This window comes from Adiantum capillus-veneris, chromosome 27 (assembly GCF_014529385.1).
Source record: "Adiantum capillus-veneris isolate H3 chromosome 27, ASM1452938v2, whole genome shotgun sequence".
Classification (NCBI taxonomy): domain Eukaryota; kingdom Viridiplantae; phylum Streptophyta; class Polypodiopsida; order Polypodiales; family Pteridaceae; genus Adiantum; species Adiantum capillus-veneris.
In genome coordinates this window covers 10,667,856-10,812,034 of record NC_140957.1, presented here as the reverse complement: position 1 = coordinate 10,812,034, position 144,179 = coordinate 10,667,856, and the positions used below count along the sequence as shown (strand labels likewise).

The following is a 144,179-nucleotide window of genomic DNA, read 5'->3' as shown; positions in this document are numbered from 1 at the left end:
TTTGTTATTATTGTGACAGCTGCTTGTGTGATTATGTAATGGATGGGTTAATTGAGACGTAATGGTGAAAAAAAAGGAAAAGAGGTTTTTTAGACTCAAAGCCATGCTCTTTCAATCCAAATTTTTTGTAGTGAAGCATGAGTAAGGACCCATGCAATTTTATGTGTGTGTGTGTGTGTGTGTGTGTGTGTGTGTGTGCGCGCCCAACTATGTAGCTCCCTTCTTTGTGGGGTCTCATCTCTGCTCCTATGCTCCAACAATAGCCCATTCCATATGGTGACAATTACTGCTCATCTCTAATGCCCATCAACCTAGAGTACTAACCATGAGCGATGAGGCATCACCATGCTCTCCTACTTTGTGCCATGTGAAGAGCTTGAAGATGTCTCTCCATACGAAGATCAAATAGATAGGATAGAGGAGCTGGTTTAGAGGAAATGAAATTGGGCAAGCTTGATGTTTGCCATTTTTGCACAATTTTTTGCAAGGATTAGTGTGAGCGAGAGCTGAAGGAAGCTCTATCTATAACAAAATCAGGCCATGAAATGATGTTGTTGCAATAACACGATACATGTTTTTGATATCACACGATGTAAGACCCAACTAAGGGGGAAACTAGATGTGCCACTGCAAACAAGGATCGACCCTTGTCCTGCCAAATGAGAAATCGATGCGTCACAATTTTGCTAGCCACTACTCATGCACGTTTTTGCGTGATTCTTGTTTGAAAATGCCTATTTTAAAGGGGTTGGCATGCCTCTGAATAATAGGGGCCCATATCTTTGATGACCCCTTTACCCTACTTCCTCTTTTGAAAATAAAATTAATTAGTTGAAAGATTCCTTTGACCAATCCCTCTTGTCACCTTGTCCTCGTCCCCTTTTGCCGTCGTTGTCTCACCCTCACCTTCCCATGTCATATCCCCCCCCCCCGCGTGTGCCTTTGATTAGCATATATACCAAAGTACCTCCAAGCACAACACCTTTCTCCAAAAATGCTTGAATAGCAACCACCTCACGAATTCTCTCACCAATGGTTAGCGTCTTGCATAAGTCCACAAGCATTCAAAATGAAATCATATATAATTGCATCTCAAGAAAGGGCTTCCCTTTGAGTCTACATAGAAGAGCCCGTAGAGAGAGAGAGAGAGAGAGAGAGAGAGAGAGAGAGAGAGAGAGAGAGAGTGACACCATATCTAAAACATACCTAATATTCATCTGGATAAGGAGACAATTGTTCGTTAGGAGAACAAAATTCGTTTTCTTTGAGACTCTCACCAATGGTTAGCGTCTTGCGTAAGTCCACAAGCATTCAAAATGAAATCATATATGATTGCATCTCAAGAAAGGGCTTCCCTTTGCGTCTACATAGAAGAGCCCGTGTGTGTGTGTGTGTGTGTGTGTGTGTATATATATATATATATATATATATATATATATATATAGAGAGAGAGAGAGAGAGAGAGAGAGAATATGACACCATATCTAAAATAGACCTAATATTCATCTGCAAAGGAGACAATTGTTCATGAGGAGAACAAAATTCGTTTTCTTTGAGACTAGTAGATTTCCAAGGGACCACTTGACGTCTATTCTTAGGCTATCTATTGAGTGCACCCAAAATCAATTGTTAAAGAATTGTATAAATTGAATGAATACTAGGTAAGTTGACTCCTTAAATCTTCATCCATAACTGCATAACACATCCATAACTACATAGCACAACCAAATATAGGTGCCAAAGGATTTGTCTACCTTTTGTTGGCATGAGGCTTGACTTTGGACAAAGTCTTCCTTATATAAAAGTCCAAATCAAAGGACCAACATTTGAATATTTAAGAGGTTAGAGAGTCATTTGTGTTGCATTACAACTTGTAGTTTGCCTTCCGATATGAGAATCCTTTTTAGCTGAATAAGCATGTGTCATACTTTCCTTCCAAACCTACCACCTATAATTGTGTATATATAATGTTGGCAGAGTTCTTTGTCATCTTGAAAGCTTGAGGCATACTTAATTTGGAAAGTAAAAGAGGCAATAGCTCTTTTGGGCTGAGACTTTAAAGCCCTCAAGGAACCTACATGCATGTTTAGCTAAAAGGGCTCTATTTCGTTTTTCCACACCTACCATAGAAGGACATCTCTAAGAGTGCTCCAAGGCGGGATTTCTATCATCTGAATTATGATAATAAAAGGAAACACTCAATAACAAAACACTTTTTGATGAGAAGAGAAGTGGAGTGGAGTAAGGATGCAAAGATGGGTAGAAAATTGGAGTAATTCAATTTATTTGCTAAGATGTACTTCAAGATGAACAAAAAAATTCTCGTTCACTTGTAAAATTCCTCCATATATTTTGCAGACATGATTGTATAAAACTACACAGGCTCAATAAGAGATGAGCCTAGGTGAGTAGATTATAGTTATTACTGAGCCCACACAAACTTAGGGCTTCAATTCTTTTAGAGCCCTAGGTATAAAAGTCACTTTTAACTCATTTTTATCAGGTTGTCGTTTAAGTTGAGCAACACCTTGTACATAGGGAGCCTCTGTCAATAATTCAATTCAAGATTTCTCACGTCCATTGCATCCCTTTGCAAATATGAATACACAATGGTAATCTCCTACTCATGCTCTTCATTTAAGTTCTTTCATAACATGATTTGTGTGATTAGAAAAGGGTTGAAGAGGTAATACTAAGTTGTTTGTAACCTTTAGTGCTAATTTTGAGGACCCTGGAAACCATGGGTCATGATTTTGTGCATACTCAAAATGGCTCAATGTCAGGTCTAGCAACTGGTCTAACTTAGGGCTGGTGTAGCACCCCCCTTTTGTTTCATTGCGTTGTGAGCTTGTTTGCTCATTGAAATGGCTTGTCTATTCGCCTTGATTTTCCTGTTGGTCTTGATCTATTGTTTTTGTTTATTATCTCATTAGTTATTGTGGATAGGTTTATTGTGCTTGACAAAACACCCTAGTCTCACTGGCTTGTCTATTCGCCTTGATTTTCCTGTTGGTCTTGATCTATTGTTTTTGTTTATTATCTTGTTAGTTATTGTGGATAGGTTTATTGTGCTTAACAAAACAACCTAGTCTCAATGCCCCAACTGATTTGATTGCTTGTGTATTCACATTGTCATATTAGTGCAGAGATAGCTATGCTACATCATCCCTCACAATGACCGTTGGCGTTGGTGCCATTGGCGGGGAATGACTCTAAGTTGGTTGAATGGCCTATTCTTAGCTTAGCAACCCTTAAAGTTAGCTAGAGTACCATTTCCTTTACTTTTATGGCATAGCCAAAAGTGGATTTTTATGCTTGAGAGAATCTATGAGAAGGTGGTGCTTGCTAGTTCTCTTATGTGGGAGTTTTGAGAGTTTGTTAGTGGTTTTCAGCTGCAAAAATCTCTATCCTTTGGACTATTCAGTCATGTGCTTTAAAATGTTGGTACAAGTCCATTTCCATAAGAATTTTGCACTTGTTTTTTGTTCTTTTAAGTTCTTTCATCCACACACAACTAGAAGTAGGTTAAGTAGATCAAGATTGATTTTCTACTTGCTTCTAAGTGGCATAAAAAAGTTCAACTAGCCACAACTCTGGGCAAAAAATTATAAGTCTAAAACAGAAAAAACAGAGTGTAAAGCATAGTCTATAATGGTATCTTTTTGCATAAAAAGCTTGGAATGGGAATCATAAGGCATGGGTGAGTAAATTAGGAAAGTTTTGTCTAAATGTGAAAATGCACATGAATTGCAATCCATCACTTTCCATAGTTTGACGAGAGGTTGATGTAGCATGACTTTCCATAGTCACAATCCATGGGCCATCGCATGTGACAAAGAGATTTTCATAATAGCTTCTAGAGAGCATTAGTAGCCTATTCCTAATACCATTTTACATTAGCAACATATTCCCCATATTAATTTTCATTTGAAGCCTCTTTGAACCACCTAAAACAAATCTGCTAAAAAGACAAACAATATAGCAAGATCAAAAACTCCAGTTTGAAAGGGGAAATCACATCCACAAATCTCTTGCCCTGTCTAACGATAGGGCATAAGGTTTGTGGAGCCAAAATTCTACTTGTTGGATGTGCATGGATTGCAATTCATGGGCAACCACACATGATAGTGAGATTTGTACCACATAGGCCATATCACCAGCATTACACTCCTAAAAGCACATTCAATGTGAGCCAATTTGGTAAAAACAAACTAGAAACCATGATGTAGGCTTCAAAAACAAAGACTATAAGTTAGACACTAGAACTCATGTTTGACGGGTTAGAACAAGTCCAAATCATTTGGGATTTTGAGACATCATTGTAGAGAGTAGTGCTAGAGGGTGGAAAAGTCAGCTTTTAATTACTTGAGTGTTGATGAATCATGAATCGTGATTCACCACCACCCACCAAATGACATGAAACTTTACCATCTCATAGATCTACCTAGAGTAAGTGTTTGGTGAAGTTTTATTGAAGACTAATCACAAAGGTTTTATCAAAGGGAAATTTCTAGAAAAAACCAAATTGATAGAATAGTTGGCTTTGGGAGAAATTTTTATCCAAATTCATGAAAAATCATACCAAGAGGTAGCAAAAGACTAGCACAAGAGAGTAGTTGAGTCTTAGTTCAAAAATTAAGGTCAGCTCCTTCATGTGGCATATTGAGATTTAACGGGTTGATTGTACATGTCAAGAGAAGTCTAGCTAAAGAATTAAGTTAGGTATAGCTAAACAGGAAGCTTGTAGCTAATAGGTCACAGTAGCAACTAGTTTTGATATTAAGGGCTTTTTTAACTAGTATTCCCAAATTGAAACCTTTAGGGATTCCAACCACGATATCCTAAGCCTTGAAAAGAGACCACCAAGATCTGACTATCAAAGACCTAACAAGGGGCAAAAGGCATTGTTTGTACTAAGCCAAGGTGGGCTAGGCAATGCCAAACTTGAGAGTGTAGAGTGAACCTAAACTATGCCAAATCACCCACCACCCAGGTTTCTAGCTCAAAAGAGACATGTTACATATGCAAACAGTTAGAAATCTCGCAACACCTTTAAGAGCGGATTTGAGAGCAAACCAAGAGGTGTTCAACCCTTCATCCCAAGCCATACCTCAAGAGTTTGGATTATGGATCTTCAATGAGTGGTTATTCGTCGGCCCATATGGAGCCATCCCAATCACTGTCCATATACTTCAACACATGGGAGCGAGGATTTTATCCCAAAAGATTGAAACAATGGAAGAAACGACAACACAAAACTAGATATACATGGTGGCCAACAAACCAACAACGGACCAAGTGGATAATATTTTCATACAATCTTGTTCAAAGATCTAGGATTGAGAATGCCAAATACTACCAGGATTAGGTTAGACCACACAGGAAAAGTGAGACTGGCTGCTTTTGAGAAAGAGGTGAAAAGGTACAATGGGTCAAGGGATCCTTATGACCACCAAGCAAGATTCCATCAAGTGCTAAGAGCTAAAAGCGTCCATGATTTCCGCACACAATATGAGGGTTTGGAAATGACATTGGAGGGCAAGGCTCTAACTTGGTTCCAAACTCTAGAATCTAGGAGTAATACAAACCTTTATAACTCTAGCTAGAAGATTCATAGACTCATCGGTTGAAATGGGAAGTAAACAACTTCAAACCAGAAAATAGGGAACCGATAAGAGATTGTGTAAGTAGAATGAGGTAGTATGTAGCAAGATTCCCGGATAGAGCAATTTTTGAAAAAGAGAGACATGTCTCACTCTAAATAAAATGGGGTGTTAAAACAAGAAATTAGATGCAAGCCTATATAGCATGAAGCATGCCATATCGGAGGCTTTATATGGACGGTGCCATTGAACTAGGGAATAACTGTTAGAGAGGTATAATGAGTGATAGGACAAAGGTCTCTATATCTACACAAGTGGAACTTGTATTGAATTCCATTATATCAAAGTGCAAAGAAGCATTGAGGAAGATGAGTTAGTTGATGGATAGTCTTCAATAATAAATGCCACTATAGATGCTTGGACAAGGATCTCCTCAAGGACACCTATGGCTCAGTAGGATCAGCCTAAGTGGTGTGCCACAGAAGGTGAATGGAAAAACCATGAAACCCACAAGTATTACTACATGCCTGAGTATGATGGGAATGAGCATGATATGCCCACAGAGCCACAATGGCAACCAACTTATATGTATCCACCAAATACTACTCAAATGATTGAGTACGATGAAAATGAGCAATGAATGCCCATGGAGCAATAAGGGAAACGTACCTATAAGTATCCACCTAACGCTATTCAAATGCCAAAACTAAGAGTAGGAATGGAACAACCAAGGCCTATACTAGCTACCGGGAATCTATTTCTTGTTAAATAGATACAACCTGCCCTAATTCTACATTGGAAGCAACTAAATTAAAGTGTTTTTAGAATTTTGTAAGAATCACTCAAGAGCTTTTGGAAAAGCAAAGACAAGAACTAAACAAAGAAAATGGAAAGACCGAAAAGCCTCAAGAACTTGATGTGGAGCCTTAAATAGTGCAAGGAGAAAGTGAGAGCAAAAAAGATAAACAATCAACTTCACTGGTGCTTGAAACTAAATATGGGATGAGTTAAATTCCATTCGTAGTAGAAAATTGGGCTAATCACCTTTAGATAGTAGTTAGAGATGCAAGAGATGGCAGTCAAGCTTTTCTATTTAGCACTTTTTGAAGAAGAACTTTGCCTAGAAACCCCTCCTTTAAGCTTGCATGTGCAATCTCTATATGATGAGTGGTTTTGGAAACATCAAAATCTTCAAAAGCTAAGTCCTTGAAAACCCTACCATCATTCTTATGGGAGTACAAAGAAAGATCTCAAGTATGGAAACCACAAAATTATGGACTACAAATGAAAATTTGGGATGTAGAGGTCTTTACACATTGCACTTGTGCATTGTATTCCTCTCATCTTTGCCCATAACAATTCAATGTGCTAACACATTGAGGGAGTTACTAAATCTAAGACCCCATTTGATAAAAGATCTCAACAAGGGCTTGGAGAAAATGGGAATCAAGTGTCTTACTCCATAACACAACGTGAATTCAAAGAGAACAATCTCCTCATGAAGAGAACAAACCTATTCCAATGAACAAAGAGAACAATCTCCTCATCAAGTGTCTTACTCCATAACACAACGTGAATTCAAAGAGAACAATCTCCTCGTGAAGAGATCAAACCTATTCCAATGAACAAAGTCAAAAGATTATTGTAAAGGTGAGGAAGGAAATACTATGTTACCTAGTGAGTATGTTGGAGTCAAATCTCTTGCAATACTTGATAGTGGGGCATGTATAGCCATTGCAAAAAAATAAGTTTGAAAAGCATGGGAAAGGCTTGCAATAAGGAAAACAAAAATGAAACTTTAACTTGAGCAATCATTGGGCCTATTGGAGAGAATAATACTCAATTCATGTGGTATTGAATACCAGCACATATTTGCAATAATAGTCTCTGAGAAGAAGTTTAACTATGAAGTTACATTGGTGAGTCCTTTCATGGGACTGCTAAAGATGATCCAAGATTGGGGATACAATTATGTCTATTTTAGGCAAGTGATATCCATCACATGCATTAATATGCTCAAACATACTTATAAGAATGTGGTGGAGTTTGAGGCATTTGACTACTCAAAGTCAATGAAAAATATTGATTTTCTCTCTTGTCTAAGCTAAAAGATAGAGCTATGGATGTGTGGAGCATTTAATAAGGGGAGCTTGCAAAATGAAGATTGCATTTTGCATCGTGATGTTGTTGAGGATGAAAACTATACATTAAATCTTTTTTAGAGCACGTATATAAACCATTTGAATGGAATCACATCCTTGCAACAATGAATATTGGTGTTAATGAGTCTACTTTAACTAAATTTTGTGATGAAGAAGGATATGAAAATTCCATTAATGGTGGTGATTGTGAATGAACCTTCACCCCAATTGGTACAAGACCATGTGGATTAAAGATGAAATGATGAACTAGAAATGGAGCCATATATTCCAATAGGCTTGGGACACAATAAACTCCTTGTTAATGCTTACATTGACGGGTGAATCTCTTTAAACCTCATTAGCTTTGCGACATGGATCAAACTAGAAAAACCAACATTCAAACTAGAGGAAATCAAATGTCAAGACTTTTTTAGTAGAAAAGACTCGTGAAAATGAATCACTAATTCTCAAGGTCAAAGTTAATGATTGCGTTACTCTGCATAAGTTTTATGTGTTGCCTATAAGAAAGCTAGTAGAATAGGTTTTTCTTGAAGGAGTGTGGATTCGATAGTAGATTGTCCATCTGAATTGGACTAAACAAGGAGTTCACTTCCAAATGTCAAGCCTTTTCAGTAGAAAAGACTCATGAAATCGAATCATTAATGCTCAAGGTCAAAGTTAATGATTATGTTACTTTGCATAAATTTTATGTGTTGCCTGCAAGAAAGCTAGTAGAATATGTTTTTCTTGGAAGACGTTAAATTTGATAGTGTTGCCTGCAAGAAAGCTAGTAGAATATGTTTTTCTTGGAAGACGTTAAATTTGATAGTAGATTCTCCATGTGAATTGGACTAAACAAGGAGTGCACTTCCAACATTTGTGCTAAACTCTTTTCATTTTATTGTTGAAAATATCATCGAAGGATTAAAGATGGAGTGAAGGGTTTTCGAAATACAACCAATGCAACTGATATTTGGATTGAAGGTTGTTGAAGTAAGATCATCTGAAGAGACATTTTTTGGTGAAGGAACTAGCTCAACCACCTACAACATGTGAAATCTGTTCGGTGATAACAAAGCTACTCTCAGTCAAATCCAAGGGCTAAGGTTCAAAATAATCTTTTCATTGGTTCAAAAAAGCTTGGAATGTAAAACTCATATATGAGGATGGGTATGGCCACACATTTGTGAAGCAAACTTGGTACATGACAAGTCTCTAACTTAGATAAAGTTTGGTAGCTTGCAAGGAGATCAATAATGCATAGCTCATGATGAACCCATCTACAAGATGCTTATAAATTATGGACAAGATACATTTGGGTCCAACATAGGTGCTCCTTTATTTCATACAATTGCATATTTGAGACAAATATTCACAGTTTGGGATCAGTCAAATTGCAAGTAGTACATGCCACTATGGCAATCAAGATATGCTTGTGAATGGTCCAATAATGCATTTACATGAAGAACCTTGCCAAAATAAGGGACACCTCCAAAGCACACTAGAGGAAGAATCACATAGTTCTATTCCACATGGAGTATCTCTAGGAAGGGGGGACATATACCCATGACTATCACTCAACGACCCCTTCTCGGAATATTTTTTGCATCCAAGGAATAAAACTAGATAGAAATACCACTACAAAAGGAAGTTTGACCTTATGAAAACAAGATTGTGGGTAGACACATCTTATTAAAGATTATTTAGTATCAAAGCAGAGTAGATTCAACAACCGTTTCAACAACCTCAACATCAGACCTCACAATTTCAAGGAGGAAAAAGAGACGACTTTAAGGTGCATTTTGGGCCTCAGGTCTTACCAATAAATTGGACATTGAACAAGCAAGCCTGCAGAGAGGAAAGAGAAGAGACAAAGAGGAGAGGGTGGGGTGGAACCACACTGTAATTAATATGTGTAATTAATACGTGGCCATAGTTGGCTATGATTAAAGCTAGTATGTACAATCGCAAAGCACTACAGTAGCTTCACACTTGTTTAAATTAGTTCACCCTACACCCATTAACTCAATGCAATGTGCAAATTGCCCCGTAGCGCTAGGCTCTTTGTAAGAGCATCCGCTCGGTTATCATTAGTGTGGACCTTGATAAGCTCTTTGTAATAAGATGGCTCACCGTAATCAATCAACATGGCATACTCTAACCCTGGCTAAAACCACGTAGGTGGATGTGAGGATCTACTAGATTGTCTCAATGATTGAATATTGCTCTTTGCCCTATCAAGTGGAGCATTGCTAGTGGAAGGTGCATCACCGGTCTTTTGAGTTGTCAAAAAGTTCAAGGCAATGTCCTCAAATGTAACCTTTCTATATTCGGCATCTTTGTAACCTTTCTATATTCGGCATCTTTGATAGGCTTCTTGTGCATCTCCGACTTGTTAAAGATAACGTGTGAACTACAAATGGCTTTACAAAATTCCAAGTGCCAGAGACGATATTTCATTTCTCCATTTGCACCATAACCACATAAGATACACTTATGTGACTTTGGGTCTAGGTTCTTTCAATGCTCTCTGGGCACATGTGCATATGCCTCACATACAAAGACACACAAATGATCATAGTGTGGATTCTTTCCATACCACAAATCCTCTAGAATCTGTCAAAATAGCTTCTACCCAAAAACCTTTGGTCAAAGTTTCCATAAAAAGAATTGTTGTGACTCTCTCTTGAATCATGAGATTCATTCTCTTAGCAACTCCATTCTGAGTAGGTGTGTGAGGTGCTATAAAGTGCCGCCTAGTCCCTCTCTTAGTACAAAAATTGATGAAATCTTTGGAGATATGCTCTCTGCCATTATTAGTCCTTAAGCTCTTGAGCGTTATGTTTGACTGATTTTCAACTAATACTTGGAAATTTTGAAACGTAGAGAAAACATTATCCTTGTGTTTCAAAGGATGCATCCACACCTTCCTAGTAGAGTCATCAATGAAAGTTACAAAGAAATTACGCCCCCTAGAAACTTGGTCGGCATAGGGTTGCATACTGCTATGAAAAAGTCATAGTGGATCTACTTGCTTTCTATTCGATGGTAAGTGCATGTTAACTATGACAATACACAATCAGAAAAACACTCAAACAAAGAAACATATGTGCAGATTGAGAGTAGACAAGAAAAGACTCCTTCTTTCTTCATTGATGTAGAACAAGATTACAAAAGCTTTATTTAGAAACTAAACAACGTAACTTCCAAGGTCATGTGAAACTCCCAAGACAGTTGCACGGATATTAATATCCAAACAGTCCAGACCTTAAACCTATAAGTAATGGCTATATCAATATCAAAACAATCTAGAACTTAAACCTTATAAGTAATGGCTATATATGCCTTTTACACAGGCACTGCCCGCCAGTGGCTTGAAACTTTTCCAAAATTTGGCACGACTCCCATAATCCTTGATCCAAAATTGAACAATTACTACCCTAGTGGTTAAAACCACTATTTGTTCTACTAACACTGCTTGGTTTGCTTCCATACTCACAACATGCTCCTTCAAAAGATTGTTTTGCGCATGCAATTCCTTTGCTTCCATCATCAAGTCCTTGTCCTCTACTTTGACAAACAACTTTTCCACGTCTTTTTACCCAAATTTTGCATCCAATCACAGAGTTTTTTTCACACCATTCCACAGCTCTTCCAATTTCTCTTGTAGTTGTTGGGTTTTAGGCCAAGTGGCTGCTAGGCAATGGCCGGCCACCCATCTACGTTGTTTGCTTATATAGAACAATAAGGAGATTCCACTCTCTAGAGCTCCACCCACAAGGGTGTGTATGCTCATCATCCACTTACCCTTCTCTCCTTCCCTCTCTTGTGGTATCAGAGCACAGGGCACCCGATCCCGAGCCCTGACTAATCTGCATGTGTAGCGACTCCATCGGAGATGGAATCTTGGAACTTTTTAAGCTCTACAGGGAAATCGGGCAAAGTAAGCAAAGGACACAATCAAGCAATGTCGAGCAAAACAAACGAGGCAGCTAGCTAAGGCATCAAGCAGTGAAGGGGTTGACTGTGGGGGCAGCATAATCGAAAGCACAATCAGGTAGCAAATTCAAATTTGGAGCAAATCGATCAGGTGAATTGGGCCCGTTATTAGCAAGTCTTGGCAGTAGCTTGTAGTAGAGCTTGAGACAGTCGAGCAGCAGAATCAGGTACAGCAAGAAGGTAATCAAACCCTTGAGCGGGAAATCAAAGCTTAGCAGGTTGAAGCTGGAAATCAGCAGCGGTAGAAGCTTGCAAGGGAATCGAGAGCAATCGACCAATTAGTAGGGCCCAATGCATACAATCAAGCAGTTTGATGAGGCATTGACCGAGTTGAGCTGGGCACGACCAAAGCGAGTAGCATTGTGGATTCACACACCCACACATTCTCCCCTCAACGCTCGTCAGAAATCTGACACAGCTACTGCAGGATTTTTTCAACAGTACATAGTTAAAGAATTTTTTTTCCTCTCCTAAGGTTTTGTGTGCAAGGGATCACTTCCACCATAAGTCCTCCGACAACCTCGATAACGAGAGAGAGAGAGAGAGAGAGAGAGAGAGAGAGAGAGAGAGAGCGTAAGTATTTGCGCTTGAACCTCGGCATCGGCAATTTGCCACCGACATGGGCGACACTCTTTGTGCGAGCGGATTTTCGACATTTGATCTCGATGCCAATGTTTTCGCAGATGGTTGTGCTTGCCACATGTACGTGTGAGGTGCCTCTACCACACAGAAGTGACACCCAACATCGGCACTGAGGACACCGATCGTGCTCTACGATACTTTTTCGACTCCGAGCACCTTTGACTACTATTCAACTAGCGCATATCTGTCCGGCGGTGGAAATCAGCACATACCGACATCGATACACAAGTTATAGGGGGCTTTTGAGCCCGTTTACACACAGTTTCTCCAAGTTTCTAGACACATACAGACAACGATTTTCAGGCACTTTTTGCACTCATTTCGACAACACTTTCTCTGTGGGTAGATGCATTGACAGCATGTTTGCTTTAACACACCATAGTGCTATTGAGCTCTTTTGAGAGCAGATATCCCCATAGGGATAATAATTATTGCACGCAGCAATTCTTGGCGCCTGTTCGAGCGTAGTCATTCATGTACGTTGAGTTGCGGACATTGCCTATTGTACTATGTGTGGAGACATTTTTTTGGCTATTTTGGTAGTTTTCTTGGCCGTTTCTGAGACTCGAACTGGAAGAGCCCTTTCTGAGACTATGGCTAATCGTTTTGTGTCTGCTTTAGCCTTTGGAGGGTCGATAGCGTGAGGTTTTCTTTGAGCTAGGGCATTCTCGATATTTGAGATACCCTTGATGATACAGGTAGTTGGAGTTCCCCTCTTACGGTACCCTCGCCATAGGATATGTATCTAGACGGTTTCTTATGCTTTTTGACGCCGACTTGGCGGTCACACAGTAGTGACACCTCAATTTTTTGATGCCCAATTAGTGTCGTTGGCACATTCTATGTGTTTTTTGAGTTGAGTTTTGACTCCTCATAGAAAGGAGACTTTGTCGGATTTTTCTTGCGAGTCGTGACTTTCATTGTTGGCACTTTTGAGCCTATTTTGGTTGAGATTTTGCTCCTGATACAAAGGTTACTCTGCCCAAATTTCTTTAGCTTGCACCTCTTAAACCCATTTGTCAGTGATGGCTTCTTCTTCAAAAAATGAGGAATATTTCATCCGCAAGTTTGATGGTAGCAACTTCACCATGTGGAAAGAGTACATGAAGGATGTTTTGACTAACAAGGTTCTATCAGAACAGCTGAAAGAGCGTGCATAGGGTGATGGATATATGCAGGCTCAGTGGGAGCTTTTGGATGCGAAAGCCATGGCTACAATACGTCTACATCTAGCCGAGTCAGTGTTCTTCACTATCATAGGGAAGACAGCAACCAAGGCTCTATTGAATAGCTTATGTTCAACATGGGAGAGCAAAATTGCATCCATCAAATTTTTTCTCATGAAAAAGCTTATGAAGCTCAACATGAAAGAAGGTAGCACAGTTTCTACACACTTAAATGAGTTCAACTCCTTGTTCAATAAGTTGACATCTCAGGGCTTTACTGAGTTTGACGATGAACTCAAGTCTATTTTCTTGTTATGCTCTCTACCCAATTCATGAGACATATTTTGCACAGCCATTAGCAATTCAGCTCCAAATGGCAAGTTAGTGTTCTATGATGTCACAAGTTCGTTGCTCACTGAGGAGATTAGAGGTCAATCTCTTGATACAAGTGGGCACGGTGATGCATATGTGGCTAGTGGCAATCGTGACCAGCAAAGGTAGCGTGATCGCAGCTACGGTCGTTCTCAGGATCGCAGGCAAGGTCGTAACAAGAGTCACGGCAAATACATGAGAAATGTTGAGTGTTACTTCTGCCATAAAAAGGGACACTTGAAAAAAGATTGCCGCGCAATGCAGCGTGGTAAGGGCAAAGAGAAAGCAAAGTCTGACAAACCCAAAAGCTACATGAAAATTGAAGAGATTAATGTGGTTGAGTATCCATCCATTAAGACAGTTTCTGACTTGCCGAATGATGTGTTGATTTTCACATCAAATTTGAGTTTTGATGCATTGTTAGCTCTTGACCAGTGTTATGCACAGAATTGGATTGTGGACTCAGGTGCTAGCTTTCATCTGACTCCTCACAAGGAGTGGTTTTCTATATACACTACCATACATGGCACAGTGAAGCTAGGAAATTCTTATGAGCTTGATATATGTGGTGTGGGTAGCATCAAGTTTTCTATGCGTAATGGCACTCAGTTTATACTGCACAATCTCAGACATGTACCCAAATTGACAAAGAGTTTGGACAGCTGGATGATTTGGGTTACACTACCATATTTGCTCATCGTTCTTGGACTATCAAGAAGGAAAATATGGTCATGCTTAAAGGCCATAAATCTGGCTCATTGTACTCACTTTATGTCGCTTTAGTGAAAGAGACTTCCATTTGTGTAGGCGAGTTGTACCTCTACAGAGTTGTGGCATAGCCGGCTAGGACATATGAGTCAAAAGGGAATGAAAGTGTTATATTACTCTAACTTCTCTTTATGTGAGCATTGTATCTATGGCAAAGAGACTAGGTTGACATCAGCGCCTTTGACCAAGGAGTTAGGGAGTCCTCTAGATCTCGTTCATAGCGACTTGAGAGGACCCATGCCAGTCAAGTCTCTAGGGGGAGCGTTATACTTCCTAACATTCATAGATGACTCTATTAGAAAGGTGTGGGTTTATCTCTTGAAGTAGAAGAGCGACACCTTTAGTGTCTTTCAGAAGTTCTTAGCAGTGGTAGAGAACAAGTCAGGTAGAAATCTTAAAGCCTTGCACAGTGACAATGGAGGCGAGCACATATCCTCCGAGTTTAAGGTCTTTTGCAAAAAAAGGGGCATTAGAAGACATTTTACCACACCTTGCACTCCCACCCAAAACGGTGTGACTAAGAGGATGAATAGAACCATTCAGGAACGAGTCGCTTCTATGTTGTCTACGACCAACTTACCTCAAGAATTTTGGGGAGAAGCTGTTACGACAGCTGCTTATTTGATCAATCGGTCACCTAGTACACCACTAAAATACAAGGTTCCACAGGAAATGTAGACAGGCAAAGAGCCCAATTATGACAGGTTACATGTATTTGGGTGTGAGGCATTCTCACATGTGCCAAAAGTGCTTAGACAAAAGCTGGACCCCAAATCACACAAGTACATCTTCATTGGATATGGTGTGGACGGAGAGATGGTATATCTTCTTTGACACCCAGAATCTAAGAAGGTTATACAAAGCTCACATGTGATATTCAATGAGTCTAAGATGCATAGAAAGCAAGTGAAAGACATTGAGTATTGCAGAGTACGGTTTGAGGATGTTGCCTCACCACCAGTTACACAGAATGTTGGACGTGCTAGTGATGCACCTTTTACTAGTACACACACACACACACACACATGTTGCTCCAGAGAGAACGAAATCCAACAGTCAGGCACTTTGGAGATCTACTCGTACATCTAGTGCATGTGAGCGTTTTGAGCAAGGATTGGCTACTTACTAGTCACTCACTACGGTGAACCCACTTGCTACTACAAACAGGCCATTCAAATGAACGATAGCATGAATTGGAAAGAGGCTATGCAATTTGAGTATAACTTGATCTTAGCGAATGAAACTTGGAAATTGAAAGAGCTACCTGCGGGTAAACATGCATTGCCATGCAAATGGAGTTTACAAGAAGAAGTATACCACAAATGATCACGAGCCTAAGTATAAGGCTAGATTGGTTGCTAAAGGGTTCAAGCAAACAAAAGGTGTGGATTTCAATAAAATCTTTTCTCTAGTGGTCAAGATGACTACATTGCATTTTATGCTTGGTCTCGTAGCCATCGAGGACATGGAATTGGTCCAAATGGATGTGAAGACAACGTTTCTTCATGGGGATCTTGAAGAGGATGTCTACATGAGATAGCCAGAAGGTTTTGCAATAAAGCCTAAGAAGCCAACATGGGAAGAACTGGTGTGTAGACTCAAGAAAGCTTTGTATGGATTAAAGCAAGGCTCAAGGCAATGGTACATCGAGTTTAACAAGTACATTCAGTCCCAGGGTTACGTACGGAGCCAAGAGGATCACTGTTTGTACACATGAAAATTGAATGATGATTTCCTCATCATTCTAATTTTGTACGTGGATGATATGCTCATAGCCGAAAAGTCAAAAGATGAGATTGCACTTCTCAAGGATGCCTTAAGCAAGTAGTCTTCTATGAAAGATTTGGGTGATGCACATCATTTTCTTGGTATTCGTATCAAGAGAGATCGCAAATGTGGTATACTTGAACTTTCACAGGAAGAGTATATTCACAAGGTATTGCAATATTTTAAAATGCAAGGGGGAAAGCATTGAGTACCCCAATGGCAGCATACAAAAAACTTAGCAAGCATGATTGTCTCAAATGGATGTTGAAAAGGAAGAGATGGAAAAGGTGCCGTATTCTTCAGCAGTTGGCAGTCTTATGTTCGCCATGGTTAGCACATGGCCAGACATTGCATATGCAATGGGGGTGGTCAGCAGGTTTATGGAAAATCCAGACAGAAAGCATTGGGAAGCAGTGAAGCACATCTTAAGATACATCAAGGGCTCAGTTAGCAAGTGCTTATGTTTTGGGAATAGTGATGCATCCATAGTTGGATACACTCATTTGGATTATGCGTATTGTGTGGACACTAGTAGGAAATTCACATCTGGTTACGTTTCTTGTTTTCTGGAGCGGCATTTTCTTTGAGATCATGTATCCAGAATTGCACTTTGTCTTCCACCACTGAGGCAGAGTATGTTGTAGTTTCCAATTTCAGTAAGGAAGTTGCGTGGTTATCTCGTCTAGTGGGAGATCTTGGTATACACCAGACTCCAGTGCTACATTGTGATAGTCAGAGCATGATTGCGTTAGCAAAGAACCCTGTGTTTCACTCCAAGTTGAAATACATAGAGGTCTATCATGTGGTACGGGATATTTGGGCTAGCAAACGCATTGAGTTAGTCAAAGTTCACACATATGAAAATCCAGTGGATGCTCTAACCAAGAGCTTAGCCTTAGAGCGGTTTGCACATTGCATAGAGATGATGGGTGTAGGGTGAAGCTACAATCACACTTCACGTTTTTTGTACAGTTTTACATAATAGCCCCTACATTCTTTAGCCACTTGGGCCACATTGGCCCTCAAGTGGGAGATTGTTGGGTTTTAGGGCAAGTGGCCGCCAACCACGCAATGGCCGGCCGTTGATCTACATTGTTTGATTATATAGAACAATAAGGAGAATAGAGAGTTTCCACTCTCTAGAGCTCTACCCACAAGACTGTGTATGCTCGTCATCCCCTTCCCCTTCTCTCCTTCCCTCTCTTGCACTCCACATCCTGCAACCTACAACAATTGCTGCTTCAATTCTTCTACCTCATCAATGGTAATAAGAACTACCACTTGCATCTCTGCAGTGTCCTCCAAAACTTCTTTCTCAAGGGCACTTAAAGCCTATACCCAATCACGCAACAACGTATCCTCTGCCTACACCGTTTTGAATTTTGTTTGCAACTCATTCACCTACACCATCACATCAGTCTCAACACCATCATGCCAAGCCTTAAATTCATCCAATGTTACCTGGACCAATAACTACTCAAGCTTTGACACCCTCATCTGCTTAATCTTCCCCTCCAATTTTTCCACATACTTCTTAGTTCTCTGTATTGCTAATCCGCCACCAGAAGGGTTCTCTGTCTCAGCATTCTTTTGTGCTTTATATTTTGCTGCCTCTAGGTCCAGCTTTTGCTTCAAAATGAAATTTTGAATAGACCAAAGATAGCCCATTGCATCCTCCACATTGGTTATGACCCACATCGGGCTAGACAACCCACTCTCAGCAAAATTCGGCTCCTGCACATGAACTTCAGTAACCTCAATTTGCTTCCTTTTCTTCACAAATTTAATCTTCTTTACTAACCTCTTCCCGTCAGTATGCTCTGCATTTGGAACACCAAACTTTGTTATTGGTGGAATATCCTCTACCTCAGTGATCTACACCTTGCTTGGCGGTGTTTTTACCCAGCTAAGCCTCCTTTTCTTCTCAACACTAGACTCCACTTTAGTCTTCTGCACTTTCTCAACAACACCTAAAACAAAATCATACAAACCTGCTAAATATGGAGTTAGCCAACCCAAATGGGTATTCTAGTGCTTATCCATCTGATCACACACATGTAGTCTCTGGAAAACCCAAGTGGCCCAGTCCATTGGAACATTCTGTTGGGGTTAAGGCCTATGTGCCTTGACCGGTCGCCCAGGTCATGGGCGCCCGCCCACTGTTACCCTATACTTATAGTGAGTATACTGTATAGGGGGAGCTGCCACTTCACAATCTCCCCACCCACATCGTGTGTGTGTCTCCTTCTCTCTCTCTCACTCTCCGTCTGTGGTGCTCCCCGATCCCCTTCAATTGGTATCAGAGCTTTGGCTTCGCGACAGATGGAGTGCTACAGAGAAGGGAGCTTTCGGCTATGATGAGCTCCCTTTCGGTGAAAGCTTGAGATCGGTGAGCAACCACCAGATCTGTACTCATGGAAGCTTGAGGGGCATTCCCAAGCTTCAGGGAAGAGTGTATTGTAAGTGTGTATAATTATTTGCAGCCATACTTGCAAGAAAAATGCAGATTTTCATTTCCGTAGGTCATTTTTCGGGCCCCAAAAACAGTGTTTTTTGCATAACTTTTGCATACGGAATGCGATTTATGCAAGGTTAAGGTGTAACCTGGGGTTTTGGCACGCTCCGAACGCAATGGTGATGTCTATTTGAGCTGATTTTGACCTCTGAAATTTCTGCAGCAGCAGCAAGTTTTTGCTGCGTTTTTGGGCCGAAAACAACGTTTTTTGGCATAGCTTTCACACCCGGACTCGGATACATGTGATCCAAGAGTCGACCTTGGGGTTTTGGCACGCTCCGGATGCGCTCGTTATATCAGAATTTTAAAATTCTGAACTCTGAATTTTTTGCAGTAGTAGTTGTTTATTGTGTGTCGAGGATTCCACACATGGTTTGCTCTCAGATGTGAGAGTGATATTTGTTGCAAGTTTCCTCACAGGTGGGAGGATACGATGTATGCCTTATGTGGTTTGATGCTTAGGGAGACTGATGTGATTGCATTTTGAGCTCGGTAATGTATGCCTCGAGCATCTTTTTTGGCAGTCACAGGTAGAGCAGATATTTGTGTACTAGATTTGCAAGTGTTTACAATGATGTATGCAAAGTGTGGAGATTGGTGCATGCATTTGGAGTGCGGTTTGATGCGCTTTGGTTGCTCATGGTTTTGAGTGTGCAGTCAGTTTGGTTACTGGTTTTGTGGCCGTTTTACTGACGAAACTCTGGCGAAATTTTCTCAGGAGTTTTATGCGCATCATTTATGCGATCTAGGTAGAGATTGCGGGTTGCACTCAGCATTTGCTTGCGGTGTTCTCTGCAGGTGGGAGATTTGTGCGTGTGTATGCATCGATACGGCACAGTGTGGGCTTGGTGATTAGCTCACAGATTGCAGTGTGATACTAGAGCAGACGAGGCTTGTATTGACATTGCTGGAGCTCTATTTTGGAGTGTGTCTCACAGGTTTTACATTGTGTTTCTGGCCATATTTGTAGACAGTTTCCAGGTGTTGTTGGTGAGGTGGTTTTGCTTTCTAGTTTGCTACATTGTGCTCATGGCAGAGATAGGTGATCGCTCAGATTATGATCTCTCCGAAATGTGCATGTTTGATGGGTCAGACTTTGTAGCATGGAGAGAGTGTATGCTTGATGCATTGACACAGCGAGGGTTGCATCGACCATTGAGTGGTGATGCAGGTAGACCTTCAAACATGTCTGACAATCAGTGGCAGGAGCTAGAGGAGATGGCACTATCTACACTCTCTTTGCACCTTGCGGAATCTATATATGCTCTTGTTATGTATGAGACTGCTTCGAGAGCACTTTGGCACAGATTACATGATATGTATGATAGATCTGAGTCATCACGGACTCGTGTGAGACATGTACATTCACGAGCACGCCGACAGGTGACATGTTGGTATTGTGGTCATTCTGGACACGTTAGACGGCGCTGTTTTCGTCGTATGCGACATCGTAGGAGACATGGCAGTCTCAGAGATGTATGTAGTGATGCCATGGACTCAGTTGCTTTGACAGTTGAAGCAGATGTAGTGTTGGAGTATACTAGTGACGGGGATGTCACTTTTACCTCGAGCTATGCACGAGATGCTATACATGTGGATAGTGCACTCCCTTCGCAGTGGTTGCTAGACGCAGATGCTATGTTTCATGTCACGCCGCATCGTGAATGGTTTTGTAGCTATTCTAGCGGGATGCTTGGCAGTGTACGTTTGACCGATGGATCGGTGCATGCGATAGCAGGTGCAGGAGATGTGAGACTGTCATTACCGAGTGGTACATCTTACTTGTTACGACATGTGCGCTATGTACCAGATTTGACAGTGAGTTTGATCTTGATTGGTCAGCTTAGAGATTGTGGATGTTAGATTTCGCTACGAGAGCGAGATTTTGTGATGCATTTGGGTTTGCTAGTGATTGCGAGAGGTGCCAGGAGTGGTACAGGTTACCCATTGCATGTGGATCACGGGAGAGACGGTGTTGTCTCTGTGATCATGCAGCCAGGTAGAGAGCGAGAGAGCAGGCGAGTCTCTTTTGCTTGTGGGTTGCAGGATGATTTGCATGGAGGCAGAGCAGTGACCTTGTTGTGCAGGTTGTGTCTACGGATGCACAGGTAGAGTGGGACAGCTCTAGTGAGTCACATCAGGATGAGCCATCAGAGGTGATGACAAAGATGACAAACATCCCGCTGCCGAAGCCACACAGAGCTTGATGCAGATTTAGGACAGATGGATACTCTTGGTACACATGTGATATGTGGTGGGCACGAGGAGTCACTCCAGAGCTCGGAGTCAGAGTGCCATGGTCTCTATGATAGGGGACAGGATTGCCATGAGTTGAGTTCTGAGTTGGAGGTGGCAGAGGTTTCCAGGGTTGCATCAATGTTCGGTGTCCTCATGTACGAGATGCTAATCTCGAGGCCCGACATAGCAGCTGCAGTGGGAGCATTTGCAGCAGGGTTAATTAGTTGTTCGATGACTAATCTCGGCATAGAGCATAGGGGAGGTTTGCAGGTATTGGACCGATACTTGCAGGAGTGTATGAGCTCTTGTAGACTACTTGCAGAGCTTGGAGCTAGCTCTATGTGGCTTCCGCAGCGGGATGTTTGTCTATCAGTAGAGCCGGATGCACTAGCTCATCGAGAGTCAGTGGACATAGGTTGAGAGAATCTCTCACCTTCTATTAGTTGTACACTAGTAGATCTTGCTTAAAGGCACATTGGCCTTTAAGTGGGAGGTTGATGACTCATCTTGTTGGGGTTAAGGCCTATGTGCCTTGACCGGTCGCCCAGGTCATGGGCGCCCGCCCACTGTTACCCTATACTTATAGTGAGTATACTGTATAGGGGGAGCTGCCACTTCACAGTCTCCCCACCCACATCGTGTGTGTGTCTCCTTCTCTCTCTCTCTCTCTCTCACTCTCCGTCTGTGGTGCTCCCCGATCCCCTTCACATTCCTCCCTAATGTGAACAAAGGCTAAAAGGCATCTATGTAATTTTTTCCATTAAGCACATTTTGTCAAGATACCATTTGATATGCCTCCTATGTAGCAAATTTAATGATGCATCATGTAGTAGTTCTTTGAAGCTATGGGTGCCCCAAACTTTATGCGCATGACATGGTCTTCCACCTTCATCATCAGGGAATCGTCCACCAAAGGCAAGCCAAACACATCAGACACTACCTCAGGCGTTATGTTCCCACCTTCTAATGTATCTCACTCTCCGTGTTGCAACAAACAATAACTAGATCGGCCTTTTTTTATGAGCAAACAAGCTTGGAATGCAATGAAACAAAATGGCAATGCTACACTAGCCTTAGAACACGTAGTGGACCCGATGGCAAATTATTTTGAGGGCCCACAAAATTGTGACCCATCATTTCCAAGGTTCTTAAATTCAGCACCAAAGGCTACTAATAGATTTTCACAAAGGCATTATCAAAGCCAATAGCATTAATCAGTCTAATATTCTACTCATGTTTGCATCCTTTCTCCAAGACACTTCTCCTCTTGTCAAAACAGTGTTGTCATTATAGCATGTTGTTATTATAGGGGTAACGTTGTAATCCATAACATACCCCACTTCTGATTCTAGTGCCCATTCTCACTCACCATTGAGAAGTTTTCCTGGGCTAGCTTAGAGGATGTTTAAATTTATTTGGATAGTAGTTTGATGGAGCTTTGTTAATAATGTAGCATAAAAGTCTAGGTATGCGATTGTGTCCAACCCATAAGCAAAGAAGTGAATGTTCCATGCAAATTTTACTTAGTACTTGTCCTGGATACTAAGAACACATGAGATCTCTCCCTGACAAAATTTGTTATGCACCATAAATCATGGTCCATAGATGTTTAGATCTTGCATGATTGATCAAATGAGCTAATTCCTGATGTCGTCTAGAGATGTTTGGTGAAGTTCCAAGTGATTTGGGTCACTTTTGAGGTGTCACTTCACACTTTTGTAGATATCCAATACATTGTTGGGTCTTGAGCCTTGTTTTGCTTGTGACTATCTATTTGCTATGAAGTAATATAGCCTGGCTCACAAAGTATCATAGTCGTAGCTACTGGTAAAATCACTTGCACGATCGATGGAAACCTACATGTTTTCCCGAGACAACTTCATTGTGCCTTTAGCACCTTTTGAAGATTCTGGCTAAGAACCTATATAATTTGGACCCCTTTTGACTTGTATTCTACCAAAAATGACATGTTGATTATAAACTTTAAATCCCTAATCATCTCTGGATCATTGGTGTATCTTTAGAGTAGCTTCCAATTCTCCTTGATATGATCGTTCTAGTGTTGGTTAAGCCATAGGTTTTTCCTTGGCATTGCATAGGTCAAACCAAGAGATGTTGGTGAGCTTATTCTTGTAGTATATGAGCACTTATACAATCTAGAGGGGTTTGAACAAGAGGATAGTGGCAAGTGGTTCTAAGCTAGGGTTTACAACTCATCTACAACATGGACGACCAAAGGGGAAAAACCAAGAATGAAATAAGTGCCTTTGGTGTACACTCTTACCGAGTTGAGCAATTGACATTGAAGTACCTATCCATGCAAGGTGAGCACCTAGGAGAAACAAAAGAAAAGTGCCAATTATGGTTACACTCTATGTGCATACAAGAGAATTTTAAAGAAAGACATGTAGAGTAAAACTAGAGTTGATGGGTGCTTCAAGGAACAAATTTAGCATATGTGACATCAAAAGACACACCGGAATTGTGGCAACACTAAAAAGTAGTTTAGACTTTATGATGCATGGAAGGGTAATTTATGGTTGATGCTCGAATATGAGGCTTGGTGGGCACATATGCATAACCATCCAAGCTTGAATAAGAGATAAGGAGCAATGATAGCCATGTAAACCAGGTTGAGTAGTTCGAGGATAAATGGCCACTTACCAAAGAAAAGAGTTTCTAAGTGAAAGCCGGAGAGAAGCCATGTTCTAGTCATTACATGAGAGAGTAGCAACAACATGAGAGGTCCATACTTAGTTTTGGGAGCCAAAAAATATTGTTTTGCTCATAGATTTTGTAAACATATAAAATGCATGACTGAGGAGTCTTTTTTGGAGCTTCAACACATTTCAAATGCAGCAACAATAGTACATTTTCCTAATTCTAGATAGATAATTTTTTGCAACAACATGTTGAGCTCGAATACATGAACTTCTAGACCATTTAAAGGTAATCTCTTGTTTTTATATTTATACTTAGTTAAATATGTGCTTCGGATGGAAGTTATGGAAGAGAGGATAATTTGAGTTTTGTGTTTGCGTGCATGTGTCCTTGCATGCATGTTGATGAGGGTGTTGTGAATCACTTGACTTCAAAGAGGTGTGTGATAGTGCCAAGATCTAGTGTGAGTTCCCCCTTTTCAGTAATTGCTTGTGTGTTTTGGAGCTAGCCTAATGATGAGAAGCTACAATCCAATTTTCACATGTAAAGAGAACCCTGACAAGCGGCTAGCCAATTAAGTGTAGTGCATGTGTTCCCCTTTTGGTGCCCCTATAGAGGACTTCATTGATTCCTTGTTCATTGTAGAGTCAACATGATGATGGGAAGCTATGGCCCAATTTTGACTAACAAAAAGAACTTTGACGAGCAGCTAGCCAATTTTAAGTTGTATATATATTGTTGATGGCTCATTGTGTATGTAAGTGATGGACTATACAAATTTTCCTATTGTTGGTATAGGCACATAATGTGCATTGCTTTGATCTTAAATACACTTGGTATCATGGCTTTGTACATTGCTGCACTATGAAGGTATGGATAGTTGGAGCAACTAGTGCTCGTCCTCTTCATGGGAATACTCTTTATTCTTATTGGGATACTTCTCTATATCGGCTGGTGTTTTAATGGTTTCTGGTTTGCTCTATACATGCTATGGGCCATACTATGTCCTTGTGCTTACATAGCTGTTTGGAATGGGATGTGCTACTATAGTAACCATGCATGCTTGAGTCTTGGGGATTACTCTTGTAGCCCAACATGCTTAGTAGAAGCATGGTGAGGTGGAGGCTACCCTGGCATATTGCCACTTTCCTATTTAAGGTGAGGGATGTCTCCCTCACTTAGCTTTGTTTATTGTTTCTTGGATTTTTCCTTTTTTTTGGTTACTACAAGAGAGAGCATGTGTGTGGGAGAAGGACCTAATACTCTAAGAAAACAGTGTTTTGGTGGTTGATCTTATCAACATGGAGATTCTTAAAAATGTTTCATTTCCCAAGGAATTTTTCATTACATTGTTTACTGGTATTGATTACTAGCATAAAAGAAATCCTACTATGCTACACGCTATTTGTCATCTTGAAAATGCTATGTTGCTCATGCTTTGATTGGTTTTCTAAGTTTGATTAACCACACTTTTTTGAATATGATAAATAAATATTGTGGTTAATCAAACCAAAAAATCCTGCCCTTAATACTTTCAATGATAAAGTTGTAGTTTCAATCAAAGGAACTTCAATACATTTTTAATGCAATATTAGTTTTTGAAATAAGGATGATGTGCTTCTTGGCTACACGTACGACTCTCTCTCTCTCTAAAAACATTTGGTGAATGTATTATTTCTAAAGCAGAGCTTTGTTTTGGATTGCTTGACTGGGTAAAATGATTCGAAGGTATTTTTCCTAGCCACAATGATCATGGAATGGTGTTGTCTTATATAAATCTAAAATTTAAGATGATTCTTATGGTATTTTGATATTGTATGTGAACACCCACTCTAAAGTGTGCTAGCTTGGGGGTTTGTTCTCCATTTGCAAATGATGAGAATATCCTTTGTGGACCTTAGACTTTCCAAAGGGAGTGAAGATCCGACTTGATGGGTTCTTTCATATTGCATTTTTTTAATGCTAAAAACCATCACATATCTTATCCTTTCTTCAGTTTTTTGAGCATGCTTGGTTTTAAATCTCTTACTCCTTGCCAAATTATTTTCTAATACTGTACAAAATATTGCTTTTTCACTTATGTCTCTATTTGTACTTTGTCTCCATTGTGTGCTAATTTGGTTTATGACGGAATTTTTCTCTTCCAAAGTTCAACCTATGGAATCAATGAAAGAGGGATAACATAACCTTTGGATAACATTGCATGCTCCCTTCTTAATTCATATGATAAACCCAACAGTTCATCACATCAGTTTTATGCTACTTTGAACAAGAGGTATAGCCTAGAATGGAAACTTGCCTAATGGAAGTACAAATTTAAGTGCATGTGAGTGTTTTCCACTTCTCTTCAAAATTTGAATCTATGGAATCAATGAAATAGGGATAACATAAAATTTGGCTAGCATTGCATGCTCCATTCTCAAATCATATGATAAACCACATAGTTTATTATATCAATTACATGCTACTTTGTTGGATACTAGAATGGAAACTTGCCAATGGTAGTACAGATTTAAGTGCTATGTGTGTTTTCCACTTACATCAACTAGACCCAATTATGGATTATCTTTTCTCAAAAAACACAATCCAAAAATGAGAAATTGGTGCTCCCTTGGCTGGAAGTGTTACCGTATCTCTTTCCCTTATGAATGCATGCAGGCATTAGGAACTTTTTGTAGCTAGGCAACTACACTTTAGATTGACATGATAAAATTGGCACGTTCCACGAAGGTATGCTATGCTTTCATTGAAGGGAATAAGGCAAGGTCCTCTCTACCTTCTATATTATACATTCCCTAGTCTAGATTTCTTAGTGACCTTAAATTAAGTAATGTAGGATTTCTATCATTAAGACATTGAGGGATTAGTGTGAAGGGCTAGACATTAGGAATAAAAGTGATTAGAAAAGTATCAAGTATGTATTATTATTGCAAGTTCTCCCTAAAGTCCACATAGACCCCACACGCAGTCTCCACATGCACATTCCTTTTCAAAGTAGATGCTCATTCTTGCTTATGATGAGTAAGAAAAAATTCCATACCCCATTATTTTTTATATGTCTATATGCATAGCCAATTTGGCCGGCATATGTTTTGTTTGTCATATGAGGTGCGATTGCATGGCTATTGAAATTTTGGGTCATATACTTTGCATGAAGCTTTTCCTACAAATCCAGTTGTCATGCTTATATCTTTTGGCCACAAACAAGGCACCATTGCACACCTGTTTAGTCTAAATCTGTTGGCAATGTCTTTATGTGCTCAATAATGGGCTCACAACCTTTCTCTAATGCTATCTTGTCAAAATTTCCACATAGCCTTTGCAGCCAGTGGACTACATTAGTAGGCTCCTCCAAGGCACCGGGGCGACATAGACACTCTTCTTTGACATTTAATGGAGGGGTCTAGAAACTCAATATCTATTGGGCCACATTACATGGCACTATACACCCTCGTGGTTGGCATATATTTCATTCATCCTACATGTCTTCTTGATGTATAGCTAGCACACACACTATACTCTTCTTGTTTGTGCTCTCTATGAGAGATAAGGCCTCACTAAGCATCCTCAAGGGTCTCTTACACACACACACACACACACACACACACACACACACACACACACACACACACACACACACACACACACACACACACACACACACACACACACACAAATGAAATGAAATGAATAGCTAGCACACACACTATACTCTTCTTGTTTGTACTCTCTATGAGAGATAAGGCCTCACTAAGCATCCTCAAGGGTCTCTTACACACACACACACACACACACACACACACAAAGAAATGAAATGAAATGAAATGAATAGCTAGCACACACACTATACTCTTCTTGTTTGTACTCTCTATGAGAGATAAGGCCTCAGTAAGCATCCTCAAGGGTCTCTTACACACACACACACACACACACACACACACACACACACACACACACACACACACACACACACACACACACACACACACACACACACACACACACACACACACACACAAATGAAACGAAATGGTATATCAACATCTTCAAAAGGCCAAAGCGATCTATGAGAACGAAAAGTTACAATGTGGTGGATTATATACAAAGTCTGGGTGACAAAATAAAAATACTATGGAATCCTAAGTTGCTAGATGTGAAATAAGTAGCTAGGTGGGATTGTGTAGGATATGAGTCTGGGGGGTAGCGAATGGGGGGCTAATACAACACAATGTGGAAAGAGCTAAATCACAGGAGATCCAGCATCGGTCGCGCTGGCGGATCTCATCAATCTCCTCCATGGTTAGTAGTCTAACCTGGGGTCGTGCATGTCGGGCCAAAGTGACCCGAATCCTTTGATGCATCTTTCGTTGATGCTCAGTAGTCCTCCAGAGTCGTGGGCGTCTGGATCTCCCCAACTCGGTCGCTCGGTCGATCAGCGTGCCTCTGGTGCGAGGAGAATGTGGGCTCTGCTGCGGTAGTAGCTCCTCCGGTTGTCTAGTGTCTACTCTAAATGCGTCTATGATCCATCGTCTCTGAGACTGGCTAGCCTCTCCTCTCACCAAGCTCTCTTTGTGTCTACGTAGCTCGAGCAAAAACAAACCCATGCATCTTTGGTCCTCGTATCCCATAACTCTAGAGAGTGGCCCAAAGCCCTCTCTCAATAAGCAGTGGAAGCGGCCTCGTATCTCATAGTAGACCACGTAGTGGCAGGTGTAGTGCAAATATGTCTCACGCTCCATGTGACTTAGGGGACATGTCCTCACCTCTGCTCGTACTCCGCAGTATCTCCCAGTCTCGACCCGAAGCTGGTGTGAAGATGTACGTAATGACCAATAGCACATCGTATCACATGAGACAAGTGGGTGTCCATGTATCTGAGTCTCTCACAAAGCCATCCTCCGTATGCTAGAGAAGATGCTCTGTGTAGAAAGCCAACTTCATGCCCACCTCCTATGCTGGTTGTATCCATGTCCTCCTCGGGTTTAGCTGAGTCAGGTCCTGGCGGATGAGCCTGTTGATCTCGGACTGTGTGAGAATCAAAGAGGGTGCATCCAATGAGTACTGCAAGGGGGGCAATCAATCTATGTTGAACCCATGTGCTTGAAACCATGATGTCATCTCCTCATACCAACATGTTGTATCTCCCTAAATGGCTAGCTATCGAGAGGACTCAAGTGCTAGGCGGCCATATCTATCTCTGGGAAGTTCCCACACGCGGTGTATGAGGGAGATTGACCTGGTGAGCGCCTCAACCACTGGTGGGGGGCAGCTATCTCTGCTCGGATAATGTCACGTGGTACTGAAACCTTGTCTCTAATAAGCCGTAAAATCATAGAGACTAGAGGCTTCTCCATGTCCCCCCATCCATCAGAGTGACCCGACCTCCCATGATGATCCAATGAAGGTCCACGTATCTTAGCTCCATAGAGCAATGCGAAAGCCACCTAAGTGTCAAAGAGCCAAATTTGCTTTGTGCGAGGCTCCTGAAACTAAACCTGTGAACACATCCTCTCCAATGTACCTAATGTTGCATGGGCTCTGGTTAGTCTAGTCTATGTTGCTCTCCTCACCGAAAATGTTGGTCCACTAAAGACCACCCAAGGTAAGTGTAAGCATTTGTATACTCCACTGTCTCCTGGCCACATGTGAATGCGGGTGCTGACCTCTCTCAATATAGTTAGAAACCTCATCTATATACATACCAAATAGAGTAGGAGAGAGCGGGTAACCTTGCTTCATTCCAATAGTGGAGTGGACCAGTGTAGATAGAACCTCTGAGGTGCATACATGCCCCACTACTGACCTGTATAATGCCATGATCCCCCCAATGAGCTGTGTAAGTACTCCCATCTCCTGTAGTTTGTGCATCAATCTAGCTAAAAGTATCGTGTCAAATGCTTTGCGGAAGTTCACAAAGCTACAATATATCCGTCTACCATCTCAATAATGGCTATGAGTGTCATGATATGGTCAAGAGTAGAAAAACCTCTCCTAAACCTTGCCTACCTGGCTATGCGTATCCCCTCTTTGCCTATCTACTCAACTATTGCACAAGAATGGATGCATATAACTGTGCCAATGTGTGTCCAATCATGATAGTGCGATAATTCCCAGGCTCCATAGGGTCTTCTGACTTGAAGATAGGTACAACACTAGATAAGCTCCAAGTATCAGGCAAGACCTCACACATGGCACGGTTGAACAACTGCTAGGAGATCTCTAGCATGCATGAAATGCTGAGCCACTAAGCCATCATGATCATATACTCTCCCAATCCTGATCTTGTCAATGGCCTTCTTTACTATCTCAGTGGTGAAAAAAGCACATGTGTGTGGGCATGGATCGAGAGGGGGGGGGTTGTCGGTTGTCCAAGAACTGTGTACAAAGGTGATGCGTATTGGCCCCAAGCCTCCGTAAAGGTAATGGCCAAGGGGGGTACTTCTCATGAAAGAGTCGTCATGCCTCACGTGAATTTAACTCATGAATAGCTGAGAGAGAGAGAGAGAGAGAGAGAGAGAGAGAGAGAGAGAGAGAGAGAGAGAGAGAGAGAGAGTCTAGGTACCAAAGCAAATTGATTAAGAGGGGGCAAATGGGTGGAGACAATGGCTATCTCTCCCTTTTCCCTCTTTCCTCAAGGAAAATGGGGTTTCTACACTATTTCATCTTTAAAACTCAAGAGTTCTAGTGAGTAATTTCAATATTCAATTCCCCCCTGCCCCCCCCTATTGAATACGTTTCTTTGAGCTCAACACTTTGGAGTTTTAAGAATGACAAGATATCTTAAGAGCATATTAGATTATCAACTGAGACACAATAGGGTGTATGTACAAATGACATCACCTCACAAACATTTGTTATTTGTGACCATGGTCCATACAAAAATTCATTTGTTCCCTATATCCTACTGAAGATTCACTATAGCAAATCCTACTACAATTGGTAAGGAGAATTTTTTTTTGCATAACCACAAACACTCATTACTTAGAGCTCTATTTCTTTTCATAAGCAATGGAGGAGGGAAAAAGTCTTCATTTTATTTCCAATAGATTGAGGGGCTTTTCATGGTTCATTGTTTGATCCCTTTACCTTTCTTCCCACCCATCAATGTCATGCAACGCTCTCTCTTAAGTTTTTTTTTTTGGTCAAATTCACACACAACATGCATGTACTATGAGAGAAAAGATAATAGTGGTTGAGAGCATGATCGTCGCTACTCTCTTTTAAGGGTTGTAGATGCCTACTACCTTCAAGCCTAGTGTCATTACTTCCATCTTCCACACTCCACAACCAATGTTCTCTAATCTTGCTTTCACTTATCTCCATTTTTTGCTACAAACTTATGTTTAAGTTTAGAGTGGCATCTCCACCCCCTTCAACGTGCCATCGTTATCTTGCCACAAAGCCATCCTTATGATATGCCATAAAAACCATCATATATTGACTACAAGCACTATGCACGATGCTAAAATCGTTGTCCTAGACATCATCCTTATGCATATATGCACCACCTTTCTCTTCTTTATATAGGTTTTTTACCCCATTTGAAACAAATTTGATACCACTCTAAGCAAGATAGAAACCACCCAACTTCAGAATAAATATGTTCATACTTGGTAGAGTTACTACATTCCTTCAAAAAAAGTCTTTTAGGAAATATAAGAAGAGCAAATTCTTATCACGCAAGAAAAGAATTCAATGGAAGACAACTAAGATGACCAAGATAGAAATAATGATTGTAAAAAATTCGGTACCATAACACTGGTTCCACCCCTGTGGCTTAAGGCTCATGTGTTGGCCCCCACATGAAGAGTTAAATCCTTAAGGATTTTTTACTTTTGTATCCCTTTATGTCCAAATCTTATAACAAGGGCTAAGTCCCAAACCTAGGCAATAACCTACTAATATTTATAGGTAAGAAAGTCTTAAGGCTTCAGCCCCTCTGATAATTAAATCCCAAGTGTTTGATGTCGCTTCCATAAAAAAGTACCACATCATATAAGATACCTACATTAAAAGAACATCCAAAATTAGTGCTAGTGTCAATCACACATTTTGTTGCTACCCGAACTATAGTAGTAAACTTAGGCTCTAAAGTTTGAAATAATTTATGTCATCTTTTTTAGATGGTGAAGTATAAGGGCATGCTAGCTTGACCCTCCTCGTCACTTTCTTGCCCACTATGGCCAAATATTTGATGGCCTGGCAAGTCCCTCGGGCCAATGCAAGACAAAAATTCCACTCTATCAAGGATCTAGCCATAAGCTCATAGCAACCCAATCCACTCATAGCAGCCCAATCCACAGCAATCCCGTTTGTCTAAGAAGAAGCCAAGGCCCCCCCCTTCTTCCAGGCCCCTTCTTCCAACAACTTGTGGGAGTATGTGTAACACCCACCCTTATCCAAGCACCACCCTATAAGGCAAAAGACTCATTAAGGATAGGCCTATTGCCTTACGTTATTGAGAATAGTGAGATCAAGTATGATCTAACGCCGTGTTTTCTCCATATGATCAACGATAATTTGATCGATTTCTGATCTCTTCAATTTGATAGATTCCCATACTTAAAAAAAAAAAAACCAATTTATGTACTTCTTCAAAGCTACAAAGGCATCATACGAAGATGATGTGCACGCAAAATGTATGGCAAGCTTATTACATTTTGTTTTAGCAAATTCAATTGGAATAATGTTCAACTTCTCTTTCTAGAGATATCGCATAGAAAACTTACAATTGAAGGGTGTTTTTAAGAGAAAGCTCCATATTATCTATCAGGCTTTTGTAAAGCATAAATGTCCGATTTTTCCAAAGGTGTAGGTTCAATTCTTACAACATCCACAGGATACTTGTCTTTTGACACTCTACACCATTGTTGAGACTAAGGAGATCATTCATGTATATGTAGGAGTAAATAAATCCTTCTAGAGTTTTAAAAACGTGTTTGTTGGCAACTGGTTTAAAATACCATTTGTCTTCAAAGTAAGACGACCAAAGATTGCACATGGCATATAGACAAGAGAAGCCAATTGATATCCTTAAAAGTTTATGAAACAAGTTTCTCATAAATGTTTAGTATTGCGTTCTAGAATCTGTTGAGATATGGCTAATGAGTTTTTGATAAGGCCATAATGGCAAGGTGCTTTGTGTCTATGAGATTTATCAATCTAGTTTACCTTTTGCAAAAGGTCACACCAATTATTTTGCAATTTACATTTAATAAACCAACATCCCCTTTTATAGATCACAACATTGTGTGTTTCAAGAGTAAAAAAACGAGTTATTTTCTTTGCAGAATTTATTAGCACCTCAATGGCATTTTCTACAAGCCACAAGGGTTATAGTGAATCTCTAATAAGTCTTTATAAATGTTCTACTTGCTTAAAACTCAAGAAGTATCAGTTAATGCACCTTGAAATACTTTTGTGTGATGTTTCCAAACACACAATCAGATGCAATAGAAATTGATCATATGAGTTGTTTGAGATCATAACCTCCATAATATCCATACATGAGAAGCAATGTTGTTGAAATACTAAGTTAGCCTAACAAATCTAGAATACTCACACTTAGGATATATTTTATATAAGAGGTATATTCCCACCCAAAGATAATTGTAGATATCATACTTGTAGTATAAAAAATAACACAAAATGCTTCCTCTATAATGTCCATTGATTTCATTATACCCAACAGTTTGTTTACAAAATAGTAGTGAACAAACATCTTTCTAACTTTGGAATCTTAGCTCTATAGAATCCTTTCCAAGTTGGTCCAATAACTACCTCACAATGACCAAGCCAACTTCAAAAGTCCAACAGATGACTTACAATAAGTGCTCTCCTTTTCCCCAATTAGTAAATTATCTGCCTTTGCTCCAGAAACATTAGAACTAGAAGCCACAGTTGGATTGAGAAATGAGGAAAAAGAGCTAGGAGTCGTCATTAAACAATTAGGCCTCTTTCAGGACGAGGTTGATTCTTCTTGTACATAGGGATTTAATAAAGAGTTATCCAATTCCACCTCTTCAAAGTTGTTTAAGTAGTCAAAATAGTACCAAGGGTATCAGCTTGAAGCTACTTCAAGATGTTCATCATAAGATTTTTGAGCTAACAACACTAGCTTTGCATGACCTTAAAGAGCAAGTGAGAGTTAGGTAAAGCTATGTGGACTTGTCATGAAACACAAGGTCCAAATGAGTACCACACTACATGGTCAAAGCATACAATGCTTAAGTCACAACTTTCTTTGGAGTCCACAAACTTCACAATTAATAAAGGCCTACTATACACATTCCAAATAGTATCTGAGTAGTAAATAGGTCACTATTAGAAGAACACTTAACCACATCCAAAAAGTTCATGCTATAAGAGCCGTAACCAACTCTCTTCGGTCTAGGTGTTGCACACCTTTCAAGTTGCAGCCTTCTTGCATAGAGCGATGTAAACCAACCAAAAAGAAAGTTTTTCTTTGCATGGGACATAAAGACTCTTATTCAAGAGTGTCTAGAGCATATGGTCTAGTCCTGCAACCTCCATTTCGTTCTTTTTATGGGATGGAAAAGGAAAAGCTTTTGAGATTTTTGAAACCGTTTCTAAGAGGGTTGATTCTCTCATGGTGCACAAGGAGTACAAAAACTTTTGACTCCTCAAGAGCAAATATATGTCAAGAAGTAGGTAATATAAGAAGAATGCATGAAAAAACAAAGACACAAATAAGTCCACTGTTTTTAGTGAGGCAAGCCAATTCAAGATCAAAAGAGCAAAGACAACAAGCTCCTTCGAATGAGATTTTCAATAATATAGATTTTAGCTAAGCAAATCTTTGATATCTGACAAGCTTTTATTATCTATTGAAGCTAACAATTTAACCCAATCGTTTAAAATCGACAAAAAAGTATGCATATCTTTGATGGCTAGCTTGACATCCGACAAGCTTTTATCTATTGAAGCTAATAATTGGACCCAATCGCTTAAAATCAACAAAAAAGTGAGCAAATTCCTGGATCCAGTTTTATTGGAGAGAGCGCACGAGAGAGAAAGGTCCTAGCTTGCCCTCGCAGGGTTGCGACTATGTTTCGGCCATTGTGGCACGTATGTTGCCCAAGGCATAAGGGGCATGCTGACTTGACGTCGACAAGCTAACTGTCTGTCTAGGGTTCCAAACTTGCTAAGATCCTTTGGAGAATTATTTTGGATCCCAATTGTTTCCTTTTCCCTTGGGAAATACTGACATTTTTTACTTCCTAAGCAAGCATCCAACTCGTAAGCGCAACGACCCACTTGCAAGGGTGGCGCTCTTACCAATTGTGTCAACTTCTTAATATTCCTCATCATTTGTTTTCATTTCTAACAAAGGTTTCATCTCAAATTGATTATTTAGAGATCCCAATATATATTTAAATTGTGGAGGCCAAGATCTTTTTACAAGTATCCTCATCATTAATAAATGTGAGTATGTATTGACCGATTTTAGACAATATATATCCATCACATGGTCCGAGCTATTACCTATTGAAGCTAATAATTGACCCGATCACTTAAAACAACAAAAAGGCAAGAGATCCAAATAGATATTTTGGTGCTCTTTTTTACCAACATCATCATCATTAATAAAGGTGATTACATATTGGACGACTTTAGACGATATATATCCACCATGTGGTCCAAACTACTAGATAGTATCAAATTTTGCAAACAAAAAGTAGCAACATTAGATTACTAAGTTCTCTAGGGTAGATTTTTTATACTTCTTGAGCCTTATGTGGATATAGGGTCTCTTTTTGTTGGGGGTCAATTCTTATCCTAGCAATCAAACTTGCAAGGGGCATCATGAACCAGAAATACTTACAATACAAAGCTAAGCTTAGAAGGCTTTCCGAAATCAGAAAGAAATGGAAATGTTGCAACTTAATCATCATCCAAACATTTATTAAGGTAATAGGGATGTGTGCAAAAAGACCCACCAAGGTAGCTTATGTTACTATACTCAAATTAGGTAAAGAAAACAAGAGCTATGATTCTCGGACAAGGTCTTAAGAGTAAATTGTGTTTTTTGTATATAACTACCATTCAATATCAACAACGGAAACTGTTCAAAGCAGACATAGCTTCCTTAATGGAAAAGAAACATGTACAGAGTCTCTATTTCCATTGGAAGTTTATACATAATTTACAGTACAGAGGGCAGACACAACTATTTGGTTTGTAGCAAACCAGTATTAATGCAATTGATAAAACATAAAAGCATCTTCGTAGAATTTTCAAGCAAAACACCACAAAGAAAGAGAAGGAAAGATCGTGCATCCATGAGCAGAGAAAAACCTATTGATTACTCAATTGTTGGTATTCCAGGTGTCACCCAAGGGTGTTTACTTTTAAGCTTTTTAGCAAATTTTACTTATTTATTTACATATTTAGTTTAGACAATCAATAAGTAAATGCCATAATAGTATTCCTTCTAGCATCTTACTCTCCCAAACGATTTTGCTATCATCACCACTAGAGTAGTCCCCAGTCATCAAGTTGACTTTAGAGTTGTCTGAGTCATTATCCAAACCAAAGCCTCATTTCTAAGGTTTTGTTCACCACATTGTGGAAATGTCATGATTCCTATTTCTAGTAATATAATATATGTTCTTACAAGATCAAGTCCTTTCACATGGGTTCAACGACTCTTTCTGAAATTTTTGAAAAACAGGAAACAGTCAGATGGATTTTCCAATCCCAAAGATTTCATACCAGATCTCGTTGTTAACAACCTACCAGTCTCTGAGTCCCAGGAAATCCCAATAGCCAAGCAGCAAAAAATCAGTCAAACCAAGTTTTCCAAAAAACAGAACCTATTCTCTAGAGTCTATACCCATACAAGCATCCTTTTCACCGATACATTTGACCAACCAAAGATGTGTGAATCGTTAGTACCAGAAACAACACAAACAATCAAGAACCATTCGGGATTTCATAACCAGATCAGGAGAGGTCCATAGCCAATTTCATGTCAGATTGGAAAAATCTACAACTTGTAAAAGCTTATGCGGAACGAATCCAAAGTGATTTCATTATTTCAGATCTTTCCTAAGTCACTAGGGTTAGTTAACCCAAGTAGTATGCTTAGAATCCCCCTGTACAACAATATATATATCAGAACAGCTCAAAGCTTCAAGGTCATCAATATTTTTTTTTTCAACACACCATAGGGCCCAGAGGGGGAGGTGCTTATATTAGCCATGAAGCGTGGTCGGGCCAGGGCCGCGTACCATCGGGCAAGAGCCATGCGTAGGCATCACCATGGCCACCTAATTGATGCACCACATGTACTGGGAATGGCGGAGAGAACTTGTAGCAACAAGCTAGAAAGCTCCTCCTCAGGTGACCCACCCCAGGAGGAGGATGCACTTGAGTGTTCAAGGGCAATAGCCCTAGCAAAGTGAACACCAGGTGAGCACAACTCAACGGGGGATTTGAACCCACAACCTGTAGGTTGAGAAGCCAAAGCCTTACCGTTAGACCAACTCTTTGGGGACCAAGGTCATCAATATTGCAATACGTTGCATAGACAAGTCCTCACACACAAGTCAGCCCAAGCTTTTCAACAGTTTTTCCTTGACCATAGGCCTTACATAAGTCAAAAGTTTCTCCTAACTCTCCCGTCTGATGGTCTGGTTGATCCAGAAATGAAACAGAATATAGAATACTTCAATACCAATATTCCAGAAGGAAGATGATCAATTCAGAATTTAACTGGTGCTTTTCCATCTTAAACAGAAAACAATTAAGCTTTATTAATCCAGTATTTCAATTATTCACTTTACTACCCTCAATGCCCAAGATCCCCAGACCATTTTTTCCGATCATTATCAACTGATTCAAAACATCCTAGGCTTCATGTTATCCAAACTCTTTGTAGTATTAGAATTACTCTTCCACAATACAAGTTTCATCAACCAAAGTTTCTCAATTAGCCATGTTGAACTGTTTAGTGTCCATACTTCTACATCAAATGAAAATATAGAAGACTTGAGCGACTTTTTTCTCCATACTCCCATGGATTTCACACGAAGGGTAACTCCTCATAACACAAAAGAAAGCCACCTTATTAAATAAGGTGACCGAAATCCTGCCAGAGCAGTCATGGTTGCCGCACTATCTCAAAGTGGTTAACATCTATGATGAAGAGAGTCATTTTCCTCATAATTATAACACTCTCATAATTGCCTATTCAAACCAATGCAAGAAAAAGGCCATCAAGCCCTTTGAAACATCACTTCTCAATTTCCTATGGACAATTTCACATTAGAGTTTTCGATTATCAGGTTATGGTTTGGTTGATCATTTGCTACAAGAATAGGATAGCAAAATAAAACATTTTTACACATTTTGCATAACAAGAACTCTCCTAACCTGGTTGTAGGGGGACGGAGAGGCAGCTGCTACAAGAGGTAACTCTGCCAACACACACTCAGAAAATACACACCCACAGACTAAGTGAGATCTCTCACCTCGTTTATATAGCTCTGGCCTGTAGATTGGACTAGCACGATGACTAGGGGTTGCAACCAAACGAAACAGCATGCCTGCTCGCACAAGAGTTTTAGGGGATGCACAATCGGCCAGTAAATCCACATGCAGTGTCATAACACTGGTTATGGCCAAAGGACAAATAACTAGGTACCAGTTCAGCCACTAAAAGTTAAAAGCCTTAAAGGCTATTTAAGTTTACACCCCTTTATGTCCAAATCTATAACAAACACTTAATGTTCAAATTTATAAACAAAAGGCCCATACCTGGGAGACAGCCTACTAATTTTTAGAGTTTAAAAAGCCTTAAAGCTTTAAACCCTCTGTTAATTTTATCCCCAGAGTTGGCTCCCCTTTCCAAAACAACCTCCCTTGAAAGCACACTTCACAATCGGTGATAGTATCAATCAAACATTGTTTTTATCACATATAATTGTTTGCAAGTGTCATCTTAATGGGATGGTGGCCCATAAGGTCATACAAGCTTCACCTTCCCTATTGCTGTGGCTCAATATGGCCAAATATTTGATTGACTGGCAGCCCCTTAGTCCAGGTGCAACGAAACAAATCCCCTCTATCATAGCCATAAGCTAATAGGGGCCAGTCCTTTAAGGCAAGTCCCTTGTCCGATAAGTCAAAGCCCCTTTCTTCAAAGAGAGAGAAAGAAAATGAAATGAAATGTTATATTAACGTCTTCAAAAGGCCAAAGTGACCTATGAGACTAGAAAGTTACAATGTGGTGGATCTGATACAAAGTCTGAGTAACAAAATAAAAATACTAAGCAGCTAGCTGGAATTGTGTAGAATATGAGTGGGGGGTGTGACACGAATGGGGAGTTAATACAACACAATGTAGGTGTATCCTCAGAAAGAGCTAAATCATAGGAGATTCAGCATCGGTCGTTGGAGGATCTCATCAATCTCCTCCATGGTCAGTAGTTTGATAGGTTGCCGTGTATGTCGGGCCAAAGTGATCCGAATCCTCTGATGCAGCTTGCGTGAATGCTCTGTAGTCCTTTGCAGTCGTGGGCGTCTGGATCTCCCTAGCTCAGTCGCTCGGTCGATCAACGTGCCTCTGGTGTGAGGAGAATATGGGCTCTACTGTGGTAGTAGCTCCTCTAGTTGTCCAGTGTCCGCTCTAAAGAAGTTTGTGATCCGTCTCTAAGACTGACTATCCTCTCCTCTAATTAGGCTCTCTGTGTCTGCGCAGCTCCAGCAAAAACAAACCCAAGGATCTTTGGTCCTCGTATCCCATGACTCTGGAGAGTGGTCCAAAGCCCTCTCTCAACAAGCAATGGAAGCAGCCTTATATCTCATAGTAGACTCGGCAGTGACAAGTGTAATGCAACTCTTTCTCAGCCTCCATGTGACACAGGGGGCATGTCCTGGTCTCTGCGGGTACTCCGCTGTATCTCCCAGTCTCGACCCGAAGCTGGTGTGAAGATGTGAGTATCTGGCCAATAGCACATCGTATCCCCATGAGACAAGTGAGTGTCCATGTATGTGAGTCTCGTCACAAAGCCGTCCTCCGTAAGCTAGAGAAGATGCTCTCTATAGAAAGCCACCTTCGTGCCCAGCTCCTGTGCTAGCTGTATCCATGTCCTCCTGGTGTCTAGATGAGTCAGTGTAACAAACTTGGACACCCCAAGTCAAGATTCTTTCGCGACATAGCAGAGATTCACTTCAAAACACTTCACAAATTTAAGAGTCGACACCGCCCGGCGTAGTTCCATGCCAAGAGATATTGGCGCCAAAGACTGGCGCCCCTTTTAATCTTTAAGCAAAGTACACTTCCCGCGGGTGCTCGCTCTCAGACTCTGCGTCTAGCTGCTCTGAGAAGTGAGCCCCCTTGGGTCACTCATAAAGATTACAAGGGATGCTACAAGCAGAGCCCCAAAAGCATGAAACTCAAAAGCAACTTCTCCCAAAAACTGCAAGTAAAAACAGCAATGACAAAAATAGAGATTTCCGTACGGATCTGCCACGTCAGCAATCAACGCGTTTTGCGGCCCTCCAATAGCAGTCAGCGCAAATCGCGGTCGTCCGTACAACAGCCACGTCAGCAGGTTCTTCGCCTGATTTTATTGCCTAGGTGTCCTTAGGCCCCTTGGCAAAAGTCCATAAGTTGAAAACAACTTACTAAAGGTCGTGCCACATCAACAGTTTGTGACATACCCCCCTCTTGAAAGAATTGTAATCGCCCTCGATGCCTGCAAAACAGACAGAGGCCATAAACCAACTTAGTAGACACTGACTCAAGTACCGACGCACTAGACACGCACGTCAACGGGTTCCTCACTTGATTTTATTGCCTAGGTGTCCTTTGGCCCCTCGGCAAAAGTCTGTAAGTTGAAAACAACTTACTAAAGGTCGTGCCACGTCAACAGTTTGTGACATACCCCCCTCTTGAAAGAATTGTAGTCGCCCTCGATGCCTGCAAAACAGACAGAGGCCATAAACCAACTTAGTAGACATTGACTCAACTACCGATGCACTAGACACGACACATCTAGCACTTGTACAAAGACAACAGTCACATCACAGGTCGTCACTCAACATCACGGGACATCACATGACAAATCACACAAAAAAATCCTTATTGCGATCATGTCTATAGAGATTTATGAGACCGAAATGATGCAGTCGTTTTGTCTTTCAGTTCCTGCACTCTAACAAGTCAAATGAGAGAGTACAAATCAATCATATTCAATTGTACAAATCAATCATATTCAATTTCGGGAATTCCGTTTCATAAAGTCATACAGCAGAATACTGTCAGCCCATCAGTATCCCCGAAACCCAAAGGGGACATCAGTGACCTTATTCAATCGAGGTAATCTATTGACAAAGGAGCGGAGTGACTCCCCTCTTGTGCAAACCCGCTACACCAGATTCAACCTTGCTAAGTTCGGGGTTCTATCGGAGTAGACTACGCTAAACCGAATGCTTCAAGGTAAAGTTCCAAAATCTGAGGAGTATCTGCTAGGTTCTCCTCCTCCATCCACTTCGCATCTAATGCCGGATAGTTCTTGAATTTAACCAAGAACCGCCGAATCACTTTACCTGTCATCTTTCTTTCCTCTGCCAAAAAGAGACTTTAAAAAAATGTATCCAGGTTCACATTGAACCTGGACAAAGTATAAAAATGTACAAAACGGGTTTATTTAGGCCTTTAACCCAACAACCTCCCACTTAAAGGCATAAATGACGCCTTTAAGTTAACCAACTCCCACCAGTTGTATGCAATGCTCATGTTGAGCCTTAGCAAGACTCTTGGTGAGAACATCTGCAGGGTTATCATGTGTACGGATCTTAGTCAAGGTGACTAGACCATCCTCCAATACTTGTTGTATGAAGTCGTACCGCACATCTATGTGTTTGGTACGCGCATGAAACATGGCATTTTTGGCTAAATAGACAACACTCTGGCTATCACAACCCAATACGGGTGTATGAGCAGGTATGCCAAGTTCTTTTACAAGTCTGCCCAACAAAATGGCCTCTTTTGAAGCCTCTGTGGCTCAAATATATTCAGCCTCAGTAGTACTCACTGCCATAATTTTCTGTAACCTAGAACACCAAGAAACTGCACCACCAGCAATGGCAAATACATATCCACTGGTAGATTTCCTAGTATCCATGTCACCTGCCATGTCTGCATCACAATATCCCTGCAACTTTAAGTCACTTTTGCCATAACAGATACACTTTGATTGTGTACCTTTCAAATATCTCAAAATGCATTTGAGAGCTTCCCAATGCGCTTTGCCAGGATTCGACATGTATCGACTAACAACTCCCACTGCATAAGCAATGTCGGGACGAGTGGCAACCATAGCATACATAAGAGAACCACAAGCTGATGCATAAGGGATTCCCTTCATTGCTTTCAATGCCACCTCATCCTTTGGGCAATCTGCTTTGCTAAGCTTAGTGTATGGAGGTAAAGGTACCCAAAGAGACTTAGCATCAACCATATTAAATCTGTCAAGTACTTTTGCAATGTACCTTTCTTGAGATAAAAACAGCAATTTCAGCTTTCTATCTCTTTTAATACGCATGCCCAAAATATGCTCTGCATCATCCAAATCCTTCATAGCAAATGCTGAATTTAGCTTACGTTTCAGAGCATCAAGACTAGTCTTATGTTTTCCGGCAAGCAGCATGTTATCAACATAGAGAACAAGTAAAATGGGACTACCATCTTCATCCCTTTTCGTATACAAACAATGATCTGCATGGCTGCCTTTAAAGCCTTGAGATAGCATAAAAGTGTCAAACTTCTTATACCACTGTCGTGATGATTGTCTCAAACCATACAGAGCCCTTTTCAGTTTACATACAAGTTCCTCGCGTGTAGGAACTACAAAACCTTCAGGCTCTTTCATGTATATGTCCTCTTCAATGTCACCATGCAAAAACGTTGTCTTTACATCCATTTGATTCAATTCCAAATCAAGCACCGCAACGAGAGCAAAAAGGACACGTAAAGTTGTAAGCTTTATAATAGGAGAAAAGATTTCTTGAAAATCAATTCCTTCTTTCTGTGCATATCCTTTTGCAACCAATCTTGCCTTGTACTTTGGTTTTTCATCCACTATCTTAATCTTGTATACCTATTTGTTAGGAAGAGCCTTTCTCCCTTTACGCAATGGCACAAGATCCCAAGTATCATCTGCATACAAGGATTTCATTTCCTCTTGCATCGCAAGCTCCCACTTAATGCTTGATTCACATGATTTGGTCTCTTTATATGTAAGAGGTTCACCCTCATTTGTCAACATTACATGATCCAAAGAGGGGTTAAATCTCTGCAGTTGCTTTCTCAAACGAGTTGCCCTGCGTACCCAATGATCTACATTCTCAGGCAACGGTTCTACATCATAAGGCAGCTCATTTTCAGCTCTATCATGCTGCTGAAAATCAATTTCAAACAATTCAAGTGGCTGTCCATCCTCATTAGGAGCATCAAAATCATATCCTACCTCTTTTGGCTCAAGGTTAACTGGCTAATTATCAATTTCAGCTTGCGGTAATACATCGTGAGGCTCTTTTTCAACATCAATGGGTGGCACGGAAGGCTGAAATCTGACTGTTTTCTTGTCAGCATCAGATTTTGTAGCATTCTTAAGCAATTTTGTCTCATTGAACACTACATTTCGCTACGTATTACCTTTCTAACCTGTGGTAACCACACTCTAGAGTCTATAGCCCATTTCACCTTCTTCCCCATAACCTAGGAAGACTCCTTTAATGGACTTCATATCAAGCTTTGTTCTCAAGTCATTGCATACATGAACAAAAGCTTCACAGCCAAATACTCTCAAATGATCATAAGAGACAGGTTTGCCATACCAAACCTCCTCTGGAATGTCATTTTTCATCGTACTATTACGAGAGCGATTGCAAATATGAACTGCAGTTTTCAATGCCTCCCCCCAAAACTCTTGGGAAAGATTAGCGGTGGACAACATGCAACGCACTCTCTCGCATAAAGTACGATTATATCTCTCAGCCACACCATTAGAAGACGGATTATAAGGGGCTGTCAACTCTCTTTTAATCCCATTTACATCACAAAAATGCTGAAATTCAGCAGATACATACCCTCCTCCATTATCAGATCTGAGACATTTAAGCTTAGTACTCTTTTGCGTAGTGACAAAGGCATGAAAATTCTTAAAAGCATTAAAAGTCTCACTCTTACTTTTCAACAAATGTATCCATCCTTTCCTAGTACAGTCATCAATGAATGTAACAAAATACAATGCACCACCAAAAAACTTAGCAGGCATAGTGCATACATCGGAGTGAATAAGATCAAGAGGATTAGCTTTGCGAGAGACACCAGAGTAATAAGAAGATTTCTTTTGCTTTCCATAAAGACAACCGTTACAAAAATCCAAGTTTTTGCCTTTTACATCAATCCTCTTCAGAGAGGAAAGCACATCAATACACTTTTGGCTCATATGGCCAAGTCTCTTATGCCACAATTCCGTGTGTGAAGCAACTTCAGCAACAGCAAGAAACTTGCCAGGCAAAGCTTTGCATCGAAGATAGTACAAAGTACCTCTTTTAGACCCTTTTGCAACAAGCATAGAGCCCTTAAGCAACTTCCATGAATCCCCAGCTAAAGATGGTAGTATAACCATGTGTATCTAGCTGGCCAACAGATAGCAAACTTTTCTTAATGCCTGGTACAAGCCTGACATCATTCAACACAAGCTCTTGAACATAGTTAGGAGCCAAACACATAGTACCCATTCCCTCAGTATTACAAGCAAAATTATCACCAAGGTACACCTTGCCATAATTGCCTGTAGCATATGTAGCAAAACACTCCAAAGATGGAGTCACATGGAATGAAGCACCAGAATCCACTATCCATGACTGGGATAGGCCATCATTAGCATTGAGCAATGCATCAATGACATCTTTCTTCGAGATAAGCATGTCTTCTGCATTAGCTATCACCAAATCTGAGAGGCATGAAGCCGCAACCAAAATTTCCTCAACGTCTGACAACTCCTCAATGACCACACTAGAGGAACATTTGCATTCTCAACATCCCTGGAGGAATCACCTGTTGATTTTTCCCCTTTCTTCTTATCTTGCGTTTCCTTCTTTCTTTCCTGCTCTTTTTTGAAATACCTGCAATCGGGTTTCTTGTGACCCTTTCTGCCACATTGATAACAAGTGACATCCTTATCCTTTGTCTTGCTCTTACTTCTATTTTGAGTCCTGTTGCCCGCATCACGCTTTTGATTTCTACCTCTTGCATTGTAGGCAGAACTGCCACCTTCCCCACTAGGCTTGCATCTAATCTCTTCATTGAGAATAGACCCTCTCACACCGTTATACGTGAGGGTGGGACTGTTGCTCAAGGAGACAACAAGGTTTTCCAAGTATCTGGCAATGTCATAAGCAAGAAAATAGCTTTCAGTTTATCATCGAATTGTTGAAGCCCAGTGTCTTGCAGCTGACTCAACACACCTATAAAAGCACTCAAATGCTCAGAAGTTGACTTCGAGTCATCAAGCTGCATATTCACCAACTTTCGCATCAAATGCACCTGGTTCACAGGCATCGTGTTTTCATAATTAGACTTTGCCATATTGCATAAGCAAAGTCCAAACGCTTGATGTCCGTCAATATGTCATCATTGATAGCCATTTTGATGTAGGCTATAGCCTTCTTATTCAACTTGGCCCACTCTTCGTCAGACAAACCTGGCAGCTTATACCTTGCATGCGTTCTTGCCAGAGGTCGAAGCCTTGACCATCGAACCGTTTGATTTCCATCAAAGGAAATCAAACTTTTAGTGTCAGATGCAGAAGAGGAAGAAGCCATTTTAATTCAACCACAAGTGTATATACAAGAGGGATGCAATATGATGAAAATTTCAGCAAATAGGAGCAACCACAAGACTTTGCATAAGATAGACCACAATTTCTTTACATGAAACTGTCCCAATGTGAAATTTCAGCTGAAAAGTGCAATTTCAAGCACCTGTACTCAGCTTTTCACTCAATTTGTCGCAACAAACATCAATACATGTGATCCCACAACTTTGGTACACCTACGTATTGCTGTTTTAACCTGTTATAACCTGTAAATCACCTGTTTTGACCCAAAAACAGCCTGTTTTGGCAGTTTTGGTGACCTTTTCGACTCCGAAACAAAGGCGCTTCGCGATGAAAGGGAAATTGACCGCGAGAGAGCAATTTTAACTCGCTGTCCAGCAGACTGCGCAAGGCTGTTTCGAAACCCTAGGGCTCTGATACCAGTTGAAAGTGCGAAGCAAAAGGTACCGGAAGGTGCGTGTCGCGATGTAGTGTAGGATTGGGGCAAGAAGCAGGAGGCGGAGTGCAACAGAGAGGAAGCGCTAGGGATCGAAGCAGGGGGAGAGAGAGAGAGAGAGCTCACGTTTCTGGGGAAAGCTTAATAAGTGAGTTTTGGGTTTTCTCACCTTTATTATAAGTGACTTTAAAAAAATGTGTCCACGTTCAATGTGAACCTGGACATGGACAAAGTAAAAAAATGTACAAAACGGGGTTATTTAGGCCTTTAACCCAACATATGAGACCCTTTTCAAGGTCTTTCACTTGGTACCTGATTTCTTCATTCTGGGCTCGGGTATCACAATAAGGTGGTTGGTTCGGTGGTGTGCTTCCAAGAATCAGATCAAACTAATGGTCCTCATGATGAGATGGAGGTAACTCGCCTGGCAGACTTCAAAGAAACAATCAGCATGTGTGTGCAGAAAATCTTGGCATTCTTGTCTAGTTCAGACATGTTCGTTTGATGTTCATCGGTCAGTTCTTTCAAATAGATCGAGTAAACAAAAAGACTGGATTTCATTAATTTTGAAATGGCCAAAGCCGATACAATAGGGACAGACTCGCCCTTCAATTTTACATCTAGTACAATTTTTATGCCCTTCTTGTTTGTCAAAGTCGCTTTCTTAGCCCGATAGTCGACCACGCGTTGTTCTTATGGTACCAAGGGATTCCTAGGAGGACATCAGACCCTTCCAAAGCATGATGTAAAAGTCCTCGTACCCTAAATACCCTTGACAATGCAAACGAAGTTTACCGATGACAGGCGTAATGGCTAAATCCCGTCCGGGTGCCGCTAGAACTGCCTTTGCCGGTGGCCCCATCCTTTCGGGCGTAATCTCGAGCCGCACCGCCAATTCAGGTGAAATGAAGTTGGCCTTGGCTCCTCCATCAAAAAAGATAAGGGCTTCCTAATCTTTCACTTTGCCCCAAGCTCGGCAAAGTTCTGTACTTTCATCTATCTGGCTTGGGTCGGTTCCCATGCAATCCGGTACTAGTCCTGCTTTCATCTTGCCTTTTGTGCCACGTTCCTCTGCTGCTCTAGAACTCTCTGGCCTATCTTCAGTATGTCCTTGTTGTGCCTTTTTTGGGCACTTTGCGGAGATGTGCCCTTGTTCCCCGCAACCAAAACACTTCCCCTCCTTGAGATAGTTAGCCCTTTCTCTAAGAGTCAAACGGGGTCGTGTATCTTTCTTTTCCTAGGGATTCTTTTTCTTTCTGTTTTCATTCTTTGAGATCTGTCTGGTTCTCTGAGTCAAGATTTTATCAGTGGGGTAGGTCAAATTCCCCGAATGTATCGATAACCCCCGTTTCGCATGACCCATTAGTTGTTGAATAGAGTCAGACTTTTGTTCAAGGCAGTAATCTCGAATCTTTGTAGGGAGTCCGGAATAAAACCGCTCAATCTGTTCTTTAAAGGTGACCTTCTTAAACGAAGAGGTCGGTAGAGAAGAATCCCAAAACCTCTCGCAATACGCGTCCAAAGAATCTCACTTGGTCATCTTAAGATGGTTCCAAGCAGTTCTTACATATCATTCGTACTCCCGGGTCAACCAAGAAGCAATAAAGAGCCGTTTGAATTTCAACCACTTGACTGGGGCTTCTTTCCTCAACAGAAGAGTGGACCACCATGTTCGAGCATTTCCTTTTAAAAATGATGCAGCCCTCCTGATCTTGGAGTGCTCTGAGTAATGCCCTCTAGAGAAGGCTATGTCAAAACTGCTGGATGAAGGCCAAAGCCCTCGGAGCATCTTGGAATCCAGAAAAGGATTCAAATTTTATTGATTGTCCACCCTCTTAAAATTCCTTTGCCTTCTTGCTCTCATCTTCAAGGAAGTCGTATTGGTTGGCTCTGTAAAAGCTTCTTCTTCGCATAAAACATGTGGTCGTCAGAGTCCGAGCTGTCAAAGGATGACTCCTCTATATAGCTATCAGAAACTAGTCGGAATCTAAGCTTCTTTGCCTTTTTCTTGCTCTTTCCAAAGCTTTGCTTTGTGCTTCGCTTCTTGCCCTTTCTGTCCTCCTCAATCGAGTTGGAAGAGCTAGAAGAATTGTCAGAAGAAGAGGAAAAAGAACTGGTAGTCCTTCAAAACGCACACGCTTCTTCTGCTTTCTTGCAGATGCAAAAGAAGATTGACGGCCCAAGTAACCAGGGTAGTCACTCCCCTTCTTGCGCTTCTTCAATTGCTTTTTTGATTGATTCTTCGTATCCAAAAGTTGACTGATCTGGGTCTGTACCACCTCTTGAAGTTCTTCTTCTGTAAACATCGTCGGAGTAGGAGGTTTCTTGATTGCCGGTTTGATTGGTGGTTCGGTGGCTTTCTGCCACTGAGTATGCACTTCAGCCATGCATTGATGGGTCAAAAATTTGTAAACTGGGGATCTTTAGCAATTTTGCTAAAGCATCTGCTTTGAGCACTCGTCAACCTGTTGTCGACGTTGCATCTCAGAAAGTTCATACTGTGTGGGCCAAGGTGAGTCGTACTCGTCTTTTGCTAAATCATTTGAATTTGCCGTATTGCCTCCTCCTACCTCGGCGGTTGCAGAAGAGGTCGATTGATTCTTTTCAGAATCCATAGGCGTCGCGAGAAAAGGGATCGGATTTCCCGGTAGAAGAGAAATCGTATATGCTCTGATACCACTGTAACAAACTTGGACACCCCAAGTCAAGATTCTATCGCGACATAGCAGAGATTCACTTCAAAACACTTCACAAATTTAAGAGTCGACACGGCCCGACATAATTCCGTGCCAAGAGATATTGGCCCCAAAGACTGGCACCCCTTCGGTATTTCTTTTATATTAATCTTTGAGCAAAGTACACTTCCCGCGGGTGCTAGCTCTCAGACTCTGCGTCCAGATGCTTCGAGAAGTAAGCCCCCCTTGGCTCACTTATAAAGATTACAAGGGATGCTAAAAGCAGAGCCCCAAAACCATGAAACTCAAAAGAAACTTCTCCCAAAAGCTGCCAGTGAAAATAGCAGCGCCAAAAACAAGGATTTCCGTATAGATCTACCACGTCAATAGTTAGCGCGTTTTGTGGCCGTCCATACAATAGTCAACGCAAATCGCGGTCGTCCGTACAGCAGCCATGTCAACACGTTTTTCGCTTGATTATTTTGCCTAAGTGTCCTTAGGCCCCTCGACAAAAGTCCATAAGTTGGAAACAACTTATTAAAGGTCGTGCCAAGTCATCAGTTTATGACAGTGAGGTCCTGGCGAATGAGCATGGTGATCTCGGACTGTGTAAGAGTCAGAGAGGGTGCATCCAATGAGTATTGGAAGGGGGGCTATCTGTCTATATGCTAAACCCATGTGCCTGGAACCATGATGTCATCTCCCCATACCAGCATGCTGTCTCCCTGCATGGCTAACTGTCGAGAGGACTCAAGTGCTAGGCGGGCATATCTGTCTCTAGGAAGTTCCCACAGACACTGTATGAAGGAGACTGATCTTGTGAAGACCTCAACCACTAATGGGGGGGAAGCGAGCTCTATGTGGTACTAAAGCCTCAGCTCTAATAAGCCACGAGATCATAGAGACTAGAGGCTTCTCCATGTCTCCCCATCTATAAGCGCGACCCGACCTCCCATGATGATCCAATGAGAATCTCAGCTCCATAGAGCAATGCAGAAGCCACCATAGAGACTAGAGGCTTCTCCACGTCTCCCCATCTATAAGCGCGACCCGACCTCCCATGATGATCCAATGAGGGTGGTACCCCAAATCTCAGCTCCATAGAGCAATGCGGAAGCCACCAAAGTGTCAAAGAGCCAAAGCTTCGTCCGAGGCTCCTGACATGTGAACACATCCTCTCCAATCTACCCAATGTTGCATGGGCTCTGGTCAGTCTAGTCTTTGCTGCTCTCCTCGATGAAAATGCTGGTCCACTTAAGACCACCCCAAGGTAAGTGTAAGCATCTGTATACTCCATTGTCTCCTAGCCACATTTAAATGCGGGTGCTGACCTCCTGATCCACTGTGAGGTGGTATTAAACACCATAACCTGGTTTTACCAAGGTTGACAAACAAACCACTTTCATGGGCAAACCTATGCAAAGCATCCAAGTGGCGTTGCATCCCCTCCGGAGAGTCGGAGATCAACACAATATCATCAGCATATAACAATAGTGGAATCCATGTCCCTGCCAGTTGTGCACCTTTATCACCATCTCTCTCAATATAGTCAGAGACCTCATCCACATACATACCAAATAGAGTAGGAGAGAGAGGGCAGCCCTGCTTCACCCGATAATGGAGTGAACCAGTGTAGATAGACCCTCTATGGTGCGTACATGCCCCACTACTGACCTGTATAATGCCATGATCTCCCAAATGAGCTTTGTGGGTACTCCCACCTCCTGAAGTCTGGAACCGTTGAACATGACTGCTAGAAGCTCTCCTAGTAGATCTCTGGCATGCATAAGATGCTCAGCCACTAAGCCATCATGATCATATGCTCTCCTAGTCCTCATCCTGTCAATGGCCTTCTTTACCATCTCAGTGGTGAAAAAAGCACATGTGTGTGGGCATGGATCGGGGGGGTCGAGAAGGGGCAGCTGTCCAAGAACTGTATACAAAGATGATGCGTACTGGCCCCAGGCCTCTGTAGAGGTAATGGCGGCCGGGGGGGGGGGGGGGGGGGGGAGTGCTCATGAAAGAGTCGCCATGCCTCACGTGAGTCCTAACTCAAGAATAGCTGGTGTAGATCCTGCTCTAGTCAAGCCAAAAATGCTCTCTTCTTCCGCCGCACTAGGCGTTGGAAGTCAATCTGTGACTGTTTGTGAGTGATGTCCCCCAAAAGCACCTCCCTTTGAAGTCTAGCTCGTCTCACGGCATTCTTCATCATACCAGCTATTTTGGGACATGCTCCCAAAACGCCGTCTCTGCTCAAGCTGGGTGTGTGGATATGCCTCTGCCGCTGCATCATGTAATGTCTGTGTCACTATAGTAGTAAGGTCCTCCAGAGGTCGCCCTGGCTCCTCAATGCACGTGCGTCTGTAGATCCCATCTATGTATACAGAGTCCGTCTCCCGCGTGAAGGTGTAGCAAGTAGGGACTGTTACCCATGGCCTGTGTGCTACACTAAACTGGAAAGAGATGGTCATCGACACAAGGGCATGATCCAGTGCCACACCAACAAGTCTCGGTCCAACACACACAGAGATTTGATTTGGTATTAACGTCCGCGGGGGGCCAGAAATGACCCATGGGACCTCAAAGTGATACATAGTCTCCCCTCACGGGGGTGTATGGTGTGGTGTGTGTGTGTGTTATTCTCTTTTTGTGTTCCTATGAGTGTCTTTTTATGCTCAAGTATGCGGGTGAGGTATATGCCGAGAGTTGTAGGGGAGGGGTCTGTCTTGGATAATAGGTCCGCAAAGGTAGAGCAACCACTTAGAAGTGGTTGAAAGTTAGCCCGGATGTGAGCGTATTCTAGGCATTCCAATGTCACATGTGCTTCATCTTCGGGAGCTTGCATTGTACATGATGTGCATATCCGTTTAGAAGCATCAATTTTCAGCCAGCCCTCTGTTTCTATTTTGAGCATATGTGACCTTGTGCGCATCAAAGAGATGACTCTTCGTGCCATGTGGGGCATGGGTGTTCGTATGTGGGCCTGAGCTTCCATTGGGTTTGTGCTATAGCCTTCCCAATACTTTGTGTTGACATGCTTGCAATAGTATTCAAATTTCGAGCGGTGTTGCGTTGTCTTCCACTTGGTGTGGAGGCTATTTAGTAATGCAATTTCAAAATTCAGCATGTGTTCTCCCTCCTTGCCCTCCTCAACAAGCATGTCCACATATGCCTCTACATTCCATTTAGCGAACCATTTCTTAATGTCCTGTATGAGGCTCGATGACAGAAATTTGCTTTTTTTTGTCTTTTGCGGCGCACATCCCGTTTCCCATGCAATGCGGGGGATTTGAGTAGTAGGCATCGCTTTGACCTTCATGATAGAGAGAGAGAGAGAGAGAGAGAGAGAGAGAGAGAGAGAGGCCTTGCTGATGGACAAGGTAGACAACTCCTACTCAAATCCACTGCTGGTGAGAGACCCAAAAGAAACCAGCATAGACTCCAAACTGGACATCGGTTCAAAGCTCCATATCAGATACAGGTTCAGATACAAAATGAGCTACCTTATCCCTCCAAAATTCCACCATACATGCTCCTCTAAAAAATACTTGTAATTTTTTACATGCGTGTCAAGGAGCTCTAGTGGAACTTTGCTGGTCTGTTGCAATTCTTAATATCTTCTGTATCCGACTGTTATTCAGAAGCAATAGAGAAACATTTGAATCCAGCATGGTAATAATGCAACTATAGGTCTGCACCTTCTAATACCACATTGAAAGGCTTCAATTTGTTGCTTTTTTTTTAAAATGCTCACAGATGGACACAACAAACTAATAGCTACAGTGCCTCAATAGATGCCTGCCTGATTCATTTATCTGCCTGCCTCGTTTTAAATTTTGAAACCGGCCGTCTTTGAGGTTGTCGTGCTGCCTGTCAATAGCATACAGACGCAAGTGACAACATGAAAGTTGCTGAAAAGATCATGACATCTTTAAACACACCTGTGATAGCTCAGTGGAAGGAGTTGGTCCAGCACGCTCTATCACATTTCCAGTGAAAACCTGACAAAATCCCATAGTCATGATCATGAAACACAAGAAAACCCACTAATTGAAAGTGCAGATTTCAAACTTTGTTGGCCATTGACGTTTCTGTGCCCCCTTGTTGCTCAACCTGTGACACGAGGGCCACCTTATCGGATAATTTATTAGTGTCTACAGGCTCTTGAACCCCCAATTCCACAGGAGGGGGCTTCCTCTTCATCTCTGTAATCTTACTGGTAATCCCTGCATCATAATCTTCTTGGTCATATCTGCTATAAGTTAGTTCAAAGCTAAAGATGGAGGAGGATTCCTCACACAACCAAATACCTTTTCCTGAATTACATCTTCTCCATTCCTCAAACTGCAATAATTTTTAAAAGTCACAAGATGCTTGAGCAAAAAGAAGACACATTAATATCTGACACTGAGGAGGATCACCACCTGCACTAAGTCACTTGGACTCTGTAAGTTTGGCCGACCTTCAACAACTGCACAATGTTTAGCCGACTCTTGTGCTCCATGATGATCTGTGTCTACTCCTCCTTGAGCATAACTCACTACTGTAAAATGGTCTAAGTTTGACTCCTTTTTGGAAGCTTTAAACCCATAATCTGTCAAAGAGTGGCCATTTTCCTGATCTGAAAGCTGGAACCCAACACTGGGGCTGCTGAAACCAGTAGATATCTTTTTCTTATAGTTCAAATCCACCTCAGCTGCAGCTTCAGCAGCTTCAATTTCATCTAGACGTGCCATGAGAAGTTCATGCTCCTTATCATGGTCAGTCAATATTACCTCTTTACTTGCAGCCACTCTCCCATCAATTTCTGAGTTTAAGCTTGCACCTTCATAATCTGGATGGCAATGGAAGGAATAATCCATCTTTACTTGATTACTTGGCTTCACAGAAAAAATATTCTCTATTAACCATGCGCAGAGAGATTACCAGGAGGCTCTGGCTCCAAGATGCCCACTGAACTAGAGGATGTTGTCGACTCAGGGAACTCCTCCCTTATTTCCACACAGCCAGCCTAGAAAAAATCACGGCAAGAACCACTCTGACTCTGGAAGCTTTATCTAATATACTCACTAAGGTACTGGAGCAGGAAAAGTGCTGAATCTTCGGCATTCAGAATTCAAAACAATGCAGAAAGTATGATATATATAGCTTCAAAGAAAAAACAAGGAACATAAAAATGCCAGAAAATTGTTAATTATTTTTAAGACAGCACAATGAAACTACATTGTCAGTAAAATATCTATCTGTAAAGGATAGCACTCATACTCTAGAAAATAGCAGTTGGCTGTCTACAGTGGGGAGCTATGAATAGAGCTCTTAGAATAAATGCATTCTTGTACAACCTTATACACGGCACCAGTAACAAAGAAGTATCAACATCCACGGCAATGTATATTGACTTGTGAGACTGCACAATTGCCCAGCATATGGACTAGTAGGACTGCGCATTTAGCCAGTAGGATAATCCAAAACATTACAGTCTGTGATTGATTATACGCAGAAGAACTCTTGATTGACATTCACCAAGACATGGCATGTGTCTTCTAATGAAACAGGCAAGCAGAGTCTGCCTTTCACATCTGATGTGAGTCTTGCCCTAGGATATTTATAGCCTTTTACTAGCCGCTTGGATGAAGTATAGGACTCGAACTTGACGAAGGGAGCTTTAGTACACAGTTCGGTATTGTATTGTGTGAGGTGCACACTGATGTTTAGAGAAGTTCAGAGCATTTCTGCAGAGATGTGGAGGACCATCCACACATTGACACGAAAGTAGGACAATCACTGATATTAGAGACCAAAGGAAACAGAATTTAATCTCAACTTGATTTACACCAGTTCCGGGATGCATATCCTAGACAAAATATGTATCATCCATTGGGCTTTTTCGCGTTTAAAATAGTACAAAAGAAAATATTTTTCTGTGCTGAAGATAATTACATACAAAGATAATGGGATGACTTTTTGCACTTCCAATTCCTAAAGAGAAAAGTAAATACTGTCAGGGCTAGCAAAACAAGATCTCATGACTCCTGCAGAAAATTGAGATGCAGTACTAAAGTACTAACAAATATAACTGCTAAGAGAAAATGCCATGATAATGTCTGCACACACTTTTCTTCTGTAAATGTTTTTGGTTACTTTACTGGTGGGAAACCTCAAGGCGAGGAAAACCCACCCAAAAGATCATATACAAAGGAAAGAACACAAAAGTGTTCGGCTGTGCTATAAAGCTAAAAGCATTCATTTGCAGTACAAATTTTGCCAGGCATTTTATTTGATTAATTTGCCAATTATGATCAGAATAATTCTGTTATGAATTGAGGGGATCTCTTCCAGGGTGAAACGCAAAGATTGCCTAAGGGAAAGCTTGAAGAACGGAAAGGATCTGCATCAAAGCGGTGGAACATACAACCATTACGTTGTCGCCAGAAGGTCCAGTAAGTCTGACCCCACATAAAAAAGACCGCGAATTGCTACAAGGTAAAACCGTTTGTGGAAAACCATCCCTAGAAAACAGAGCCGCATACAAGCTGAGATGCGGCGAAGAAAATCTCTACTGATGCAGTCCCAAAACAGGTGACAAACATTCTCTTCCGAAGTCGAGCAACGGACACAACGAGAAGGGCGGATATGACGTGCGCTGAGAAAAGTGCCCACCGGGCCACCAGGAGAACTCCAAGCAAACAGCGCCAGAGAAGCAAACACTTCGTCAAAGGCAAGCGGCTTTTCCACAGGGCAGAGAGAAGCTCCTCCACGAGATATCAGACTTGTGCATGTGCTAGAGGGCATTACAATGGACAACAAGCCAGGATCGCGGTAGCAGAAGAGCATAAACTCGACTTGTAGAAATGGCCTCAAAAGGCGTTTCCCGGAAATTCCAATCAGACATGCGACTACCATTAGTCAAAGGTGAAATGGGTAAAAAGTCAACCAGCATGTGCTGAAGCTCTCTCTCAGATCTGACAATAATGCATGCCCAATCCAAAACGGCGAGCCGCAAAGGAAAACTCATAAGTGTAGCCGGCCTCATCAACCACATCCTTAACCACACGAATGCCACGACAAGAGAGAAAGTATTCCTGACCAAGCAAACGGTCAACCAAAGTAAGAGAAAATGCCCGACTCCAATGAAGACTCTCCAACCGAAGCGAGTTTCCTTCCGGCCAAGCATTCCATGATAGATGACTCGTAACCTCTCTCCAAGCAGAAATCAAAGTGGAAGCAAGAGGACATCCAGTTATGTGCCCTTCCATCTTGCGATGATTGCCAATGACCAAACGAAGAAGTAACGACATGCTGACGTAGATATGCAAGCATAAGAGTCCAAGGATGAGTTTGTTGCAGAAGGATAGGCAACAACATAGCTTTCTAAGCAAAAACATGTCTGCGCAAGTCCAAGATATTGGGACCAACAAAATGTTTAGGAGTGCAAAGCTTCTCCATCGACATCAAACACAGGCCTTTTTTGTGAGCATGAGTTCGCCACAAATGAGACAAAATGCCTGACATAAGAGAAGCGAGACAATGACGAGGCCAATGCATCAGTGGAAAATAGAACTGGACGCGATGGGATGCTTTGAACGATTCGTAGGCGAACATGCAATGGCCAAGTGGATAATTTCCAGTAATGCAATTTGACATTTAAGCATTGCATAACCCAATCCATTTTTTAGTGTGAGTGACAACCCATCCAATTGGATACCCCAAATGCCTGACAAGCACAATCTCACTTGGCCACAATAGATTATGCCAATCGCAAAAATTAAGTGGCAGAACCTTCAAAGACTAGCCGCAATCCCAAACAACTCCAAAGTGTCCATAATCACTTGGACATCAACCTGTTGATTGCGAGGAATAAACAATGAGCCATCTGCATAAGCTTGCCCAATAAAGATCTGACCCGAGGGTAACTGCAGGAGGTGTATTTTTCTTGTTGCCTTCTTTAAAAATATACTTCATATTTTTATTTTATTTTTACTTGTTTTCCCCCGAACCCTTGAAAAGGTGCAAGTGGACATTGCATGGCCAGTGTGAAACAGTTAAGGCCAAACGGGTTTCTCACATCGGGAATCTAGGTCGATCGGTCTGGAACTGGACGGGCCAGTTAGCACTGACTTCTGATGAGTATGGAAGCCTGTGTGCGCCAGAAGGGAATTTGGGCCACTCGACAAGTAACAACTTTAAAAGTTGGTGGGAACTGGGGAATTAAACCAAAGGGGCAAACTGGACACTTGGCAGTTGGAGAGCAACCTGCAGGACACCTCAGCAAGAGGGGACGTCCAAATGAGGGTGGAGGTTGATTTTTGAGCTGAAGTGCAATTACAGAGTGTGTGCATGAATAGTGGGTGTAGGTTCACAGCTTTAATGGAAAGCTTGCCTCCTCCTTTGTCTCATGTAGCGCGATGATTTGCTCTCGTGCATCTCTCTCTCCCCTTTGCACATACGGTAATGCCCCACTAGTTGGGCATCTTAGTTGACTGTACAGTTTTGGGGGTTTTATGCGCGTTCGCCAAGGCAAGAGCCTTCTGAACAGGAACAGGATTAACTAATTGCTAATCCCCTACAGGTACGCACAGTTCCATCGCGAAAGATTGTGAATTTGGAAAGTTTTCTCACGTGAAAACTCGTCCAAATTACACGAGAACTGTCCCATTGCGTGCAGGAGCCCTTGTGACACGCGTAGACGTGTTCGCTCTGCTAAAAACGATCCAAAACAGATATTTACAGCCTGCTGTGTTTTTCTGAAGGTTTAGGGTTTCACACCTAAACTGGAAGAGAACACTTGGGGAGCCTTGGGAAGGCCTTGGGATGCTTAGACAGGGCTTTGGGCACTTGGCAGTGACAATATAGGGAATTACAACACGCTGAAATTCTGTTACAGCTCACCAAAAAGCTTCTAAATTGCAAGGGAATCTGTCCTAGACATGTGCTTTTGACCTACAGGGGTTTTGGCGTTGTTATGCTACCGAAATTGGGTCAAAAACCTGCAATTTCAGCCCTCGCCAGGTTTGAACAGCTTTGTGAGACTTTGATCTATGTGTTCAGATCGTCTGTTCGTAATTGAATAAAAAAATACCGAAAGGGGTGCCAGTCTTTGGGGCCTACAGGGTGTCGGTCTTCCTGTGCGCAGTGACATTCTAGTCATTGGACGAACCCTCTTTCCAAGATAATGGCAAATCTTGTTTCTCCCATGCCGCATTTAACATGAAAAGCAAGGGCTCTTTGAGAGCCTCCCAAAAGGAGAGGAAGAATTCCACAATAAGCCCATCCCAGCCAGAAGATCGCCAACGGCCCGATGCAAGCAACGCACAATGTATTTCAAAATCAGTGAATGGATCCTCAAGGATGTATGCATCTTGCGAAAAAGGATCGGATGAACATAAGAGAGCAACAATTGTCGTGCTTGACCAGCAGCTGACGATGTCTGAGAAGTAGCAGCAAACACCTATCATTAATGTGAGATTATGGCGAAGCAAGTTCCTATTTTAATGAAGGAAGCATAACACCCTTAATTTCTTGAGAAACCCTTGTATGATGCAGATGCTTAAAAAATTGTTTTGAAGCACAACCTTTACCATAAAAGCCTCTTGACGGGCATGCGTCTTCCATTTAGCAATTTTCAGCTTGTCGTTATGTTGAATACGTACACAAGCTTCACAACTCCGACACTTCGGAGTCAGACAAAGGCCACAAATCGGCCAATACCTGCAGCCGTTGACAAACCTGCTTCGCAACATTGACTTCCCCTCGAGTACAAAGCATGTAATGTATACCATAGTCCTGAATAGCACATTGCACCCTCATAACAAAGCAATAACGGGCAGCATCAAGATCAAGATGCATGTGAGCAAGCAAAGGGAGAATAATATCATGAATTCAAAAATCATATCTCAAAACACCTCATGAGTGAGATAAGCATTGTTAACATGCAGCAGACATTTCAGAGAAAGAGGCCGATCACACAGAGATTGCCCTAAGTACAAAGTCAACAAAATAGGGTATGATAGTTGCAGGGTGTAATCCATTCTCATATCGATACAAAATTATCATTTTTTTGTAAGTTGAGCACATACCATCGATCCAACTGTGCACGATAAGAGGAGTGAGCAGTGTTGAAAAGTAAATCCAAAAACATTTGGATGCAAAAAGTGTCATAAATCAATCATTTGTGCATAAGCAAAAAGATGACCTCATTCTTGCCTCTCCGCAAGCAACATGTGTGAATTGCCTATGGTACTATCATTCGTATCAATCACCACAAAGGAATACATTGGAGATCCATGGGTGAGAAGAGATGTCTCGTTGTCACGGGACAAGCACCACGTGCCAACAGAAAAGAACAGACTGAATAACTTTAAGCACTTCAAATAACAACTAAACTGAAAGAGATGCATGACACGAGACAAGGAGTGGCAGAGTTCCACCCCAAGAGAGCACTGGCCCCAAACGTTGCCACCCCTTTTGGTGTTTCTTTATTATTGTAGATTCATAAAGTACCACAGTCGGGGAGCACCTCCTCTGCAATCTGCACGTTGAAGAGTGCCAGAGAGAGCCCCCAAGGCTCATAATTAAAGGCCCAAAGCCTAAAAGCATCAAATATGAAAGCTGACCCAAAAAAAACACTTTACTAAAATTTTGGGATTTCCCTAAAAATTCTCCGCGAATTCTGGGATGTCTGTACAAGTGCCACGTCATCATATTTTGAGGTTATAAACTTGTTTGACTTCGTTTCGGCCACTTTCGGGCGCTTTAAGCAAGTTTTCTTTGACTTTTAGGGTTTTTAGGTCCCTCGGCTGCCGATCTGTGAGTTGGTCGGGGATTCCTTATGTTTCTTCTTCTTCTTCTGGGTTTAGGCCCCTCCGCCGAAATCTATCCCATTGGTGGAAACTTGGGTGGGAACTCTTCTTTAAACATAAGCCACTCGGCAAGACTTTATAAGTTGGTAAAACATCTTTTGTTACTTCTGTTTCTTTTGCTTCTTCTTCTTAGGGTTTAGGCCTCTCGGCTGGGATCTGCAAGTTGGCTCCGTTCTTCAATGGCTTGACACGTCATTGATTTGTGACATCCCCTCTTCTTGAAAGAAAGTAATCGTCCGCGATTACAACATATCTGCAAAACAACTCAAGTTAGCTCAAAAATTTCTTTGGGTCGTTAGGAGGGACATTCCGAGGGACAATCAGTTTTCTCTCCATATTGGAGCTCTTAATACCTTGGGTCGTTGGCTTCCCAAAAAAATCTCATCCAATAAGGAGTATCATTCCAGATTGGAGCTCTTGACATTCTGGAGTAGCAAAATTAGCCATCACACCCAGACCATGTTGATCTCCACCAGCAGGTGTCTTGATGCACTAAAATTACATACTCAGGCAATCTCATCCAAATAGGAATATTCAGTGGTTGAAACATCACAATGCAACACAAATGCTAACATATACATGTTACAAGACAACGAACAGCGCCGCTGAGCACTCCCCCAAGAAAGACGATCTGCGGTATGAAGCTACTCAACGACTACCTCGTCACTCCCCCCACAAATAACCTAAAAAGGTCCGGGCTATGAGTTCAGATGACTGGTACAACCAAACGCTCCCCAAACCGCAGCCTACGTCACTTGAGGTTCAAGCATACGAACAAACGCTCCCCAGACATACCATCTGTGCCATTCGGAGGTTTTCTAGCATACAGCGAAACGCTCCTCGGACATCCCGTCTGCGTCGTTCGGAGGTTTTCTAGCATACAACCAAACCTTGGCACCCTTTCGGTATTTCTTTATTATTGTTGATTCACAAAGTACAATAGCCGCGGAGCACCTCCTCTGCAATCTGCGCGCTAAAGAGTGCTCATATTTAAAGGCCCAAAGCTTAAAAACATCAAATGTGAAAAGCTGACCCCAAAAAAACACTTTCCTAAAATTTTGGGATTTCTCTTAAAATTCGCCTCGACTTCTAGGATGTCTGTACATGTGCCACGTCATTATATTTTGAGGTTATAAACTTGTCTGGCTTCGTTTCGGCCACTTTCAGACGCTTTAAACAAGTTTCCTTTGACTTTTAGGGTTTTTAGGCCCCTTAGCTGCTGATCTGTGAGTTGGTCCAGAATTCCTTCTATTTCTTCTTCTTCTTCTAGGTTTTAGGCCCCTTGGTCGGGATCTATCCCATTGGTCGGAACTTGGTGGGAACTCTTCTTTAAAAATAGGCCACTCGTCAAGACTGTATAAGTTGGTAAAACATCTTTCACTGCTTCTGCCTCTCTTCTTAGGGTTTAGGCCCCTCAGCCGGGATCTGTAGGTTGGCTTAGTTCTTCAGTGGCTTGACACATCACCAATTTGTGACACTCGCCGTAAAGCGGCGCTTTGCCTAGAGGTTGTATATGCATATATGCCTCCAAATTCATACACCCGACCATGCAACAAACATTGCACAATCATTCAGTGACCCCTTGGATCGTTATTCACTAGAACAAGCTGAAGCTCATGACAAACTAGCATCAATAAACCCGAATAATCATGCAAGCTAGCATACACAATCCAATAACACGCAAAATAAGAACACTGACCAGCAAACTCGTGTTGATTATGTTCTTGCAAACCAACTATGTCTACCCTGCATGTATTTACATAGTGCCAGGTTAGTCGCCATTTGTCAAGGTTACATAACCCACGCACATTGAATGAGATACAATTGATACGATTATGCACTGGGAATCATATGTACAAGAGGCAAAGGAACGTGAGAATCAAGTAGAAGTATCCATGGGCACATCTCCATCTACCACATCCATGCCAATCCGTTGATTCAATGCACGAAACGTTTCCACAGAATTTACACGAGAGGTGGAAGCCTCACCAAGAAGTATATCTTTGTAAGTGTGCATCGCTTTTTCCCATGCATCAATCAATATGCGATTTGTCATTACAAGGAAGTTGCTTAAATGATACATTCTTATTTGCATTGACAAGGGGAACATAATTACGAGAGGAGGGTGTTGAGAGAATCTTCATTGTCTTTATAGGCGCCCCCCACGCAGTAGCATCACTTGAACCACCATTTTTCCCCTTCACAGCATTCCCATTCCCAGAATCTACAGACTGAGGAAGCTTGGTTTTCCCTTTTTCCACATTCGGAGCCATCTTAGCAACGGGGACTCCATTCTACTTAACTTCACCGATAGATTTGCCTAGTGGGACAGGGGCAGTTGATGGAACTGCTGAAGGAGGGGGCTGCAAGACTGGTTCAGGAGATTCAGATTGCATGCGACCGAATTTGCCACATCAAAAACAAGAATTTGCAAACTTCCCCCATTTGAGTTTAAAAGGACCTTTGCCCACCCATGGGTCCCCCGAATCAACCATAATTCCTTCAAGAGTTGGTTTGTCAGTATCCTAAAGAATGACAAACCTATTGGTGTTCGCATCCAATTTTGTGGGGCAAATCACCTTTCCAAGTTGTGCAATCTCCACGTGCTAGGGAAATCAATGAGTTCCACCCACACCGGGCATTTATGATAAGACTTTGATAATCTTTTGTTAGTGCCCACGGTAGAACATGAGTCATTTGCGTACCAAAAAAGAGAGGAGATATCTCCAATAAAAGGTTCCTGGCTTAAGTATCTACCAATAAGACTTCATAGAATCCATGCGCACCAAAGTAAACGCCACAGACAGCCTGACATTTGACAAGGAAATCAACCCATTGTCCGACATCCTGGACAGTAGGCATTTTCCCGGGAAAAACAAGATGGCTGCATTCATAGCGTATTGCGCAACCGGGTCCATAAGGTCTTGCACGGGAATACGCACCTCAAGGACAGATGCCTGACCATTCCAAGCTTTCTGGGCCTCCTCAAAGTCCTAATACAAACAAGTTTTGATCTAGTAGCCTCCGAAGAATTATCCATAGCTTTCCAACTCTTGAACACACACGGAGATTCTGACATGTAGCAGCAAAACCCCCAGCTAAAGAGCAATGCCTAGCAGAACGAGTACTGCAAAGAAATGTAACATTGAGCTTTTTTTATTATTATTACTTTGAACTCTCTATAGAAATCCCAAGACTATGTACATCCAACCACTCCGAAGAATTATCCATAGCGTTTCCAACACTTGAACACACACCGAGATTCTGACATGTAGCAGCAAAACCCCAGCTAAAGAGCAATGCCTAGCAGAACGAGCACTGCAAAGAAATGTACATTGAACTTTTTTTATTATTATTACTTTAAACTCTCTATAGAAATCCCAAGACTATGTACATCCAACCACAGAGGGCATACATCTGACAATTGAGCACTGAAAATCCTCTGCTGAAATAGGACCTGATGGCCAAAGCAAAGAAATGAACCTGTGGTAGGTTGAAACTGAGGGTTCGAACAGAACTCGTAGGGGCGTGAGCCCAATAGCAAGGGTGCGCAAAAATAGCAAGGCAGAGGCGCAATTCCCACACACACATCCAAAAGCACTCACGCAAACTGCCATGAACAGCTGGATGCCCATCACTGCAGAAGAGGGGTGTGCAGAGGCAGTCAAACGCGAAGGGGCAGCTAGTTGCACAGGCTGGTAGGCACGCAAAGGCTCGCACAGGGCTGCACGTGCAGGCAGATAAGCAGCCAGCACTCGCAGAAGAACCAGATGGACCGGCCATCGGAATGCTCACACTTCTGCTACTCATATATGCAGATGATGTTGCTCTTTTTGCACATGATATAGTATCTCTTCAAAAATTGGTAGATGCCATGCATACCTTTTGTGAAAACATGGGGCTCTCAATCAATGTAAACAAGACAAAGTTTATGCTAGTGAGGACTCAAAAAAGACAGGAAATTCAACCAACTCTCATGTACCAAGGGAAGCAAATTGAAAGAGTAGACAGCTTTATGTACTTGGGAATGGATATACCATCTAATTATGCTTGGGGACAATGCGCACGAAATAGAATTGATGTGGGGCATGCCAAATATTACCAACTTGAAAACATGTATACACAAAAAGTCATCAAGAGATGGGAAATTAAAGCAATTATATTTGAGACATGTGTAGTACAGGCCATCCTATACGGAGTAGAAATTTGGGGAGCTAGTATCTCAGCCCACCCATGGAATGAGATTGAAAAGATACAAAAGAAGTTCCTATGTAGACATCTGGGAGTCAAAAAAACTACACCGTATTCAGTGTTGCTTTTGGAAACAGGCAAAAAACCCCTCGAAATGAAAGCCCTGCAAAGAATGTTTACATACATTATGAAAGTTAAACTGATGCCCTCCACTCGAATCCCCCACATAGCATGGAAGGCCGGATGTGCACTACAAAAGACTAAGAAAAGTAAATTCTTAACATCGAGTCTTATCCAAGACATAAGGAAGTGGTTTGCAAAATGGAATGTAGAGGCATATGTGGACATGCCCATTGTCAAGGGGGAAGAAGGGGAATGTATGCTGAATTTTGAAATAGCACTACTTGAATGCCTTCACAATAAATGGCGAACGACCATATATCGGTCCAAGTTCGAATATTATTGCAAACATGTCAACACAAAATACTAGGAGCTCTACAGCACAAGCAAGCCGGAAGCCCAAGTACACATCCAAACGCCTATGCCCCATATGGCAAGAAAAGCCATAACTCTAATGCGTACAAGATCACACTTGCTTAAGATAGAAACAAGCGGCTGGCTGAAAATTGATGCTCAGAAAAGAATATGCACATCATGTACTATGCGAGCCCTTGAAGATGAAGCACATGTGACGTTAGAATGCCTACCTAGCATACACACATATTCGAGCTGATTTTCAGCAGCTCATACACGGATGCCATACTCTCGCCGAGTTGCTCTCAAAAACGGACCCCTCCCCTACAGCTCTCGGGACATATCTTGCCCGCATACTAGAACACCACAAAACACTCACAGAAGACACAAAAAAGTCACACGAGTAACACACCCTCGAAAGAGGAGAATGTCTAAAAGGTCCCATGGGTCATTTTGGCCCCCCGTGGACGTGAATATCAAATCAAATCTCTCTCTCTCTCACACACACACATACACACACCCTTTCTTTTTGTAACTCTGTTTCGATTAATTTACAAGTGGGAAACCTCAAAATGAGATAAACCCACCAAAAAGATCAGATACAAAGGGAGGAACACAGAAATGTTCCTGATGAGAAAGCTCTAAAAGCAAACATAGAAGAGCTATAAGATATCCAGGGATACTGTAAGATATCCAGGGGTGTCCCCAACATCAAAGGCAAAAGGTAAAGATTGCCTAAGCAAAATCTTAAACGAAGGAAAGGGATCCGCCTCGTGTTGATGGAACATGCAAAAATTGCATTGGCATCACAAAGACCATAGTGACCTAAATCTGACCCATGTGAAGAAGGCCGCAAATTGTTGAAGGGAAGTTGGGAGAATGCCAAATCGTTTGTGGAAAACTGCCGAGGGAAAGCGGAGGCGCATACAGGCTGATGCGGTCAAGGAAAGCCCTTGTGGTTCAACAATCCCAAAGCAGATGTCTGATAGTCTCATCACAGGCTGAACATTTGACACAACAAGAAGAGCTGATGCGACGCGCACTAAGGATAGTCCCAACAAGGAGAACTTCCTGCAAACAACACCAAAGAAACAAACGCTCCTTAAGAGGCAAATGGCACTTCCAAATTGTAGTAAGAGCCTTTCTCCACCATTGATCAGATTTATGCAAAGACCATAACGCATTACAATGATCAGCCAGCCAAGACTCATGCAGGAGGGAAGCATAAATGTTGCGGGCAGAAATGGCATCAAGAGGAGTGTCCCATAAAGTCCAATCCAACATACGGCATCCACTGGTTAGTAGCAGAAGGAAAACAGCAAACATGTGCTCAAGCGCACTTCAAATTTGACGATAATGAACGCCCAACCCAAAGCATGCAGTTGTCCGAGAAAAAAGAAGCATATTCCCAGACGTATCAACCACATCATCCACCATGTGTATGCCTCGCCAAGAAAGGAAGTATGCCTAGCGAGGCGACCTGTCAACAAGAGTAAGAGAGAATGCCCTACTCCAGTGAATGCTTTCCAAGCGCAGCAAATTCCCATCAGGTTGTTGTCTGCCATGCCATGAAAGATGAGTCGTAACAGCTTTCCAAGCAAAGAGCAAACTAGAGGTGACCGAGCAACCAGGAATATGGCCGACCATCTTGCCAACACAATCTCCAATAGGTAAGTCTGTCAGTGACCAAAGGCGGAAGTGGTAGCATGTTCACATAGTGGGGCGATCATAGTTGTCCATGGCTTAGACTTTTGTGCAAGAGTAGGCAATAACATGGCCTTCCTAGCTAAAGTGTGGTGGCGAAGGTCCAATATTCAGCGCCACAGAAGTGATAAAATATCAGACATGAGCGACGTGTGGCGAGGACGAGGCCAATGCAAAATAGCAAGTAAAACTGAACATAAGCCATCATGAAGCTCTAGACAATACGGAGCCGAACATGTAACGGCCATGTCAACAATTTCCAATAATGCAATTTGACATTGAGGCGTTGCATAACCCAATCCACTTGCTGAGTATTGGTTACCTGCCAACCAATAGGATAGCCCCTCCCGACCACCCCCGAGCTTCAGTTCGCTTGCATGCAGCGTCTCACTCGCACTCGCACTCGCACTCTCACTCTCACTCTCACTCGCACTCGCACTCGCACTCGCACTCGCACTCGCACTCGCACTCGCAGAAGAGAGAATGGTGAATGATCCCCAAACGCACCACCCGTCGTGCTTTTATCCTTCTTTTCCTCGAAAAGCCTGCACGATTTTCGTACCAAGTATACCTGCGAGAATAATATAAGAACGTGATCGCTAAGCGATCCGTAAAGGTTAGATTTCTATCATGACACTTCGCACAGATCCTGTTTCACACATTGATTTCTGCATCGCCTACAAAATAGCCAAAAGAACATACTCGTGCAACCAATTCAACATGATAATCAAAGTAAAAAAACATAATTATATATCTTCATAATCTCAATTGTCATACTTTACCATGAAGAAACAATCCACTTCTTGGTTGATAGCAGGGAGAACTGTATGATGTTGTATGTCTGTCTGTCCCTGTGTACACTACACTACTGCTGCCTTCTGTTTGTTTTCATCATAACTTTTACAAACAAACTCAGAACAGAGCAATTCAGGTACTCAAAACGACGGGAATAGGTCTGGTCTACAAGGCAACGCGGACAGAATTGCGAAAAACATCTCTGTTTGGCTAAATAACAAATCGTGGAGACAACAGACAAAGGAGATGGATTGAATTGTTGGCTGAGTATGATTTTGACTTGAAGTATTTGTGTGGGAAAGAAAATAAAGTTGCAGATGCATTGAGTCGTAGGCCCATGTGTAATTTGTTGACTGTTGTGCGATCCAATTTGGTTGATGAGATACATGCCGAAGTTGAAAGCGATTCTTTTTACATGCCTATTTTGAAATTCTTGCGTGAGAATATTGGTGAGATGTATGAGAACAGATATCACTTGTATAAGGGAAATCTGTATTATTATGACCGCTTGTGTATTCCTGCAAATTCTGCTTTTAAGAGTCAAATTCTGCATGAGTGTCATAACTCACCTTTTTCTGGCCATCCTGGATTGAGTAAGACATATGAAAAGATTAAAAGTTCATTCTTTTGGCCACGTATGAAATAGAATGTTAAGAATTATGTGCGTGAATGCTTTCAATGTCAGCAAGTTAAAATTGAACATAAGAGGATGCCTGGTGACCTTCAACCCTTAGACATTCCTTTACAGAAGTGGGAGTCTATATCCATGGACTTTATTATTAGACTTCCTACTACTCGTGGAGGGTATGACTCGATCTTTGTGGTAGTAGATAGACTCACAAAACAGGCTCACTTCTTTCCCGTGAAAATAACTGATACTGCTTTGACCATTGCACGCTTGTTTGTGAAAGAGATATTTCGTTTGCATGGCATGCCCAAGAGCATAGTGTCTGACAAAGATTCTAAGTTCACTTCACATTTCTGGAGAGCGACTTTTGACTCTATAGGTACCCAGTTACGCATGTCTACTGCTTTTCACCCTCAAACCGATGGGGAAACGGAGAGAGTGAATCGTATTTTAGAAGATATGTTACGAATGTATGTGAATGAAAACCAATCTAATTGGAATGAATATTTGCCTTTGGTTGAATTTGCATACAACAGTTCATATCATTCATCTATTAGGATGACCCCGTTTGAAGCAATGTATGGCTATAACTGTCCCACACCTATAAATTTTCTTAGCTCAAGGAATAAGGTAGAACTGTCACGTGAGATGCTTGAAAAGATGGATAACGAGTTGGCCAAAATCAGGGGGAACATTAGAGAAGCCCAAAAGAGACATAAATTGTATTATGACAAGAAACATCGGGTTGTGGAGTATGAAACTGGGGAGATGGTTTTCTTAAAAGTTATTCCCGAGAAGTCTCATTTAATTCTTGGGAAGGATAAGCGATTGTCTCCACGATTTGCTGGGCCATTTAAAATTTTGAAGCGCATTGGTTCATTAGCTTACAAATTGGAATTGCCTTCTCATGTCAAAGTGCATCCTGTATTTCATGTGAGTTTATTGAAAAAGTATGTTCCTAACGTGCACCATGTTTTACAGGACAACTCTAAGTTGAAAGATGACGGAACATTGACAGTAGAACCAGATTTAGTGCTAGATAGGCGTGTCAAACATTTGAGAAATAGAGACATTGTGGAAGTTTTGGTTAAGTGGCAGAACTATCCAGTAGAGGATGCATCTTGGGTTGATCTTAGTGTTTTGCAAAGCGAATTTCCCTCCTTCCAACTCTGAGGACAGAGTTAATTTTGAAAAGGGGAGATTGTAACAAGACTTGATTTCGAGGTGTTTTGCTCTGATACCAATTGTCACGGGAACCGAATAATAGATATCGATAGCAAAAGATAGAGAAAGAGATCTTTGTATTGATGAATCTTTGTAGAGTTTTGATACAACAGAGGAGCAAAATATATGGGCGCACTCCGTTGTACGGAGCTCGAACCTCCCGACCACCCCCGAGCTTCAGTTCGCTTGCATGCAGCGTCTCACTCGCACTCGCACTCGCACTCGCACTCTCACTCTCACTCTCACTCGCACTCGCACTCGCACTCGCACTCGCAGAAGAGAGAATGGTGAATGATTCTTAAACGCAGCACCCGTCGTGCTTTTATCCTTCTTTTCCTCGAAAAGCCTGCAGGATTTTTGCACCAAGTATACCTGCGAGAATAATATAAGAACGTGATCGCTAAGCGATCCGTAAAGGTTAGATTTTTATCATGACACTTTGCACAGATCCTGTTTCACAAACTGATTTCTGCATCGCCTACAAAATAGCCAAAAGAACATACTCGTGCAACCAATTCAACATGATAATCAAAGTTAAAAAAATATAATTCTATACCTTCATAATCTCAATTTCCATACTCTACCGTGAAGAAACAATCCACTTCTTGGTTGATAGCAGGGAGAACTGTATGATGTTGTATGTCTGTCTGTCCCTGTGTAAACTACACTGCTGCTGCCTTCTGTTTGTTTTCATCATAACTTTTACAAACGAACTCAGAACAGAGCGATCCAGGTACTCAAAACGACGGGAATAGGTCTGGTCTACAAGGCATCGCGGACAGAATTGCGAAAAACGTCTTTGTTTGGCTAAAAACGTAACTTTTAGGTCGCGACTCATAAAACCTCTATTTTTGGATTTCCACTACTTTTACAACTTATTTTAAGCCTACCCATGCATTTTAAGCTAAAACACATAAATATAAAACATTGATATTAATAAAAATCTCAATTTTACTCTTCATAAACAGACTATCTGTTATTCATTAATCTTTATCAAATCCATCTTTAGTGTATTATTTTTTTTAAAAAAAAAGAATATATGTTCTCTCTTAATATCTCAACTCATTCGTATAAGCTCTATTTAATAGACTATTCAACAATCTTTCAAATCGTACTAACGAAAGATATGCCCTGCTACATTCTTTTCGACTTTAAGAACTTTAAAGACTAGTCCTATTACATTCTCCCCTTATCAAAATTAACTCTGTCCTCAGAGTTGGTCTAAAGAGAGGAAAATTCTGTTTGCAAAACACTAAGATCAATCCATGATGCATCCTCTACTGGATAGTTCTGCCACTTAACCAAAACTTCCACAATGTCTCTATTTCTCAGATGTTTAAAACGCCATGTTTTACAGGACAACTCTAAGTTGAAAGATGACGGAACATTGACAGTAGAACCAGATTTAGTGCTAGATAGGCGTGTCAAACATTTGAGAAATAGAGACATTGTGGAAGTTTTGGTTAAGTGGCAGAACTATCCAGTAGAGGATGCATCTTGGGTTGATCTTAGTGTTTTGCAAAGCGAATTTCCCTCCTTCCAACTCTGAGGACAGAGTTAATTTTGAAAAGGGGAGATTGTAACAAGACTTGATTTCGAGGTGTTTTAGTAATAAATTTTGTTTTCTAGGAAGTTTTTGTCATTTTAAAGTTAGTCCACTGTGTAGAAGGATGTGTGGATTGTTTTCGTCCGATAAAATTTTTTGATCCGGAAGGCACTTTCTGGGGCATTTTTGAAGGCGTTAACGTGGGATTTTGAAATCTTTAATGTGTGCTCTCTCATATCTTTAATGTGCTAGACCCATAAAGCTTCTCACATCCCTTAATGACTTTGGTGTTGGCCACTCCACAATAGTTTTAACTTTGTCAAGGTCAATGTGAATCCCCTCTTTAGAAATCACTCTTCCCAAGTACACAATCTGATCCTTTGCAAAAGTACACTTACTTGCTTTGGCATACAATTTATGTTCACGCAAAACCTCAAATGTTCTCTTTAAGTGCAATGCATGATCTTCTTCATTCTTAGAATACACAAAAATATCATCTAAGAATACCAGAATGAAGTCATCAAGATACGGGTGAAAAATATTATTCATTAAGCACATGAAAGTTGCTGGTGCATTAGTCAAACCAAAAGCAAGAACTGTAAATTCATAATGCCCATAACGTGTACGAAAAGCAGTCTTTGGAATGTCCTCGACCTTAATGCGGATTTGATGGTAGCCAGAACGAAGATCAACCTTTGAAAATATTGTGGCACCACTCAAATGGCTAAGCAATTCATCTATGTGAGGAAGAGGATATTTGTTCTTAATGGTCTGTTTGTTTAACCCCCTGTAGTCAATGCATAACCTATATGTACCATCCTTTTTCTTTTGGAATAACACAGGACTGCCCCAAGGAGATACACTAGGTTTAATAAAACCCTTTTTCAAAAGGTCATCAAGTTGTATCTTGAGCTCTTTAAGCTCATCAATATTGAACCTGTATGGAGCCCTTGAATAAGGTGTTGCTCCTGGATATAGATCTATGGCGTGGTCTACCGCTCTAGGCGGAGGCATACCAGGAAGATCGTCCGGGAACACATCCTTAAATTCATGTAAGAGATCCTCTACAAATTCTGGATTTTCCCCTTTCTGTTTATTCCCAGAATCCTCTTTAATCTCGTTAGCAAACACAAGAAACGTCTCACACCCTTGTCTCACCCCCCTCAAAAGTTTCATGGCAGAAATTAGGAGTGATTTAGTATTTCTCTCCTCAGCTTTAATCGCATGACCATCTCTGTTTTTAAAAACCAACTCACCCCTCTCACAATCAATCAATGCATGGTTCGCAGCCAACCAATCCATTCCCAAAATTACATCCCGTTCACCCATGCTAATAACATAAAATTCTCCCGAATGTTTCTCTTTGTTCAGCAAAAAAGGTAAGTTTTGAATATGACCCTGTGTATAATGTTTCTTCCCATTGGCCAATTCTACAGGTCTCCTAATCTGGGAATCAGAATTCAATTTCAAAGTCTGCGCAAGCTTGTTAGACATAAAACAATGCGTACTACCCGAATCAATGAGAAAATTCACAATTTCAGTTCCTATCTTACCCCGAATTCTTATAACGGATGCCCTTAAATGATGGACAGACGTTGTCATGCATTTCATAGGAATTTCAGAGCACTTACCTTCCTCGCTCGCTTCCCCAATCGTGGTGTCCATCGCATTCATATTGGCTTCCATTCGTGCAAGAACAGCCTGATCGATCTCCTTATTTGGGCATTCGAACGTCTTGTGACCTTGCTCACCGCAACGAAAACATAACCCAAATCTCCTTGCTCGTTCTAGAAAAGCAGGATCATGTTGCCACCGCAGCGGTTGTCGTCTTCTTTGATTCTGATTTGCATCATTTTGACCCAAATTTTGATTGCGGTTGTTTACAGTATTCTGTCCCAAATTTTGATTGCGGTTGGTTACAGCATTCTGATTTGTACTCTGATTTCGATTGAAATTCTGATTCTGATTTGAAAAATTATTGGGTGGTCTTCTCTGATTATTTGTAAAATTCCTTCGGAGAAACTCAGTGTTTGTCTGAAAAGGCCTATTCTGCATTCTATGCCCGGTAGGTATAATTCTGCTTGGAGTAGGGTTGCGGCTCTCATACTTCACCTTCTTCTCATAATTTTCGGCCTTCGCAATAGCATCTAGAAAATCGGTAGCCCCTGCACCCTTTACTTGATAATACAGATCTTTACGCAGTCCTTCGATAAATTTGTTTGTCAACGCCTCTCCTTCTACTTCCGGTGCATACTTGTGAAGTCGCAAAAACTTCTCCTTATACTCATGTACAGTAAGACTTGGCTCGTCCTCAGGTTGCTGCTGAAACTTGTAAAACTCCATCTTTTTATCCATCTCATAGTGTGGAGAACAGTACCTTTTATACGCTTGCATTTTAAATTCCTCCCAAGTGATTGGAGTAACCTTTGTTCGTTGTTTAAGGTATGCTTTCCACCAAAGCTTCGCGGTTTGTCGAAGATGAACAACTGCAACCTTTGCTTTTGCCTCTTCAGAGAACTTCTTCAATGCAAAATAATCTTCTAACTCTTCAATCCATGCTTCGAGATCTTCACCAGTTTTCTCGATGCCATTAAACTCGTTAATCTTTGCCTTCTTGAAGACTTGCTGCAAAGCTGCCCTTTCAGAATCTTCATCTGCATCTTCTTCATCACGTTCCCTTCTTCGTCCTCTCCTTTCCTTAGTTTCCGCTTCGCCGTCATTCCGCTCTCTTTCGTGTGGACGACCGCGACGTCCATCACCACCGTTCCCATCATCATCATCTCCATCATCACCTCCATCTCCTCCGCCCGGTGCCCCAGCGCCCACTCGTTGATTATTGTTTCCTGGTGGAATAGCATGGTTTCCGTCTTCCTGTTCACCATTAATTTCCACATAGATATCAGGGTCTCGTGTTGCTTTGCCTCGCAGAGCCTCAGCACGCTCCCGATTTGAAATTTCGTGAAACTATTATTACCACTAGTTAAGTCCACAAGTCTTTTAACTTCTCGATTTAATTTCTCAATCAATTTAGACGATAAGAAGCAATGAATACTATCCAAATCAATTAAGAAATTCAAATTTTAATCTCAACTTCTACGCATAAATTCGATCTCACAGAAGCTTTCAAAGGACGTATCAAAGACATAAAACATCACAAAGAAGAGGTAGATGACTTACCTTTATCGTACGCATCGCCAAAAGTCTCCAATTGAGTCATCTTGGTACGTATTGTCTTATCGGTCACCTTGCTCGAGCATTCGAAAGTCTCGTGGTCGTATTCTCGATATTGAAAGTATAATCCAAATCTATGAGTTCTTCAATCCACGCTTCTAAATCTTCGCATATCTTTCTTATTCCATCAAACTCTTTAAGCTTAGCCTTCGTTAAGAATGATTTGGTTGTCGCTTCTCCCATATCGTCATCGTTTCTTTTGGCGGTACCCCAGCGCCGCCACGATGATTATTGTTTCCAGGTGGATTAGCATGGTTTTCACCTTCATGTTGGCCATCAAGGTCTACATAGATATCAAGATCTCGTGCTGCTTTGCCCCGCAGAGCCTCAGCATGCTCCAGATTTGCAATTTTCAGATCTTCTCATAGTCGCCGAATCAGGTCTTCTTGCTCCTTCATCCTCCTCTCGTATCCTTCCATGTCCAGAATCAACCGCTTGCTCTGATACCAATTGTCACGGGAACCGAATAATAGATATCGATAGCAAAAGATAGAGAAAGAGATCTTTGTATTGATGAATCTTTGTAGAGTTTTGATACAACAGAGGAGCAAAATATATGGGCGCACTCCGTTGTACGGAGCTCGAACCTCCTGAAGTGTCTGACAACCACATGCGGATCAAGAATATCTCCGGTGTCGCAAACGGGAGCGCACATGAATAATCAACAAGCTGAAATATAAATAAAGTCTCAACCAAAAGAGAAGAGGGAGAAGATCGACATAGTATCGGGGACCAAAAAATGGGCTATTCGCCCCCGTAAAGACAATCTTTATTACGGAGAATCTTTTTACAAGCACAAGAACAGGAGTAACCCCTCCGTTCTAATTCTCAGACTCAATGGTCAATTCCTTTCCATGCAAGAAATTCCAAGAGACGAGCTCACAATTTCATCTGTATCCAGAGTGTGAAACCCCGCAAACCGTTCCGGATTCCATTTCCGGAATCCTCGAGCATGGGCTGAGGCCTCCTTGCTCCTTCTCCGCAATGGAGTACCCGCAAAAAGCACAACACGAAAACGACAACTCGCAAAGCGTATTCACAAGCTTTACCTGTCATACCAAGTACAGAAGAGCGACCTTCGCACGATGGCTTCACACGTTCACTTGCGTATTCCCGGCGGTACAATCTCTTTGTGCTAGCACTGGCAGAACTGGTGAGAGAGAGAAAGCTACGAGGGCTGGCAGGAATTGTCACAAATTGCTGACGTGTCAAGCCCTGGAGAATGAGCTCACAATTCGTCTGCACCCAAAGTGTGAAACCCCACAGACCGTTCCGGAATCCCCGAGCATGGGCTGAGGCCTCCTTGCTCCTTCTCCGCAATGGAGTACCCGCAAAAAGCACAACACAAAAAAGACAACTCGCAAAGCGTATTCACAAGCTTACCTGTCGCACCAAGTACAGAAATACGACCTTCGCACGATGGCTTCATGCGTTCACTTGCGCATTCCCGGCTGTATGATCTCCTTGTGCTAGCACTGGCAGAACTGGCAAAAGAGAGAGAGCTACGGGGGCTGGCAGGAATTGTCACAAATTGCTGAAGTGTCAAGCCCTGAAGAATGGAGCCAACTTGCAGATCGCGGTCGAAGGGCCTAAACCCTAAGAAGAACAAGCAACAACGGAAGAAGTCCTACCAACTTATGGGACCCCGTTCGATGAGGCCCGAGTGACATAAAGGATTAAAATAAAGCATGACCCACACACACACAAAGAAGGATTTGCGTAGCAGCTGATGACGTGGCAGTTTTTTTGGATTTTCCGCTGGCAGTGCTGACGTGCCAGATTTTTGCAAAATGCGCTGACAGTGCTAATGTGACAGTTTACACTGGCAACTTTTTGGCATTGCTTTTGGACCAGAAGCTTTTGAGTTTGAAGGCTTCTCATGTAAACTGCTTTTCATAGGCCAAGGGCCTTTAAATATGTGCAAAGGGCTCATTCTCTGGCATGCTTCCTGGAGAAGGTGCAGAGTCTGGAGTACCGGCTTGTACTGTGTTCATGCAATATAAAGAAATACCGAAAGGGGCGCCAAGATTTGGGGCCAATACTCTCTGGGGTGGAATTCCGCCACTCCGTGTCGTGTGTCGTGCTCTCTCTCTTTCAGTTCAGTTGTTAATGAAGTGCTAAAAGTATGTTCAGTCTGTTCTTTTCTATTGGCACGTGGTGTTAGTCTTGTGACAAGAATAGCCTGCGCAGATCGTCCCACAATAGCAGCAAGGAGGTAGCGCTAAATAGCAGAGAGAAGAGAGAGAAAGTTGGCGTTGGTTTAGAGAGAGGAGAGAGAAAGAGATCACTGCTGAATTCAACCGTATAGGCAACGCTCGTGTTTTTTTCAATAAGCATTTTATTAAGTGGCTGCCCACTCATTAAGTGGACGGCCGGTACTTAGTAAAATATGTGAACCTATTTAAAAACTCAATAAAAACCAGTGAGCTGAAAACTGATGCCATATAATACTTTCCTAGGCGTCCTTGGATGCAGCCTCATGCACAGATGCAATGCAGACACAGATTCCTTGCGGGAAAGCAACTACCTTCCAAGAAAACGCTTAAAAATCTTCGTCTTTTTAAAACAAGCTTCTCAAAACCCATCTTTATTCTTGTGCATGCATCTTTATGCGTTTTCCTTTATCCAGTTCGGATTTCCTACCATACCAATGAGATATTCCCTATCTGATGCTCCCGTCACCAATGTGACGCATCGAGAATACCCATTTCCCGGTCTCTTCCACGGAACTAACGGTACAACTCCTTCGCAATGCTTAATGTCACGCATCATATGATACATCAAAGTTGTCCATTTTTTATGGCTTTTATCAATTCCAGTAGATCTACAGTTCCTAGCTTTTATAGTTCAAATGTACACATTTAAATATCCTAAATTCAATAAACAGAAATTACTCAGAAAAATAAGAAAAGACTCCATTTAGCAACATCCCTCTGAATTCTAAATAGTTGTTCTCAACTGTAGTGCTTGTACATATCCTTCCAGAATCTCGGGATAAGATGTTAATTCTTGCTCGGTCATCCAGTGCGCGTTTGAAGTAGAATAATCCTTGAACTTTACCAAATAATTGTGTATAATCTTTCCGGACTTTAGTGACCACTCTTGATGATGAATGATCTGATCCTGTTGGAGTATTTCTTTTGTTTCCTCAACCTCTGGAGGTTCCTCAACAATAGGCTGACTCAAAGGCAATCCCACATATGGCCGGAGTAAACTAACATGAAAAGGATTATGGATCCTTCAATTAGGCGCTAGCTTTAATCGGAATGTCATATCGTTCACTTGGTCAATTATCTTAAACGGCCCATGATAACGATTGGAAAGTTTTACCACTTTCTCCTCATGAGTCGTTTGTTTCTTTAGTCTTGCCTTCTCAAACTTGAGTAAGACCAATTGATCGGTTGTTCAGTCCAAATTCCTTGTGTGCTTGTCCACAGCTTTCTTGTGTTTTTCCTGAGAGCCTAATATTGCTCTCTTAACTTGCCCATAGGTAGTGTCCATACCCCGGACAAACTCATCCACTGCAAATATCTTATCCTTAGTTAAAAGGATCGCTGGAAGCAAAGGCTTACCATAAAGAATCTCAAAGGGTGCCTTCCATGTAGACAAAAGTACGGTATTGTTATATGCGTACTCGACGAGGGGCAAATACTTTTCCCTGTCAGATTGTTTGTCCGACACATAGAAATTCAACATATCCAATACTATGGAATTGGTGATCTCACTCTGCCCATCCGTTTGGGGATGGTATGCAAAAGAAAAATTCAACTTCGTGCCAAGGTTATCAAACAAAGCATGCCAAAAATTTCCTGTCATGCGAGAATCTCGATCATTCACAATAGACTTGGGCACCCCACGATGCTTGAAAATTTGTGCTAGAAAAACCCTAGCAATATGATCTGGTTTGATCGTTTTCCTGACTCGAATAAAGTGCGCTTACTTGCTAAATCTGTCCACAATGGTCCACATCGCATCATTTCCAGTCTGAGTCTTTGGGAGATCCCTAATAAAATCCATGGCAATACTCTCCTAAGGTTGATCAGGCATAGGCAACGGTTGGCGTAACCCAAGCATCTTATACCGATGGTACTTTGACTTTTTGACAAACCAAACATTCCCTCACATACCGATTCATGTCGGCTTTAAGGCTTGGGCAAAAGAAATATCTTTCCAATGTTAAGGTCGTAGGGAAAATACCCAAGTGACCTGCGTTAGGCAAAGCATGTGCTTCATCCATGACTTTCCTCAATGGCATCGCCACGTAAATTGCTTGGTGGTGGTAGAGGTAATTATCCCGAATGGAATAGGAATATTCATTCTCTCCATTTTGTAACTTGCTCCAAACAGAGGAGCAATCTAGGTCGTCTCGATACAAATTCGGAAGTGATTCCGGTTCCTGGTGATATACAAAAGTAATTGCATTCACCCTTGGCCGTCTAGACAATGCATCCATAGCCACGTTCTTACTCCCAGCCGTATGAAGGATCTGGAAGTAAAACATGGACAAAAAGTTGGCCCATCTCATCTGCTTCTTAGATAGTTTCCGTTGCGTAAGGAACTACCACAAACTCTAATGATCGGTTCTGATCACAAAATCCGCTCCTAGAAGATAATGCTCCTAGGTAGACAAGGCGTGAATCACAACCACAAGTCCCTTCTCGTAGATCAAGACATACAATTCTGCATCCTTAAGCCGTCTTGGCTTGTCTATTTCATTTAGATGTGACATTTAGAGATTCTTGTTATTGTCTTATGTCATCTATGCACTCTATTTCACCCTCCATTTTTTCTCTTCGCTCTCTCTCTCTATTTTTACAATGTGGTGTGCATGTATATTCACCCTTCACATGGTCATTTTCTTGAGTATGCTTTTATTCATACACATTCAAGGGTAGCACTAGTTTGCTAAGTATCATCTTTGGATGCTCTTTGGCTCATGGCTTAAACTCCATGCTAGATCGGGCGTTGAGAACTCCTCTCCTATATTATTGCTTCCACACTTTGCTATATGTTTAAATTGTATAAAAGAGTAAATTGTACAATTCTCTCATATATCCCTTGGGGAGGGGTACTATCGCAATGAACCTCGAATGGTTTCCTTAAGTTTGGCACTATCAAAATAGGTCCATGGCTTGATAAATACTTTTGCCTGTCGAAGGCACCTTGTTGTCTCGATCCCCATCGAAAGGGAATCTTCTTCCTTGTTAGGTCATGAAGTGGTCCTGCTACATGAGCAAACCCTCTATAAACCTCTATCGATAATAGGAACACAATCCAAAAAGCTACATACATCATGTACCGCAGTGGGAGTTGGGCAGACTTGTAACACCTGGATCTTGGCCGGATCCATACTCACTTGGTTGTAAGAGACTATGTGGCAAAGATAATGTATTTCCGTGAGAAAGAACTCACTTTTCTTTGCATTTACATGCAACTCATGCTTTCGTAGCTCCTAAAACACTACATCCAAGTGCTTTTGATGTTCCTCCTTGATCTTCAAAAAGGCGAGTATGTCATTAAAGAACACTCCTTCCTGTAAAAGCTTGGTGTGGGCTGAAAATGCGATCATCATTTTATTGAATATGATAGGAGCATTGGTCAAGCCGAAAGGTTTTACCAAAAGTTCGTAAAGTCCAAAGGTAGTGTGAAAGGAAGTCTTTTGGACATCCTAAGGGGATATACGTATCTAATGATACCCGCTCTTTAAGTCAATGCGACTAAAGATGCTTGCACCCTACAACTTATCGAGAATATCATCAATCCGAGGAATCAGAAAGCGATTCTTGATAGAGATCTTGTTTTAAAATCGGTAGTCTATGCACATTCAAAACGTGCCATCTTTCTTCTACAACAGTAAAACTGAAGAGCAATAGGACAAAGTACTCGGTCGTACTAGACCTTTTCCTAGAAGCTCGTTGACTTGCTTCAAAATATCCTCTTGCTGGGCAAGACTTACCCTGTAAGGAGGTTGGTTTCAGCTTGTCCAGGCCCGGACTCTTACTATGCCAAAGGGCTCACAAAGCTTATGGGACAATTTTTGGTTCATGCAAGTGTGTGTGACTCAGCCCACACTCCGTTACGCCTTCCCCAAACAAGCATTACATCATCTTACCCCACAGTCCAAAATATTTGCCTAGTATGAGAAAAAGATTCATAGCTCCGTCCTAAACAGTAAAACAGCCAACCGTGCTTACAAACTGGAAAGAATATACTCACAGCGGCTTCAACAAAAGTCTCGTTGAAAAAGAAAGCCTCAGCATCAAGATCTGCCAACTGGGACTTCACCCCAGCAATCTGCGAGGCCAGCAATGTGCCCCGTCTACCTAAAATTTCCAAAGTTTTGGATGCGGAACATTCAGCATAGTAACCTTCGCCTATCAAAACCTAATCATCAAAGAGTCAGGCCCATGTTACTTCTAGCAGAGACTTGCGGAACAAAGCAAAGAGCCACTCCATACAATGAGTACCAGAAATTCATTTGTATGCACCACTTTTCCAGAGAAGAAAGCTGCCTTTCCAAACGGAACCTATATATACCATTTAGAAGAACTTCAATACTCCAATTAGCCTGTTGACTTGACACCAAAAAACCCACCAATGATAGACACAAGCTGATTTTGCAACAAAAAAACCACTAAGGTCCAAAGGTCGAAAATATAAAGAAAACAAATTAATAAAACAGTAATAAAATCACAAGGCCTGCTCAGAGGTATAACACCTTAATGAAAAGCGCAAGGTTGTTGCTTAAATTTACAGAATTTTACACCCCACGACCAAATTGGGGATATTTTTTTCAAAAGATTCTTTATGGCCTACTATGTCTTATGCAAGGAAAGTATCATAAAAAAATTTCCATGAAAAATAGCTCCCACTTTGTGGACAGGATTGAGCAAGTCTGCTGCAATGTGTAGGCTCTCGTATCTCTTAAGTATGCTAGGAACATCAACAATCTGGGCGCAGGCGCTAAGCAACTCTGTGTGTGTGTGTGTGTGTGTGTGTGTGTGTGTGTGTGTGTGTGTGTGTGTGTGTGTGTGTGTGTGTGTGTGTGTGTGTGTGTGTGTGTGTGTGTGTGTGTGTGTGTGTGTGTAGAGAGAGAGACGAGGATCAGATTACAAAGAGAGGTGCTCATGGGTACTACTACACATAGACAGTCACGGATTATCTTTCGCCGCCTAGTGCAATGAAAGAAGAGGGCTTACCTATCTCAGTTAGAGAATGATTTGTATCAGCTGTTTATGAGTCAGGACTCTAGTGAGGCATGGAGGCTTTTCCATGAGCACTCTCCACCGCCAGAAGCAATCACTTCCACAGAGACATGGGGGGAATATGCTACATCTCTCTATACAACATCGGGGCAGCCACCTTTGCCTGACCCTCCAGAGCCATGCCCAAGGACATGTACTTTCCAAACAGAACCTATATATACCATTAAGAAGAAGTTCAATACTCTAATTAGCCTGTTGACTTGACACCAAAAAACCCACCAATGATAGACACAAGTTGAATTTGCAACCAAAAAACCACTAAGGTCCAAAGGTCGAAAATATGAAGAAAACAAATTAATAAAACAGTAATAAAATCACAAGGCCTGCTCAGAGGTATAACACCTTAATGAAAAGCGCAATGTTGTTGCTTAAATTTACAGAATTTTACACCCCACGACCAAATTGGGGGTATTTTTTTCAAAAGATTCCCTAAAGCCAACTATGTCTTATGCAAGGAAAGTATCGTAAAAAAATTTCCATGAAAAATAGCTCCCAATTTGTGGACAGGATTGAGCAAATCTGCTGCAATGTGTAGGCTCTCGTATCTCTTAAGTATGCTAGGAACATCAACAATCTGGGCGCAGGCGCTAAGTAACTCTCTCTCTCTCTCTCTCTCTCTCTCTCTCTCTCTCTCTCTCTCTCTCTCTCTCTCTCTCTCTGTGTGTGTGTGTGTGTGTGTGTGTGTGTGTGTGTGTGTGTGTGTGTGTGTAGAGAGACAAGGATCAGATTATAGAGATAGGTGCTCATGGGTACTACTACACATAGACAGTCACGGATTATCTTTCGTCGCCTAGTGCAATGAAAGAAGAGGGCTTACCTATCTCAGTTAGAGTGTGATTTGTATCAGTTGTTTGTGAGTCAGGACTCTAGTGAGGCATGGAGGCTTTTCCATGAGCACTCTCCACCACCGGCCATCACTTCCATAGAGACATGGGGGGAATATGCTACATCTCTCTACACAGCATTGGGGCAGCCACCTTTGCCTGACCCTCCAGAGCCATGCCCAGGGACATGTACTTTCTTTACTGCTGAAAGGGTAAGGAAAGCCATTGACATGAAGACGGGAAGAGCACAGGATTATGATGGTCTGGTAGCAGAGCACTTCATTCATGCGAGAGATATGCTTGCAAAGCCTCTTGCTATGATGTTTAACAGAGCCATGTATGAGGGTGCGTTTTCCTGAGACTTGGAGTATATCGGCGATTGTGCCTATCTTCAAGTCGGGAGATCCTATGCTTCCTGGAATTACGACATCATCATGGTTGGTCACACTCTCGCTAGGCTTTATGTATCAATTCTTGAGCCTAAGTTGAGTAGATGGGTAGAGAGAGAAGGCATACGGGTAGCAGGACAGGTAGGGTTCAGGAGAGGTTTCTCGACTCTTGACCAGATTTTGACACTCAAAGCCATTATTGAGGAGGTGGAGATTCGCAGACACAGAGAGGGCCTCTTGAAGAGGGGCACAATGAGAGAGATCCAGCGACAACAGCAAATTACACATTTCTTTCAATCATAGACCAAGGAGTTCGAGCAGCTCCCACAGCATAGAAGCACCAAAGGCACCAGAGGCATACTGCTTGATCGGGCGATAGAGTTGGGGCGGTCCCGTCGCCCACCCGTCGCCCACGGATGAGGAGGCCCTCTCGACATCGATGCAGATTGCGACAGAGGATCCATACCATACCGGTGACATATGAGCCGTCCCGACAGAGTGCTTACCTTGAACGATATTGAACCTCTGTAGCCTTTTGGATATTGATGTATATGTATATGATGCCTCTACTGTCAGAGAGCTCCATTGTATCAGCTCACCCTTTGTATCCCCTTTGTATCAGCTTTCACCCCACCCCTACCCACTATTTTCTTTTCAGTTCTTTGTACTTTTTGTACCCAGATCTAGTTTTAGATTCACCACATGTAACCTTTTGGTCTCATAGGTCATTTTGGTCTTTTGAAGACGTTAATATTACACTTCATTTCATCTCTCTCTCTCTCTCTCTCTCTCTCTCTCTCTCTCTCTCTCTCTCTCTCTCTCTCTCTCTCTCACACACACACACACACACACACATTTTACTTCAGTTGTTTGCAATTTTGTCGCGTATGTTTGTACTAGGCTTGGACACTACAAGCCAAAGATCTACTACAACACACATGAGATACTGCAAATAGTTGAGCAAACTTGACTTAAACAAGAGAGGGAGAAGAGAAGAATCGACACGGCAAGGCGTAGATCTACATCGAGATGAATTGGCCCCAAAGACTGGTGCCTCTTCTCGGTATTTCTTTAATTATGCTTCACAAGGTACAATGTTCAAAAGTCCTCCTCTCACTGCTCCCAAGCTAATCTCAGCAGAAGAGGGCACTGGGCACACTTATAAAGGCCCTCAGCCAAACACAAAAGCAGTAACAATGAATAGCTTCACTTCTAAAAGCTGCAGAGCCAAAATCTCCAAAATCTCGTGTCCCAAACTCCCAACGCGAATCACGAAATCCGTAGAGTTTCCACATAGCAGTTCCTCAAATAGCGGGCCAGTCTGTATGGAAGTACCACGTCATCATCTTCTGCGCAAGTGTGGCATCCTGCTTTAAATTTAAAGGATTTGGGCACCTTGGCCAAGTTCTGATAAGTTGGTAGGGTTAGGTTCTTAAACCTAACCCTTTTTGGGCCACTCAGCCAGAACTTGCAAGTTGGTAAAAACTTCTCCTTCCTTCCAATAGGGTATAGGCCCCTCCACCGGTTCTATCCTTTAGGCCATGCCAGTCATCTTTTGTGAAATAACCCCCCCCCCCCCCCCCCCCCCCCCCCCTCTTGAAAGAATTGTAATCACCCTCGATTATGCCTGCAAAACAAACATCGGACAAAAACTAGTTCAGTAGACACTGACTCTAAGTAACGACGACTAGACCATACATATCCAGCACTTGCACGAAGACGGCAGTTACTAAACATTCATACTATCTGCGTCGAGATCTTAGATGAGAATCGTGATCATTGTAACTTACTTAGCAATCACATCCAAACCACGCTGACCTTTTTAGAGATGTCTTGATCTACTAAACCTTGTTACTATAACATTCACATGACCCCTCGGGAGACCAAGATAAAACATTGCAGTCATTTCATCTTTCAGACACGTACTCAAACAATACACACATGAGAAAGCGCATGCAATAGATTCATTTTTGGAATTCCCATTTTAAAGTACTTTACATAAAGTCACTAACAGAATATTGTCAGCCTGTCAATCTCCCTCAAATCCCCAAAGAAATTAGCGACTTTATTCCAATCAAGGCAACCTGTGACAAAGGAGCGGAGTAACTCCCCTCTTGTGCAATCTGCACCGCATCCAATTCAACTTGTTGATTCATCGGTAACTCTTGGAATAGTCGGTGCTAAACCAAAAGCTTCAAGGTAAAGCTCTAATATCTGAGGCGTATCTGCTAAGTCCTCCTCCTCCATCCACTTGGCATCAAGAGCAGGGTAATTCTTGAACTTGACCAAATACCATAGTATCAGCTCACCTTCACTTTCCTTTCCTTGTGCACCACGACTTAATGAGGATCTCTTCTGTCTCTTCCACTTCTGGTTGCTCGCCAAGCTCCATGTCCACTAGCATTGCACCTTTGAAAGGTCTCAATAGATAGACTCACATAAAATGCACTATGAATCCGCCAAGTGTCTAGTAACTTCAATTGAAAGGATACATCATTTATCTGGTCTTGTACCACCACCTCGACTGGTCAACTTGTTGCTCTAAATGTGGTCGCTCGCCGGACTGATCTAGAGGTGTGGAAGATCATCACCTTGGTCTTCCCCCGGGTCTCCCTATGCATTAGTGAATTTAGTAGGTTCACTGTCAATCCTCTGTGTGTACAAAACTCATCCAAGGAGCTCAAGTGGCTTTGTAAGCCCTCTCGTGATTCTGAAATCAAAACAATGTCATCAGCATATACCATAATGTGGACTGGAGTACCTGCTAGGTCTATTTATGCCCCTCCCGCTTGTAAGATATAGTCGGAGATCTCGTCGATGCAGAATCCAAAGAGGGTCGGGGAGAGGGGGCATCCTTGCTTAACACCAATGGTGCTAGCAATAGACTCAATACGCCTGGACAACGAACTCTCCCAATCACTCTCTCATAGAGAGCATAGAAGGCCCATATCATCTATCATGGTATCCCCATACTCTTAAGTCGCCGAGAGAGCCTCTTCCGTGGGACTGTGTCAAACAATTTGCAAAAATCCACAAAGCAGTAATAAAGCTTCTTCTTCCGCACCTTTGCCCCGTCAACAAGGTGGCGTAGAACGAAGATATAGTCGATGGAGGAGACAATCTGCCTAAACCTGGCCTAGCTAGGAACCGGTAGGCAGTCTCTCCGTATGAACTAAGCTCAGCCTCAAGTACTACCTTATACAGTTTGGCCATTGTATGGCCAATCATGATAGTCATGTAGTTCCCTTGGTCCAGGGTGTCTCCAGATTTGTGGATTGGCACAATGGTGTGCTGAGTCCACTCCTCTGGGAAGCCCTCCCCTATAACCCGCTTGAATACATGTGCAATCAACGAGGCTATAGTGGCAGCTGTGTAAATGAGGTGCTCACTATGTAGTCGTGCATGATCTGAAGATCGGCGGTGATGTAGGCGGTGGATGGCCTTTGACCATCTTAGTTGTGAAGAAGGAAGAGCTCGTGGGTCGAGGCCCGAGTGGCTGTGGAATCGGAGGCAACGACACCTCATAGAGTCTCTCTACATAATCATGCCATACCTGTGGACCCTCAATAGGAGTCGTTGATCGTGGCTCTTGAAGGGTGCGGTGCGGGTATTGTGGCACTGTCCAAGCTCATGAATAAACGGTATAGCTCTAGCTCTTGTGCCTCCTGGAAAGCTAGTTGCTTTCGGCGTTCAGTGTCTTCATCTGGCGTCTGGCCTGTCGATCAATGATCTCTCCAAGGGCCCATTGCGAACGCAGTCGGCAAAGAGCTAATCGCTGATGTCTGAAGGACAGATGTGATGTGGGAGGTAAGCATGGGTAGTGGCGTAGAAGGGTGGAGTAAAAGGAGTCCCTTCTCGACCTCTCTCGAATATAAGGGGGCTAGCTCATGTGTGAAATGGATTGTGGTGTGTGGGGTGCGTGTCGTGGATGTGGAGGGTGTGGTGTCTCCAGTGGTGTGGAGGGTATGGTGTCTCCAGTGAGCGAGAGTCTGAGATAGGTGTGGTCGGCTCCAATAAATATAGGTGGGATGGTTAAAGAGCTAAGCAAGTGGGTGGCCTCTCTAGATGCCATGATGTAGTCCACGGTACTCCCACCCTCCCCCCCCCCCCCCGGGTTGTGACTCCATGTGGTATGCACGTCGGCCCCCTTGAAGTGGGCCACTATGCCATCCCCTTATAGATAACGAGACGGTGCTAAGAGCCTAATCTGAGTGAATGATGACCGTACTCTCTGATGCGATCCGTGTCTGCTGAATCTCTCATGGTAGCCTCCTCTTGTGTGGCGTGCAGTGCCACCGGGTCCTCTGTGTCGTATGTCTCACACTAGTGGGTCATGGCATGTCCTGGCATTAAAGTCTCCCATAAGGAAGACTTCCCCCACCCCATAATCTAATATGACAAGCATGTGTATGGGGATGGTCTCTCCACCCCATAATCTCATATGACGAGCATGTGTATGGGGATGGTCTCTCCTCCCCATCCCTCTTCGTCTCTCTAGAAGCAAACCTAGAGCAAGAAGGGGTGAAGAAGCAGAGGGGCAATGTCGATGATCCAGCCGTGTGATAGCTCAAAGGGGATCCAAAGGTAACGGGCCTGTGGGTTCCGTGCAGCAATTTGTATCTTGCTATAGATGTGAAGACCTTCACTCAAAGCCATGAATCCTTAATAGACTCCGCTATGGGCTCTCATGTGTCTCTCTCAAGAGAATGAGGTCCCGTCCTCTCATCACCTCCTCAAGCCTGTCCATAGATCCCCGTTGCAATTCCAAACCGCAATATGAATCTCCTCATGTGTCCAACAGGCCACGAGTCCTTTTATGCTATGGTTTTGCCATCAATGATGACCCTACCATCTCAGTATACTACCTTCTTCCCTTCTTTGCAAGCTTTTTTGACTCTAGGTATGCATTTCCGTGAGGTCGTCGTCAAGGTAGATAGGAGGGCCATCTAGCCCTCTCAAGACGACCTTCTTTCGGATGAAGGAAGCTCGACACTCCTCGGAGGCGAATTGGAGAACAAGAGCTCTTTTCTGTAAGTCTTTGCCAGCTCTCCAAGCTTTGGAGAAGGGTAGCTCATCTTCTTCCTTGTACCCGCGTTTCATGCATAAGGCTTCCCCATCGCTCTCGGGTGTGGATCCCTCCTCTTCTTTGATGCCACTCACTCATATGTTGAGACAGCGGGCTTGTCGCATCTTCTCTTCCTCGATGGTTGTATATGTGATGAGCGCCTGATCCTTTTGGGCTTCCTCTTTTCCTTCTTTTTTGATATTCTTCTTGACTACTTCGACCCATCCCTCCATGGCGGCCTCCAATTTGTCTTTGATGCTTGCGGTGAGGGCTTTGGTGATCTTGTAAGGTGCAACAGAAGTGAATGTTGAACTTTGCTCAAGATGAGTGCTCCGAACTATGCTCAAGGGTTCATTTTACTTACAGAAGGGAGAGCCTTCCGTTCCTTTAGAGAGAGAGTGCAAATGATCACAAATAAAGTGAATGACACTGTGAATGAAGGTGCTGAGACTGAGAGAGAGAGAGAGAGAGAGAGAGAGAGAGAAGAATACGACACCAGAACATTGTCAAACCCTCCTCCAAGGGCCTCACTCTCTATGGCGAGAGAGGTCTATGCTATTAATTGCACAAATCTGGTACAATGGTCTAGATGCAATGGACTTGTTGACGATGTCAACGACAATGATGACGGCGACGAGACGGGCTGAAAACTGAATACGCTAGGGGCTGAAATCTGCAAATCTGCTATATGCTGAATTCTAACACTATGTCGGCGTGGACGGCGATGGTGATGCGCTACAAATGCAGATGCTGAAATCTGCGGACAGCGGGCTGAATCTGAAAACGCTGGCTGATCTGACCATGCGGCGAGGATCTGCTGCGGGAAGGTGAGATCTGCGAGATTTGGGGCTGCTACTGCGGAGTCGCAAGTGCTGGAAACTGAAAACGCTGATGCAATAAGCTGATCTGACGCCGCGAATCTGCATAACGCCGAGGCTGATCTGCAACCAAAAACGCCACGGATCTGTGTGGCAAATGCTTGTCCTTTTTTGCAAACTGCAAAAACGCTAGGCCTGAATTCTGGGATCTGCTAATGCTAGGGCTGATTCTACAATCTGCTAACGCTAGGGCTGGAATTTGGAAAACGCTGGCTGATCTGGGAAGTACCAAAACGCCACGTTGTCTTGTGGCTGAAAATGTTGAGTCTCATGCCGGTTCTTGCTGAGAAGGTGCATTGCCAGATGCTAGGTCTCTGCTGCCTCTTCTGCCAGAAAGTGCTAGCGCTAGGTTTCTTTTATAGAGCTTAGCAAATTTGCCCTACACATTTCCCCAACAGTCACTTATTAATAATAAGTTAAAAATGGCTAAAATAGGGAAAATGGGTTCTGTGCACTGTAAAATGCTCATGATGGCTACTGACTGTAATGATGATGATCATGATGTGTGCAACCAGAGGATATGCAACTACTCTAAGTGCCTGCACATGTACGGCCTGCGCACAGGCTCACAAAGGTACCAAAACACTTCCTAAGATGACATGAACCTTGGATCTGAAGTAGCTTGTCCACATACACATAGGGTTAGATGTTCACGTGACAGATCTCTTCTCTGAGGGCTTCCTTGACTTCCGCTTTGATCTCTCCTTCTTCGGGAGTGAGGGATGCGATAGAAGCACGAAGGAGTTCGATTTGCTCCTTCAACTCTTCCTTTTCTTTCTTCCATTCCGCCTTCTCCTTTCCTCTCTCCTCCTCCTCCTTCCATGCTTCCTTCTCCTTGGCGAGGCTCTCCACTTCTTTCTCGAGCTTCACAAGCCCGTTTATGATGTTGATGATGGAGGCATCGACGATCTTCTTGTTGTCTTTGATCTTGTCCTCCAATTTGCTCATCTCCTTCCTGACTTCTTCCTTCTCGGTCATCTTTCCGCCGGTGTTCCTCTCTTGTCTTCACGGTCGATCAGGGATGCGTCAATGCAATGGAATGCCATTTTGTGTGCACGCACGTAGATGTGTGTGTATGTGTGTATGGTGTGGATGTGCGGCTGAAGAGGCTGGACAACAGCATTACAAAGCAGTGGTGGGTGGGCAGCAAGCGGGCGCGAGGGGTAGCACGAGCCGTGGGCAGTAGGCGGCGGCGAGGCGAGCAGTAGGCAGAGAAAGAAATGAAATGAAACGTTTCATCTTCAAAAGGCCAAAAAGACCTATGAGACCACACTGATACAATCTTGGTCGATCTAATACAATGTCTAGGTACAAAATAAAATGAATTAAAATAAAAGATAAAATTAACATAAGTGTCCGAAAGTAACATCAATGTCCTCCATGCACTCTAGCGACTCCTCAGCTCCTATCGTGCTAGTATGGTGTGGATCCTTTGTCGTAGTCTTGGTCGGTGTCGAGATGGCCCCCTCGTCCGGGGGCGACGGAACCGTCCCAACTCTATCGCCTGATCAGGCAATGTGCCTCTGGTGCCGCTATATTGTGGGGCCTGCAAGGCTGACTCCTTTGTCTGTGACCGAAAGAAATCTGTAATCTGCTGTTGTAGTTGTATCTCCCTCTCTAGGGCCCTCCTCAAGAGGTCCTCTCTATGTCTACGTAGTTCCAAGTATAGTCCGAGGCATCTCTGATCCTAGTATCTCATGACCCTAGAAAGTCCTCTTTGAATAGACAATGGAAGCGGCCTCGTATCTCACTAAGCAGTGACATATGTAGTGTAGCTTTGTATCAGGCTCCATCTCACACAATTGACAAGTCCTGGACTCAGCTAACACTCCTCTAAATCTACCTGTCTCGATCTCTAGCTGGTGTGACAATGTGCGTAACTGACAATAGCACACTGTATCCCGTGAGATAGATGAATGCGTGTGCGCGGTGGCGTGAGAGAGAGAGAGAGAGAGAGAGAGAGAGAGAGAGAACACAAACGCTAGCAATGGTGAAGAGGAGGCGATCAACCCCCCATGACTACCATGAGCAGAAGACCCTCAGCACAATCAATATGATGGCAATGCTCTGGCCCTATAAATAGGTGCCCAAGAGGAGGTAGGGCAAAGCTTGGAAAAATCCCCCACGACCCAACAAGAAAATGATATATGGAAATATAGGTGGGTGTCCGGACAAGAGTGGGCGACCGGCCTGGAAGGGCGGCCGGACAATGATGCAGTCTAAATGCATACGCAAAGGGTGGCCAAACCGGAGGGACACTAGCCGTACATGTATGTCCTAGACCTATGAAGCAGCAGAGTGGTGTGAGTCTAACACCCCCTCTAAGCACCTCATGCTGAACTAACCGCATGAAGCCGAAGATGTGAGGCATAATGATGAAGATGTCTACTGCGATGTCTGCAGCAGTCTGGGGTGTCCCAACCGCCGAGAGATCTCCATGGTAAAATGTTGTCACGAGCAGTGTAGCAAACTGCTGTACTCCGCCGATACAAGGTGAAGATACTGTGGGAAGGTCCCGAACTGAGTGTGAAAACAACTCCTTGTCATAAAAGAAGTGCCAATGGACCTGCAAGTGATCTTATCCAATTCTTCCACTTCGGGTTGTTCCCCATCAAGCATATTCTCCGGCACATCACCAACAAAGGGTCTTAGAAGGCTGACATGAAAAGGATTATGTATTTTCCAGCCTTCTGGTAGCTTCAACCTGTAAGCTACATCGCTGATCTTTTTTGAAATCTGAAAAGGACCAAAATATAGCACATTGAGCTTAGGAAACAAACGTTCCTTGCCTTTCCTTTTCTTTAAACCTAGCCTTTTCAAAGCGCAAAAGCACCCAATCACCAAGTGAAAATACAAGTTCACGACGGTGACGATCAACGGCTTTCTTTTGCTTAGTCTGAGTCTTCTCAAGAGCAATCTTTATCTTCCTGTATGTTTCATCCATATCTTGTACATACTTGTCTGCCTCAAATATCTTGTTCTTAGTCTGCAAAATGGACAAGACTTTCTTCCGTCCTTCCACTATCTCAAATGGTGCCTTACCTGTTGACGTATGCACGGTGTTATTGTAAGCATATTCAACCAATGGGGGATGGTGTTCCCAAGTTGCCTTGTGCTCTGACACATAACATTTGAGCAGATCCAAGACAGTAGAATTTGCCTCTTCTGATTGTCCATCAATTTGCCAATGAAACGAAGAAGAGAACTTTAGCGTAGTGCCCATATTCTCAAACAATGCCTTCCAGAAAAAACTCGTCATACGTGGATCCCTGTCACTGACACTTGACTGAGGCATCCCATGATATTTAAAGATATTGCTCATGAATATCTTGACCATGTGTTCTGGCTTTATCTTCTTCCTCACAGGAATGAAATGGACCTGCTTACTGAACCTACAAATGATAGTCCAAATCCCATCATTGCCTGTTTGTGTTCTTGGAAGATCAAAGATAAAGTCCATTGCTATGCTTTCCCATGGCCTATCAGGAATCCGCAATGGTTGCAACAATCCCGGTAGCTTTTGTCTGTCAAATTTGACTTTTTCGCAAACTAAGCATGATCTTACAAATGTGTCAACATCTTGACGTAAAACTGGCCAGTAGAAAAATGCCTCAACCCCTTTCACTGCGCATCAATTCCACGATGCCCAACATAAGCTGGAGCATGACTTTCTATCAAAATCTTTGGCCGTAGCTGTTTAGTAATGCATAACTTTCCATGCATCACGAGAAAGTCATTCTTAAGCATATAGTGCTCATGATGTTGCCCATCGACAAGTTGATCATAGATCCTTGCAAAATCTAAATCTTCAGCATATTGTGTCTTCATTTCGTCTAGTTCACAATGGTACGGAATTGACACTGCTGAAATTTGGGGCTTTCGTGACAATGCATCAGCCATCACGTTCTTTTTCCCTTGCACATGCACAATTTGAAAATGGAACATTGACAAGATGTTTGCCCATCGCATGTGCTTCTCAGACAACTTCGTCTGTGTGAGAAAATATCGCAAGGTTTGATGATCCCTTTGGACAACAAAATCAGCCCCTAGAAGATAGTGTTTCCAACTAGCGAGAGCATGAATTACTGCCAACAATTCTTTCTCATAGACTTGCAAGTTTCTTTCAGTCTTCAAAAGAATTCTGTTCTCATATGCCACTACTCGGCCATTCAGCATTAGAACTACATCTAGACTATGGCCACACGCATCACACTGAACCACAAAAGGTTTCGAAGGTCTGGCAAAAGGATTACCGGATCTGAAATCAGCTTCTCTTTTAAGTGTTCGAAGGCTAAAATTTCCTTGGCTGTCCACTTGAAAGTAACTCCTTTTCCTTGCAGTGCATGGAGTGGAGAAGCAATCTCAGCAAAATATCGAATGAATCTCCTATAGGAACATAAGCCTAGAAAGCTTAGAATGTCATGTACGGACTTCAAGTCTGGCCATGACCTAATTGCTTCCACTTTCGCAAGATCCATACGTACCCCATCCTTTGAAACAATGTGCCCAAGGAAGTGAATCTCTTCCAAAAAGAATTCACTCTTCTTCGCATTAATGAGTAGCCATTTCTTACGTAACTCCTTGAAAACTGCGGTCAAGTGATCCCTTTGCTCCTCTTTGGACTTTGAGTAGACAATCATGTCATCAAAGAAGGTACCCACGAAGTTTCTATGTGGTCTGAAAATTATGTCCGTCATTCTATTAAACACGGCAGGAGCATTTGTGAGACCAAATGGCATGACAAGAAACTCATAGAGACCAAATGTTATCCTAAATGCAGTCTTATGGACATCTTCTGACCTCTGATGGTACCCACTCTTTAGGTCTATCCTTGTAAACAATGACGCTCCCTCAAGCCGATCAAGAATGTCATCTATCCTCGGTATGGGGAACCTGTTCTTGATGGTATTCTTAATCAAGGCGCGATAGTCAATGCACATGCACCATGAATCATCCTTCTTCTGCACTAAGAGTACAAACGAACAAAAAGGGGATGAACTGGGCTGAATCAGCCCCTTCTCTAAAAGCTCGTTGACCTAACCCATAATCTCTTTCTCCTGGGCTGCACTAACCCTGTATGGTGATCTATTCGGTGGACTAGAACCTGGCACAAGATCTATGGTGTGATCCTCAGGTCTCTCAAGAGTAACTCCCTTGGCAAAGAGTCCGAAAAACTATCACTGAAACCACTCAAAAAAGTTGACATGTCTTTTTCTAAGGTAGACAAATTAGATACAACTTCAGGTACTTCTTTTGCAAAGCTCTAGTACGCAGAAAAATGATTATTTATCACAGATGAAATAGCAAAAGCAGAAACAACTGGAACAAACTTGCCTTTAAGCTTTACATCAAGGACATGAGTCTTTCCTCTATGTACAAGGGTAATCTTTTTGTTGTAAGTATCCACCATAGCATGCAACCTGTAACACCATGGGATACCCAGTAAGACATCACAGCCCTCAAGTGGCATAATATGAAATTCTTTCGCATCCACATAGCTCTGAATGTGCATACGAAGCTTCCCCAAAATGGGAGTAACAGGCTCTGAATGACCTGCGCATGCCAAACTTGCTTCCCCTGTCATACCGATCTCCTCTGCACGAATGCCCAATTTTGATGTCAATTCTGGTGATATGAAATTTGCACGGGCTCTTGGATCAAAGAAAACCAGCATTGTCTGGTTTCTAACTTTGCCCCAAGCTCTGCACAGTTCCGTGGCATCTATGTTTGGCTGGTCTCCAACCAAATCTGGGACAAGTCCTGCACTCGGCTTTGGCTTCTTCCCTTTATGGTCTGACTTGTCATCCTTATCCTATGACTTCTTCTGTGGGCATTCATTTGCAAAATGTCCTTCCTCTTCACAAATGTAGCATTTCTTGGCCTCTCTAAGCGCTTTCCTTTCTTCAAAAGTTTTGCCAGAAAAATGCCTTTTTTGTCCTTGTTCTCGTCTCAAAGAAGCTTTAGACTGCTTCTTGGACGTATCAGCTTCTTCATTGGAGGGCTTGTTTGTGGGAGGCACAGAAGGCTTTGTTGCAACATTGCCCTTGGCTGAAAATTGTTTACCTTGGGACGCTTTTGTGTGGCTATTAAATCCATCGGAATCTCCCTTCAACAGATTGTTGGCCACTCTTGAATTCTCAATCAACTGGAACATATTCATGACAGTAATCTTTGTGCAGTAGTCCTTGATTTTCTTGGGCAATCCGCAGCAGTACTTCTCAATCTGTTCTGACTGAAACCGGCCTGTAAGATCCAAAAAGGGCGGTAGACTTTACTTTAAACCTTGATTTAGCTTTCACCCATTATTAGTCGTCTATTTTACCTGCGCTATAGTGACACAAGAGAGGGGAATGGGATACAGATGCTAGAATGCACCTGTATGAGAAGACCGACACCAGATTGGCCCCTAACTTAGGCGCCCCTTTCGGTATTTCTTTATTGTTCAAAAGAGGGAAAAAAAACGTTGTGGTTCCTACAAGCTGCCCCGCACAAACTCGGCTGAATTTCCACTGTTCCAGCCCGATTTCGGCAACATAACTGTACTAGAACCCTTCACGGTCAGTATTCCCACGCATTGGCTGACTTTCCCGACGCATACGGGCACTTTGCAAAACCTGGCGAGAATCTGCAGCACGCTGAATTCTCTGTTTTCAGCCCTGAAAATGCGCCAGATCACCTGTACAGCGGTCCCCTTGCGTCCCCGAACCTCCTGGGGGTATTAGGGTCCGTTTAGGGCCAAAACCCTAAACCTGCAAAAATACACAGCAGGCTGTAATTCACTGTTTCGGGCTCCGTTTCGCGTGCCGGTCGCATCCTTAGCAAGTCCTCGAGCTCCCGCACCTGTAGGGCTACTTGCCCTTTGAATCGGACGAGATTTCTGGCGTGAAACCTCTCCGAATTCACCTGTACCTGCGGGGGGATTAGCCGCTAGCTAATCCAGTACCTGTGCAAGAGGCTCTTGCCTCGGCAATCGCGCATGAACCCACACAACTGTACATTGGTCAAATGAAGAGCCCACTAGTGGGGCATAACATACTGCCAAAGGGGAGAGAGAGGGCAGTGCGTAGCGTGCGGGGCATCACTCCTGGCACCGCACTGTGCATAAGAGGGAAAGCAAGCACTCCATAGCTCTTAACCTGTGACAGATCTGAAAATGAGGCTCTCCCAGCTTAAAATTCAGCGCCACTTCTTGTTGCATGAGGCAAGTGCACCAGAAGGTACCACTTGGCACATTTATAAGCTTATTTTCCAGTTTCAGGGTTGCCGCCTAAAAATATCCCAACCGGTTGCCCAGTTGACTTCACGGCAGAGTAAGAAAATGTTCCCCTTGTCACGTCAACACATTTTCAGGTCCCAAAATAGCAGTTCCCTAAATTTTAGGAGATGCTGCCATTGTATCTTTCTAGGTCATCCGACCCTCTTTGTACACTGCGGCCACATCCAGAACTGAAATGTAGCCTCTGTAGCAAAGGATTCCACTTTGGCTAGTCAATGACCCCACTTGGCTAACCATAGTCCTTGTCCAACCTTAGTGCTCTCTTGCCCTCAGGCCTGGACTCCCTCTGGACAGTTCCACACTAGCTATGCAATGCAGGGCAGTTAGATTTCCCGAGGGGTGTTTCCAAAAAGTGAAAGTAAATAGATAATAAGAAAGAAATCAACAAAAAGGATAGATAGTAGTCACACGCTGGTGACACTGACAATGGCACAAATCTGTAAGAGGTTATTGGCAACAGTGTGGCCCAAAATTGTTCATTGTACTCTCTAGATTCGCACACTGTTTAGCATTTTACTCGTACCATTCTGTCATCACATCCACTTCAAAAGTGTTTGTTAGCCATGCACGCGCAAAAAGCTGTTTGAATTGGATCCACGCTGTTGGGGCTTGACCCTGGTTCAACAATGCGTCCACCATTGAAGCGCATTCCCTTTTAAGAAAGTTGCAGCCTTGCGTATCTTCAAAGACCCTGTGAAGTTTCCTCCAGCATAAGCTGCATCGAACTGCTGTATGAAGGTCAAAGCCTTCAATTGATCCTCAGTTCCTTTGAAAGTTTCAAACTTCACTGCCGCCCACCTTCATTGTAATCCTTAGGCTGACTCAAAGGAGTCACATTATCATAAACAGGTGCCTGCAAAAGTGGTGCTCCATGATTGGCCATTCCAACACTCGCATCACCTGTTTTACCTGTCATATCTGCATTTTGGGCGTATGGCTGCGAAAAACCAGCCATACCAAATTGTGTTCCAGGCACTCTAAATTGACGATAGGCACCCTGAAATCCTGGTTGGACACCCATGCTCGCGTACATACGGTTACCTATGCCTGTTTGCATTGTCCCGAACACATTCCCTGGCATATAACCTGTGGAAGGTCCAGCCATAGCTTGAAACACTGAACCACCTCCAAAATAACCAAGATATGTATTAGGTAATGGAAGGGTCTGACGCATAGCTTGTTCATTACTCCCTTGACCATTCACAAACGGTTCCTGTCCAGCTAAAGCAAGTTTCTTTGGATCATTGGACACCGCAAGTTGCTCAACCACATGGGCTTTCCCTCGAGCATCATGAGTCCTGTGCGCATTGGAAATCTCCTTTTCCTGCAACAGCTCAGTCATGCCCAGTGTAGGAGGCTGAAAACCCTGTGTCGGAGCCTGTAAGAACTACTGCATCCTTGGGTTGCTAGCCAACTGCTGAAACATGTCCATGCAGCAAAACGGTTGAGCTCTAAACAACCTGTCCTCTTCTTGAAGAGTTGAAGGAACTTTCTCTATGCCATGTGAGGAAGGTCCCTCTTCAGGTACTTGGTCTCTCTTCTCTGCCATAACGACAAGCTCTGTGTTGCTATCACCCACAACAATCCACGCTGGAATTTTTGAAGAAAAAGTGACTATCCCGTCGATGGAACCATTTAACCGGCATGTACAACGTATAGGGCGGTACTATTTCATTTGCCTGTTAACTTTACACAGAGCACTGAGAAGGAAAGAGAACACAGATGCGTCCAACGACTAGAATGTCACTGCACACACGAGACCGACACCCTGTAGGCCCCAAAGACTGGCGCCCCTTTCGGTATTTCTTTATTCAATTCAAGGTAGACGATCTGACCACTTCGTACAAGCTTTCACAAAGCTGTTTAAACCTGGCGAGGGCTGAAAACACACGTTTCTGACCTGATTTCGACAACATAACGACGCAAAAACCCCTGTAGGTCAAAAGTACCTGTCTAGGGTGGATTCCCTCGCTATCTAGAAGCTTTCTGGTTAGCTGTCACAGAAATTCAGCGGGCTGTAATTCTCTGCTTTTCACTGCCGGGTGCCCAAAAGCTAGTACACGCATCCCAAGGCTCTCACGAGGCTCCCCTGGTGTTCCCTTGCAGTTTAGGTGTGAAACCCTAAACCTGCAGAAAAACACAGCAGGCTGTAATTCCCTGTTTCGGATGGTTTTTAGCGGAGTGAACACGCCTACGTGTGTCCCAAGGGCTCCCGCACGCAATGGGACAGTTCCCTTGTAAATTGGACAAGTTTTCACGCGAGAAAACTCTCCAAACTTGCAATCTTTCGCGATGGAATTGTGCGTACCTGTGGGGGATTAGCAATTAGCTAATCCGGTTCCTATTCAAAAGGCTCTTGCCTTGGCAAACGTGCATAAACCCCCAGAACTATACATATTCATCTGAGTAGCCCAACTAGTGGGGCATTACCATATATGCCAAAGGGGAGATAAAGATGCACGAAAGCAAGTCATCGCGCTACATGAGACAGAGGAGAAGCAAGCTTTTTCCATTAGAGCTGTAGACCTACACCCACTACTCACACACACACTGTAGATCACTTCTATGAGCAAAATTCAGCCCCAGCCTCACATGGGCGTCCCCCCTCTTGCTGAGGTGTCCTGCAGACTGCTCTGCTTCTGCCAAGTGTCCAGTTTGCCCCTTTGAGTTAATTCCCTAGTTTCCACTGACCTATAAAGTTGTAAGTGACTTTCCGAGTAGTCCAGACTTCATTTGGCGCACACAAGCTTCCATATTCATCAGAATTCAGTGCTAACTGGCCCGACCAGTCCCAGACTGACCGACCAAGACTCCCGATGTGAGAAACCTATTCGGCCGCAGCCGTTTCACACTGGCCATGCAATGTCCACTTGCACCTTTTCAAGGGTTCCGGGGAAAACAAGTAAAAATAAAAATAAATAAAAGTATCTAGTACTTCCTTATGGAAGGCAAAAGGAAAAATACACCTCCTGGTGACACAAACCGTCTGGAGAAAATGGGGAAGCCCAGGAATCGTCATGAGAATGATCGGAAGCCTGTCAATGCATGAACCTGCAACCCAATGTGGCCAGGTGGCAAGGCTATGAAAAACTCCAGGAAGGCCAGATGTAGCAATCTGCGCTGTAAATGTCCTTCGAATCAAGGAATGACAGACTAAACAGTCTGCACTGTAGAAGCTACCGTAAGCTGCAGCAATCATCGATAGGCTGCACAGACCACCACCAGGTGGTGTCTTGTCAGTAGGTAGGGTAATCCAAGATGAGGGGAAAGCCAGACTCAACAATCTGCGCTATGAAGGGCCTCTAAGAAGAGGTGTGGTCAGACCAAGTTGTTTGCACCGTAATCATCCTGTAGAAGAAGGGAAGCCAGATTGAGCAGTCTGCGCTGTGAAGATCCTCTGAGAAGAGGAAAGGCCAGACCAATCTGTCTACGTCGTCTTGCCTGTATCTCCTGCCTCCAATCCTCCGGTGTCAAGCAAAACAAAATCCGCACAAACAACGCAACCAAACCGCGACCCGGTGTGGCTCTCAATGACAATGAGCTGGGAGTGGCCTACTGCGAGGTCGAGGGATAAGTCTGTTGTAAGGTTATCGAGGGTGAGTGTAAGCAACTCTAAAGGTAGCAATCCTAATGATCACGAGTGTAAAAGAGCAACTGCACTACCATCCAAGCCAAGCTCCGGGTGACTCCGAATGTAGTCGCGGGATGCCTGATCTCCCGCATCTTGCGGGTCAACTCTCCAAGAGAGTTCAAAGCACTGAAGTCCCACTCCAGTCTGTAGATCCAAGCAATGAGCCTGTCCAAGAAGAGATCCAAGATCCTCTCCCTAAGTCCATGTAGATGCTCCTGTGTAAGCAAGTGATCTGACGTGTTGAGGTCAAGTGATAAGTGTTTGTCCACCCAAGATGGTGTCGTCTTCTCTGGGAATGTTGAAATCCCATATGCCATGAGCATGGCCATATCTCGTGTGAACTCCTCTGATAAGTGCATAGGTGTGTCCATAGCAAACCACAAGTCACCACCACCCCCTCTGGAGTGCGCAACCGCCGAATGATGGCTAGAATGAACGGATCTCCCAAGGATCGTACGCCCGTAGATGGTCAAGCCCATGTCGAAGCTACCGTGTACTGCAGCAGTCACTGAGAGACAGCATGGACCACCACCGGATGGTGTCTTGGCAGGAGGTAGCTTCATCCTTTGTGAAAAATACAAGCCAAGAGGTTGCGGTCCACCCGAAAATGCAACTGCAAGGTGATGAAAACGCTGCTGTCCAGCAATTTTCAGCGTGCTTGTACGCTCCCGGGATGGCCCGGAGCGGTGCAGAAGGTCTAGGGAGGGCGGGGAATCAATGTCACAACCCTAGGTGGGCTGAAAACAGAGAAAACAGCAGGTGTTTATGGCTGAAAACAGCAGATATGAAGACGATTCTCACCGGCAAGGCACTGGAAGCTGAGCCGGTGGGGCAAAGATCTAAGTGGGCTGATGCTGGCGCTGCCCCCCTCTGCTGAAAATGCAAGGTTTTCCACAAAAAAACACAGGTGCTCCCCAAAAAGGGGGCAGCAGAAAACGCAAGCGATTTGGAGGGGTTTTCCGCGACAAAAATGTCTACAAATGACTGGCGCCGGCAGCCAGCAGGTGATTGCCAATGGAGAAAGTAAAAACGCAAGTGGAAATGGGGATTCCCGCGACGAAAACCCTACAGGAATCTTCGCTTGCCTTGCAAAATGTTGAACGCTGGCTGATGTAAAAACGCTGGCTGATATCATTTTGGGAAGAGGAACCTCATGCTGAAATGCGCCTCGGAGATGGAGAGCTTGAAGCTTTGATACCATGTCTAGACTCCACGACAGAAAAACGCCAGATTCCATCGCATACCTAGCTTTTGCAAAACGCGACAGAAAAACGCCAGATTCCATCGCGTGCCTTCCTTTTGCAAAACGCTGGCAGATCTGCAAAAAACGCTAGCTGATTTGATCCCTTGGGAGGAGAACCTGATGCCGTCAGTGGAAGCGCCCTCCAAACTGGCAAGGTCTGCAAAAAACGCCACCTGACTAAAAACCGCTAGGCTGAAAATCTGCACTTTTCACGATGGAATGCTGCAAAAAGCTAGCGCTATACCTCACCAGGTGCTGGATCGCAGGATCTCCCAAGTACTAGCGATTGATACCATGTGAGTGCGCGTGTGCGGAAGCGTGAGAGAGAGAGAGAGAGAGAGAGAGAGAGAGAGAGAGAGAGAGAACACAAACGTTAGAGATGGTGAAGAGGGGGCAATCAGCCCCCCATGACTACCATGAGCAGAAGACCCTCAATACAATCAGTGTGATGGAAATGGCCCTATAAATAGGGAGGTAGGGCAAAGCCTGGAAAAATCCCCCACGACCCAGCAAGAAAATGATATATGGAAATATATGCGAGCACCCGGACAAAAGTGGGCGGCCGGTCCGGAGTGGGCGGCCGGACAGTGATGCAGTCTAAATGCATATGCAAAGGGTGGCCAACCCGAAGGCACACTAGCCGTACATGTATGCCCTAGACCTGTGAAGCAACAGAGTGGAGTAAGTCTAACATCCATGTATCCGGGTTTGATCACAAATCCATCCTCCGTAAGTTGAAGAAGATGCTCTCTATAGAAATCCATCTTCGTACCCAACTCATGTGTAGGTTGTATCCATGTCCTCGTGGTATCCAACTGAGTCAAGTCCTACCTGATGAGCCTCGCAATCTCTACCCGAGTGAGGGAGATGGAGGGTGCATCCAAAGAATACTGAAATGGGGGTAGTTTGTCCATACTAAAACCATGAAGCTAGACCAAGATGCCATCTGTGCATACCAACATGATCTATCTCCCTATGATGCCAGCTGTCGTGAAGACTCCAGGGTTGATCGAGTGTATCTGTCTCTAGGGAGAGTCCTGGTCCTATGCATAAAGAAGACTGCTCAAGTGAGCGCCTCCACTACCAACAGTGGGGCAGCAAGCTCCACCCTAACAATCTCATGTGGTATTGAGGCCTTGGCCCTAATCATCCGAGAGATCATAGAAACCAAAGGCCTCTCCATACATCTCCAACTATCAGAGTGTCAAAGAGCCAGAGCTTTGTTCGAGGTTCTTGGAACTGAACCTGCGAACACATCCTCTCCCATAAGCTTTGGTCAATCTCGTCTTTGTTGCTCTCCTCAAGGAAAATATTAGGCCATTGAAGACCACCCCGAGATAGGTATATGCATCTGTATACTCCACAGTCTCTCGACCATATGTAAAGGTGGGAGCTGACCTCCTGACCCATTGTGCCGTGGTGTTAAACACCATTACCTTGGTCTTACCAAGGTTCACTAACAATCAACTATCCTGGGCAAACGCATGCAATGCATCCAAATGACGTTGCATCCCATCTCGAAAGTCTGAGTTTGAAAACTCAACCACATACATCCCAAAAAGAGTCGGAGATAGGGGACATCCTTGCTTCACCCCAATAGTGGAATGAACCATGTCACCAAACATGCCCATACCAGCCCCACAACTGTCGTGTATAAAGCCAAGATCCCCCATATCATCTCTATGCAGAGTTACCCGAAATGCGGAACAGGAACGGCGACCGGGTCCCCGCGGAATGGGGGAACGCCCAAGGGGTCCGGAACGGGAGGCATAAAAAACATCCAAATAATGCAATTTTTAGCTTTGTGTGTTTAAATACAAGTAGTATGAGGCCGTGGATTATGTGAGAAAGAGACGGAAAGGGAGAAGAAGAGAGCTTGAGCCTTGAGCCTCGTAGACTTGAAAGTTGAGACAACTCGGGAGATTCTCGAATCTTCAATGGCAAATGTGTTTCATGTAGGCTTGACTCCTTAAGAGCTTGAGAGAGAGAGAGAGGTAGGAAGAGGGACAGGGAGGGAGAGAGCTTGAGAGACTCCGAGAGAGAGATACATAAGAGCTTGAGACGAGAGAGAGAGAGAGAGAGAGAGAGAGAGAGAGAGAGAGAGCTTGAGATAATAGATACATAATACATAGAGGCTAGAGCTTGTGGCAACCTTGTGCATTGTCACTTGTGAAGGTAAGGGGTGAAAAGGGGGGAGGGGGGAGGGGGATGAATTTTATAAGAGGGAGCTGAAAATTTTGCCCCCAAATTTTGACAATTATGATTGCTGCCCAGCGGTTCTAGAGCCGTTCCGAGACATTCCGGGCTGTTCCGGTAGCCCCGTTCCGGTTTGGCAAGGCTGTCCGGAATGGCAAGCCATTCCGAGTCGTTCTGAAACGCCGGAACGATGTTCCACCCCCTAGAAATTCGTTCCCTAGTAACACTGGCTCTATGGACACACCCATGTCTTGTAGTTTGCGTATAAGTTTGGCTCTTGGCACTATGTCAAAAGCTTTGCGGGAATCCACAAAGCTACAATAGATCCTCCTGCCATGGTATCTACCCTCCTCAATAATAGCTCTGAGTGTCAAAATCTGGTCAAGAGAGGAGAAACCTCTCCTAAAGCCTGCCTACTTTGATGGCCGTATACCTTCTCTCTATGCCCATCTACTCAACTCTTGATCAAGAATAGATGCTTACAACCTAGCAAATGTGTGACCAACCATGATGGTGCAAGGTGGTACCGAACGTATTGTACGTGGCGTATATGTACGTACTGTACGTCGTTCCATACACGAAAAAAAATTTATGTACGTAAAAATACGTACTCTTGTAAAAAAACGGACTTTACCTGCGTACCTCTCTACAACCTGCAATTTCTATGCAGTGAGGAGTTTCTGCACCTGGTGTTCAAACGTCTACAAATTGAGGCCTAAAAATTGCTCACCTAGTTGAAGCGAAACGCTCAACGATGCCAGAAGTCGGACAATTTTATTTTTTTTACATAGCACTGTACCGATCGTTCCATATGGTACCGATCCGCACAAAACGTCTGTATGGTACGGATACGTTCCGTATGTACGTTTTGATCCTACCTTGTGATGTTTCTTGAGAAGCATGGGATCTCCTGACTTGAAGATAGGCACAATCATGGACATACTCCAAGTCTCAGGAAAACCCTAATGCATAGCTAGATTAAACATCATAGCAAGAGGCTCTGCAAGCACATCTCTGGCATGAATGAAGTGCTCTCCTACCAAACTATCATAATTATGTGGTCTCCCTGTCTTCATCCTATCAATGGCTTTCCTTACCCTCTCATCAGTAAAGAAAGTACATGTCTCTACTATCTAGGCATGTCTCCGGTGGGTCAAGCAAGGGTGGCTGCCCTAACGCTGTGTATAGAGATGTGGCATATTCCCCCCATGTCTCTATGGAGGTGATGGCAGGTGATGGTGAGTGCTCATGGAATGACCTCCATGCCTCGCCGGAAACCTAACTCATAAATAGCTGGTACAGATCCCGCTCTAATTGAGATAGGTAAGCCCTCTTCTTTCGTCGCACTAGGCGGCGAAAGATAATCCTTGACTGTCTATGTGTGGTGATACCAAAGTTACACCGAATGGGAACAGGGAACGGGAACGGGGGGCTCCGGGACATTTTCGGAACGGGGGGCCCTCGGGGTGGCGGAACAGGAGCTGAGGCTGGAAGAGTAGCCTTGAGGGAAAGAGAGAGGGAGAGGGAGAGAGAGCCTTGAGGGAGAGGGTGAGGTAGAGAGCTTGAGAGAGAGGGTTTAAAGCCCTTCTTTATATAGGAGAGGATGGAAATAACACCCCCCAAAGCTTCAAAAGACATATCCCAAACTACCATTTTTTTTAACTTTGGCGTTCCGGATTCTGGCGTTCCGATTGCCGTTCCGGTTATGCCTAGGAAGGGAACGGCGTTCCTTTCGCGTTTCCGTTTCGAGGAGGCGCCGGGCTTGAGAACGCATCCCGGAAACGGGAGGGCCCCGTTCCGCCCGTTCCCTGTTACTATGGGTGATACCCATGAGCACCTCTCTTTGTAGTTTGATCCTCGTCTCTCTACACTCCTCATCATACCAACTATTCTGGGGTATGCTCCCACATCGTCTCCATGTAGGCTGACTGTGGGGATATGCCTCCGATCCTGCATCATGAAGCATCTCTGTCAGTATATGAGTGAACTCATCTAATGAGCGCCCTGGTTGTTGAGTACATAAGTGTCTGTATATCTCATCTATGTATACAGAGTTCGTATCCCTTGTGAAGGTATACCGAGTGTGTGTGAAGACCTCTCCTAATGGAGCTGTACTGAACTAAAACGTGAGAGTGAAAGACAGGATAGCATGATCAATTGCTACTCCAACTAGTCCGGGGCCCACCATGAAATCATGAAAAGATGGAATGAGACCTGGTTGGTGGGCCATGACATAATCCATTGTACTAGCACCATATCGATGTGAAAAGCAAGTGAAACCTCCCGATGCCGGGAATCTCTATAGGCCATTCAAAATAGCCAATCCATGCGCAGTCCCCATGTCTATCAAGTATCGCCCATACTCAGTGTGCTCCTCATCCTGTGCGAGTCTAGATAGGCCCATCTCTGTGACATCAAGCTCCCTCAGCATCTCCTTTGAAGTCTCATGGAATATTGTCTGGTGATGGGCAATCCGAGCATTGAAGTCCCCCACGATGATAATCTCACCATCCCTAGGGAACTCTCATATGTCATCATCCAAAATAGAAAAGGGGGACTGTCCTCTAGGTGATGTGAAACCGGCCTGAGGGGCGGTAGGCTTTGGCTTTCACCCGAATTTCTTTACTTTAGACACACACACACAGAGCACTTTGCAAAGGGAACCTGCGACGGGAATTAACACATATGCACACACACGGCTCGGAAGCTAGAATGCCCCGAGCAAACGTCGACAACCTGTAGGCCCCAAAATTGGGGCCCCTTTCGGTATTTCTTTATACTTTGAGAAGGTAAATTACAAAGTAGAGTCCTGGGAATTCTTTACCTGTATCCAGATAGAACCTATTTTGGCCAAATTTCGGCAACATAACAATCCCAAAACTTGCACGAAACCAACTCCCCTGCTAGACCTCACTTCCATTGGCATAAACCCTCTGATCTCTGCCCAAAAACAGTAAATTCAGAACGCTGAATTTACTGGTTTTTGCCCTGTTTTCAGCCCTAAACAGTCCCCGAACTGTCCTCTGCCAGTGGGGCACTGTTCCCAATGGTTCCGGCGTCCGTATGGCTGAAAAACAGTCAAATTACAGCGCATACACAGCGCTGAAAACGCACCTGTTTGGTGAGGTTATGAGCCTCACAGGTGCCTTCTTTTGGAGTAGCACTTAGCTACTCCTGTTCCTGCTCCAGGAGGCTCTTGTCTCAGCACAAAAGCATGAAACCACACAGTTGTACATCAATCAAATGAAGAGCCCTCTTGTGGGGCATCACATAACTGCGGAAAGAGAGAGAGAGCAGTGTGTAGTGTGCAGGTAATCACTCCTAGCACCACACTGTACATAGAGAGGAAAGCATGCACTCCATAGCTCTTAACCTTGACAGGTTCTCAATGAAGCATCCCCCCAGCATAAATCGAACGCCCCCTCTTCTACGCTTGACCTGTAATGCATCTGTGAACAAATAGATGCAAAAGGGGAAGATTTCCATGGCTGCCAAAACCTGCATATCGCTGAAAACAAAGCAAAACAGCCCTGTAAACACGCATCTGATGCCTTCCAATGCTGAAAATGAGCTCCTTGGTCCTAGGTAAAGTCATGGGAAGCTCAAAAATGGAGATAAATGGCTGAAAATCACAGTTGTCGGCCTCCAAAACTGCTCCAAAAAGTCCATTACGAATTTTGTTCTCCCAAACTTGGTAAATTGGCCAAAATGTGCCACTTGGTACTCATACATGCAATTTCTCCGCATTGGGCTTCCTGCTTAAAAATCTCTCAAGTGGTGCATCAGTTGACTTTGCAGCAGAGTAATAAAATGTTCCCCTTGTCATTCTGAAGCTAATGACGCGAACAGATTTCATGGGCCAATATAATAGTTCCCTAAATTTTAGGGGATGCTTCCGTTGGACTCCCATTGGTCATCTGACCATCAATGTCCACTGGGTCCGCATCCAAAAATGCAATGCGGCCGAGCTGTCGGGTACTTTCCTTTGGACCCCACCTTGACATTGTACCTTTATTGAGTTCACTTCCTAGCATCCACCAACTTGCTAAGTGCGACGGGGGGACCTACATGATCTTGAACTGAGCCTAGACATCCTTTTACTTTACGAGTTCCAGTGCCGACCAACTTCCCATCTGCGGGTGAAACTACCTTTCACATTGTGGGCTATATGTATCAATGGCTCTAACTCCTCTCTAAATAAAACTGCCACTCCTCCTAAGACTTGTCCTCTATGCGCTGATCGAGTCCCCTGTTTCAAGTTCTCTCCCATTTGAATCCGCTAACATGTGGCATGGACTACCCAGGGGCCTGGTGTGTCTCAGAGTAGAAGATGATGTCCATCCCAGTGAAACTACCCTCAAAAGCACCTACATCAAGGTGTAGAGATCCATTACAATTCCAAGTAGCAACTTTGAGTGCGGTCCCATAGGTCTCGCGTTGTCATGTGGAGCATCTCTCCATAATAACCACTCTTCCATCTCTATAGAAGGCCAATTTCCCTTTCTCTCGAGCTGTCCTCATCTCGGGCATAACTTTGTTTATTGGGCAAGTTGTGAGACTGTGAGGTCCCAAGAAATATCCCCGTTTTCTTTAGTGTAGGACGCCTCTTCAAGAAGTCCTTCGCTTCCATGGAGGGGAAACGAATGATCAATGCTCTCTGCTTTGAAGTCTCCCCATTTCCTTCTCTCTTCTTCCCCACTTCCATACCTTTGTGTGAGTAGCCTCACTACCCATCATGAAGAGAAGTTCCTTGACTTCCCCCTCCACATCATCACGGTCTTTCAGACCGTTTACTAGTACATGTAAAGCTCTAGTCTTTCTCCTCTGCTCTTCTGCTACGGTCATGTTGATGATTATAGGAGTGGGGATGGTTGTTTCTTTCCCTTTCCCTTTCTTGGCGACTTCTATCCATTTCAGAGCCTCGTCCACCTTCTTCCGTGTCTTTGTGATCACATCCATCCACGAGAACGTTTTTGCTTCATGTTGCTTCTTCCGTCCTTGATGACTTTGAGTTCTTCTATCATCGAAGGCTCGATTTCTCCTTCATTGCTTGCTCTACTCTCAGCAAGCTCTCGCTCGAGGGCTGAAACCTCCTCTTTAAGTGCTTGTGAGTCCACCTTAAGTGCTTGGATTTCCGTGTGAAGGTCCTCTTTTTCCTTTTTCCATTGCTTGCCTTCATTGAAAAACATTTGGAGAAGGCTGGCCTTCTCCATCAACCATTCTTCCATTTCCGTTTTCCATTCCTTCATCTCTTTTTCCTCCTGCGTTATCCGTTTCCTTGTGACCATGAACGTTGCCTTCGTTACCGTTGGGGGAGACTTGCATATTGATGACGAGCTATACGTGGTTCCCATTGCTGGTTTTGGGGAGAGAGAGAGAGAGAGAGAAATGAACGTCTTCAAAAGGCCAAAATGACCTATGAGACCAAAATGTTACAACGCGGTGAACTGATACAATGTCTATATACCAAAAATAAAAACAAAAGGTACCAATCGTGTCGTACCTTCCCCTTACTACCGTCACGTGCCAGAATTGCCGTTAGCGCTCGCGAGGTTGTTGTTGCAACCCAACCTCACAAATACCCGCTACTTTGTGGCCAGCCTCATCTGCTGCTTTTCCACCTTGTCGCGACCTGCTGCATAACCTCTTCTAATGCACAAACTGTCCCAGGTCTGCTGTAACAAACTTGGGCAGCCCCAAGTCTAGATTCTATCGCGACACGACAGAGATTCACTTCAAAACAATTCACAATTCAAGAGTCGACACGACTTGGTGTAGTTCCGTGCCAAGAGAGATTGGCCCCAAAGACTGGCGCCCCTTTTAGTATTTCTTTTATATTTATCTTTAAGCAAAGTACAACTCTCACAGGGGTCCTCCGCTCTCAGATTCTGCGCCCAAATGCCCTGAGAATTGGGCCCTTAGGGCTCTTTTATTCTTACAAGGGATGCCAAAAGCAGAGCCTCAAAAGCAGTAAACTCAAAAGCAAGTAGTCCCAAAAGCAACTGGTCAAAAATCTGCCAATAAAAAGCACCAACGCAAATTGCGAAAATTCGTAAGCGGAAATCTGTATTGTCTATCACGTCAGTCTGTCAGCGCAAAATCTGGGCTTTTGTACATTGTGCCACGTCAGCCTGTTGTACGTTCTTGCCACGTCATTTGGCTTTCTCCGAGTGGTCATGCCACGTCATCACTTTTTGACATACCCCCCTCTTGAAAGAATTGTAATCGCCCTCGATTACGCCTACAAAACAGACACAGACTATAAACCAGTTCAGTAGATTTTTTGTTTTGTTTTCGGAGTCGGGTAGGGCACGCCCGGCCACTCCCCTCATACACCAAATCAGTATACAAGAAGAACGATCATGACTATGCACCCAGAAACAGAAGGCAGACGCTTTTGTCACTAGTTTCCTCTAGACTACGAGAGTCCAGAATTATCTACACTCTTAGGGCCATAACTAGTCCCTTGAGAGACCCATTTCGCCAACTTGATTTGGGTGTGATAGCGACCAGGTACCTCTGTTCAGAGGCCCGGGTACTGCAGGACTTGCTTCGATCTTCCCTTTGGAGTTGCCTCCTCTAGGTAACTTATCCCTCACCTCACTAAACTGCCTTTGAAACCCGACGGTTTTCCCCTAGGAAATGCCATACCCGCTTGGAAGGGCGTCGGCTCACAGGTGGCGTCCGTTGAGGTTGGCGGTGTCTCCCTTTTGCACCTCCGAACCCCTTTTAGGTGAAGTTGACCCCCCCCCCCCCCCCCCCCCCCCCCCCCCCCCCCGAGGGGGAATGGCACTTGGGCGCTCTTGTAGCTCTTCTGCATTGATTCTAAGTACCGACGCACTAGACATGACACATCTAGCACTTGTACAAAGACGGCAGTCACATCATTGCACATGACATCACAGGACATCACATGACAATCAATCGCAGAAACATTCATTCCAAATCTCAGACCGTGACTGCAAGCAACGTATTTAGTAACCACATCTAGATCCATTCCAGACCTCACTGTTGTCAGATTGACTAATCCCATACTACGATCATGTCTATAGAGATTTTCAACTCGAGCACTATCGTGTGCAAGTAGTCATTTGCCTCGAGCACTGTCGTGTGCTGTTACACTCCTTTGAGGACAACTGGCTTGCCCTTCTGTATCACAGTGATGGTTTGGTTCCGAACCTGCAGAGTCGCATCATTCTTGTCATGCCAAGGCATACCCAAGAGAACGTCGCAATTGCCCAACTTCATAATGTGGAAATCGGTTTTTCCATGATAATCTTGGATAGTCACTGGAAGAGCACCAATGAGCGGTACCACTTTCTGAGTTTGCCCTGTGGCTAGCTCAGCTTCAATTTCTCCACCCTCCGCATCATAATCAAAGTCCATCTGCTTCAAGAATTCTGGATGGATGAAGTTCTCTATAGCTCCTGGGTCAAAGAAAATTAGGGCTTTCAAACCGTGGACTTTGCCATATGCTCGACACAATTCATTTGTATTTTCAAGGCGTATGCCATAGATGCCAGGTACTAATCCAATGGCTGGTTTAGCTCGTTTGGCTGGAGATGGTCCTAGGTTTTTGTCCACCGACGGCGCGGGCATCGGCTCCGCTCGTCTGTCAGTGCGTTGGGGACAACCAAAATAGTTATGTCCTCTTTGAAAGCATCCAAAACATCGGCGTTCTTGTGGAAAGGTGCCTCATTGTTGAGGCGTCAAACGAGGCCTTTGCGGTTGACTTTCACAAGACTCTCGAGAATTTGTTCTTTGTTGGCGAGAGTTGTGGTTAGTGGCCGGAGGTTCTTTTGTGGTAAACTCTAGCTTTCCCTTCATCAGTTTGTAGCCGACCGCAGCATGGTCCATAAGCTCTTGCATGGTAGAGACTTGCTTGGAGACAGAATATTCTTGCAATGGTGATGGTAGTCCAATGGTGTAGCCTCCAAGGGAATGAACTTAAAGAAGGACACCGGGAGGTAGACGTCGAGAAACCTTTGGTTATAGTCCTCCATGGTCTCTGTGCAAGCATTTTCAAGTTGCCCCATTGCCAAAACCCTAACTTCAAACATAGAAGTCATGTAACGACGTGCAAAAACTGTCTTGAAAGCTTGCCAAGTCCTTGGAGCATGCGGTTGTGTTGCGATTGAACTCCACCATTGCAAAGCATTATCTTTAAGAAATCCCGCTGCTCGAGAAATCTTGGATTCTTTTGTATAGTTCCCCAAAGCATAGATGTCAAATTGTTGTGGGAACTGCAATGCTTTCTTCCCATCTTTCACCCCAGAAAAAGTGAAAAATTGATTGTCATGCCGCCATCCTTGAAATCTTTAGGTTGGTTAGGCGCGTATCCCAGGTACGGGATAATAAGGGGATCCATATGGGCTCCAACCATTGTAGACTGGTGGCGGTGGTGGTGGGGGAGGTGGGGGCAACGGCGGTGGCAAAGGCGGTTGCACTGGATCAGAGTCAGATGACTACACCATATTCCTGAAAATTCCCTCGATCGGAACAGACGGCTGGGAAGGTTGCCGATTGGAATCTCTCGTACTTTCTGGTGCCGGAGGAGGAGGTACCACCTGAGGCATCAGAGGGGGTAACATGTAATTCAAAAATTGTTGAAAACTTTGCAGCATCGGAAGATTCTGCTGAGGATGCTGCAAAACTATGTCGTGAAGCTCGTCGAGAAGAAACTGCAAATATTCTAATGAATCCATGAACGCCATGTCTTGGCTTATGCCCTGTAAGATAGAGCGGTGAAGACGGGAGCGTGCCCGATGCGCGATGAAGTAAGGGTGGGAGTGGCCAATAAGTCCGGGGTCGGGTCCTGAAGATACTTCAAAAAAGATTCCAATAGACTTTGGAAGCGCCAATTCGCTTTGTCTGCTCTTTTGTAGGACGGGTATGCTTTCAGAAAAGCACACGCCTGAGACTCGAAGATACTTCAAATAAGATTCCAATAGACCTTGGAAGCGCCAGTTTGCTCTGTCTACTCTTTTGTAGGACCGGTATGCTTTCAGAAAAGCACACGCCTGATGCTCTAATACCACTGTCACATGACGGGCACCACGTGCCAATAGAAACGAACACATTGAACAAACTTTTAGCACTTCAATAACAACTGAAACTCTGAGAGAGAGAGAGAGAGAGAGAGAGAGAGCACGTGCGACAAGGAGTGGCGGAATTCCACCCCAGAGAGTACTGGCCCCAAACCTTGGCGTCCCTTTCGGTATTTCTTTATATTACTTGAACTCGGTACAATGCCGGTACTCGTGCTCTGCCCCTTCTCCTAGAAGAGTGCCAGAGAATGAGCCCTAACCTCATATTTAAAGACCCTAGGCCCAAAAGCAGTTTACATGAAAAGTATTCAAACTCAAAAGCAATTGGCCCAAAAGCTGGCGCTGAAAAATCAGCCAGCGTAAATCACGAAAATCCGTACAGGCTGCCACGTCAACATAATCAGCATGAAACACGGAAATCCGTACAGTTCTGCGACGTCAACAGTCAACGGAAAATCTGGAATTCCTTACGCTTGCCACGTCATCAGTCCAGCGCAGATTATGGAGATCTGTATAGAGCCACATCATGAACCTCTCCGCGTGTGTGTGTGGCCTTACTTTATTTTAATGCCTTTATGTCACTTGGGCCCCATCGGACGGGGTCCCATAAGTTGGTGGGAACTTCAACTCCTTCTGATTCTTAGGGTTTAGGCCCTTCAGCCGAGATCTGCAAAGTGGCTCCGTTCTTCAGTGGCTTGACACGTCAGTAGTTTGTGACGGTAAGCTGCAGCAGTCACCGAGAGACCGCACGGACCACCACCAGATGGTGTCCTGTCAGTACGTAGGGTAATCCAAGATGAGTGGAAAGCCAGACTCACAATCTGCGCTGTGAAGGGCCTCTCAGAAAAGGTGTGGTCAGACAAAGTTGTCAGCACCGTAATCATCCTGTATGAAGGAGGGAAGCCAGACTGAGCAGTCTACGCTATGAAGATCCTCTGAGAAGAGAAAAGGCCAGACCAATCTGTCTGCACCGTCTTGCTTGTATCTCCTGCCTCCAATCCTTCGGTGTCAACCAAAACAAAATCCACGCCAACAACGCCACCAAACCGCAACTCAGTGTGGCTCTTAATGTAAATGAGCTGGGAGTGAGCTACTGCCCAGGTCAAGGGATAAGTCTGTTGTAAGGTTACCGAGGGTGTGTGTAAGCAACTCTAAAGGTAGCAATCCAAATGATCAAGAATGTAGAAGAGCAACGGCACTACCATCCAAGCCAAGCTCCAGGTGACTCCGGATGTAGTCGCATAATGATGCCTGATCTCCCGCATCTCGCGGGTAAACTCTTCAAGAGAGTTTGAAGAACTGAAGTCCCACTCCAGTCTGTAGATCCAAGCAATGAACCTGTCCAAGAAGAGATTCAAGCTTCTCTCCCTGTTGGACGGGAGCGACTCACACACCCATGAAGTGCATGCAAACACTACCTAGATCAACATAATGTCAATCGAGGACACAGATGACACGATAGGCACACGGAGAATATCTCTTTAGCTTGTCAGGCTGAGACCATCCTACACATACAACAGTCTGGAAGGCCAACTAAACGACAATCAAGAACCTCACTGCTCTCAACTACACCACCTAGCCACATACACACATACGGAAGTTAACTCACCTAATCATGCCAGATTCGTACGAAACTTAAGGAACACCATCCCCTCACTAGGATACACCTGTCTCTAGGCTTCTACACTCAAAACCCTCACTCTAAACCCATCTGCGGAAAACGCATAGGATGACAGAGCAGAATTTTGAAAGTGCCCGAAACTGAAATTTATGAGTACCTATGCGTAGCTTATGTCGCCACGATTCTATAGACTACTAGCACGCAAAAAACATACATCGTTTGATACACTTACGGCCACAAATAGCTCGTAGATGCGTCGACGTGTACGCTTCGTCTCGCGTGGAATGCTTGGCGTCGTCGCGTAGCTCTCCTCGAGCCTACAACAATGGTGCAGTCGGATCTCCAATGTGTTGAGCGAGCCGGGCGTAGCAAGAGGATAAAGCTCACGCTCACTCTCTTTCTCTCTCACACACAGTAGACGGTAGCGCTAAAGTTTGATTATGATTCAAAGTCTTTTTTACAAAATGACCTAGGTACCTTATATACTAAGGCTACCTTAGGTTTAACCAAAAATGGAGTTGAAAGGGTCAAATGGCTTTGTATTTACAATCTGGAAGTGTCATTGCACCCCGGCTTCTGAAACTAGAATATCTACTCATTACAAATGACGTTTATAGCCATAATCTGCAGCATTTCATAACTCGCAAAAGATAAGACTTTGGTACGAAACTTGAGTTATGTTGTGTTGTTGACCCAGCGGTCAACATTCCCCCCTTCCGCGTTCATGTCGTCCTCGACATGACCTGATTGTCGATGGCGTTGTGGTCTTTGCTGTTGTTTTGTTGTTGTAAAGAAAGTATAGACTATAGCCTTTGCAGTAGCTTGTCTTGTTCGTCCAATTCGATGTACATAGTCTTCACATGATTCAGGAAAATCATAATTGATGACGAACTTTATGTCTTTCACATCCACGCTCCGAGCTGCAGCATCTGTTTCTGTCATTATAGGTCTACTGCCAGATCTAAATTCAAAAAGAACCCAATGTCGTTTAACTTGACTCTTATCATCATGGATAGAGAAAGCTCCATCCATCACTTGCTCTAGCAAATCTGTCAATTCGGAGTATTTGTGATTCTCTGAAACAACTTCTACAATCTGTAGAATTAAGTGATTGGCTTTCAGATCTTGTGAGCCAATGACAACTTTGTAAGGATTTTGTAGAAATTGTATGGCTAAACCCTTAACTTCTTTAGGCCAAGTTGCACTCCAATGCAAAGTCTGTCTGTCAGGCCAAATCCAGGACTTAATTATTCTAATTTGAGGTTCAAAACCCTGCCGAGCATTCGATGCGCATTATCAAGGACAAACTTTTGAGATCCTCTGATTACCCTTATGTCTGCTCTTTGTCATTGAGGACTTCTTTGTTCTTGAGTTATGTTGTGTTGTTGACCCAACGGTCAACACTTTGCTGTTGTTTTGGCTTCATCTGTTGCACTGCTTGTATCTTTATCGAATCACAACAAGAACTATGATCCATTAGAGCGGACATCTATCATCGTAACCATTCATTTTTTGAGATCCTCTGATTACTTTTATGTCTGCGCTTCTTCATTGGGGACTTCTTTATTCATGTGGAATCATGTTGTTAGTGTTGTCTGCAGCTTTGTCATTGTAGGCCATTCTTCGACTCGCCATTGAGGAGAAGTATGCTATGATCTGAAATTGGTGCTCCAATTCATTTGTCAATTTATTTGAGTAGCATTTCCTTATTGTTGATGTAGAAGGAATATGTACAAGAGGATGGTGATAGGTGTCTTTAGATTAGGGTCTAAAACCTGGATGACCAAAGGGAAAAAAAACCCGGTGGGAAAAAAAATGTCTTTGGTATACGCTCTTATTGGAGTTGAGCAGTTGAACGTGAAGTAAATGTTCATGAAAGGTAAGTGCTTGGGTGAAAACACGGAAAGAGTGCCTAATGCAAGTGCCAATTATGTGAAATTTGTCAACAAAAGCATGCAATGTGAAAGAAGGAGATGATGGGTGTTTCGAGGAATAAATGTAGCACATGTGACATCAAAAGATGTCTCAATAGCTTCCACCTTTCCAAGAAGGGTTTTCGATGTAGAAGTTTTTCCACTCGTATCTCACTGTGCTCAGTACATGAGTGTCTTTTGGACCTTCTCCTTCACTTCATCAGACTTAAGTACTTAGACTTCGACTCTTTTGCTCACCTATACCAGCATGAGCGACACAACGTAAATATGCTCAACTCTTCCAGCTTGAGCAGTACCTAGAATAGCTAAGACGCTTAGACCACAGAGAATATTACTTGAAGCTTTGGGACTAACACCTCACTCATTTTGTGGCTTAGCTACTCGACTCTAACTTGTATGACTTGTCGGTTGTATGTTGACACTGCTTTGTGACAAGTTCTTCGGCTGTTGTAGTGGCTGCTGAGACATACTTCGTGAAGTTTCATCGTTTTCCTGTACCTTCTTCTCTTTGTAGTGCTCAGGCCTCTCGTCAGTCTTTTCTTCATGTGGATTATGGATTTTTTTCTTAATAATAAACAAAGAAAATCTTAAAACAACTCAGCAAAAGAAAAATCATTCAAATAGAAATCTAAATGCTATGTACGCTATACACATGTCCCTAGGGGCTCATATATGGATTTTGTCCCCATACTCCTCTGTAACACTACTATGAGGGCATATACTCTAAATTTTGTCAAAAAATTATCACAATAAAACGCAAAAATTCAATGCATCTCACAAAACATTGCCCTCTAATAGTCATAATGTTAGGTCCGCATTCAGAATGCCTCCCCCCTTCCTATTTGGAGTCATCCTTGTACGCTTGGTTGGGGACGGGATTTAGGCTTTGAAAGTTTATACTGTGGTTGTTTTGGAATCCAAATGAATTCTTGACTTTTTCGTGCTTGAATCAACTTCGTTGGGGCCCAAACCTGAGTTGTGAAAGCTTGCAATTTTGTGATATTCTTACCCGTTCGTGCACGCTTTCCTTGTTTTTGTTTTGGTGTTGGATCTTGTGATTTGTCATTAGAGATCTTTGTCTTCTTGATCCATATCTGTTTTTGGTCGATCTGGCTTTTTGGTATCCAGATTTGTCGAGCTTTCTGGCTTTGACTTGTTGTCCTGTTCTTTTGACCTGTCATGGTTGTTGCTAAAGGGGTTGGTGATAGTGATGGCCTGAGTTGATGATAGGGGATGTCGTAAGATTCATCACTATCGCTACTATCCTCAGCAAGGTTGACTTCTTGTACTTTCCCTTGATTTTTTGGCTGGTAGTGGAAAGTTATTGTCTGTTTGCTCGTGGGTGGTAGTTTCTTGGAGGACTTTTCTAGCCCATTGATTAGAGCATTGTTAGCTCGTTGCTCTGGTCGTATTCCTCCTAGCTGAGTCTTTGCATCCTTATTAGGAGCCCTGTATGAGGATGCTTGTGGTGGTTGTGTCTTCACTGAGGACTTTGGAATCCACTTTTGATGCACTTTATTCGTGTAGCGATGACATTGATTCATGGGTCGTTGATCTTCTTGAAGCTCGATGTGTTCTACAGAGTCATAGAACTCGTCGTCTTCTTCATCTTTTGATTCTCCACATTTCTTTGTTTGCTCCTTATTTTGAGAGCTTGTTGATGTCTGGTTCTCTTCGTTTTCCTGGATTACACTCACAGCAAAATAAGGAATGACATCATAGCCATTTTCATCACAAAACTTGGTTGTGGGAGCATCCTCCCACGGCGCACACGTCCTGAGTAGCCAAGATGTGTTCCCATGCAAAAGGCTCTAATTCTTCTTCAGGAAATGATTCTGGGATATAGTCCATATCCTCTATAACCCGCTCTAGGATACATTCCTCACGTTTCAAGCTACCACATTGTGAAGCTCCACACATCCACAGTTCTTTAGGCTTACCTAACCAAGCTGGAAGTTCCGATCCTGCTACTGTGGCGGAATCAAACTCCTCTACCGGTGTTCTCGTCACATCCCTATAGCTATGGTCCCTCAAGTTTATCTTTGTTATGGTTTCCATATGTCTCAGGTATATCTTGGACCATTTTCAATTGTCGCATGAATGGTCTTCCCAGAATGATGTCATAGTTGTTCTTCTTGCCAAAGTCAACAACAGCAAAACTGTGCTCATATTCAATGCCACAAGAACAAGTACTTTTTCTAGCAGTCCTAGGGGCTTTTCCTTGTGTGCGTTTGCAAGCTGCAAGGTCATTCGTGTGGATATCAAGGCAGGTTTTCCCCATTTTTTCCAAACTTCTTTGGTTGCAATGGCCACGCCAGCTCCACTGTCAAGGATTGCCATGGTTTTTACACCATTGAATTCCATAGGAAGGATGGTGTTTCCATCTTCTCCCTCGTAATACTCGCCTACCTTGTTTAATGGCACTGGCCTAGTATTTAGTTGAAGCATTTCAAGTTCTTTGATGCCTTCCTCGATTTGAGTCGTTGGGGTTTTTACACCAAATTTCTCTAGACATTTACCCACATTAGCCCACATGTTTGGCCTTATTCTGAGCAACTCGGCTAACATTATTGTACAGGTGACTGGGGTAGATAGAATATCTACTAGCCCCTTTGAATCGATGGCCTTGTTGGGAGACAGTCTCTTTGATGGGACTGCAACCACATCTGACTTGGTCTCGTACTCTCCCATGTAGGACGGTAGTGTTTGAGTCTCACATCATTGGCTTTCAAGAGGGCATCTAATGTCTCATTAACCTTCTCTGCCAACACAGATCCTCCTGAACTAGCACTTCTCGGTTTCTCATCCGTGGATGGTTCTTCTAGAGGTTTAACCATCTGTGTAAGAGAAGGTGCCTCCTTTTCCTCATGTTGTTTTATCTTCTCCTCGGCTTCGGTAAGCTTCTCAGCTAGGGATTTTTGCTCTCGTTCCCTGCGTGCTTTCATCCTAGTCTTTCTAGCTTTCCAACTATTTCGTTTGCTCTTGGTTTTCTGACTAGGTGCGTCTGTCTTTGGTCCATCATCTGTCTTTGGACTCGTGTCACTTTCCGTGTTCTTTGTCTCTGGATTTTCATCAGCTTTTTTTTGAGCTTGTGCTCTCGTAACCACTTGAACTGGTACAACATTTTCATTTTCTGAGCTACTAGGGAGCTGAACAATCCTTAATACATTTTTCGTGATTTTCCTGATTTGGTTTGGATTTTTCGAGCAATCGGGGATCAAGTGAGTGATGCCACACTCAAGACAATAGGCATTTACTTCAGTGATCTCCGTATGAGGACATTGTTTGACCAAGTGGTTGTCACGACTTTTGTGACAATCTGTCTCTGGTTGAGGAGATTCTTTTAGCATTTCCTCTTCGCTATAAGCAAGCTTTGACCTAGATAAGCCGTTATTTGCAATGAATCACAATGTCCTTTCATCCATTTCATCCCTTCTTTCTTTCGACTGAAACCCAGGAGGTGGAGGTTGTACCGGCCTCACCACTCCATGTGTTTCTTTCACATTTTGTTGCTCCGAAGGGTAGTACTCACTTTGGTTGCTATACCACATTGTAGCTAGTACTGGCGTTGGTTTATTTGATGCTTCCATCATTGGCATGTATCTCATGTCTACCGGCATTCTAGCACCTGGCAGCGGAGGTTGTTGTCCTAAGACAAGCTGTGGCCTTAAAACTCCTACTAATCTTGGAGCATTCCCCGTAATGTATCTAGGTGGAGTAGGTGCTTCTGGAACAGGTTGTACATACCTCTCCCTAGCATTTTCCATGCTATAATAGCACTCTTCCCCCGTATGGTTCGTCCATTTTCTCTCAATTTCACACCACTTCGGCTCTCCCGAATCAGACCTTACAAGAGGAATCAACCTCTTGACCAAGTCGTCGATAAGCTTTTCTTGATCAATAGGTGCCGTTGGCTTGGCAATGGACTCACTTATCTGTGAAACACTGTGCTGAGAGGATGTGTCATCTCCTTGACTCTTTAAGTCCTTTTCTTTGTATGCCTCACAATTATCCACTAGATAAAGAGCTTCTTTGATCAACTCGTTTAGCGTCATCCTCCTTATCATATGCAGGTCCTTCTGAAGGCCCGCATGTCTCATTCCCTGGATAAAGATCAGCATCAGTCGTGCTTGCGTAGGTAATTCCGCTCTCAGACAAAGCTTAACATATCTCTTGAGCCGTAATGATGCTTTGCATACTGATTCATCCTCTTTCTGTTTGAATCTATGGATTTGCGAGACCGTGTTGTGAGCAATGCCTTTTGGCGAGAATTCTTTAATAAACTCCTCAAACAGCTCATCTAGGGTCTCAAAATCCCATTTTTCCATCGAGTCAAACCATGTAGCTGCATCATCTTCTAAAGTCGATCCAAATCCCGCAAACTGTGTCGCAAAATCTGAAACTTCCTCTACTCTAATCACTCTTCTAAAAGCCATTACGTGATCTCTCGGATCTTTATCTCCGGAGTATTTTTTGTTTACCCATTTCTCGACTTGGGATGGTCTAACTCGTTGATTGTCTATAAGTCTAACCAGAGACTCTCCCAATCCTTCTCTCGTTATCGCTCTTGAAGGGAATCCTAGTGGCTCTCTTCTTGGAATTCCTATAGGAATTCTCGTGTTTGGTGGAGGCATTTGTGGTCCTTCATTGACCAAATATCCACCTCCTTCTAGTACAGTCCGTGGAATTGTGCTTTCTACAACTCTGTATTCTCGTTGATACTTGTCGACAACTATAGATCTCCATTGACAGTCGACTCCGTATGTGTAGACATATAAGAGCTTGTAATCCGTTATCTCTTCTAGGTATGGATCTGAGCACCTATAAAGATTGACCTCATTGTCGTCAATGTATCTATATAGTCCTTCACTCTCATGACCAATCATCCAAACTCTCTCAACAAGATGGATCTTTATCGATTGCAAGTTTTGAAGATCCATTGTGGGAGGATATTCCTCTATCGTCGGGATCTCCAAGCTTGTGTAAGCTGCGTTTGAATCTAGGGTAGACATGATTTCGTCACAATTCTCGCAAATTGTCACTTTTAGACACCCCTAACTTGCGGATGAATTTTGAGGCCTCAAACGTCGTTTTTTTCAAAGTTGAACTAAATGGTTGCCGTAGGCATGCATTTAGTTCAAGTTTTGCTCTAAGATCTGTGGAGCCGCTCTCAAGCTACGTTTTGATATAAAAACTTTTCCGATCCGATACCGTTTGTGAAAGTTATGGCCAAAACAGTGAAATGCAGTTTAGACTCGTCAAAATGAGTCCAAATTCAATTTTAAAAGAAGATTTGGGATCGCTGTGACACTGTGAACACTTCTGTATGGTCAAAAGTACAGTTGGACCCTAAAACTGGCCTAGAGACATCCTACGCGTTGGATGTCTATATGCTCAGAATTTAACAAAATTTGGTCCAGAGACTCCCCTTAAGTCCAGCAACACAATGGTATGCTCAGAATTTCATTTGGTCCTAAAAAATGGCCTTGAGACATCCTACGCGTAGGATGTCTTTTTGCTCAGAATGACTTGAAATTTTCACCCCAGCTTCTCCTTGATGTCCTGATCACAGTGGTGTGCTCATAGGTTGGTTTGGAGTCCTAAATCAAGCTAGAGACATCCTACGCGTAGGATGTCTAACTACTCAGATTTTGTCCAAACTTGATCCCAAGATTCTCCTAGTGCTCAGCAACCCAATGGTATACTCAAAATTGAATTTGGATGCAAATAGGTCAAGATTAAGGCTGCAAGAGCTTCTAGTGCACTCCAAGAGTAGGATGTCTGACAGTTCTTGTCTTTGCTTGGTAAATAGGCCAAACAAGGTCCAAATTCACTTTTGAAAAAAAGATCTGGAATCCTTGAGACACTGGGAACCACCCTATACCGCCAAAGTAGAATTTTGACCACTTTATGCTCTGTTTCAGCTGAAACTTGCACTGTAGCTTCCCCTTGATGTGCTAAACTCACAGCTATTTTTACTTTTTGATTCTGACACCTATAGGTTGGTCAAATGATCAAGAATCTGTTCCAAAAGCCTGATGTCTGTTCTGGTGAATTCCCAAGTCAAATCAACTCCAAATTGAACCAAATTTGCCTAGGAGGCTTATCACAGGCTATATGACAGCATAGTATGGTCACAGAAGAATTTTGGTTTCAGAATCATGTAGTAGACATCCTACGCGTAGGATGTCTAACTGCTCAGAATTGTCCCAAATTTGAACCACAGACTCTCCTTAGGGTGTTGATCACTGTGGTATGCTCAAAATTAAGTTTGGAGTGCAAAATCACACATATGACATCCTACGCGTAGGATGTCTTTTTGGCCTGTTTGACCCCAGACTTGACCCAAAGCTTCCCCTTGATGTTAGCAACCCAGTGGTATGCTTAGATTTTGGTTTGGATTTCAAAAGTCCCAAATTTTAGCTGTTCTTGCCTTTTTCAGTCAAAAGTGCTAAAGTCCGCTTTGAACCCAATTTTCTCACCCAAATGAGCTGAAAACTCTCACATGCACTCAAAACATCATGTATAACATGCACATGAAGTCACCCTATGGTTTGGTCTCAAAAATTATGCCTTGGGCACAATTTGGGTAGGATGTCTGGCAATTCTCGTCTTTTGGCTTTGATCTGTCAAAATTTGATCAAATTTCCACTTTCCAGGTGAAAATAGGGTAAAACCTACCTTCTGAACACATTGGTCAACTCAGAATTTCAAAATTTCCACCAGATCACCCTGTAGACATCCTACGCGTAGGATGTCTACTGCTGATTTTTAGAGACTGAAGTGTCCCTGATGCTTCCTTATGCTCTCAGCAAGTGCAAGTATGCTTCACAATAGCAAAAACATGCAAAAATCACTCAATTTAAGCCTTTTCTGAAATTTTACGTTTTCTGACTCCGCCTTTTGGCTTTTGGCCAACAAAAATAGGGAAAAACACCCAAGTCAATATGTCACTAGGGTAAAACCTACCCTCTGAACACACTTGTGCAGTCAGAATTTTCAAATTTGGTCTCCAGAACCCCCTTGAGACATCCTGCGCATAGGATGTCTATGTTTACAGAATTGCAACTTTTCTTCACAGAACCCTTACAAATGCTCTTTTATATGTACAGCATCAGTCAGTCATACAAAAATATCCACAAAAACTTGTTTAATGCATTTTTACCCTCAAAAGCACACTTTTCCGTGATTTCAAATGCATTCAAGCACTTTAGCAAATAATTCAGTGTTGAATAGCTCTAGATCAGAATCGGATCACTTACCTAAAGCTACTCCTCCAAATCATATGGGGTTTTGCATCTATGAGTAGAAAAACGCTTCACTGCCATGCACGGACTAGTAAACGCTTTTATCACCTCACAAATCACTCGACCACCAACAACTACTCTAATCCACAGATCCTAACTAAACCTATCTAGTCACAGACCCTCGGCAAGACACACGCTTCCTGGCTATCCACTTGATCGCGGAATATCCTCTTCCGGATCCACTTAAGAAAAACGCTTTCTTTAGCCGAAACTAAATCAAGCAACCATCACACGAGTGTTAGTAGGAAACCTACTTAGGTCCTTGTGTCCCCGACAGCGGCGCCAATGTTGGACGGGAGCGACTCACACATCCATGAAGTGCATGCAAACACTACCTAGATCAACATAATGTCAATCGAGGACACAGATGACACGATAGGCACACGGAGGAAATCTCTTTAGCTTGTCAGGCTGAGACCATCCTACACATACAACACTCTTGAAGGCCAACTAAACCACAATCAAGAACCTCATTTCTCTCACTTGGACACTCCAAGTCAAGAATCAACCGCGACAGCACCAAATAACCACTTCAAAACAATTCACAGATCACAATAGATTTGCACTGGCCCAGCGGAGTTCCGTGCCTAGAGATATTGGCCCCAAAGACTGGCGCCCCTTTTGGTATTTCTTTTTATATTAATCAATCATCAAAGTACAAGAGAGCGGTTAGGGTTTCACTCTCAGACTCTGCGTCCAGATGCTCCTGAGAAGTGAGGCCCTCACCACTAATTTAAAGGTTACAAGGGATGCCCAAAAGCAGAGCCCCAAAAGCTTTTAAAATCAAAAGCATCAGTTCTCTCTCTCTCTTAGAGAGTCTTTTCTCTTTTTTATAAAAAAAAGCAAAAGCAAAATTCGCGTCGCTCATCATTTTCCAAAAAATATATATATATATATTTTTTTTAATAATCCGCCTCCGCGATTTCCGGAATTTAGGGTTTTTGGCAAAAATTAGGGTTTGCAAGAATTTTAGGGTTTCTGGCAGAAATTAGGGTTTCTGCTGTCCGCCACGTCATCACTTTGTGACATACCCCCCTCTTGAAAGCATTGTAATCGACCGCGATTACGCCTGCAAAACCGACAAAAGCCATAAACCGTCTTAGCAGACACTGATTGTTAGTACCTACGTACTAGGAACACACATCTAGCACATCTACAAAATCGACAGTCACATCACACGACATCACAGGACATCACCAGACATCACAGGACATCACATGACATTCAACATTCATTCGGATCTTAGACCATGATTTATCGGCAATGTAGCTAGCAATCACATCTAGGTTCAATCGGGACCTCATCGATGTCCGATTGACTAACCCCTATTGCAACCATGTCTATTCGAGATCAATCAGACCAAAATGCTGCAGTCATTTCGGCTATTAGTTCCTGCACTCACAAGAAGTCAAGAACAAATCAGTATCATAATCAGGAATTCCATTTCATAAAGTCATCCAGCAGAATACTGTCAACTCTCAGTATCCCTGAAGCTCAAAGAGACATCAGTGACTTTAGTATCAAAATCGAGGCATCTGTTGACAAAGGAGTGGAGTGACTCCCCTCTTGTGCATCCCACTGCACCAGATCTCCGGCCAAGCTGAATTCTGGGTTCCGTTTGGAGTAGACTATGCTAAACCAAAACATCGAGGTAAAGTTTCACAATCCGAGGAGTATCTGCTGGGTCCTTCTCCTCCATCCACTTCGCATCAAATGCAGGAAAGTTCTTGAACTTAACCAAGAACCGCCTTTGGACTATACCTTTCTTCATATCATTATGTGCCAAAATCTGTTCAGGAACAAGGATCTCCTCGTTTTCTTTCACTTTGGGTTGCTCATCAGGCTCCCCATCATCAGGCACATCACCCTTAACAGGTTTCAAGAGACTCACATGCAATGCATTGTGAATCCTCCAAGTATCTGGCAGTTTCAATCGGAAGGAGACATCATTTATCTACACCACCTAGCCACATACACACATACAGAAGTTAACTCACCTAATCATGCCAGATTCGTACGAAACTTAAGGAACACCATCCCCTCACTAGGATACACCTGTCCCTAGGCTTCTACACTCAAAACCCTCACTCTAAACCCATCTGCGGAAAACGCGTAGGATGACAGAGCAGAATTTTGAAAGTGCCCGAAACTGAAATTTATGAGTACCTATGCGTAGCTTATGTCGCCACGATTCTATAGACTACTAGCACGTAGAAAACAGACATCGTTTGATACACTTACGGCCACAAATAGCTCGTAGATGCGTCGACGTGTACGCTTCGTCTCGCGTGGAATGCTTGGCGTCGTCGCGTAGCTCTCCTCGAGCCTACAACAATGGTGCAGTCGGATCTCCAATGTGTTGAGCGAGCCGGGCGTAGCAAGAGGATAAAGCTCACGCTCACTCTCTTTCTCTCTCACACACAGTAGACGGCAGCGCTAAAGTTTGATTATGATTCAAAGTCTTTTTTACAAAATGACCTAGGTACCTTATATACTAAGGCTACCTTAGGTTTAACCAAAAATGGGGTTGAAAGGGTCAAATGGCTTTGTATTTACAATCTGGAAGTGCCATTGCACCCCTGCTTCTGAAACTAGAATATCTACTCATTACAAATGACGTTTATAGGCATAATCTGAAGCATTTCATAACTCGCAAAAGATAAGACTTTGGTACGAAACTTGAGTTATGTTGTGTTGTTGACCCAACGGTCAACACTCCCTAAGTCCATGTAGATGCTCTTGAGTGAGCAAGTGATCAAAAGTGTCGAGGTCAAGTAGTAAGTGTCTGTCCATCAAAGATGGTGGTGTCTTCTCTGGGAATGTCGGAATCCAATATGCCATGAGCATGGCCATATCTCCTGTGAACTCCTCTGATGAGTACAAAGGTGTGTCCATAGCAAACCACAAGTCACCACCCCCTCTGGAGTACACAATCGCCGAATGATGGCTGGAATGAATGGATCTCCCAAGGATCATACGTCCGTAGATGATCAAGCCGATGTAAAAGATACTGTGTACTGCAGCAGTCACTGAGAGAACCCACGGACCACCATTGGATGGTACCGTGGCAGGAGGTAACTTCATCCTCTGTGAAAAACACAAGCCAAGAGGCTGCTGTCCACCCAAAACGCAACTGTGAGGTGATAAAACGCTGTTGTCCAACCATTTTTGCTCCCGGCATGGTCCGGAGCGGTGCAAAGAAGTATAAGAAGGGTGGTGAATCATTGTCGCTGCACCAGATGGACTGCAAACAGAGTAAACAACAATAAGGAATGGCCAAAATCTGAAGATCTGAAGAGGATTCTCGTTGACAAGGCACCGGATGCCGCTGATTGCCAAAAACGCTAGGTCTGCTGGCCAAAAACGTTGATGGTAGGAGGCAATTCCGACGATGAAAAGCCCTCTTGTTGCTAGTGCTAGGTATGGGGAGAACAGATATGCAATTCTCTAGCAAAAATGCAAGGTGAGGGTTGAGGTCTTCGCGACGGATGGCCTCGAACTGATGTGGCCCCCCTCTTGATGTAAAAACGCTCGCTGATCTTATCTGCTTCTTAGGAGGAGAACCTAATGTAGAGATGGTGCGCCCTCAAAACGCTGGCGACTGATACCATGTGATGCATGTGCTCTAACACCATGTGATAGTGCACGTGTGCAGAAGCGAGACGAGAGAGAGAGAGAGAGAGAGAGAGAGAGACAAAACGCTGGTGTGTGGAAGAGGAGGCGATCAGCCCCCCATGACTACCAGAGCAGAAGACCCTCAGTACAATTAGTATAATGGAAGTGGGTACCCCCTTGCCCCTATAAATGGGTGCCCAAGGGCAAATGCCTGGAAAATAACCACGACCCAACAAGAAAATGATATGGGGAAATATATGAGGGCGCCCGGACAAAGGTGTCGGCCAGCCCCAAACTCGGGCGGCCGGACCAAGAGCAACCTAGACTATGGGTGGCCAGCCCGGAGACATACTAGACGTACATGTATACCCTAGACCGATGATGTGAGGTGCAGCAGAAGTGAATGTTGAACTTTGCTCAAGATGAGTGCGCCGAACTATGCTCAAGGTTCCTTTTACTTACGGAAGGGAGAGCCTTCCGTTCCTTTAGTGAGATAGTTCAATGGACATAAACAAAGCGGACAAACCCTGTGAATGAAGGTGCTAAGACTGAGAGATAGAGAGAGAAGAATACGACACCAGAATGTTGTCAAAAACCCTCCTCCGAAGGCCCAACTCTCTATGGCGAGAGCGGTCTACTATTGATTGCACAAATCTCTACAATGCTTGGACTTGCCGACGATGTCGACGATGAGGAGGACGACGAGACGGGCTGAAATCTGAAAATGCTAAGGGCTGAAATCTGCAAATCTTTATCTGCTGAATTCTGACTCTATGTCGGTGACGACGGCAATGACGACGATGATTCAACGACGACGTGTTGAAAACGCAGAGGCTGAAATCTGCGTTTTCCGGGCTAAAATTGCAAACTTCGATGGATTTGACCATGCGGCGAGGATCTGCTGCGGGAAGGTGAGATCTACGAGGTTTGGGACTTCTACTCTGGTGTCTTGATGCTGAAAACTGAAAACGCTGAGGCTACTTTTGAAACCGTCGCGGAGAATCTGCAAAACGCCAAGGGCTGATCTGCAAACCAAAAACACTAGGGCTGAAAACTGTCCTGCTTGTGGAAATCTGTTAATGCTATGGCTGCTCTGTGGTCTTGCCGTCGCCAGGCTACTGCAATGCAAAAATGCTGGGCTGATCTTGGTGCAAAACGCTAGCTTGTTGTTGATGCAAAAACGCTAGGTCTGTTGATGAGGGTCCTTCTATGGAACGCGAAGTTACTGTTGCATCTTCTATTAGAAGTGCTAGCGCTAGGTTTTCTTATAAACTTCACTTACTAATTTGCCCTACCCAGTTCCCAACAAAAGTCACTTAAAAATAATAAGTGAAAAATGTCAAAAATAGGGAAAATAGGTCTATGCACTGTAAAAATGTTGCTGATGGGTTTTGATGGAAATCTGATGATCATGTTGTGTGCAACCGGACATGCACGGTGTGCGAACAGACTCACAAAAGTGCCAGAACACTTCCCAATCTAGCTGAATTGAACCCTTGTCATGAAGTAGCTTGTCCACGTACACATAGGGTTAGATATGCACGTGACATCCTCTCCTTTTCAAAGTGAGGTACTGATACCGAACTATATGGCGTCGAGGGAGATCACCAACAGCGTCTTGAATCCTGGAAAGGACTCTTCGCTGGCCCACTCTGAAGCGTGGGTCATGAGATACTTGAACTTCATAAAGGTTTGCAACGCTTGCTTCTTTGGGCCACGCCGAAAGCGACACAAAGTCATCTGTGGCTCCTTCAATGCTTCAACTTCGTCAATAATCATGCGTCTACCTTCTTCAAGAATCTTCGAGGATGAAAATTCCTAAAACCACTTCCAACACAAAAACATGAACATATCCATTCCAGGTAAAGTGACTGGAAAAATTCTAGTCTTCTTTAAAGATTATGCATGCAATGTAGCACAGACGTAGTGCCAAACCGTTCATCAAACACACGCAAACAATGGGGTCGAATCTTGACTTTCTAATCTAAATCTATCAACTGTGGCAAATCACAATGGAAATGTCGATGCTTTATGCTCAATCCTTCTTGTGCTCTTTCAAATACTGTGTCATGCCAAGGAAGAGACATGGAATGTGAATTCCTTGAATGCAAACATTTCATCTTTTCATGAATAATCCGAATACATCCGTGCTCATTCATGAGTGAATCGTGCTCACCGTACAATATGTCATGCCTGTGCAAAGGGATCACATAAGGACGGTGACTAAAATACAGGAAAGCATCACGAATGAAACACTCGAACAATGCGTGCTGACTAATCATTCGAACACAGAATACTTCATGTGGGGGTTCTTTGGACCTCGACTCGAGAGCCCATATCAATTCTTCGTGATTGAACGAATCTGCAACGAGGTTAGCTTCGCTAGAAAAAGCATCAACTAAACCATCATCCTTGTGAACAATCACATCTTTTTCCTGCAAATCATCATGCTTGTGAGTAATCACATCTTGATCATGCAAATCATCATGCTTATCATTATCATGCAAATCATGTGTGTCATGCTTTGGAAAAGAAGAGACTGAGAGAGTCTCCGTTTCCGGATTCTTTGCCATCTTCGCCTACACATTAGAAATGAGAGATGAAGAATGAACAACTTGCTCTCCACGAATGACAAGAGGAGAGTCACTTTTGGCATTGAAAATGAACGTATTTTCCGCCCAATCAATGAGAGGGTTATGCTCACAAAACCATCGAATGTCCAAAAGCATATCACATCCCAAAAGAGGAGAGACTACAAATTTTTTTGCGGAAGGACACTTATTGAACAGTGAACAAAACTTGGCTTCATTGAAATGCACATCATTGCTACGAATAACTTTTCTGGACTCACGATCCCAAAGCCGGTAACCCATCTCGCCCGATTCTCCGTAGCCAAGAAATATACACTTCCTGCTCTTTGGTTCTAACTTATTCCTCAAAGCCTTAGAAATATGGCTATAAGCTTCACAACCAAAGACTCTAAGATACTTATATGAAAGTGCCTTGCCTGTCCATAGCATCTCGGCCACTTCACTCTTATCCAAACCCCTACTAGGAGACCTGTTGATCAAATAGACTGTTGTAGCCACTGCTTCCGCCCAAAATCCATCAGGCAACTCAGCATTTGACAACATGCTTCTGACCTTCTCTTGTATGGTCCTATTCATACGTTCTGCAACTCCATTTTGTGAAGGATTGTATGGTGCAGTAAATCCTCGCTTTATCCCTTTTGCTTCACAAAAGTCTTGGAAAGCCTTGGAAACGTACTCTCCACCATTATCTGTCCTTAAGCATCTCAGCTTCTGACCACTCTAATTCTCCACAAGTTGCAAGAATGTCTTAAAGACCTTGAGTACCTCAACCTTGTGCTTCAAAAAGTAAACCCATACTCTACGAAATAGTCGTCTATGAATGTACAAAAGTACGCTGCTCCCCCTAGTAACAAACTAGGCATTGGTCCGCATAGGTCACTGTGCACAAGAGCTAACCGTTCGTCCCTATGATTCCTCTTTGATCTGTGTGGTTCTTGTGTTTTCTTACCATAAACACAATGCTCACAAAATTCGAAATCTTGAAATGAAAAGCCAGGCAAATAACCATAACGAGAAAGTATTTTCATTCCTCTTTTTGACATATATCCCAGCCTACGATGCCACAGTGACACCTTGGCTGCTCAATCACATTAACTATATGGTTTTTAACCTCTGAAACATGTAAAGTGTACAAAGTTCCTGACTTGCTGCCATGTGCTACAGTCATCGAACCTTTGGAGATCTTCCAAGAGTTGTTCCCAAAAACTGTCACATAGCCCGCATCATCCAACTTCCCTGTACTGATCAAGCTCTTTCGAATTGTTGGAACATGTCTGACATTCTTGAGCAATAAAGAAGAACCATTCTGAAATTTTAACTGCACATCTCCCACTCCAAGTATCTCGCAAACCTGCTCATTGCCAAGTCTGACATAATCTTTAGTAGCCACATATGATGTAAACCACTCTTTGTGCGGAGAAACATGTAAAGATGTCCCTGAGTCGATAATCCAATCACTCATAGCATGTCCATCCTCTGCAGTCAAGAAAACAGAATCAAAATTGCTTGTGAGGAAGATGTCCCCAACTGCTATACCAGAATCACTGTCTGAACCAGATCTTGTGACATTCACCTCTTCAATCTTCACTGAACTCTTCTTTTCATCTTGCTCAGAACTCTTTGTTTTGCCTTTTTCTTGTTTCCACTTCGTATAGTCTCTCTTCATGTGACCCTTCTTGCCACAATGGTAGCATTCTATGCCATCCTTTGACTTCGAGTCACGAGACTTACTTCGGTTTTGTGCCTTCTTACCCTCCTTCTCTTTAGACTGTTGTCTCCCTCGAACGACCAAAGCACTATTGCCTTTGCCTTTGTCAATGATGTTCTTGTTCACTTCCTCTGTGAACAAGCTGCCTTCTACATTGGCACTTGTAAGACCTTGTAGCGCGACAGAATTACTTAATGCCGTGCGAAAAGTATCCCAACTGTCTGACAAAGTGATTAAGAGAAACATAGCCTTCACTGAATCTGGAAAGACTATCTCCTGTGCTGTTAACTGGCTGAAAATTGTGTGAAATTCATTGAGATGATTTGACATGGTTGTCCCTTTCTTCATCTTCAAATCCACCAATTTCTTAAGTCAGTAAATCTGAGAAACAGCACTTTGTTTCTCGTACATACCACATAGCTTTTGCCATACGCCATACGCTGTAGACTCTTCTGCTACGTTGAAGTAAACATTTTCTGCCAGTGTCAACATGATTGTGGAACAAGCTAACTCGTCAAACTCTTCCCACTCATCTTCAGCCATATCTTCTGGTCTCTCCCCTTTGAGCTTCAGTTGCTTCACTTGTTTTTTCTGCACCAAAACCTGTCAAATCTGCTTCCTCCAGAATGGAAAGTTTATGCCATCCAGCTTCTTTATGTTGTAAAGAGTCTCACTTTGAGAAGACGCCATGTTTGCCAAACTGTTTACTCCTGGGAAAAATCCGACAAAGTTTTCCCTGTAAACTGGCCTCTGTACACAATAAACAAGCTGTAAACAACAAGCTGAACACCTCTCCTCAAGAACTGTCAGTATTTTGAAAAATTTTGACAATCTCCCCTATAAATTGAGCTTTGGAAACCAAAAGATAGCTCAAAAACAATCATAAATAGCTGACCAGTGACAAATCTAAAAATCTCTGTAATATGCTATCATGTAAGCATACACTGTCTCCTATCTGGGCGATCACAGAACATGTATCTGTCTCAAGACTGAACCCTGAACAATGCTTCAACGACCTGACGCATAAGATGCAATCCAGTGTCTACACAAAGTCGTACATCCTATGGGATAAAAGTCGTCGAAGAGGATGCGTGTAGAGGGAAACTCCAGCAACCTAATCCACCTCACACTGGGTAGCCCAGCCCCCGGTGCTTGGCTTCAAAAATCCTCACACATGACCCTCTCAGATGGCTCAACAAACTGCCCAGAACTAACATACATCCTGCAATAGACCAATCACTGTCCTATGACCGTTGCGGCGGTCTGTCTGCTAGCGTGACTCACAACTAGCAGACCCACAATCACAGTACATCAATCTGCAATACATGTCAGTGGTGTCGAGCCGTCGTATGGCCACACCTCCCCTAGAACCTTGCAAGCACAAGAAGTAGCAATGCAGACTGCAATATATATATCTGATGATATATATGTGTACCTGGTCTATAGATGATGCTTTGAAGACTAATGGGTGATGTATGTCGATGCCGATATTGATGCCGACCACCTTCTGCTTGCCAATCTACACAAGACGGGTTTCTTTGCGGCTGAAACCTATCTTTTGATGTAGTCTTCAAAACGAAATTCTGAGGGCATAAACAGCTTCGAAAGGGGAATAAAACCCCGGGTCACCTACTTGAAATACTCCCGGAACGTCGAGTGTGAATTTCCAAGCTCCGGTCCAGAATCTGCCTGAAAAGTGCGCGCGCGATTACGCGAAAACGCATTGAACCTTGCTCTAATACCAACTGAAGTCGCGGAGCAGAGCTTCGATCGACTCTCTCTCTCACACACACACACACACAGATACACAGACAGAGAGCTTACACAATACGCAGAGCATTCATTGAAGGGTTATCTCCCAAATCTTATTATCCACACAAGTATAAGTGAGTACATACAAAGAGTTAGTGATAAGCGAGTTAAGCGGCCGGCTGGCCTTATCCGTATAAGAGGCCACTTCGGCTTTAATCCCAACAAACACGTTGGCAGTGTCGCTTCCTAGATCCCTTCTCTGCAAGTTCTTCAAAAGTATATTGTCTGCCCAAGTATCGTAGAAAAGACTCAAGACTTCCGTCCCTTTCTCGAGTGCTTGCAATCCTTCATCATCTCATTGATTTTTTGTTAATAGCACGCTCAATGTACTCTTCCATTCAGAAGAGAGCACTTTTATCTGCCTTCAGCTTTGTTTTGATTTTCATGGCCAACTTGAGAGGTTGTTTGGTAGCCTTTTGCCACATGTCATGAAGTTCCGGAATCGTTGGTTCTTCATATTCTGAGCATAGGCTGGATCTCGTCAAACTTTATCAACTTCTTTATACAGCTGCTCACTTGCAACTATCAGTGAAGATCTGTAAACTTATGATCCTCCTCAAGAGAATCATCAAGTAGTTTATCAAAATCTTCCTCCATTTGATCAATTGTTGTTGGAATCGTCATTCCCATGGGAATCTCTCTCCCGCAAAACAGCCGCAGAGACTTGCTCTGCTTCTTGCTCAAAATCTCTGTCAAAGTTTATAGCATGCATTGCAAAAATCAGACCGTATCCTCCTAAGAAGAAGAATCAACTCAAGTTCTTATACCACTGTAATTGGCTTGGCACTGACAAGATGGTGAATCCTCAATAACACGTAAGCAGAACACAAACTTGAAACACTTGCACTTCAAAACTCAAAGTAGTCAAGACACGAAACAGCAGAGTTTTGCATCCAGATGCACTGGCCCCAAATTCTGGCGCCCCTTTTAGTACTTCTTTTCGGATTGATAAGAACAGAGTACAATTGCTCGGGAGAGTACTCTACTTTGTGCACCACACACTGATCTCCAAAGCCTCTCCAAAGGCACATATTTAAACGCATGAGTTTAAAGCAGTGAGGCCCAAAAAACTAGGGAATGCAAAAGCTGCAAAATTAGCGACTCTAAAAGCTGCCAAAAATAGTCACCAAAAAGCTGCCACCACATGGCCCATGATTTCTGGCAGAAACTGCAGGACCGTATAGACAATCACATCACATCTCTTACAAAATTGCAACTTTATCACTTTTGTGACAAGGAAGAAGAGTGACTAGTCAATCTTCTCAAAATACTGCAAACTCAATGACAATATGGTAGCCCAGGCATATAAGACATCTTTCAACATAGTAACCGACTTCGATTCTTGTTCTACAGAGCGCCCCATGAGCAACAAACGACATCTTTCGGTGAACAGTTCACTGCTCGCCATGAATTCTTGTTCACTTTCATATTGAAGACCTCGTTTTACACTATGTCCAACTTATTTTTAGGTTGTAAGAGTTCTTTACACACAACATAATCGACCTTGGCAGACTAGCTTTCTTCATCAAGTTAATTATATTTTGTGCTTTAAAGATTCAAAGCCTCGCCTACAAGTTCTATCAGCAAGCCCAACTCTGCCATAGGCTTTTCTATCAACAAAGCTATGAAGAAATTTTCTATGGTTGTAATTACAGATGGAGATTTCATCTAGTACAATTTTTTTCCAATGATTGTGCCTTAATCAAATCTTTTGGATGACCAAGAAGATCCAACTTATTATCAATTACAAACATGTTCGAGATTCAGAGTAAAGGTATCCAGTTCAAGATTTCTTATCGATGTTATTGCTTTGAATGTTCAAAATTTACAAGTGCTTGCACTTTCAACGGACAAAATCTTCTCCTAACACACAATCATGTATGGATGACGAGCCTTGTGAAGATCCACCAACTGCAACAAGAGGCTCCAACTTCCAAATCTGTGATGATGTTCAAGTTTAGGACAAACATAAATATGCAAATGCAAAGTGTTCAATGTTCTATTGGGCCTCTGATGTCAACATGCAGACAATGAAGCCAAAGCTCATCAATAGAAATAATGCTTTCCTAACTTCTAAATGCATATCAAATGCATCTTAGATATTTATGTAAAAGGATAGACATTGGGTCCGTAATGACATAGGACTCCCTTCACTTCATCACTACACAACAAATACAAAGCGTAAAACCTACACCTGTTGTGTAATCTCTCACAAAGCCTAGATAAGCCTTCACATAGATAAACTAGAGTAGGGGACATCACATCGAGGGGGGCAAAACTTGAATAACCTGCACAAGTCCACAATTTGTGTAAGCTACTAACTTGATAGGGAGGATTGTTGGGTATACCAGGTAAATCCACCACTGTGGAACTCATATCTTAAAACATGCATAATAGCCGCCATACAAATAAAATAGATATTTTTTGCAGAGCATGCATGAGCCATAGCTCTATAAAAGGTAACTTTGATTTAGAAAAAAACTTTGTTCTATGTCGACTTGCTCTTTCTCTCTTTGTATTTCTCTGTCGACTATCTCGCTCTCACCCAGCCTACAACTCGTCTTCGAAGCTCCATAATCCAACAGGGATTTCTTTTGCCTGACTTTGGAAAGGGAATATAAAAAATTGCTTGTACAAAGTCAGAAAATATACCCTTCCATACGAGAAGGTAAACTCTAGAGGAAACAACTAATGAGAGCAGAGGGTTCCCTTCTGTACACAGCAATATGTGCCAAACAGTTGTAACAGTTCGATGTTTACTTCAAATTGAAAAGGTTGATTAAACATGGAATCGTGCAAAAGGCAGTATGAAAATTCTTGACGCTTGAGACACGTGTTAGAATGCAATGAGACGTCCACTGACCATGACAGGATAAGAAACTTTAGTGGGTAGCTCTTGAACAAGCTTTCTAAGCTGCTGATTATCATGAAGAAAGCTGTCAAGAGTGTGGAGAGTGCGACTGCAGGAATCCGCAGCAGAGCGCAGTCGCAGGGACGCCTTCTGGACTTCTCCTTCTCCAAACGCATCTGCCAGTTGCCGCACTTCCCCACGCGCTTCCATTCCCGTCGCTGGGTAACTGGGTTTGTTCCGACTGCCAGTTGCAGTGTGATCAAATGGAGAAACGCACGATGGTTCACTATTTGACACGAGTAATAAATAAAGAGGAAGCGATCGACGGCGTTAAACTGAAGCACTTTTCCCGTTCGAGTTACTTTAGTGGAGAGTGGAAATTGGAATGGGTTTGGATGTGTGGTTCGACCGTTGAGTTGTCATGTGAGAGGTTTTGCATTTAAATTGTTGGTATGAACGGGGTGAGCCAATTTTGTTAAGTATGGAGTCTGACTTATTTTTTGTAACTTTTTGTATTACAAATGCATATTTGTAAGGCTTCCGTTATGGAGAGAAGTCATTGTGCATGAAAAAAATCACTGATCGAAAACCAAAAATTTTCACGGTCAGTGCTCGAAATTGGCTTCGTCGAAATATTATGGTCGGACGACGGTCAAAAAGTGGTCGAAAAATGGTTGGCCGATTGGTCAGTGAGATCGGTAGTCAATAGCCGGTGGACGATGCGCAAAAATCAATGGTCGGTGGACGAATTCAAATTGGACTTGTCTTCTCAAGGACACACATGGACGCATGAGAAAATTCAACTCGGACTTGTATACACAAGGACTGTTACATACGGCTGCCTCTCGTGAGAGAGAGCAATCCTTTTGGCCTATAAAAGGAGGCCTTTTCTACACACATTTTGAAGTGTGAAGTTGATGCAACAAGGTAGGTGTGAAGTAGTAAGAGTGAAGCAAAGCGGGAGCTCTATTAAGGGTATAATCCCTTTGTAACTTACTTTTTGTTTGAAGTACTAAAGCTATTGAGTGGTTACTTTCTCGTGTATATACCCCAAATTGGGTGAACCACATATCTCTCTCTCTCTCTCTCTCTCTCTCTCTCTCTCTCTCTCTCTCTCTCTCGTGTGTGAAAATTTATCTCTCTCCATTAAGTAATTTACTCAAATATCTATTTAGTTACGTCCTATTTCCTAACAAGTGGTATCAAAGCAAGGTTTGCTCGTAGCTAAAGTATCTCAAGGAAAGTATTCCTTGAATTGAGTGGGAGTATTGACGGAGGAAGGGAAGCTCAAGATCGAGAAGTTCAATGGCAAAAACTACCAACATTGGAAGATGCAGATCGAATACTACCACAAGGACCTTTATCTACCACTAGGCGGTCTTACAAAGAAACCCAAAATAGTGGCAGATGAAACATGGATTGTCCTTGACCAAAAGGCATTAGGAACAATCCGGCTAAGCTTGGCGTCAACGGTAGCCTTCAATGTTTCGGGGATGAAAACCACGGAGGAATTGATGAAGTCACTTGACGGCCTCTACGAGAAACTATCGGCATCCAATAAGGTATTTCTCTTGAAGCGCTTGTTCAATCTAAATATGGCAGAGAATGGTTCAGTTGCAGAACACCTAAATGACTTTAATACCAACATAAGTCAACTTCGGTTGGTGAAAATCCATTTCGATGACAAAGTGTGAGCTCTCCTTATACTATCGTCTCTACCGGATAGTTGGGACATCCTTGTGATAGCTGTAAGTAACTCTATCTTTGTCAGAAATACTCTTAATTTTGATGATGTTGTGGGTGTTCTCCTAAGCGAGGAAATGCGAAGGAGAAACACAGGTGAATCGTCAAGTGTTGCACTGTCAATGGAAACAAGAGGAAAGCCTTAAGGAGAGGTTCAAAAACCAAAAGGATCATGATCGCTCAAGGCGGAGCAAGTCACGCATAAAGTTCTTGAACATTGGAATTGCGGCAAGAAGGGCCATGTCAAGAAGGATTGCTAGTCTAAGAAGAAGAAGGAGTCGGAGTCTCAAGACAACAAGCCAACATCGGAGGCCAATGTGGTAGGTAAAGTAGAGCAAGATGCTCTAATTCTCTCATTAGACAATGTGTCTAATTCCTGGATAGTAGAGATTCCAGGGCTTCATTCCATGCGACACCGCATAAGCAATATTTTTAAGATTACACCAAATGTAATTTTGGGTATGTATACTTGGGAGATGATGAAGCTTGTGAAATTGTTGGCAAAGGTATAGTTTGTGTTAAAACTCCTAATGAAAATGGAAGCTTAAAGATGCTAGGCATGTTCCTTATCTTCATAAAATTTTGATCTCTACAGGACAATTGGATGATAAATGTCACAACATTGCATTTGGAAACAAACGGTGGAAGATCTCAAAGGGATCTTTGGTGGTTGCCAAAGGAGAAAAGGTTGGTACACTTTACTTATGTATTGTCAACACACAATCTTCAACTTATGTAATAGCTACAAAATTCGATAATGAGGTGTGGCACTATCGGCTTGGGCATATGAGTGCCAAAGGAATGCAAATCCTTTAACCAAAGAAGCTTCTATCAGGTTTAAAAGAAATGGACTTAGAATTCTGTGAAGATTGCGTTTATGGTAACAAAAGAGAGTAAAATTTCAAAAAACAGGAAATGAAAGAAAAAATAAAAAACTTGAGTTGGTTCATTATGATGTTTGGGGTCCTACAAGTACACCATCACTTGGTGGCTCATTGTATTATGTAACATTCATAGACGATGCGATTAGGAAAACATGGGTTTATGTAATCAAGAATAAATCCAATGTGTTCTCCATATTTCAAAGGTGGAAATCCTTTGTGGAGAATGAAACAGGTACCAAAGTTAAATGCCTCAGATCCGATAATGGAGGCGAATATTGTAGCTAAGGTTTTGAAATCTTTTGTGCTAGCAATGGCATTCAGAGGCAAAAGACAACCCCAAGGACACCTCAACAAAATGGGATTTCGGAAAGGATGAACAAGACAATCATGGAGCGAGCACGAAGCATGCGGCTACATGCAGGCCTTGAGCTTAAGGCGGAAGCTGTAAGTATGTCTGTGTACTTAATCAATCGGTCACCCTCAATGGCATTGGATGGGGAAGTTCCAAAAGAGGCATGGACAGGGTAAACAAGTAAATTATGCAAGGAAGTTTACATGCTTCAACCAAAGGGGTATAAAGTAAAAGGTAAGGAGAAAATGGTTTGCGGATTAAGAAGAGCATGTATGGTTTAAAGCAAGCATCAAGATAGTGGTACTTGAAGTTCGATCGATGGATGTTGGATCGCGGATTCAGAAGATGTGACTCAGATCACTACATTTTCACAAAGAATTTGGGAGATGGGAAGTTCATCATCCTAATGTTGCATGTTGATGACATGTTGATTGCAAGTGCTAAGATACAGAACATCAAAGACCTAAAAGAGGAGCTGTTTAAATCTTTTGCAATGAAAGATTTAGGTGCTGCAAAGAGGATACTTGGTATGAAGATATCAAGGGACATGACAAAGAAGACACTAAAGCTATCTCTAAGAGGATTACATCAAGAAGGTACTAGAAAGGTTTGCAATGCAAGATGTAAAATATGTTTCTGCACCTTTGGCTAGTTATTTTAAACTAACCAAGGATATGTGTCCAAAGACACAAGAGGAGATCACCTATATGTCTAAAGTTTTATATGTTGTAGCGGTAGGTTCTCTAATGTATGCTATAGTTTGGACAAGGCCAAAATTGCACATGCAGTGGGAGTTGTAACTAGATTCATGGACAATCCAGATAAAGAGCATTGGCAATCTGTGAAGTGGATACTTAGGTACTAAAAGAGACAACAACGAATGCTTTGTATTTTGGAGGTACTTACATTTTCTTGCAAGGGTATGATGATGCAGATATGGCAGATGACAAAGACACTCGAAGGAGCACTACTGGCTACGTCTTCACAATTGGAGGCACAGTAGTAAGTTGGGCTTCAAAGCGACAGAAAGTGGTCTCACTTTCTACCACAAAAGCAGAATATGTAGCAATGACGGAGGCAAGCAAAGAGATTATGTGGCTTCACAGATTCTTAGAAGATTTTTGATTCACACAAGAATGTTGTGTCTTATATAGTGATAGCCAAAGCGCTATTCATCTTGCAAAGAACTCAGCCTTTCATTCAAGGACAAATCACATTGAGGTGAGATAACACTTCATATGCACTCTTTTGGAAGAGAGACAACTAAAGCTAAGAAAGGTACATACAAGTGAAAATTCTGTAGACATGTTTACAAAGGTGGTTAACAAGGAGAAGTTGAGCTTTTGCTTATCTTCAATCGACATTCAAGGATAAGAAGCCAAGATGAAAAGCAGTCACAATTTTGGTGTGAAGATCAGTCTCCAAGTGGGAGCATGTTAAGTATGGAGCCTGATTTATCCATTGTAATTTTTTCTATTAAAAACGCACATTTGTAAGGCCCCCATTATGAGGAGAAGCCATCGTGCGTTAAGAAAAATCACTCATTGGAAACCAAAATTTTCACAACCTGGCTTCATCGGAATATTATGGATGGACGACGGCCGGAAAGTGGTCGAAAAATGGCCGGTCGGTTGGCCGATAGTCAATGGCCGGTGGCCGGTGGGCGAAAGTCAATGGCTGCTGGTCAAATTCACATCAGACTTCTCTTCTCAAGGGCGGCCACACATGGACGCATGGGAGAATTCAACTCGAACTTGTCTGCACAAGGGCGGCTACGCACGGCTACCTCTCATGAGAGAGGGCAACCCTTTTGGCCTATAAAAGGAGGCCTTTTCTACACACATTTTGAAGTGTGAAGTTGATGCAACAAGGTGGGAGCTCTATTAAGGGTATAGTCCCTTTGTAACCTACTTGTTGTTTGAAGTACTAAATCCATTGAGTGGATGCTTTCCCGTGGATGTAGCCCAAATTGGGTGAACCACGTATATCGTGTGTGCTCACTCTCTCTCTCTACTCTATAATCTCTCGTATGTGAAAAGTTGTCTCTTTCCATTAAGTAAGCCACTCAAATATCTATTTAGCTACGTCCTATTTTCTAACAAACTTGTTGACTTTTTGCTAGCCGTCACTCTTTTTCGAGATCCACGTGCAACAATGCCCATCACCGATCCCGCCGCCTCGTGGTCATTAAGACCATGTGTTAGATAGTGTATTTAAAACATGATGTCAAAAAGTGACAAAGTGGATTGGCATAGAAACGTTCAAATAAACAGTTACTTGCAAAAACAACATCGTATTGGTAATGTATATCTAGTTTGTTTAGAAACGAGGACCTTTTGTTCGTTGTTGTTGAACCACTCAATGAGAATATGTTTCTCACAATTGAGGAGAAAGTGTTGCTCAATAAGGATGAAGTTCTTCGGCACGTTAAAATCGACTTGATAATCATGGAGAGGAGGTATAACCACAAGATAGTGGTATATGGGCAATTCGATCCAAAGAACAGTGGAAAAGCAAATGGAGGGTTTACGTCTAAGGCCAAATTTTCTTTTGTGGGGGCTATCGTGTTATTAATATGGCAACTTATATGAGCTCTTACTCACGCCTACCACCAATAGCTATAGAAGAAGCCCTTAGGAGTACTTGAAACTGAAACCCTTGGTGCCCAAAATATACTACTAAAGATGGTAGGGCATCTAGTCACTTAATGTGTTACCCTATATGGACTAAAGTGGGTTCCAACATGCACTATTAGGAATAGCTTCTTGCCTGATGGAATTTGCAATACTCATGGGAGCTCTATGTGTAATGTTTACTCTTGGTGTGTATGATAATCTACACATGCAACATGTTGAGAAGGAATTAGCAATGATATTTGTATAAGAAGTATGAGGGCCATGGCAGGGACCACCAATTGCACCACCTCCAAATGGATACACCATGATTCGTGACATCCCTCTCGCTTGAGACCGGCACCAAGACAGGACTCCTGCCGCTCTTCGATGCAAACTCAAGGGGGTGATAACATTCACTTTTCTCATATGGAACCCTTAACACAAAAACACCTTTCCGTATCGGTTCAACTTTCCAATCAAAGTCATCAAACTAAATTTGAACTTGACCTTCCAAGGTCAATTGATGGGAGTTTTCTAATTCACCTTTGGTTCAAGGTCATTGACATTTTCCCCCTGGTTATGATCGAGCACAACAGTCAGTGCGCTCTCCTAAGATGAGTGTATTTACTAACTACATGAATCCCTCATTCCCAAGTTTGATTCATGCTCCATAGGCAAAAATCCCTTTCCCCCACCTTGACTCAATTTAGTGGATAACATAAAATTAGATTAAACTTTTCGACCAACAAATTAACCATCTGGAATCCACTCTCCCACCAAACCATTTGGTAAATGCACCCTTTTAAGGTAGTAATATGATACTAGAAACAATATTCCAGACATGTAGAACCAAGAATACATTTCAAGCATTTGAAAGCACTATGCAAACGGTTGCATATCCTGACAAGAGTGCATTTATCAGGTCATTCCCACCTGTTTTCTTGTTTATAATATTTTACTTCATTTTTTCTTTAGTATTATTAAATCTAACTACTTATCTCAAGCAATCACATATACTTCTCTATGCACATCTTTATCCTCGTCCCAAGATTCGGGTATCTTTTGTCTCCTCCGTCATGTGTGGAGGCGGCGCCTTTACACAACTTCCAATTCTTATTTCTCTTTGCATTGTTTGGGAAAGGCTTACAATTAATCTACCTTAAGTTCCTTCTAAATAAATATTTCAAGAAGCAGAGTAAAGGTATGGCTGATGAGAAGAATTGTTGGATAGCCCATTTAGGTTCCTAATCTTTCCAAGGTTTCTTTTTACCAAACAATTAGAAGAGTTCCTTAATTAAATCACATCTTTCTTCCTTATTCGATCTATTCATGGATCCATTTCCATTCCTCCTTTTCTCGTCGGCATCAAGCGTACCTAAACTATGCCGATTTCCAGATGTATTCGCGGGTCTCACCACCCGATCGAGACTCACTCCCATCCAATCCCATTTCTAGGGCATTGAATGAACCTGAGCTCAAAATGTAAACCAACGATTATTAGTCCTATTCAGAAAGGACCATCCCCTGTTGCATCCCACAAGTAAACACCTACACCGACCTTTTTCCAAACATGTAGAACAAGTTTCACACTTAAAACTTCTATGTTATGTTAGGGCTGTCCGCGTCAAATCTTTTTGGTAAAGTTTTTAGTTATTGTTGAAATTTTCATCAGGTTCCTTGAGTTATAATCCCTTAGTTCCTAATTTCTTTTAATCTCTACTCAAACAAGACCTTAAGAAAACAACGAGTCTATTGGAAATTAAGATTTTGTCTCGACGCAAGTTTCAAGTTAACCGCGTCATAAACGAATCCCATATCTTTCCTTTGCATTACTTGCCATCCACGCACGGGACATTTCCATGGAAGTGATGGGAGTTTTATGTTCAAGTAACACGGCCATCACTCCCGTGAAGCTATCCCTTACTCCCCCCCATATCGCAATTGCAAAATAAATTTGTAAGAATGCAAACTTGAAAAGAAAAATGCATATGCTCTTTATGGTGATCTAAGATTTAATGTGGGCCATGAAACGTAAGTATAGAACTTTAGAGTGCACCAACTTGCAATCATAAACGTCTTTTGAGTGATCATGCAAGAGTCGAGGTTTGATTGTGTAAGAGTAGAACCATTCAATGAATAATAGTGTAAAAGTAAAATGCAAAGTTCCTAAGAGTGGGTATGCTAGTGTAATGAAAATACTGATGCAGTTGAGTATGAATGATTAACAGATTCTTCTTTGAGATGGGATATAGGCATACCTGACGATCGTGGAGAGGATTAATTTTGTAGCTAGGAGGGGTTTAAGGATTTGGAGTTTTCTAGGGTATAAGAGGGGAGGATAACCCTACTTGGAATCGGATCCTTCTTCCAAACAAAACTCCTTTGATTATGAAAAAATTATCCTCTTCAAAGCTTAATTTCCTCTTGAGAGAATTAGGTACTAACTCCTTGCAAGAAGAATCTCACACACAGACACTGTAGAGAGAGAGGGTGAATGCATAATCAAGAAAAAGTTTTGAGTCTTTCATGAAAGTATTACAGTGCCTCACTTAGAAAAACAAGGTTAGTTCCAAAAAAAAATCCAATACTTAGTTGCCTTTGATTTATGGCATTTACTTTTATAAGATTAATTTAGGTAAGAGAATAAAAGTAACTTAAAAATCAATAAAAAGGTTGGGAGACTAAGGAATAATTAAGGATATTAGTCACCATTCATCATGCATATTATTTAGGTAATTAAGATCTCCAATCACCAATGGTTAATGAGAGTGATTTCTACTCTCTCTATGCCATATTAGTCTGGTAATCTAAAGAACTTGAAATAGTGGAACTTGAAATAACATCGTGGCTAGTTGTTAGCGACATGGTTAGTTATGATTATTAATGGACCATAGTTAGAAAGAAAAACAAAATTGAGAAGTTATTCTTCTTCCCAAACAAGCAAGGGAAAGGCTTATGAAAGCATGAGAACTTAAGCATGAATTAAAGTAAGTATGAAAGAAAATCACTTTTAAGAAAGTACAATAGCATAAAGAAACAAGAAAACATTATTTTGGTGTATGTATGGTAGAGTCTTCTCCTCGATTTGAGAGAGTATTGAAGAAGTGTGTTGATGTAATCGGCTCTTTCCCTCTTCGCTTCACTTGAAGACCACCATTTTGGCTAATTGGAATGAGAGAATGGCAAGAGGCAAAGGGAATTCAAGCTATGGAAAGCTTGAGAATCAGGAGAGAAGAGAGGGAGAGGGTAACGCCAAGAAGAAGATCAAGTTAAACTTGATTAGGGTTTTGACCATGGTTTCTCTTGGAGAGGGTGTATGTGTAGGAGGTGTGTATGTGTGTGTGTATGAGAGAGAGAGAGAGAGAGAGAGAGAGAGAGAGAGAGAGAGAGCTTGGCTATGACTCTTTCAAGTTTTCACCTTGAGAAAATAAAGGAGAAAAGTGTAAAATAAGAAGAGAAGCCCTCTTTTTATGCGCATTTTAAATAAGCAACTTCACTTATTTTTATAGCTTATCTTTCTTATTAATAAGTTCTTTTTCCTTATCTTGATAACTTATCCTTTTTTTAACTTATCCTCCTTTTCAAAACTTCTTCAACAAGCTACTTATTCAACAAGTTACTCATTTACCTTATTCCTTATCTTCTCTTTATTTTTTTTCTTTTTCTTATCTTTTTCCTTGTCTATCTTTTTCTTTTTCGTTATCTTTTTATTTTGGTTATTTCCCTTGAGATGAAAAGCTAATTTCTCCTGCCTTGGTTATGACTAGTTTCCCATGAACCTGTAAGTAGTAATGTTTGTGTAGACAAGCACTTAAAAAA

The 144,179-nt window shown here is 42.8% G+C and overlaps 1 protein-coding gene across 4 annotated transcripts; it reads right to left on the bottom strand.

Moving 5' to 3' along the window:
* Positions 1 to 38,161: 38,161 nt before the first annotated feature.
* On the bottom strand, positions 38,162 to 135,079 carry LOC147421501 (Prefoldin chaperone subunit family protein). Of its 4 annotated transcripts, XM_086502432.1 has the most exons (10): positions 134,779 to 135,076; positions 79,981 to 80,040; positions 79,730 to 79,897; positions 53,788 to 53,872; positions 53,286 to 53,695; positions 53,172 to 53,205; positions 52,933 to 53,087; positions 52,803 to 52,862; positions 52,664 to 52,731; positions 38,162 to 38,442 (listed from the first exon to the last, which is right to left on the bottom strand). In XM_086502432.1, the coding sequence occupies exons 1-9, from the start codon at positions 134,974 to 134,976 to the stop codon at positions 52,669 to 52,671; spliced, it is 1,233 nt and encodes a 410-aa protein (XP_086358558.1). In that variant the 5' UTR covers positions 134,977 to 135,076; the 3' UTR covers positions 38,162 to 38,442; positions 52,664 to 52,668. The 4 variants fall into 4 exon arrangements, with proteins under 4 accessions (XP_086358558.1, XP_086358559.1, XP_086358561.1 ...); XM_086502433.1 differs by lacking the exon at positions 38,162 to 38,442 and having other exon boundaries at positions 52,299 to 52,731; positions 52,975 to 53,087; positions 134,779 to 135,075; XM_086502435.1 differs by lacking the exon at positions 38,162 to 38,442 and having other exon boundaries at positions 52,299 to 52,731; positions 134,779 to 135,059.
* Positions 135,080 to 144,179: the final 9,100 nt, after the last annotated feature.

Coding starts and splice junctions, on each gene's coding strand:
- LOC147421501 (XM_086502432.1), bottom strand. CDS start 134,976: ATGGAAGCGCGTGGGGAAGTGCGGCAACTGGCAGATGCGTTTGGAGAA. Junction 53,873..79,729: donor AGACTTTTGTTGAAGCCGCT/GTGAGTATATTC, acceptor GATTTTTTCTAG/GCTGGCTGTGTGGAAATAAG. Junction 52,863..52,932: donor AAACGTCAATGGCCAACAAA/GTTTGAAATCTG, acceptor GGATTTTGTCAG/GTTTTCACTGGAAATGTGAT.